The sequence below is a fragment of the Lagopus muta genome, chromosome 4, assembly GCF_023343835.1.
Source record: "Lagopus muta isolate bLagMut1 chromosome 4, bLagMut1 primary, whole genome shotgun sequence".
NCBI classification, from domain to species: Eukaryota; Metazoa; Chordata; class Aves; order Galliformes; family Phasianidae; genus Lagopus; species Lagopus muta.
The window spans coordinates 43,989,046-44,133,224 of NC_064436.1; the positions used below are offsets into that span (position 1 = coordinate 43,989,046).

General features: G+C 35.1%; 1 protein-coding gene across 1 annotated transcript; it reads right to left on the reverse strand.

Moving 5' to 3' along the window:
- Positions 1-13,621: 13,621 nt before the first annotated feature.
- TUSC3 (tumor suppressor candidate 3) lies at positions 13,622-121,149 on the reverse strand. Its single transcript, XM_048942189.1, has 10 exons — positions 120,970-121,149; positions 82,282-82,451; positions 73,718-73,835; positions 71,712-71,852; positions 70,927-71,067; positions 64,292-64,381; positions 35,716-35,779; positions 22,542-22,616; positions 19,904-19,994; positions 13,622-13,906 (listed from the first exon to the last, which is right to left on the reverse strand). The coding sequence occupies exons 1-10, from the start codon at positions 121,093-121,095 to the stop codon at positions 13,891-13,893; spliced, it is 1,032 nt and encodes a 343-aa protein (XP_048798146.1). The 5' UTR covers positions 121,096-121,149; the 3' UTR covers positions 13,622-13,890.
- Positions 121,150-144,179: the final 23,030 nt, after the last annotated feature.

The window sequence follows — 144,179 nt, forward strand, 5'->3', positions numbered from 1 at the left end:
CAGCGGTCCTGTCTGGGTGCTGGGGTGACTCCTTGGTACGGCCGATAAAAAACCGAGACTGTTTCATAAAGGACGGACTCTGTAAAAGCCAAGGGGCAGGTAGGCACGGGTGTTGGCCATTGCGACCCGGTAACTTCGTGCACGGACCAAGGTAAGGGGATTTAACTCTTTCCTTGGGGGTCGGTTGAGACTCTTTGAGTGTGTGTGACTGAGACGCGCTGTCAGTGCGAAGCGAGTGCTGAGTCCCGACCTGCGGTTCCGCTGTCCCGCGAGGGGCAACGGCCAGGGACGGACGAAGCGGCTGTGTTGGTGAAAGGAAGAGTCTCGGGAGGGAACTGTTGGTGTGCGGTACCCTGTGCACTTGACGAAGTGCCAGCAGTACACCCCTATTAATCCGAGATAGGAGTATAGTACTCCTGAGGGATTGGGCCCAAAATCCGAGAATCAGAATGTGGTAACCTGTGAGCTGGGGAGTTCACAGTAGCATTCTGGAGGGATGGGTAATAGGAGTTCCCGAGAGCAGGGGAAAAAGGTCCCCGGAATGGTGCCTAGAGATAGCCAGCCCCTTGGGAGAAGTGTTTCAAAATTGGAAAATAATCCCAAAACTAGGAAAAGAACAGGGAAAAGATGTTTAAATACTGTATACAGTAGAGAGCCACTACAGGGAAAATCATTATTTTGACCAAAATAGGAGTCTGACGAAAATTGGGCCTATCAGACTTTGTATTTATATGTCAACAGTAAGACTCCTTTTTCTGAAACAGAATTGGCTTAGGTCGCTTAATGAGTGCAAGGAGTAAAGAAATGTTCCTCGCGAGGAGTCCAAGTTCAAAGGAAATGGGAAAGAGAAGCAGAAAGATCATAAATGGGATCCCTTAGGTAACTTCCCCCCCTTTAATTTCTAAAGCAGTGCAATTTTTAAAGCAGCGGTGACCTCTCCAGAGGAGGAGAGTGGGTGCTGCTGATCTGTGCAGGGTCCTGGAGAGAGGATGCGCTCTCAATTACTGAGGGAGTTGGAGTAATGCGAATGGGACCTGGATAGTTTTCCTTTCTCTAATACTAACCTTACTAATACTTCACTTTGTCCTCTTAAGGCAGTCTTAGGTCAAAGGGAAAAAGGTGCGGTAATGCCTGCTGTTTTTACTAGAAGAGAAGTTAGGAGTTGCAAGAAGAATTCCTTAACTGAGGATCCTATAAGTGTAGCAGAACAATTAGATCAATTTCTAGGGCCTAATTTGTACTCATGGATGGAAATGATGTTTATCATTGATATGTTGTTTATTGGAGAAGGAGGTTGGCAGCTATGCAAGTGTGGGAAATGAATACAGAGGGAAGGTTGAGCTCTGGAGGAAGGCAGAGAGAGAGAAGGATCCTGAGGATAAATTGTACTGATTATTGTCACTGTCTTCGTGATTGTTAAATGTTTATGTCCTGAAGGTGTTGTGTTATGTTATGTTGTGTACGAGGCTGTTATGGAACAAGGGGTGTCTAAAGTGATAGGAGAAGACCCCCTGGGTTGTATTTTGGCTCACTGGAGAAACATTGTTGGTGAGCCAGGGGGAATATTGAATGAGAAACCAGGAATGTAAATGGAGTAATGGGACCAGTTGTATAATTGAGTATCCTAATCATGAGACCAAGTGCTGGGTGTTTGTGGAAGTTGAGGAATTGTGTTGTTTGATTTGTGGATTTTGAAGGCACTGGGAGAAACTGTCTTAATGGTATGTGGAAATGCAATTGTTAATGGTATGTGGAATTGCAGTTTTAATGGTATGTGGAAATTATGTGGAAATGCAGTTTTTAATGGTATGCGGAAATGCAACTTTTAATAGTATGTGGAAATTGTGTGGAAATGCAGTTTTTAACGGGATGTGGAAATTATGTGGAAATGCAATTTTAATGGTATGTAGAAATGCAGTTGTTAACGGTATATGGAAATTATGTGGAAATGCAGCTTTTAGTGGTATGTGGAAATGCAGTTTTAATGGTATATGAAAATGCAGAAATGCAGTTTTTAATGGGATGTGGAAATTGTGTGGAAATGCAACTTTTAATGGTATGTGGAAATTATGTGGAAACGCAGTTTTAATGGTATATGAAAATGCAGAAATGCAATTTTAATGGTATGTGGAAATTGTGTGGAAATGCAACTTTTAATGGTATGTGGAAATTATGTGGAAATGCAGTTTTTAATGGTATGCGGAATTGCAATTGTTAATGGTATGTGGAATTGCAGTTGAGGGTACAAATAGTGGAATTGTGGAAAAACAAACAAACAAACAAAGAATGGCAAAAAGGTTAAGGAAAACAGTGAATTTGGGATATTAGAGTTGGGCCGGCACGAGAACACATCCCCGCACACCCCCCCCTGCGGCTTGTAAGAACAACTTGGATTGGGTGAAAGAGCTGGGGGCCGGAGCCTCCCGCTGTGATGTGAAGGGGTGCAGTGCATGTGAATGGGGATGGGACGGGACATTGGAAGTGAGAATAGCCGGCATCTGCAGAGCTGGGGAAACCCGGTATCAGTGTGAGCACTGGAAGCCTGGGGAGAGAAGGGAGTGAAACTGAAATACAATGTTAGTAATGGCTGTGATGATGAGAGTTTGGGAAGTGAAAAGGGCTTGGGAAAAACAAACTGAGGAATGCAAAGTTGAGCAAGGTTAACAGGGATGTCCTTACCTAGAAGAAGAGGTAAGGGGAGCCTGGAAGGACTCAGGGAGAGTTCCACCCTGCCAGGACTGAAAGCAGCTGGGGAAGCAGGCTGAAGAGGTTTGTTTTCTGGTACCTCTGGGTGCGTCTTACTGTTACCCGTAGATGATTTTTGTAATAGTTGTAGCAGCTACTGGCAAGAGAAGTTTACTTTTTTTTTTTGGACCAATTAAATACAGGCTAGGAGAACAAGTAGGAATATATAAATTCTTGTACATGCTAGGTTCTCCAAAACGATTATTTGGGCATGACATGTTAGAATAGTTGAATGTAGAGATTAAATTCAGTAGAGACAATTGGACCTACTTGTCAAGCAAGAGCAATGGACTGAAAATTTTAAGTCTGGCTTTAACACAAACTGGGAAAAGCAATGTTGTACTCCCAGAAGTTACGTAAATCCTACATTGGGTATACACAGGATTGCAGGCATCAGGGATGCCTGGCAGAGCCAAAAATGCAGCCCAATGAAAGTTAAGTTAAAGATGGGAGCCAGCCCAACCAGGGTAAAGCAATGCCCTTTGAGGATACGAGATTGTAGGAGGATAAAAGAAATAAAAATAACTTTTTGGATTTTGGATTACTAATTGGATAGAAATCCAAATACAACACCCAATCTTGCAAATGAAAAATTGGACGGCAAGAGCTATAGTTTGGTACAAGGTTCGAGGGCAATTAATAGAAAAGTTGAATATATACAACTCATGGTGTATATCTTTATTAACCAAGTTAAGGAATAAGTAGGTGGGTTTTACCGTTCTGGACTTGAAGTACACCTTTTCCTGCCTGGTTTTGCTAAAGAAAGTCTAAAATTATTTGCCTTTGAATAGAAAAACTCAAATATGGAGAGAAGAAAAAAAAATAAAATAATAATTAAAAGTAATAATAATAATAATTCAGTTAACCTGCACAGTGTTACCCAGGGTTGTGAGAACAGCCCAGTGATTTTTGAGAACTGGTCAACTCGTGAGCCTGAGATTTGGGTTCACCATCTCACAGTGGAACTTTACTGCAGTACATGGATGCTGCAGTAAGAAAGGACTGTGTGCAATGGACTGTGAGCTTGCTGAATTTCTTGATTTAAATGGCTATCAAGTTTCTCAACAGAAAGCACAACTGATCAAAGAGAAAGAAGCAACTTGCTGAACACCCAGAACACCAACGCAGAGCTGCCTCCAAGCCAGCAGTGTGCGACTGCATGGAGGCTGTCTGTACAAGTTGGTCAGAGCTACAGGAGGAACCGTCGGACGATGCTGAGGAGTCCTGGATTCATCAACGGAAGCAGTTTTGTGAAGACAAGGAAACCGTAAGGCAGGACATGCAGTAACTGCTACTGACAAGGTAATTGAAGCAAAACCATTACCTGGGGGGACTTCCACTCAGAAGGCTGAAATAATTGCCTTGACAAGAACCTTAAATATATGGATGGATGCTAAATATGCTTTTGAGGTGGTACCCACTCGTGGTACCATCTAGAAAGAGCAAGGATTGCTTACACACAGGGAAAACAAATTCAGCGTGATGTAAATCTACCAAAGAACATCATGGCTGTTATACATTGTAAAGGACATCAGAAGAGTGACACTGTACAGGAAACTGGAAATATGATGATGGATCAGGGGGCAAAACAGGCAGCTGAAGGAAAAGAAATTGGAGAACGGCTTTAATTCCAGACGGTAAACTTGAAATACCTGAACCTTAGTCAGAACTTATAAGGTACTCTAGAAAGGATAGGAATCTAATTAATGAAGGGAAGAGGGCAAGCTGACAGATGGGTGCAGACCCAGATGGACACACTGTTGTGCCCATTAGTATTTTATAGAATTTGGTTCTAAGGGAACATAATAAAACATGGGGGGTACAGACACCAGAAAGTAACTGTACAATCCTAGTACCAGGAACAGGGTACAAGTGGGGCTTGTTGGAAAGGGAACCTTCCAGGACAACAATTGCAAATTGATTTTTTTAAACTGCCAGGAAAAATGAGGGTTTTGATATATGCTAGTTCTAACCAATACCCTTTCAGGGTGACCAGAAGCATTCCCTTGCAGGACCAATAGAGCCAAGAAAGTAACCAAGGTACTTTTGCAGGAGATTATTCCAAGGTTTGGGTGTCCTGCAACAATACCCTTCAACCAGGGAACTCATTTTATTGCAGAGATTGTCCAAGAGGTCAGCAAGCATTGGGAATAAATTGGCAATTGCACACAGCACACAGACCACAGGCGAGTGGTCAGGGGGAAAAGATGAACTGTCTAATTAAATCACAGGTTGTAAAACTGGGACAGGAAGCTGGACTATCCTGATCACAGTTATTGCCTCTGGCTCTCCTTAGTACCAGAACAAAACCTAGAGCCAAAGAGGGGTTAAGTCCTTTCAAAATACTGTACAGAAGGCCTTATGTTGTACAAAAGGGGATTTCTACCCAAGTAGGGAGCGAAATACTAACTGAGCATGTGATAAGTCTGCAGGAATAGCTTTGAGAAAAGGAGAAACTGGTTCTAGGAACTAGAGCCCAAGGCCGTGATGTGGCTCGATAATATGTATGTAACAAATCTCTTTAAGATTTGCCCCTGGAACCAAGGTGGGTAGATCTGTTCCAGGCGCTGCTAACATCCCACACAACAGTGAAAGCATTGTGGATACATCATACTAGAGTTAAGAAGGTCCCTCGAACACAATGAGAACTGAAATCAGCTGGACCCTTAAAATTGTGAATCTAAGGACAGAAATGTGGGCTCTTGTAACTGTTAGAAATGTTGATTTGATGAGTGCAGCATTTGATGTAAATACTTATGTATCTCTTGTGACAAACATTATTACATATCAATATTGTTTGGTATGTGGGCAAACTAAGGATTTAAACTTTTTTTTCTTCTTGTTGTTCCTGATGATCTTAAGGCAAGAAATCAAACTGTTGCAGGGTTTGAGTCACTGTCCTGGTGGGTGATGATCAACAAGAATGTAGATTGGGTTAACTACATCTGTTATAATCAATGGAGATTTACAAATTATACAAAGAGTGCAATAAAGAGAATTGCAGGACAGTTATATGCCACAAGTAGGGTGGCCTGAGAAAATAGGATCTCCTAAGATATGATAAAGGAATGTATATGTAACACTGGGTACCTGTTGTTGCACCTTCATCCCAATAACACAGCTCTGGATGACATAATAATGAAGGCATTGCAAGGGCTTGGTGCCACCCTTGGCAATGAAGTGGTAGAAAAAAAATCAGGAATAGATACTTCTGTCACTGGATGGTTGGAGTTCTGGTTTGGTAAATGGAAAGGGGTGACTGTATCCACATTTACTTCGTTGATAGTAGCAGCAGGAGCCTTGATGGCCACTGGTCGCTGTGTTATCCCCTTTGTGAGGGGACTAGTAGAGTGATTGATAGAGAGAGCACTACTGAAGCAAGCACTAATGGAGCTATTACATTTGGATAAAATTATGGTATTAGAGGAGATGGGAGATAAAGAAAGTGAAGACGAGGGCGATGTCTATAAAAGTGAACCTTAAAAAAGAATTGCAGAAATCAACAATGTATAAAAAAAGAAAAAGGGGGGAATTGTGGGAATCAAGTGTTGTTTCTGCATTAGAATTGTATAATATTATTTTTATTTTATGATCTCCGCTATCATAGTTCCCAGGAACACACTGTATATATGTGTATATATGTACATTTTGTCATACACACTGCAAGAATATCCTGCACGAGAGCAAACCAGAGAACAAGCCATGGCATGCCGGAGGAAGCGCCTGACATTGGGAAGGCCTGCATCATCCCCAGTGCTCTTTGTTTAACGATGATGACTTTAAAGAAAATCACCATATCAATAGGACAAGGAGAGCACCGAGACATCTTGGAAACAACAGGATGACTACTGACTGGCACCAGATAACAAGTAAATAACAAATGTAAACCTTCTGATAAGATTGTGAACCTGGAGTACCCAGCCATTGGGGAAACAGGGGAGGGGGAAGGCAAGGGGGAGAAAACAGGGTATAAAGGCTGTCATGTTGTGTCCATAGGCGCGCTCCTACTTGCAGGACGCCCGCCATTGCAATCGCGAATAAATTCTGCTTTTATCAGAGATACCGTCCTGACAAAAATTACTTGGATTATTTCCAACATTGATAAGTAATATACTTCTGCAGATGATGAGTGGTAGCATTTGTATGTGTGTGTGATACACACACGCACACACACACACAGAATCATAGGGTTGGAAGGGACATCAAGGATCATGAATCTCCAACCTCCCTGCCACATGCAAGTTCACCAATCTCCCCATTTAATACTAGACCAGGCTGCCTGGGGCCCCATCCAATCTGGCCTTGAACACCTCCAGGGACAGGGAATCCACAACCTCTCTGGGCAGCCTGTTCCAGTACCTCACCACTTTCTCTGTAAAGAATTTCCCCCTGATAGCCAACCTGAATCTCCCTTCCCTCAACTTAAAACCATTTCCCCTTGTCCTGTGTCTCGCTCCAATTTATAGGAGGGAGATGAGGTTCTTTAATATCTGTATACCCGGTGTGAGATTAAGAAACAACGGTTCATATGTTGTTGCATCCAGTTTATTACTAAGACCTAATCAGGGAGACGGGGAAGGGAAGGAGGGCGATAGAAAAGATGGAAAAGAAGCAGGAGTTGCGTAAAGCGGGGATAGTCACCAGCAGGATCCAGCAGCGGTCCCGTTGCACGGTGTTTGAAGGTCCCAGGCAGAACGCAACAGAAGACGGGGAGCAGCAGCGTGACCGGCCTTGGGCAGCAGGCAGGTAGACGAAGAAGTCGAGAAGCCAAGTCTTGAAGCAGCAACAGCGGTCAGGCAGCAGGCTCAGGAGAGTTCAGCAGCATGCAGGAGTCACCTCACGAGGAATCTGATCGTCAGGAATCCCTCTTCTTCTTCAGGAGGAATCTCTGTGTCAGAAAAACCTTGCGTTCGTCATGAGGAATCTGTTGTCAGAAACCTCCCGTTCTTCATGAGGAATCTGTTGTCAGAAAACCTTGCGTTCGTCATGAGGAATCTGTTGTCAGAAACCTCAGTTCGTCATGAGGAATCTGTTGTCAGAAACCCTTATCCTCATGGTTTTCAGTTCCTCTTTTATCCTCCTTGTTCTCCTGCCTACGTGACAAGGATGGGCCTCGAGCAAGAGTCATTGAGTACCTCCTGAGATGGCCATCATCCGGAGATAAGCCCACACAAAGGAGCACTTCACAGCTATTCAGCTGCAGTTCATCTCGCTCTCGTCGCCCCTGGCCTTGTCCATCAGCGTTCCCCCAGACAAAGGATCTCACAACCTTTGCCCAGGACTTGCCTGAACTTGTTCATCTGTGTCCTTCAAACAAAGGATTTCACAATCCTTGCTCGGGACTTGAACAAGTCCATCTGTGTCCCCAGCAAGCTTTGAGACACAGAAGTTAACAGTATAGTCTCTTACATCCTGCAGTTATCAACCCTTTCAAAGAGTTGATTCCACTCCTCTTTATAGGCTCCCTTTAGGTATTGAAATGCTGCAATGAGGTCATCCTACTTTTCTCCAGGTAGAGAAAAGGTCAGCCTTCTAGTATTTAAAAAATAAATAAATAAATAAATAAAACTTCAAGATGTAAACTGTTATGTTTACCTTCATTCTGCAGAAAGAATCCACTGCTAGTGAAAATATTTTACAAGATAAACTATAACTGAATTGAACTTAAACATCTCTTATCTGTGTGTAATACAAAGCCTCCTGATCTCTATCATTAAACCTAGAAAATAAGACTTTTGCACCAAATGCTACCAGAAGGTAAACAAAATAACTGTGGAATTGTGCACTCTGCAGCCTGGATGCATTCATGTGTTCCTTTTTTTTGTTTGTTCGGGTGGTGGGGGGCTGAAGTACTCCTTAGTAATGTCTTACTTTGATGCTTTGCTTTTTTTTTTTTTTTTTTTTTTTTTTTTTTTTTTTTTTTTTTTTTTTCTCTCTTTCAAGAGTAAGAATCCTAAAGGAAAAGTGTAAGTATTAGAATATGAAACAAGTCTTTCTAACTTGGGAACTTCTGAGATTTCTTTACTGTTCACACTTCTAAACTGTTTTTAAAATGCAAGACGGAAAGGCTAAATACAAACCAGATAAATATTCCCTATGTAATTCAAGTGGTTTAGAGGGACCAATATATAAACTGGTGAATATGAAAGTTATTAATCTCAAATGAAATGTACAGATCTGTGCTAACGCATAATACAAACCTCCCTTGAAAATATGGAAAGGTGCTTCTTTTCACTTCACAAACTTACTGCAGTGCACAAGGAAAAAGATATTGTTTTTTGTACTCATTTTATCTATGTCTTGTATAATACCATAGCTAACTGGCAGGAGGGACAGATGGATGTAGGGTTGAAGTTATCCTAGGAGAGAGAAATGGAGGGAGGGTTTAAGAAGAAAAGAAGAAAAAAAACCTCAACAAATGCATAAAATCTTCAGCTCATTATTGTAACAGTATGAAAGATCACATCCTTTTTTTTTCTTCAGGAGAGATAAGATTATAGGTTACTCTTTCTCATCTAGTTATTCAGTACTACAAGACATAAAGAGCAAAATAATACTTAGTTTTGTGTTATAAGGAATGAAAAGAATAACTGCCAAAGTTTCTAACTTGTTTTAAGGTGTCTTAAGTCATTCAGGGGCTGTCTCCTGAGTGTGCGTGTGCATAGGCCTGAGCAGACACTATGCATCTATATGGAGGTCTGCTCTTGATCCTTAATAGGACACCAAGTCTTATTAATGTCACACGATTGTTGATAGAGTTTTATTGGGTTGTTCTGAAGAGGATCTCAAGCTGAATTTGATTGGAAATAGACTGGTGAATATTTTCACTACCTTTGGAGCTTCAGTAGCTTGCCTTTGCTGCTATAAATCTTTGCTTCAGTCCTCATGTATGGATTTTCTTTCTTAACATGTTTTTAGGTGGCTATGGCTGCAAATGTCAACTAGTGCAAAATGCCATCAAGATTTTTAGTACCGTACTCCTGCTCATTTAGAATCTCAGTACTTTAAAAGATACAGCATGCCTTTCTCCACCTTCAGATTTATGCATCTTACATTTGCATTTGAATAGTCCCTTTAATGACAACACGTTATTCCAGTTCTATCAACATCTAGTTTTAGTATCCAGGTACAACAATACAAATGTATGATGTGTTTCCTTGGAATTCAGTTTGATCCATGTAAAAATGTGAAAGACTTTCATACAAAAAAAAGATGACAGAAGGGAGAAGCTGTTGGCAAACAAAAATGTAAGAAAATGAAGCAAATTCTTTTGAAACTGCTTCCTAAGGTCCATAGGAAAGTAGTTAAACCCAGGGGGTAGAGAAGGAGCATATGTGCCAAGTAGCATGCAGTAGAACAAGCGTAAGAAATGAAGGATTCCATGCTGCCTGCTGTGTACAGACGTGCAGTTCTTATTGCCCATAGTACAGCTGTGTTGTTTCTCAGTGCTGTAGTTTGTTCTTTAAATCAAACCACAACCAGTCCCCAGACTACTGTGAATGCTGTAGTTAAGGTGATAAATTCATAGTGCTGGAAATGATTACCTATGATGTAGGACAGGAACTGAGTTCTCAGCTCCTTCTGAGTATAATAGAAATGAAAGAATTAATTCTTCCAACAAATACCACTTCATAAAATGTTGTGCATTAGCACTGTGAGAGGATCCTAAGATTTTTCTGATGCCCTCATATGAGAAAAACATCTTCAAGTTGTTAACAATTTTCTCTATGTGTGTTTTAAAATCTGTTTGTGTGTTCTCATAACTGCAGTTCTTCAGGTCCAAATACATTATTCTGTGAATTTGCATTCTGCTAAATTTTGTATTTTTTCCCACAGTGTTTGTTTGACCATATTGTGAAATAGGCACCTTTCCTGAGTTACATGAACAAATAAGATACGAGTCACTTTCTTGTACATGTGTCAATGCTCATTTGTCACCTTTTTGTCGATTCACTGAGTTTTGAGAGGTTCTTTAAGAGTTTTCACCCCATCAGCATAACACTTGAATATCCAAATCTATGAGTTGGAAGGCTGCACTGCATGTGCCATTTGTTGATGAATTCAAGTGATCACTGCACCAATCGTTTGCTTTTTGTATTATGAGATGCGAGTATAGGAAGCCTTATCTACTACTTGGTATCCTTTTATTGGTTTTCAATTCATGAAAAGGACATTTTCTCCAATTTCAGATTACATTCTTTATTAAAGCCTAGCCTAGGGGTTTGTATACACATGCTTCTCTAATACCATTCTAGCCCTGTAGAAGCTTTGTGAAACTGTAAGCAGTCCCACAAATCTCAGCTGACCATTTTAACCTTTACCCTCAGTAAACTAACTTACTCTTTATTACAGACTTGACTATCCTATTGGGACTGGAAATTGTTCACAGGTTCACAACAGTGAGGTTTCCCTCTAGATTCATTTTACAGATGGGAGCCATGCTGCAATCTGTCAGTCCTCTGACACACTGACAATCTGTACCGATGGGTGAAGGCACTTCGGTCAGTAGTTTTGAAGCCTCGCCTTTGACTTCTTTCAGAGATCTTTGATAAATGCAATTTGGTCCCGAGAAGTTACCACATCTAGCTTATTTATTTAAAGCTAATACATAGAAGGTGCTTGAATGAAGTAGCTCTTCTGACCTATCTGATACAGAGAACTCATTCTCTACGTCACAGTCTTAACAATGGGTGCCCCCTTCTTAAACCTTAGTCACCAGCTCTCTCGTCAGTTCCCTTCTTGTTTTCCTGCTCTTGTTGTGTTAATAATTTGGTACCAACCTGAACATTATCTTCACATTACTCTTCTAGCCCTCTTATATTTACAGCTGACTTGTGATGTTCTATGAATGTTTCTGTTCCCCTTGCCAGCATTTAAACACAGAACTCCCTAAGATGCTTTTGTAACTTTGATCTATGTAAGTCTCTTTACTTCTCTTTGAGTTGTGGCACATGTTTAACTAGATACCTAATAGAATATTTAACAGTTTGCAGGCTGTGTCTTGCTATTCAGGTTGTTCCATTATTTATTATAATTACCTGCATTTACCGCCCCTTCTTTGAAACTGATTATCTCAATTTCACTTTGATTGTCCACTCTTGCAACAATATTAAACCTATTTTATTGTTCTTGCTTTTACCAAGTTACTGTCCCATGAATCTTTCTTGTACAGGTATCCACGTACTGAGCAAGATGCTGCTCTTGACTGGGTTATTAATTGTGAGATCTATTCTTTATTCCAGGAAGTCACTGTATACCATTGGAAAACTTAGTCTCATCAGATCTCTCACTACCACTGCCTGAACATAGCAGTTTCTCTTATCTCACTTCCTGATCGCTATCATTATCTTGATCATAGGTCAGTATCACAGTTCGTAAGGATTAAATTTATTGTTACAGGAGCACAGACCTCTGTGCTGTTGTATCCCATATTAGCCTTCATGCATTGTGCTGTTTTATTACCCGCATATGCTATGCCATTTTTAAGTCAGTAGCCTGACAACAGTGTCATACTGGTGTGTGTGTGTGAGACTATATGTATCTGTGTGTACACACGCACACACACACACCTATCTGTTCTATCTTCCATAGTGATATGTGGCTCTGGAGGCAGTCTGATTCGCCTTCCCTATGTATTATGATGTGCCTTCTTAGCTAGCATTTGGTGCTCCTCGGAAAAGGCTACATCTGCCTTCATGCTTTGAGCTAGAAAACAGGTGTTAGAGTTTGTCAATTTTCCCCTAGTTTCTAGTTTAAATATTGCTCTACAACTCTGCAACAGTTTTACGCCAGCAGTTTAACACTGTCCTTCCTGTTTTTCATTTTAAGAAGTTCTTAACATACCTTCCAGAATTGTAGAAGCCCAGAACTGGACACACTACTTCAGATTTGGCCTTATGCCGGGGCAGAGAAGGTAAGAAGAACCTCCCTCTACCTGCTGGCCACACTTTTTTTTTAATGCACCCCAGGATACCATTAGCCACCTTGGCCACCAGGACACACTGCTGGCTCAAGGCCAACCTTTTGGCCACCAGGACACATCAATTCTTCTTGGCAGAGCTGCTTTCCTGCAGATCATCCCCTAGCCTGTACCGATGCATGCAGTTACTCCTCCCCCGGTGTAGGACTCTGCACTTGCCCTTGTTAAACTTAATAAGCCTCCTCTTGATCCAACTCTTCCATCTGTCCAGTTCCTACTGCTTCCAGAATGAATACCTACAGTGTTTGATGAAGTGAGTTTTGTAGAGTTCAGAGAAACTCATCCTCACGTTTAGAGACATTCACGTATAATACATGAAGGAAATTCCAATCTGATTTCATTCCTGGCATGCCAGTGAAAGTGAACTGGAACTTGCAGAAACTGTATGCCTACAATTCTTCTTTCCTGAGCTACGCTAAATATAGTATGCAGGCATATACAAAGGTATATACTTACACATGAGAGCATTTCATATGAGGTGTGAGCAGGTACAGAAGTGACTTATCCAAGATTTGATCCTTGCACTTGTATGTTAGCTACAAAATATGAGATTGCACTACTTCTAGGAGCATCACAGCTACCAAAGGTTACAGTGTATTTTGGAGGGAATTCTGCATGGCACTGTGTTAGCATGCTCAGTGTACAATCAATCCAGTAAAATTAAACTTCTAAGCTAATCCTTTTATTCTCTAAGTTTACACTTTCAAAGCAAAGTAATAGCAAGATACATGTTATACTACTCATTATAGTTCCCACCATGGTATTTCTCTAAACAGTAGTTGAAGAAACAATTATTTGATCATATTCTAAAATGCATCTTAAAACAATTTAACAAACTTCAGATTTAAAACTTGACAAAACTCTTTGGATTCTTGTACTAAAATTAATAGGAGAGCCTTAAGACTTATAATGAAGTTTATTCAAATTCTTGAACACAGATTATATGTAACATTTTAGTACTTCCCAATGAGATATTTATGGTATATATCTATAAATTAAGCATTCATTGCATAAAACTGTATTCATTTCTCTGCATACTATACAAATTATCACAGAAACAGATGAGCCAACTAAATAGTCTTGAATACGTCTAACAGTGGCAGGCAGATAAGCCGGTACTGATGTTATCTTCATGGTAAGCAGCTCTAAATGAATCTCTCTTGAATTCACTTAATTAAGAAGCTGAAAAGAAAGGAAACATGATTAAAAGCTGAAAAATGCCTATAAAATATAGTATTGCAATTATTTCGAGAGAATAAACAAGGACTTCAAAACAGCCATTTGAAAAGCCATTCAATGTTTGTGTAATAATCTCTTAAATGTTTATATCTCATTAGATAATTACTAAGTAAGCATGAAAGTCATCAAATAAAAACCTGAGTGACTGAAACTTATATTTTCGTATTAAAAACATTAAAAAGCAAAATGCACTTCAAACATCTGTTCTCTTCAATCAAGCTCTGCACCTGCTCTTACTACCTAAAAGTAAAAGCTATGTCTCCTGGGAGGTATTTCAGATTTATTTTAATCATTCTTCCCTTGTAGAAGTGGCCCCTGAGTGGGGAGGGCATAAATGACTTGGCAAGGTTCTGAACGGCTCCAGAGTCTTAACATTCTTAATGTTTTAATAAATTAATGAGTTTCAGATGACATTGCTGCTTCTTCATCCCTGGAACAAAACCTTGTATTTAAAATAAAAATTAAAAAAAGCTTACGTTTCAATTGTCATACATTTCATTTGGGGTTTTTCAAGGACATTATCAAATGAGGTACCTTTACAAACGGGAACGCAGAGAGAAAGAGTTGTGCACAACCGCAGATTGAGCTAATTCTATAAACACAGAATAATGACAGGCTGAAGTGAAGGGTTACTACAGCTTGACTGTGTCTAGCTTCATATGAAAGAACTTTTGATTCCTCAAAGATATACAACGTGCTCAAGTATACACATCATATTAACTTCATCACTTTTCCATTTATGGCATAATTAACTACTCATTACAAAACAGCCATGCAAGTGCCATGAGCTAAAACGACAGTACACTATAAAGATGTTCCCTGCTGTAAAAAGTTGACGTGCTCATTAAGCAAGACATACAGACCAAGGCAAAACAGATGGCAACTGGCTGGGTGCTAGAGGGTGAAGTGATTATTGAAAAGGAAATGCGAGAAAAATACAAAGAGAATTGCAAAGTGCTGAACAGAGAAATAAGAGAATGCTGTAGGATAGATATGCAAGGCCATGTACAGGAAAGAAGGAATGAAGAAGAAAGGAATAAAGATAGTGGGAAAATTTCGGGCAGGAAGAATAGGAGGGGTAAAGGGTAATCAGGCAAGTAGCAATGACAGAATCAGGGGTGGTGAAAAACTAGAAGATATTACTGTAGGAAAATATAAATATGGCAGTGTCATTTTGAATAAATATTCTGCTACCATATCTGCTACTGTATCTATATTACTGTTTGTCTGTAGCACAACTGAAGTACATGTTTAGCAGCTAACGTAAAAAGCAAAAGTAATGCAGAAGTTATAGAAGTCTAAGAAGGAAAAAAAGCCAAAGGTTGAAAAACACAAAGCACCAAAACATTATAAAAATCATGAAACAGAGAGTAGCCAAAAAAAGATAGAGAGGGGGGCAGGGTTTCAGAAAAACCTGTAAGGACAAGTTGGGTAATATCTGTTTAAATTGATCTTAAAAGACGTATTACGGAGCCAGACACCTGAAATTTGCAGCTCTTATTCTTTAAAGGACTAGAAACCTCACAGAGAAGACTGTGGAAGTCTGCGGCTATTCGTGCATTCAGTATAACATTTGATTATTTAGATGAAGAAACTGGCAACTTTTTTTTTTTTTTTTTTTTTTTTTTTCCCTGAAAAACTTGCTGTCCAGCCATAATAAGAGAAGAAATATGGAAAATGGTATTATCATTCTCCTGCCTTTTAGAATTATCCTGGTTGCCTCAGTTTTGAAGGAAGTAGTTTATTTTGTTGAGTGCTACAGACCTGACTGTGAATCATCGTGTTTAACAGAACTAGATTACCAGTTCATAAATTTCAGGTGAATCAAACTAATTAGGTGTAAAGTCAACGTGGAACATCTGAGCAGTTATTTGCAGCACTCACATTTATTAATATTTTAATTTTATTTGCCTGCAGATACTGTTTATTTGTTCTATTTACTTACATTTTACCAATCTATTTTGAAGAAATAACTATTCTATTTTATTCATTTGTATTTAATCTCAGTTGTTCAATATTATTCAAGAATTCTTTACTGAAACTAATTTAATTACATTGAGGATAGACATTTCTTATATGGTATATACAGTAAATGCAAGGTATCCAGCTCTGCATCTTGTCTGTTCTTGCTCTGAATCTAGGTAAAGAACAAATACTTCACGTCTAACTTAACTTTCATGTTTATTTCGTGAAAATAAGGCATTTTTATATATCATGCTTTCTTTCAGCTTATTTCTTTTTCCATGCTAGTCATTTCAAAATATGTATTTTCCCAATGTATTAGTTCATAGTGCTGAAGGCTGATTATTTTTTTATTATTTAACTAAAGCCTCTTCACCTTAATGTTTTCAGTAATACACAATTGCAATTGCTTTCAAGGCTAATCTGATAATGAAACTCACAACTGCAGGTGTAAAAAAATTGATAAAGATACATAATGCGAGCAACTTAATAAAAAATTACATAAAACCCTCACATTTTCTGTTGTTCATATTATTTAAAATCACATTAAAACAACAGTGCATGGTAAGATGTAGACTTGAAAGGACAATAAAAGGTGCCATCAATAACAAAATGACCCTAAAAATTTCAAAAAGTCCACTTCATAGATTTCAGCCAAAGATAAAACAAAACAAAACAAAAATCATGGATAACTTTTTTTTTTTTTTTTAAACACCATTATACACTGAATAAGACTTTTGTCTTTTTCTCTTAAAGAAACCAGCATTACAAATATTTTTATTGCTACTATTCACAGTGATACACTACTCTGCTAATGTACTGATGCATTCTCTCTTGTTCTAACTGTCCCTCCTCATTCTTAATATTTTATGTGTTTTCTTGGACTGCACCAACCTAATGTAAGGTTTGCATAGAACTTTCCAAACTCTTTTCTGAATACAAAAGCTTAGATTTCATCCTTCTGGCTTATAGGTAAATTTGTTCTCCCTATTGTTAGCATGTATCCTAGTTACTAATAACATTATGTTGAGGTAGTGAAATGCTCAATGACCGAATATCTGATACTTAATTCATCATTTATCCAATTTAAACGCTGGAGTGAGAAGGCTTCTAAAAATATTCCTTTGGATGTATCAACATTCCTGGTCTTATTACAGAACCACAGAATTGCAGGGGTTGGAAGGGACCTCCAGGGATCATTAAATCTACTCCCCAGCTAAAGCAGGTTCCCTACAGCAGGTAGAAGGGATAAAGGGGAAAATGTACAACAGGGTGAAATAAAATTAATGTATTATCATTCAACCATTAATGACAACAATTAAAATAAAGGTTTTAGCAAAAAAAAAAAAAAAAAATCTATCCTGTTCCCACAAAAGGTGGTTTAGTAATAGCATAAAAAGCCAGCCATAGTAAAAATGACTATAGGGGAGAAATTTATTACGTGCTTACTCATCCATCATGAATCTATATACCCTGTAAATAATCTTCATGATGATCTCAATTTTGTGTTCCATCTCTCATTCCAAAGGTTTACTGTATATGTGTATTTTACCAGCACATTAAAACATTATTTTTGCTCAACCTAACCTTCAGGAAAAAATATTCTATGGAAGGGAGAATCAAAACCTAATTTGAAGATGTCTGAAGCAGTTTAAAATGATGTTACTCTTCCTTCCTACACACACGCGTGTGTGTGTAAAGAGCATATTTATAGACCTGTGCTGCTCTGTAGCACTCTTCTGGAAACTTTTCTGTTTGTCACAGAAATTAACACTGATAATGGCATTACCATTAATCAAGGCATTACCAGCATCAAGGAGGTAACAGTACGTTCCCAGTACTTTAATTTATGCACCTTAGAAAAAGAAATAAATTTATCAGGTTTTTGACTCCAGTTATATGTTTATCTGTTTTGATTTATCTTCACTACACGAAGGTCACTGGAGAGAAGCAGGCTGCACAGTAGTTTATGTTACTTTTCCAGTTTTTATTGATGCATCCTGTTTCACATAGGACACATTTGAGGGTTTATTGACAGAGAGCACAAACAATTCTGTGTATTTGGCTTTTTTTAAAGTAAGACAAAAATTGATGTTTTTGATAGTGCACATAAAGAAAACAAATTGTTTAAATGCTAAATGTTACTTTAGGCATGCCAACATAAGCATCCTTTCTTTTTTTCTAATAAATCATTAGTATGCACTGTTTCTAGTGGTATTAAAGTTTTACTAGCCTGAGGCCAATTTATCACATAAAGACTTACAGTTTCAAGGTGAAATCATAACCAGTTAAAGTAAAAAGACAGACATATTTCACATTTTTAAGATATAATCACACTGGGATCTATCGATGAGACATAAAAAATCCTTGGAAAGATGCTAAGAAAGTCAGACAAAAAAATGTTTATCAACAGATATGACTAAAATTAATGTGTAGAATATAGCATTAAAGGGACAAAGAAAAAATAAGAGAGTTTACATACTTGGTCCTTCTGCACAATCACTTCATTAGAATTTGTAACTATGCACATAAACCAAAGAACTCCTCTTCAGAACGAGTATGACATTGGCATGAATATGGTTGAGACAACTGAAATGTTAATGGCAAGGCTAAAAGGTAGTTTCCAGAGAAGGTGCTGAGAGGCTGCAGAGACTATTCCAGATGGCAAATTACAAAATCCATACTGATGAAATCTCACAATACTATACTACAGGGCCCTTTGCTGATCAGTTTCCTTAGCAGAACAGAGTAAAAAGCAGGAAAAGACCTTCTGTGCATATTGCGAGGAGAAGAGTTAAACTATCTTGAGTAGTGGTACAAAACTGAGAAAGCTGGCTTCTGTACTAACACACAAGACCACTCATGGAAATCAGCATTAAGTATCAGAAAAAAATTTAGTATTCCCCATATGACTCATTAACAGTGACTGTTTAAGAAAAAGAAAAAAAAAAACAACAGCAGAACTGATAATATTAATAGACTGTTCTTTTTTTTTCTACTTACTTGAAAATAGAAACTTCTGAATCTGCATTGCTAATGGTTCCCTTATGTATATTTTGTACATGCATTAGACGACAATTCATAGTGCCAAAAGATCTTTCAGCAAAGCATTACTACATCTACACTACAACATGAATGTCATGCACTTACTTTGTTCAACCACGGTAAACAGTAACACAGACCAGTATATAATATGTGATTTATTAGTCTACTAGTTTAAAGAAAACAATTTCATTGGAAATAATGAAAATCTCATCTTTTTAAAATGCATTCTTGCCACTTAGATTGGGTAAAACAGCTCTTAGCTGGTTTTTTACATCTTAGCTGTACTGTAAAGCCTTGCATAGCAAGACTATGTCAACTGTATAAATATGTTTTGTATGTGTATATATGTACATATACATGTACATAATAGTTATTAATCTTGGATTTAGTTGTAACAACAGAAGACTGACTTTTTTTCAAGTTGCCTGGCCCATCATTACTATAGCACAGAAGACTAAATTGCATGTTACTTTTTCTCCTAGCCTGGCTTTTTCAGGTTAATCTAAAAATACTATCAGGATCATGAGAAAATGATATGGGTTCTTGACAGGCTACTAAAAAAAGTGTGTAACAAATGAGCAAGATGTAAATCAGAAATCTAGGCAATCTCTACAGGTGACTCACAGCTGAATTACAGAAAGAAATATGTAAAAAGTTTTATAAATTCAAGCATAATTTTTCCTTCACATTTTTCATGGAGCACTGTATAAGCCATGGTCAATGCAGACTCAAATGGTCTGCATTAACAGTCATTCTAATCCCATCAGCTTTCTATTTCTTTCTGATTTGCTCCAGTTGATCACCTTTCTTTCTGCTTCTTCGAACTCCCATAGATTCCAGTGGTAAAAATTAAAGATTTGTTACTTAAAAAATGTTCTTAAATTTAGACAATGTTATTAAAATACATAAGATGAGAATTTAATGAGAAATTACCTGTACGGGTAGCCATGGTATTTGGAGCGGAATATGGACAACAGGAAGCTGAAGAAAAAGACCACCAGACCCAGGCCTACTAGGCATATTACTGGAAAGAAAATAACTTTGTTTACTAGCGTATAAAAGATTTAAAACTGGAATCTCTACAAAGAATATTATTTACGTCAATCATTTGTATAGAATTTTGACAGTGAAATACAGAAACACTGCTGCTTGCCTACTGATGCTCACTATCTTCTGATAGGATTTCAAATACACATGGAAATAATATTTATGGTTATTAAGAAAAAAATAACTTGTCAGTTCAAATGTACTTTCAAGAAAAGAGAGCAGCAATTTGCAACTCAAATGTTTGCGGATGCAAACACCTCACTGCTGATAACAGATTTAATAACGCTTTAAATTATACATGTCAAGCAATGTCACTTCAGGTATTTGCTTGTTCTTTTGGAAAACAAATTACATTTAGAAAAAACATCCCTGGACTAATGGAATCATGCTGCCTCTAGTCAACCATCTAACACTAAAGTAACTGCAAAGGCTGTTTATAACTGCTTTATCTAATTCTTAGTGGCTAAAACATTTCACTGTATTAAGTTCCAGGGCTGGGAGAGAAATTACTCTTAAATATTATGTCTTTGGGTATTGAAGTTAAGTAACAACGACACAAACCTTCTGAGAGCATCCAGATGCAAGCTCTTTGAGCCTTTTCAGGCTAAGAAAGAATTAGCAAAGTAAATACTTAAATTAACAAATCAAATCTGAAACACCAGTTGACACTTTTGTAGTAGTAGCAAAAAACCTTTTCAATCATCATAGCTCACTCAATTGTGCGCAAGTAGAAGAGAAAAAAAAAAAAGGAACATTTTACAGTCTGCTGTATATGACTGAGATACACCTCACCTATGAGGACTGCTCCGAAAATAATGCCTAAACCCACTGCAACAGAGGTGGATGGTGGTAGTAAGTCAGTGGAGGGTAATATCCCAACAATATCCTTTTTCATTTTGGTGCCAGCAGCAAAGGGGCAGTCTGACAAAATGGTATCTGACACAGAAGTGTTTATGAAGTAAAGGTGTGTCACTGAACTCCTCCACGTGGAAAAAATGGAATCCATTGACATGCACTAATGCTTGATGAACATTTGTGGAGACCAAACAGTGGATGTGAGCAGAGTTAGGTGGTGGGTTATGCATTTCAGCAATGGTGACAACAGTGGGTTACCTCTGTTGGTACAGATTTTTATGAGCTCAGCACACAGGCTTTTGTTCATTGCTATTGAAATGCATAGCTAATCAGGCAATGGTGGTGAACATGTTGAAAAACACTGTTTTGTAGCTGAGAATTTGCTCTCTCAAGTAGTTGCTACTCTTTGTATCTGTTGTAGTTTCCATGGAAACAAATAGAAGTCGGTGAAGCTGAAAATGGATTCATTTTTCATTAAAATTGACTATGTAAAAACTGACATATATCAATCTAATTGTTAAAACTTCTGCAACTAGTTTGAGAAAATTAGCCCTGTACAGATTTTATACACACACTTCATCATACAGAAACTGCCAGTCACAAATATGATTTCAAACCATAATGAAATGAAATGTTAAGCATGAACAACGCAAGGCACACAGAAAGCATTCAAATGAAAGACAGCAGAAGCAAGTTTGAACTTGTACTTGTGATATGATAGCCCATATCACTACACACATTATCACAGAAGCAACTGTGATCCAACAACACGTGCCAATTAAATTAATGTCAATGTCTTTTCAAAATCAGTATTAGTTAAGATCCATGAAAGATACACAAAATCAAGTTATACCTCTACAGCTCACTGAAGATGACACTCAAATCAGTATAGACAAACAGCTAACATTCAACCTACCCTTATGAAGCATTATTGGCTAGCCCTATCTGCAATGCTGTATATTACATACAAGATGCTAAAGAATGGATTTTAAAAGAACAAATAGCATAGAAATGATGGTATCTTTAAAAATCTTCAACCATTTATGTGAGAAAAAGTAAATGGCTGTATGGTAAGAAGTTTAAATCTGAATAAAATGCTTTCATATAGTGTTCTTATGCAACTGACTGCCAAAAAAATATTTAGATACTCTGAATGAGAATGAAATTCAGAAAAAAAAACATAAAACTAGCACTTCTGGCTAGCAGCCCTTAGATGTTACATATTAGGATATATTCTGCATTGTGCTTTCACTTTCCTTCAGAGACATATTGTACAAAGAGTAACAAGAATTTTTTCTCTCCTTTGCATGTTGTCGCGAACATCTTAAATGCCTAAACTCATTTTGAAAATGCTTTGAAACTCCTTTTCTTTAACTCACAGACACATTCACATTATGCCTTTCTACCTCATAGAGAATGTCAAGTCATAAGTTGACTGGGGATGCTTAAGACCTGTTTTTACTGCTACAACATGCTAATATAATCTATTAGCTATATGCTAATAGCTAATAGAGCTATTGAAGGTCTATGCTATACTCTTCTCCACTCCACAACATGTAAAAATTAGTTTAAGGAAGAACTTTTAAAAACTTAATCAGATAGTCATTTGTAATTTCTCAATATCTTTTTAACTGTGATAACATTGTCTTAATTGTACTAAGGAACTTACTTCTCCTCTTCCCAACATCCCCTTTGGAGGTAGCAGCTTCATTCAGGAGTACCATTCCCATGGTAATAGCAGCATCTATATCACCATTGTCAAGGAAACAGCAGATGTGCAGATACCTCAGAAAGCCACAAAGGCACAGCTAAAAGCTAAGGCTTTCAAGTTGATAAAAAATATTTATATATAAAACTGCATATCACAATTTACTGAACCAATAGATTCACCTGGGGGAAAAACAGGAATAACATTTTCCTTTGAGCATTCTACATAAAAGAGGAAAGAAGATTCAAAAAGCTCTAACGAATAAGTCCTTATATAAGACATATGGCTTTTCAACAGTTATGGAAATCGATACTCTCCAATATTTTCCAATACTTGGTATATTGGAAAGTAAAGGATTTTACAAAATGAAGACTAAAAGAGCAAAAAATCATTCCTATTCCACAGTGGTTTTTTTTAATGAAAACTGAAACAGCTGAACTGCTTTATCTTTAATCTGCTTCTCAATAGACATTTTCGTAGTCTTTAGTGTCATATTGAAGCAGAGAAACATCCCAGAGGCAAAGTCCTCAGTCACTCTGAGTTTTATTGCCTAATTATTACTGTTAGGAATACAAACAACTACATAACAATAAAACAATTTAGCAGGATCTTAAACCATACAATTAATTGCTTACTTAAAACTTGATAAATAAAAAAGAATGGTTGCTACTTACTGTGTTTAAAATCTGTTCAGAGGAGGAAGCATGAATGAATGTCACACTGAAGCAGGAGTGTGTCACCTGAGCTATATCTCACAGTTTCAGAAAATACAAATTTTAATAGACACAGCTAAATCTTGAATAAGGGAGAGGTTTTTAAACTTCACTTTCCCCAGGGCTAGGCAGCAGAATGGCAGACTAACTACCAAATTTAAGAATGAGACACATTTCAATTTACCTACACATATAATACAGAAGATGCTTCACACATACTACAGACATGAACAATATTTCCAGCCTCTTATACCTGCATTAGTGTTATTAATATTAACATTTTTACATTAACAATTTTCAAAATTAGACAAAAATTCTCTAATATATCTGAAATTTCAGTTATATGATTTCAATTATAGTCAAGTGAAGAATAACAGAATTTAAAAAAAAAGCAAGCAGTAGTGGCAAAATGTGATATGTGTTCATATCAGCCAACAGGCAATGTCAGGGCAATGTATGTTAAAACAATTTTTCAGGCATGGACATCCTCCAACGGTCCTAAATTAAGACACTTGCAACACATGCATAATGTGGAAGGTGTGGGCTCACTTGGATTAAATTGTTAAGGTTGAGTTTTGTACAGTATCATTGTTTAGAAATGTGAAAAACTGGGGATCTACTTCCTCCTGAAATTAGGCATTCCCCATCTTTCCAATGATGCTGCCCACTTTACTAGAGAGAGAAAAATGCAATATTCTTAATGGCAGAGAAAAGCAAGGAAAAGACTGCAACCAAAGCCCAGCAATTCTAGGGAATAATCTCCCTGGATTCCCAGTCTCAAGGCTATTTATAGTTCGTTGTTCTTTATCCCCCAAGGCATCAGAGTAAATATACAATGGAATTTATTATTAAATCTATGTTAAGAGAGATATCAGAATCACTATTATTTTCTCTCCTTGAATGGCTGTTTTGAAAGAAGAGCTCTAAAATTTCTTGAAGGCAAAAATAAGCTGGTAATACTGTGAATGCTTCAGACATAGACATTATATTACTACAGTGAAGACTGCAGATGAAAGATAAAAGGAAAGCAAGAATAAAATAGTAGATAATTATACAAAGACTTTGGAGGTTAAGATAATGAAAATTTTGTTTCTTGGAGCATATTGAAACACAAGAGGTTTGCTTGTATTTCACCAGAACATCAGGAAACACTTCTTAACTGTGTGGGTGATGGAGCACTGACACAGGCTGCCCAGAGGCTGTGGAGACTCCTCCTTGTAGATCTTCAGAAATCACCTGGATGTCGCTCTGGGCACCTGCTCTAGGTATCTCTGCTGGAGCAAGGGTGGGATCAGGATCCAGAGGGCCCTGCCTACCTCAGCCACTCTGTGACTCTGTGAAAATGCTTTATAACGGTCATGAGGATCTGTCATGTTTTAAACATATAGCTCATTCACCACACAGTTATCAAAAATCTTATTAATGGATATTAAAAATAAGCTGCCTCAAACATATTTTCCCTTACGTCATTGTTGGGTTTAATCATGTTTTCATTAAAGCCACAGGCTAAAGGAAACTTTAAACATGACTTCTTTAGAAGTTCACATCAGGCCTAGTGTTGCAGATAATGTAGAGTATATTTAAATGCATTGTTCATGAATGGATTTTATCTGCTACAAAATTCAGTAAAACACATATTTCAAAAGTACTTAATAAATTGAGCAATATGGAAAACATAACAAAAACATCCCAGGAGCTAATATGTAGGCTTCATAGAATATTTTAAAATCTTTCCCAAAATAGCTGGGGGAAGGAGGAGGAGGAATGGAATCCACACTATTATACAGATTAGAAGAGAAGGTAAAAAAAATCATCTTCTAACCTCTCTGTTTTTCCTAAGCACAAGAGACTGGAAATTTCTTGCGCTACTCATATGCTTCTATGCATGACTAGAGAAGGTGTCATGAAACTTATTCATTTATCTGCTTTCAAATGTTAAGAATGCAAAAAAAAAAAAAAAAAAAAAAAAAAAGCAAAATAATAATTAAAAAAAAAAAATTGAAAAAGTTGCAAGAAAGGCTGAAAGAAATACCACACAGATTCCACATATATTTCTAGCTTATCAATAAAAGCCCCTAGCATTGAATTATCTAATAACAACTTTATTTTACCAATCCCTCATTTAGATTTATAACAGTAATTAATTTTGTTCTTAATTTAACTGAATCATGAGGAATGACAAAGAACAAAACCCACTGAAAAGCTATTTGGCAGATATGAATTTTTTGTGGTTTTTTTTTTTTTTTTTTTTTTTTTAAACAGACAATGATTTTTAATCCTCTTTTCCTATTACTGGGAAGAACAGTTTGACAAAAGCAACGTCTCCTCTGCAACTGAGAGCAGATCTATAACTAGCAGAACTGTGCTTTCCAACCCCCCCCTATTTCGGAGACTCACATCGTTACCCTTCCAACTTCCTTCACATTGTCACTACTTTTGCTTCAGTTGTTGCTTTCTAACTTCAGTCATGGATTTTCAGCCTCACTTAGTTGATGTCAATGACACTGGCTTTATAACTTCACACTCTAACAGTGATTGAATCACTTACTTTAAATCTGTGATGTTGAAGCAAAACTTCAGTCAATTGAGTCCTGATTTTAATGCAATCACTAGCTTTGTACCATAGAATATTTAGTTTAAATTTTTGGGCTCCTCTTTCTAGCACTGTATGTTATGCCTTTATGTTATTTTGATATTCCACAAAGTGAAAGCAACAGTCCTGTTCCAGAAATAATCTACATATCTCATTTCTTCAGCAAAGTAGAATTTAAAGTTTTGTCAACTGGTTACTTGGATGGTCTTCCATCTTCAAAAAATTTAATAGCAAGAAAAGATGTACTTGTTTTCTGATTTCTGTTGATTTCTGTCACTATGCATTATGAAACTACTCTGAAAAGACAAGGCAAATGTGGACTCAGACAAATGATAGCTAGCAAATATTTTAAACTCAGATATTTATGTTTTCTGGTAAACATATCCTTTTGTAGCAATTTTGTAGGTGAATCTACAAAATTAATTTTTGTAAAATATCTTTCCATTGTTAAATTTGGAATTGTTTCAGTTTTACTTGTTAAACTTCTGCTGCCCCTTTTCCTAGATGGCACATAATCCTCACTGAAATGGAGAACTTACACTAGTTACTTAGTGCTTTTGAAAAGGTTCTGAATACTTTGATAAATGAGGAGCAGTTTAGTAGTATGATGAAAAACAGTGATGATCAAAATTCATAAGATTATTCATAAAATGATCATCATCAGCAGAGTATTAGCTCTGCAAATACCAAGATGTTTTATTGGAAGTATTTTTAAGAAAAATGATTGGATCAATAAACTCTATAATAATGGATACCTTACAAAATGTAAGTGATCACTAGTAAATTCTGGGTAGTTTCTATTAGCATGCTTTGACTGAAAATTTAATGGCTATTAATTCCAGCCAGAATGTCCCAAAGAAGAAAGCTTGGCGATCTGTAAGTTATTAATGTCATATACCATTTATATCCTTACTTCACAAATTTAGTCATAATCGCTAGTGAGTGGGTAACAAAAGGAGAGAAAATTAGTTGAGAGAAAACTTGTTAACTTTGTAAAAAAAGTATAGAGGTCTCATTCATATGTTACTGGATTACTGCTAACAGTAAAAATCCTAAATCAACATTATTCATATTAAGAACTATGTTGTATCTGTGGACCATTTAATAATATATGAGCAAAAATAACTAAGGGACAAAATGTTAATTCGCTCAACTCTGTGTTCAATTTATTGTTAACTAAAATGGGGATAGTTTATTTCTCAGCATTTAAAAACTTCTTGCTTGCTTTATCATACTGGAACAAGAACATAAGCATCTTTAGTAAAGGGGTATGAAGATTAACAGGAAAATCTATGATTTACTGTATTTTTTTTTCCCCCTGAGGAATAACAAGTAAAACATGATATGCTATCCCCTTATGAGAAGAAGGCATATCCCACCAACCTAGAAAATTATTTGCCTTAGCTTCTTCCTACTAATATTTAAACCTTTAAAATACCTGCTATAATTTCAGATATATTGAATATATATTAACTACATTTTAACTGCGCAGTTTCAAAGTGTATTTAACTTTCAGCTTACATCTGAAAAACCCAAACATAACATGCATTCCAATCATTGTATTCAGGAAGTACTTTTTAGCTATGTCCAATTCTTGAAAATGAAGTGTTAGTAACTTTTCCATCTTGCGAATCTGACGTTTTTTATGATAGGATGAAGAAACTAATCAAGAAAAGTTATGGTTTTGAAATGAAAGACATTGTTGCTTCATTTCATGAACAATGAGTCTGATGTTCCACTTCTACTCTTCAGTGTGCCATCAATTCTGAATTAGACCATAACCATCCCAGTGGATGATTCAACAAGACCTGATGGCTGAGGAATGAGGTAAGTTTAAAATAACCAATATTTTTATGTCTGAACTCAGTGAAGGATAATTCCATATGTTGATAAAATGAGCGTAGTTCAAAAATTATTTGTTTGAATGCAAACATAACTCACTCATAAATTGTACACAATCAGGTCAAATATCAATATATTTAATTGCCTTAATTGTAGCTGTGCTGACAGTCATAGTAAAAACTCTGAACATTCTTTCAGACCAATACTCTCTGGCTTTAGCTCTTCAAGAGCTTTATGAATTATTACACTAGTTTTGGTACTCAAGTTCCCCTCAACTCCTTGAAACCAGCAATTCACAACAGTGAAGGAGCTGTAACTCTGCATTTCATCCATTTAAATGTCATCTAAAGTACCACATTCTCTTTTTTGATGCTTTTCCATCAATTGCACAGAACAGAGAATCAATCTGATAGTAATATAAAATCCACTATAGTGAAAAAGTTCCCTTATTATTCATTTGATTACTGTCAGCTTCAATTCATGAGATTTTCACAGAGATTGTCATTTTAATCCAGGAATAATCTGATGGAACCTACCCTCTTGTGATGTTCTTAGACATTTGAAAATGGAAAGGCTGTATAAAAGCCTTAGAAGAAGATAAAGATTCTGGAATGCATTTTAGCTCAACTGCAACAACGTAGCATAGATATATCCAACTAAGCTTGTGCTAAATGTCTAATCAGATACTAATCTCTCCAACTCCAGATTTTACAGCCTGATTTACATCCTGGTTATTCATATCATTTAAAACAAGCTGATTTGACACATTCATCAATACATAATTTATTCCTCTAATACCCTATTCCAAACAGTCATATTACTTTGAGGCACTTTATTTTAAATGCTACATTTGTTTCAGTACATTGCCTGATCTCTTTGCTAGTACACAATCTTTTAGCACATGTACACACTTTTTCTTTTGCTCTCTCAAAGCACCTATGGATTTTTTAAAGAATATCACATATCTCATCATATATGACTCTAGGCTAGTATTGTACTTTCCTTTGCTTTTAAAGATCTGTGCAGTACCATAACAGAGTTTATTCTTAGCTGAACAGTTAAGGACCGCTCAATTTAGTAATAGAAGGTAAAAAGCTTAATTTTGGACTATGTTTCTGCACCTTTCAGCCAAACAATTATGCCAGTTAACAATTGAAATACCAATTAAAACTGTAAGCTGATGGAGAAACAATGAAAAATGCTATTGTCTTCAGCGTTCAGTTAGAGAATGCTTTTTCATCTGTGTACTAGCAGTCAGATATTTGTAAAAGGCAGATAATCAGGCAATTGCCAGAGCAATGCTAAATTTATTTCACAAGGTTCTGCACTTCCACTGGAAATTTATAGAGAGTCAGACACTGAAAATAGTTGAAAAATCACTGAGTTAACAATTTCATGCATGGGACACACACCATATTTGAGAGCAATTCACGAATTTGTCATCAAATTAGCCAATGAAAAACACTGCATATTGTACTGACAAATACCCAGCTTCAGACATAAAGTCCTTATGCATCTCAGTGGCATCTAAGAGATTTTAGTATTTTCCTCAACAGCTCATAATTATGAATTATTTTGAGATCAAATCAGTTGGTGAATGAGGTAATGGAAAGAAACATCAATCACAATACTATTGATTTTTCTAATTAGCATCTCCTTATGCTTTCTTACATCTGGTAGGAGTCAGGCAGCCTCCAAAAGATCCTACAAGGTTAACAGACACTAGTGGATAAGTGCAAGCAGAACACTGAACATCCAGCATGTTTTGTTACCTTGAGCGTTGATTTATATAGTTAAGAAGAAATGTCTTTAAATGCTATAATTTTGTTTTATTTGATCCATATTTTTCAACAGTGGTGATCTTTCTTTTCTTACCCTTAAGACTGAACAAATAGAAAGCATATCTCACTGCTCTGATTGGCATTTTTACATAATTTCTGGGGGACATAATTTGATTCCATTGTGAATAACTGATAATGTTTTGGAACAGTGATCTAAACAAATATATTTCTAGGTCTAATTTCAAGCTCCTACATTCAGTGAGTACCTTTGCACAAGCTCTACTGACACACGGAAAGGCAGTTTCCATTTAAAGTCATTCTGTGCTTAAGTTTCATTAAACCAAAGAGGCACTCAGTACACTTCATTAAATTCACAGCATAGGACAGGAAATATCTTTCATAATAGGTGTAATTTAACTGCTATGGAAAAGATTTGTCTTTTTCTTCATAACCAATCAGGTTTCTTTTTCCTTTTCAATCAACATCTCGTATCCACCTACACAGCTGTCACATTCAATTCTGCCTTGGGAATTCAAATTAACCAACTGGAGAGACATTTCTATTTTCACTTAGCTGCATGTGTTTTCATCAGCATTAAAGTTTAGTAGGTTTAGCAGAAATAATGAGAAAGATTATCAGGTTAATATTAACTGCTAATTCCTATAACAGTGCCTTTAGATTTACGTCTTTCTGTGGAAATAATTTGCCTAATAACAAACTCTGGATAACACAAATATTTATGGTAACTTTAAGCTTACTCTGCATTGTAAAGATTTAATGTTATTGCATAAAAAAAAAGATACATTACATTCAAGTCAGTTTATTTCACAAGGAATGGCAATGGGCATTCATTAGAAGTACTGGTTAGTGAAATGAACAAAAGAGTGTTTCAGCTTCAACATCTCCCCTCCATCTCTACTGCTCCTTACCTTTCTTGCTGTATCTTCACAAGTCATAATTGCAGCTCAGCCCTGCACATTTCAATGACTGATAAAGCTACATTTAATACCAACAGCAGAATTGATTGTACAGTTTACTTCGTATTTTTCCTCTCTTAAAAAGACAGCTCTTAATTCCCCAGTTAAATCTCTACTGCAAATTTTTATTTCTGAGTCATTCTCTGTGACCCCTTTTCTGCCAGGAAAGAGCTGAAAAATCAGACACCAGCAGTCTCGAACATCATTGCCATAAGGGATGTGTACAGTTTTTCAGTGTGGAGAGGAGAAAAGAAAGATAGATCTATACTCTACGAAGCCTGAAGCAGATTGAAAAATTAAATTAAAATAAAAAAAGCACCAAACACTAATTCCCATGATTTAACAAATGCACACAACAAAGTTTCATGAAAGTAACAGTACAAAAATTCATTGCTAGAAAATACTGTGCCATTACCAATCCAAAAAAGGATTAAAAAGAAATAAGAAAAATATTCTGTATGTTAGGTCTAGTTACAAAATCCCTAACTTGTCAATTATGGTTTGATGATTTAAACTCATCTAAAGATGAGATTAAAAGTCATTGCTGCACAAAGATGTAAACTATGACAATCAACTTGAGAATATGCTAAACTTTATTGTTAAATTGTAACTTGTTCAGATATATTCTTTTGTTTATGTAGTAGCCAACAAATACTATATAAATTGTCTTTGCACAATTACTTACGTGAATATAGTTATTCATCTTTGTAAATTATGAAGTCTCAGCATCCTTAGAGATATTCCAACTCTTCAGAGGTAAAAACTTTTCATTACAGACTATGCAATGTCTAACATGTTGATAGCTCCCATATAAGTTACTGCTTTCACATCCATTTAACAAGAACAATAAAAATATTTCCATTTAAAAAAATCAATACTATGCTCTTAAGTTATGTATTTTTTGTTTGCACAGTCTGCCGTACTTATTCTACAGCAAGTACCAATCTGTTTCTGTGATGACTTATTTATCACTACTTTACTTCTCAGACAAGTCACAATATTGATAAAACTATGTAACTTCTGAAATTATTCTGTTTGTAAATTATATACAGTTGCTTAGAGGAGTGATCATCAGGCTTATATAGGAACAAATATTGCCATGTTTTACATGAAACTTCCATGATTGCAAAATGATAGTTTTTGGTTGCTCCTGGGAAGGAAACACAGAATGCTTTGAAATTTAACAGACGTTAGCTGAACTTCATTGCCAAACTAACTAATCAAGCAGAGCCAGTCTGAAAAAAGTAAAAATTCTTTTTGCATGAAAATATTACTAAAGATTACACTACAAGGTTGGCAAAAAATCCAAATAGAACCAAAGAGCCATAAGTCATAACCAAGCAAGTTACTTCACTGTTCTGCCAGGTACTCATGCACTAGGTCAGGCAGTTTTGGTTTGAACTCAATATATTTGATGTATACCAGAACTAACAGCCGGAGTGCCAGCTGAATGACTGAACAGGCACTCATGTGTGCATCAATGTTTATTAATTCTCAATCAGCTTAAGCACTGGCAAATGGGTACCTCGCACTGTATTCTTTCTAACATGAAAATTGTATTGGGATGCTAAGTCAACTCTGTAGATTTGGATATATTACAATTTAGATAGATGAGTTCTCTGTCTTGACACGGTGGAGATATTGTTCTGAACTAAAATGCTCTCAGAATAAGTACAAATGAAGTGAAGCTCCCTTATGCTGGAATTTGACTGGAAATACATGTGTATGCAGCCAATTCAGCATCCCCACGTGATATGGACCACAGAACTATTTGATTTCAAACAACAGAAGCAACATGTATGATTCTGAAAGACCTACAAATCTTCATTTTGTAGGGTAAAAGGAATATCAGAATTAAAAGGACTACCTGTTACATAAAGAACTGTTTATCTAATTTTAAAGTAAATTCAAATTTTTATTTATTGCAGCTTGAAATTCAAAGGTCAATGTCAAAATAGATCTTTTTTTTTCTTGAATTACTACAAGGAATCTTCACCCAAGTTGTAAGATACTGTGAACTGCAGCCTCAGTAAGATGGCCTCCATCTGCCATCTCTAAGGAGCTTCAAAGTGAATCAAAAGCTGGATTTTGGAAATGAAATAATGTTTTCTTTAATGTTCTGAAAAACTTAGTATTGTTTTTAATGCCTTCAGAAAGATGTTAAATCAAACATGCCAGCTAGTATGACCTGCTGGTAAGCGCAATGCCAGTATTTAGTTGATGGAAAATATACAGGAATACAAAATTAATGTCTACAAATAATCAAAATGCTATTTTTCTTCAGTGTTTTACAGATTTAGCATCCAACGTGAATCATTATTACAGTGAATTTACTTACTTTCAGCGTGTTACCACTAAGATGTAGTAACTATATTTTTGAACTAAAACTGTTTTAAATTTTATAATAATTTTAGGCATACAACTAGTATGTACTCCGTAATACTGTATACATGATACTGAATTTAATTTGGTTTTATAAATGAAACAGTATGTATAATATATTCACAGGTCCTTAACCAGTACTGTCCTTCTTGTGCAGTTACAGCTCAGGTCAGAACAGCAGATCTTTATATGGTAAAAACAAGTATAGAATTGGAACAGAAATTCATATTTTCTCACCAAATACATTAAAAATTTACTGAGAAACACAACTCTGCATTTCAGCAACTAGCAGGAAGTGACAACCTTGCCCTTGTGCTAAGTACTATGAAGTAAAAAAGAAGCAAAGAAAAAAAAAAAAAAAAGGACAAATCCAGCAAAGTATTATCTTTCTTTAAGATTCAGTGCAGCTTTTAAACTTTAACAAGTGCAGTGAATGTATGAATGCTTATCAGTTTGGCAAACTTTCTACTAATTCCCATATTTTCTGTCAACATTTCCTGAATAAACAAGTAATAAAGAAGCAATGAAGCAGCTAATAATTACTAGCAGCATGGCAAGGATAAAGAAATATTAATTCTTTCATGCATAACTGTTAAAAATCTGTCAGGTCTTCATGTCACTTGTGAAATGCCTGTGTCCAAAATCCCAACTCAATAGTACTGAGCTGTGAAATGAAACCTTAGAGAATTCTTTCTGCAAGTGGTAATGAACAATCTCACTAAACGTATTCTTTCAGCCAGCTGCTTTAATTTAGTTAGCCAACTTCTCAGTTTAAAGACAGTCTCTGCCAGCAAAAGAATATCACTTTCATGTCTCAGTCAGACAAACAAAATACATCATGAACAAAAGTTTTATTTATTTTTCATCTTAGATTGGTTTTGCTTTTATATTTCCCGTTCTCATGCAGCAAATGAGATTTGTTTTAGATAACTTCTTCTTTTTTTCTTTTTCATTGTGGCAGTTTGGGGAGAGCAAAAAAGCAAAAATAATTGTGACTATGCTAAAGAAGGCTTAGAGATGGTACTAATAAGATGCATACTATTTCCATCTACCATGTCTGCTTAAAAATGCATCAATTAAATTACTAATCACTGAGTGTTGACTTTGCAGCTTTCAGATAAAGCTATCTTTTACTCTCTCTTGCAAAGGAGCCCAAATTTAGAAAATATAAATGATATAAGCATCTCTAAACCTTTACTAAATATCATGTCATTTTGACGCAACTAGGGTGTGTTACAAAAGCTAGAGAATTCAGAGAATAGCAAAACAGTTGAAGTTAGAAGGGAACTCCTGAGATCATCCTGAGTCCAGCAACCCCAATCAAGTAACCTGCTACAGCAGATTGTCCAGAATCACGTCCAGCTGGATTTTTAATGTCTTCACAGATGGAGACTCTCCAGCACCTATGGGCAGCCTATGTTTTATCACCTTTACAGTAAAAAGTGTCTTCTCACCTTCAGATTGAGAAACTAGCTGTTCTCTCTGGATCCATTGTTCTTCATCCTGTCAGAGGGCACTACTGAGGAAGTCTAGCTCCATCAACTTCATTTCCATTCAAGAGGGAGGAAATCACACAAACTGACTGGTAAAATCCTCTCTGAATCTTCTCTACTCTAGGTTAAACAGTCTTTCCTCTGAAAGATGAGAGATAGTCCAGTCCTCTAATCTTTTTTGTGGTGTTTTACTGGATTTGCTCAAGGAATGCTGTATCTACCCTGTCTTGGAACTGGGAGCAGACACAGAACAGGACATATTAGTATAGTTGACTAGGGAATATTGCATATAATCTGAAAAAATATTATCATAATTTTTTAATTAAATTTGACATGGCTATCTGCGGAGCAAGTAAGCTTTTAGGTAGCAAAAGTCATGCTACATTAATGAAACGGATGATGGAAAGAAGGAAGCAAGAAGAGACAATGATGATGTTGTTCTCTTTGGATTACAAATGCCAAAGAAAGCCAGGTGAAGGGCAGGATATGTCCTCAAGTGTCATGTCAGAGAGAGGACAAGGGAGTAGCTATGAGCAGATAATCAAAGTCTGAGATCCAGTGATTACTTTACAGCTTTTACTTCATTGCTTTTCCTCTTGTTCTCCTCAGAGGAAATACTTGTAAAGGAACAATTCTACTATAATAGCAGTTAATAGTGACCGCAGTTTCCACTTGCTGAGCACAGCTGATGAAAACCAAGACTTAAACCAAAGAGTATATGAATTTTTCTTAATTTTTCTTACACATTCTTTAGACATATTTGGCACAAAAAGTGTAATTTGCTGTCAATCAATAGAAATGAAAAATTGAAACTAATGTCAGGAGATAATGTGAGAATTAATGGGACTGGGTTAATTATTCTCCTAAAAACAGGATGGAAATTATTTAGATTAGGTAGTAAGAAAAACAACTATAATTAAAAAAGACTCCACAAAGACTACTAGAGGACAGAGTATCTCTTTATACATTATTAATAAATTTCAATTTAAGGAGCTAGCAAGTTCTTATCAGTTAAAACAGGTAAAATAACCCAAAATATAATGCTGAACTTTTTAAAAAGCATGAAAAAGAGAAGAAAATTAGTTTCTACCACTTCAAAAATAGCACTGAATGGAAAAACATTAGAGGCATAACCAGGCATTAGAAGTAAAAAAGAGATAAGGCACATGTTAGTGAAAAGCAATACCAGCTTTCCATGGTAGCAAATACAGAAACAACACTGAATGTTTATTTAATCATATACTATAGCAAAACACAATACCTGTTCAAAAGTTCAAAGCTGTTCACTGTGAATGCAATTTCACTTAATAGTACAGATTGCTTTTTTTCTATTCATCATGATTCTGAAGGATACTCAGTAGAAGAATGATGTGTGATTCTGCAACAAATTGAGCCTGACTGCTTCCATGTATGTAACTCTGAAAAACAAAAATAATAATAATAAAAAAAAAGAATTCAATTGAAAATGACGCAGTTGGGCATATGTGAATGTTCTGCAGAAAAATATAGACTGCAGCAGACATAGCTGAACAGCACATACATATGGATCTAAATTTAGTCAAAAGTAACGTTATAAACAACATTTAGGAAAATCATACATATACACAGGATGTAATGCTTAATATAAAACATATAGTTCAGTTATTTTCACACTGCCAAAGTGGAGGAAATTATATGCATTTATTTGCTCAGGACATACAGAGAAGTAAAGCTGATGAAATCAAGGACATGCCTCAGCACAGGACTGAATGAAGTTAAAACTGAAACTTAAAATGCTGCCTTTAATATGTCAGTCTTTTTTGCTCTTAGACTGACTGAAGTTACTTCATAAAAACCATATTCCATCTTTTTCAGTGAAGGTATTCTTAGATCCATAAAAAATCATAAATAAAATTCATACACAAAATGTTGCATTCGTATGAAATTGTAGTAAACACAACCATGGGTGCTAAATTGAATAATTCCAAGTATTCATTGTTAATGAGCTCATTTTGTATGTTGCTTGTTAATACAGCATACAATTCAAAAATCGTTAGTGTTTATTTTTTACTAGCCATGATATCAAACAAGTAACAGGGACTGTAAATACATGAAATGAACAAAGTTCTCTCTTTTCCTCTACTGTATCAATTACAATTGTTCAATAGTTTGCTGTGCTACCAAACGTGAAATTAAATATAATTTGTTCTCAAAGTATTTTTATACATATTGCACAGATGCAAATTTCACCCCAATTAAATAGACAAAAAAATGCTCACTCCCGATAAGTTAAAGAAAAAGGAAACTTCTTGCCCTCCACATGGCTTCAGGGTTTTATTAGTTTGCTTCTTCTAGCTCTAACGTTTTGCTTTAATTCATTTTATTTTGAATAGCTCTGCCTAAATACCATTGATGTCAAGATTCAGAACAATTCCAATTTGAAACGCTCTGACACTTTAGGATACAAAAGAATGCCTTAATCCACACAGGTTAAGTTCTGGTGAATTCACTGTCTAAATATGTCATTCATAAGATACTATAAGACATTTTTTACTCAATGGATGGTTATCTACTGCTTTTAAAATTCAACGTATTATGTTCATCCAAATCACTAATTCAAAGCTAAAGTACATAAGAGCTTCATGTATCTAAAGACTCAATCTCTCAAGTAAAATGTCTTTTTTCCTCAACAAGATAAAGATTACTGATCTCATGTGATTACCTCACTGCAGTATGATTATGACAATAAGCCAATCTATATTTCCTGACTTTTTGTCAGGGCCCTTAATAAATCTCACTAAGGCAAAAAAGAGTGATATAAAAAAAGGAAGGAAATGGGAATATTTCATATTAAGAAAAAGTAAAGATGAAGTTAAAATGCTGCTTAATAGACTGATCCTTAATCACCATTCTTTGCTGCCCTGTGCAAAGTGGTATGAAAAATCTCTTAGCATATAAAACCATAACTAGAGAACACAATCCCACTGTCAATACAAATATTCACATTTACTCAATCAAATTCATCTTTGTATAAAATATAGGCTAGATTTAGATTGTTTTATCCACAATTTCCTCCAGCAAGGTGATGAAAAAAACTGCTAAGATTTTGCTCTCTAATGTACTCTGAATCAGTTGCGACCACAGTGCTGCAAATAATGACTGTCACAGCTAAAGCAATACATACATACATAGGTGTAAATAGATTTGCTGGATCTGCTTTCAAGAAAAGAAATACGCTCTGTGTTTAAGAGTGAACATTATTATCTTCATTTAATAAAAGTGGCTGTTGTATTACTGTTAAGACTATGAATACCTTCTGTATTTGTAAAACATTTAAATAAGAGCGGTCATTTTTATTGACAAGCTTTATACTCATTTTACACTTTTATGTTAGCAATTTAAACCATTTTAACATGATTGATGGAACAGAATTCAAAGCATATTACATACATACACATAAAATAAGCACAGGAATCATTCTTCTCTTCAAACAGTTCACCAACATTACATTGCTTAGCTTTCATCCAAAGTTTTCAATTAGAAATCTTTACCTTGCTCTTCACTAAATTCCCCAAGAAATTGATTTTATGGCTAATGTAAGATATATATATTTATCTCATCATTATTTTATTTTTTTTTTTTTTTTCATTTCAGGATTTTCCAGGAGCTGTTTGAGAAGCTTTCATGGCACAAAACACATCAGCAGAGCAATCTCTCTAAAGATAAATCTTTAAGAACAAAAAATTATGAAAAGACATTCTCATTATCAATACTTAGAGACCAAGATATCATCAGATACAGAAAAATACATGGACTAGACAGAGTTCATTTGCAAACAAAAAGTTTGAATTAAACTATATCAAACAAAATGAAGCATGGAAAGGAACCTGCCTAGAAGACCTAAAGCAAAGATTCTACTTTGAAAACTAGATGATGAATATGAATTTCTGGTTAAACATCTCAAGAGGATTAATGTTATATCTTTTAAAATGTGGGTTGCCAAAGGCATAGACTTGCTTTCAAGGAAGCGGATGAACTTTGATTCAGTTCTGGAGACTTTATGTGCATATTAAAAAGCTAATAAGAAACAATTGTTACCTATTGCTCTTTCCCCAGAGAATGGATAAGAATGGCTAAAAGTAAAGCAAGTAGTTATCTTAACTGAGAAAAACCTCACCACCATAGCACAGTTAACTAAGACATAAAAAGATGTCAGATTAACTTAAAAGGGATATACAAAGAACACTAGGTGAAATGTTAAATAGATGTTTATTGCCCATAAATACATATTTTTCGTTTTTATTTTATCTTTTTATGTTTTTATGTTTTTTATCTTTTTATGTTTTATTCCAAATCTGCTCAGGTAAGCTATCCTTTCAAGATATTTAGTAATAAACTTAAGGTAATCATGAGGCTCCTTAGACTGTTCCCCCTGCCATTATTCTCCAAATACTCAGAACAACAAGATGGTACATCTCTACAACAGCAGCAGGTCAGTCCAAGGAATGGCACTACAGAAGCTGAGAAAGTAGAAGTCTGTTTCAGACTTCAGATAACAAAAATAATTTGCATTTAACAATATAATGTGAATCACCTGAGTTTGCCACTGACTGAACCTACATCAAATGGGGAATGTCATAAATGGGGAATATCATAACCACTGCATGTAAGGAATTACTTGTGCTTTTTCTGCAATTAACTTTCATATCTGTATTCTAAAGTATAGACAAAAGCCAGAGTAGAACATTTTAGAAGATGGAAGACAAGTAGCTTACACAAAAACAATGGCAAACAGCTTTTCCTGAAGAGTTTTAATAGAATAATAGAATACATTTAATGACCACATGTATATATAATATTATGACAAATCAACTTTTCAATATTTCTCAACCAGTTTTCTCAATAGTTTAATTGTGATCCACAATGCCTTTTAATTGCATAAAGTTCTTCAATTTTGGTCATCTTGAATCCAGATAACTAACATAAAGGAACTTGTTATGTGTGGAGCTTTTATTTTCACAATTCCTTCCCTTTGTAAAATTGCTGAACAACCTACATGCAAGGCATATATTTTTGTGAAATTCTATTTGAGACTACAAACTACTAAGGGACTGAGAAGTAAGATTTCCATTTTTGCTATCTTCTCTGCTTTCTGACACTTAATCCACTTCACATTTGGAAACTCTGTGAAGTCTATCTGGCTGAGAATGCTCTAGGCAAATGCTTTAAATAAACTCATGAATAAACTCAGTATTTTTCTTTCATTTTGGAAGCATCAAGGGGGAAGACCATATAAAGCAGAAGTCCATCAGAACAGATGCAATCACAGAAGTACCACAACTGAGAAAACAGCAAATGCTGTGCTAGTAAGATTAATAGTAGACCTGAAATACGAATGGCTAGCTCTTTGAACAACATGCCCTTTTACACCTTTAACATTGTCCTATCTCAGGTTTAATTTCTCAGAAGCAATTTGAATTGCTAACTGAAATAACAATTTAACTAAATCAGGCCATTATATTTGGCAGTTACAATTGTTTACTAAATGCAAATTTCTATGAAGTAGTGTTAAATATTTATCTACTATTTGTAAACTCATTAAATATTTAGTGTAATAGAACTGCAAATGGCACATACATATAATCCCTCACTAAGCTATTCAAGGATAACAACAGTATAATACATTTTTAAATTTCCCTAAGTACAGCATATGCTTGTGATACCCCATCAAGACTGATAGTTGTCACGTTCAGTAAATTACTTGAGTTAAATGTTATCTGTACTCTATTCTCACTTTCTGTTAACGCTATATAAATAAAGCAATCAGAAAAAAAAAAGAAAAAAAAAAAAAAGAAAGAAAAAAAGGCATCTGTGAGTTACACGTATTAAGGCAGTACAGTTAACTTCCAGAGTTTTCCACTGAAGCCAAAACATGACTTCAAGTGTTCTAGTATTCTTTCCTAAAAATAAATGAAAGGGCTGATCTCAAAGTAATGTCTCCTGTTTTGTTACACTGACCCACAACATTAAAGGAGGATGGTGGTGGTAAGGCAGTAGAGATTGAACCTTTCCACTGATATTCTGTTATAATTTGTTGACTTGTGACAGATGGCAGCAGAGGAGGAGTCTGACAGAATAGTGTCTGATAAAAGCTGCCAGCAGTACTGTGAGGAACAGCTTGATTTCACATGTGGCTATGGTGAAGTTATATGAGACAGCCAGTATTCACAAATTAACCCTAGGGAGGACTTTCAGGGCCTTTTGGATAGTTAAATCTTGTGAAACAAGCAGGACTCACAGAACAGTATCAGAAGCGCAAAAGGTGGTGGTTATGGATATAATGAATGGGGTAGATTGCTCATTTGGGAGGAGAAAAGCTAAGAAAAAGGGATAAAGTGGATGGGGGAAGAGCAAGCATGGGAAAAAGGCAAGAAGGGGCAGGAGGAGATTGCTGAATATAAGCAGGATGTTAGCTCCTTTGTCTGACTGAGCCCTGCCTCATCACCACAGCCTGATCTCCTTCCTCAGTCAGCTCTTACTAGGACAGTTTTTGTGTGTTTTGTATTCTGTGCATGCAACTGCTAGAGAACTTCTGTCTGGAGGACTAACTAGCTGATCACCTCTGAAACTGCTTGCTGATCTCCTGAAGTGGAGGAGAAAAAAACGCATCTGCATGCTTTATAGTTATATGGGTGGCCTGCTGTGAAACAGCTGTACCTCCACATGACAACAAAGATGGCACAGAACTCAGCTACAGACAGACAAATGAAATATTCCAACTACATCTTGTCTACATTAGTTTTACACTATACCCAATCTAAACCTATTTTCTGCCAACTTTCTGAGAACTAAATTCTATTCAACCTCACTTTTGAATGTTCATGATTTAACACTTCATACATTAATATATCCAAATTTAGATCACACATAGAAGAAATCTCAAGATTAAGACTATCCCCTGCGAAGGAGAACAATCCAAATTCAGGCTAGTATAAATAGAAAGAGGTAAAGTAACGCACTAGTTTATTACTGCAAAATAAATTTATAAACTCCACACAAACAGGATAAAACACTATCAGTTTGTCTTAATTTAGCACATTAACGTTCAGGATGAAATTCATGAAAAAGAGGAACATTATGCAAAGCTATGGATTACTTAATTATGAGTATGTCTTCAGAATGGCCTACTTCAATTACAGTCAATCAATTTTGCCAAGAACTTACATTAGCTGTAACAATTTGTTATTTTCTCTTAATCTATAGAACAAATAAATAATAATAAGAACACTTTATTACACCAGAGTTCTTTATGTTTTCAAATTAACATCTAGGAGTGCCTTGACTGTCTGCAGTACTTAAATTCTTAAAATGCACAAGTCTCTCTCACAATACTATTCATGTACTTTATCGTTGTAAGTGTTTATGCAGAAAAAGGTCAACCATGGTATGGAGAAATACAAATTCATTTGGTAAAGAAACACTTTAAGGTCAAACATTAGGATAAATTTTTACTGTTTGTTCTCATGATTATGTACAAATTTCTCCAGGAAGATTCAGCAGAACACTGAAATACATTCAGGCTCATAGCTTTCAAACAAATAATTTCACCTGGGATATGCTCTCTAAAATATCCTTATTACGAAGTAATAGTACCTGTTGAGTTCATACACAGAAATAAGAAGTTTAACTTAAGAACCTGGTAGGCCATGAGTTTATCTTAAAGAGTTTAATACTGAAAAAGTAAATAAATATTTGAAGTAATATCTCTATCAAAAGTTAAAAAACCATACTAAGTCGTGACTCCATTTCCTAATGAGCTCAGAAACCTGTGACTAATCTAATCATATATTCATTTCCAAAGTTACGACAATGTTCAAATGCTTATTATAGTAATATTTTTTTTAACTATAGATACACGGTAATAAAAAGACATATCTGCAAATGATGCTTAACTGCTTCACAGCTGAATGTAGTATTAAAAACAAAATAAATATAAACCCAGTCTTAATTTAAAACTTGATATAATAAATTTGTTTCTGGCAAACTGAAAATATATCACTACAGCAAGAAATGTGCAGTAAATACTTGAAACAGCAGTTTTTTCAGGGATCTTTCTTTTATTTAAGAATTAAATCAGATGAGTTTAATTTAGCTGTAACCCATAGGAAATAAATTTTAGAAAGCTACTAGCTTTGTGAACATCTCCAATCAAATGAAAGCCAATAGAATGCCGCTCCGGTGAAAATTTTATTTGTTGTGTTGCTAGTACGTACTCCCTCTAAGCAGTGGCTATCCTCTACATGAAATCTAATTGAGCTTAGCTACAAATCAACAAGATGAGGACTAAGAAAACAGTTACAGTGCACACACAAAAACTGAGAGACCTAGACCAAATTATTGGAGGTAGTGTCTATTCACTTAGTAATTTTGTTCAGCTTATGCTCCTGCGTGGTACAAAACAGTCAGGCAATCTAGAAACTCAGCATTGGACCTTCCAAATAAAATTTGTTATGTGTTAACCAATCCCAACATCCTTACTTTGACTGTTAGTTCAGGTGTTGAGATGACCTCTTACCTAATATGAGTGTAAAATATATTAAATATATCGGATTAGGTGGTTTAAATGCTATGCATAATTTCCTCCGTGTTTAAGAAATACATTGAGAATCTTAAAAAATTATGTACTGTAGCTAGGTATAACAATCTCACACAGACTCCTTGATTCACTTGTTAATTAGTTGATATGAGTTATATCTTCCATGCCTGAGCTCTCTGCTGCATTCACTGTTGCCTCAAACCAAAACAGTTCAGAGAAAGCAGCCAGATTTCACAGGACTGGTTAGCTGAGACAGACTGTGCTGGCTGACTTCCACAGAGTCCATCTGGAACTGAGTACAGAATACACTTTGGGTTCCCAAGCCTAGGGTAAAAGTGGAGAGATGCTGCTTAGTTTTGCCATCTAACTGTCTGGGAAAGGTAGTTGGTATAATTTAAGATAGCATACAAATCCTGGTTACTTTATACTACCAAATTAGGTAGTACAAACCAAAGTATAAATTTGCCTCTAAACAGCTTTTATTGTATTATTTGGAACATCTAGAAGTGTTATGAAAGGAATTATTTAGTAGAGATGACCTTGCAAATCAAAAACTGTGAACTCTCTGCTCAGCTATGTAGCTTTAATACTGAAATTATCCTACTGAGAGAACTCTTTTTTTTTTTTTTTGATAGTAATTCATTAATTACTGAATAATAACAAGACAGAAAATACAGCAATCCATTGATGAATCACTGCTTAGTGAATTTAAGAGGAAAAAAAACAGACCTGAACTCTCATTAGGAATAAAATAATTTTTACCTTTATGACATTGAATTCCCAAGTTACCTAAAAGACTGGCATACAACAAATTTATTTTCCCTGAAATGGCATTATAACACACAGTATGCATATGAGAGACTTTAGCAGAAATAAAATTAAAATTTTCAGCATCTTTGAAATAGCATTTTTGTACAGTGAGAAAGATTACACAACAGACTAGCTGATTGGCTAGTGATGCTTTGGTGATGCTTTGCTTAACAACTTAGCAACTTTTAATTCAACTTATAAAAGGAAGACAAAAATCTCAGAGAAAAATGACATTCCTACAAACATTATTTCAGCCAGAGATGAGCATCAAATCAATTATATTAGTCAAAGTTGAACAACTGAAGTTCAATTATTACTATTTGTTTTGGAATATATTCTGCTTGCTTACCACATGGAAGGCAAACTATAGTCAGGAAACCCAAACTTCTAGTGAGGAAACCAAAGCAGGAGAATGAACTATGTGATTCCAAATTACTGGAGCCCATACTCAATTAACAGCAAAGAGGGAATGTGGGGAACAATCCTGAATTTGGTGTAACTACCTATCTCAAGAACAGTAGATGCAGCCCCTGATTCAGCTGCACACAGTTTAGGGAAATACTAAGTTATTTCAACCATAGGTTTCATAGACTAACAGCAAGCTTCAGTGTAACTTTCATCATTTTTTGGAACTGCACATAATCTTGTGCAGGTATAATGGGTATTTGTACATTTGGAGCATTGTTTTAAATGCTAAGTAACTAGGGAAGGAGAAATACTAAGCAGGCATGATCAGCAAAATTAAGCATGAAAACTTAAAATATTTATAACTGTTGTGGGTGGGTTTTTTTGCATTAACAGATCTAAAATTCTGTATTACAATAAGATACAGCTTAATAATCTAAAGCTTTAAATAATGAGACTTAAACTTTATTACATACTACAGCTTTACAGTATTACATAGTAACATTACTCTTGAGATAAAAAGAACATCTCTAATCCAGCTGTTAAGAAATCTGAATTCAAGCAAACAACACTTGGAAAAAACTTATTTACATTCCTTCTTTAACTTTTTTTTTTTTCCCAAGACTTATTTTTTTGTATTTAATCTCTCTGCTCCCCACAACTCTACAAGCCACCTTAGTAATTTCATCACAACAGAAAACCCACATCTAGACCAGAATTTTCTCAATGGAAAAAAAGGTGCATCCTTATTGTCTTCTTCCAAATATAATCTCTCTTATTTAGTCTTTGTTTCAGGTAATTAATACTTACAGCTTTACAAAAAAGTCTGAATAAAAAATTCAGGGGAGAAAATGGATTAGAAAGTAAGAGCTGATGCACTGCTTTTTCACATTCACATCAATATTCTAGAATAAGGCTGTATTTTATAAAAAACTGTTCAGCTGAGTTATTAAAAAAATTACTCTGTATTGCCCAGAGCAATTTTCTGCATGGCAGTTTGGGTCTAGTTAGCCTATTTTATAAAAAGTACTGCTGACATGACATAGAAATCGAGCAAAATGAAGCCTTTACCAGGACAAACTGAGAACAAAGGAATTGCTCCATGTTTGGAATATAAAATTTGAAAGTAGACAGACTTGACAAATAGAAATTTATTTCACAATAACAAATGCTTTGAATCCATGATTTATGAAGGCAGCTGTGGGAGTCACTTATTCAAATTTGTTGTTTAGCACACTGGCAGATATTACCTAATTATTAGAATGTGCAAGAGAGCACATTTTTTTCAATAGATGTGTTATACCATTAAGCATCTTGTACTTCAGCAGCTATCAAATTTATAATGATGTATTTTATATAGTTCTGTTTAGCATTGCAAGCATTAACTTAATATGCTATAAAAGCCTGTAGGTAAAAATTATATGTTATGACACAAAACCTCAGACCCATCTACAGTGCTACACTTAACAAGTATTCCAGCCTACGATGAATACAAATCAAATATTGCTACGGGTAAGAGAAGCTGCAGTTCAAGTTCCTCCTGTCAGCCATCTCTGACTAAGAAAACAAACAAAACCCACAGTCAAGAACCAAAAACTTACATAACTGCAAAAAGCAGTGAAGTTCAAAATGACCAGTACATTCAAGATTATACAGAAATATTTAAAATGCCAGCTTTACTATAGAAGTCATAACTAATAATACCTAGAAGAAGAAAATCAATAGATGATAGAGCTTTCTCAGGTACCCAGGAAAAAGTAACCTGATGCCAAAGGAGAGATTCTGGTAAGACACAACAACTGCTTGTTCATGTCAGACTTTGACAGCTGCATACACAGAAGTTAAAAGATTTTTACAAACATTTGATTGTGAAATTGTAGTACATTTTCAGCTTAGGAGAGAATAACCTTAGTCACACTCTACAGATATCAGAAGTTGGTGTTTGATTCAAAGTGCAACTAAGTCTAAGTTCATAAAATTACTCAAATTTTAAATTTTACTTTTATGATACATTTTGGTTTTGGAATTAAAAAAAAAAAAAAGCAAAACAATTAATAGGCCACTACTTACTGTTAAGTGATAGAAGGGAGTGGTACAGGACCAACAGTTTATTTTGCACTGGCTAGAAATCTTCTATTTTTGTTGTAATGAACTTCTCAGATGTAAGCTATGAACAAAGACTAAGAATTTACCCAGAAAAATTTTGTTTTGCTGCTTCAGGTTTGAGTAAATCTTACTGCAACTGCATAATTCTAATATGAGAGAAGTAAACATAGGATTACAATACATTAAGCATGCACAAACTAAATTTCCAACCACACAAATCTTTGAAGTTGCAATTGAAGTGATGGTTAGATTTTCAAGTTAGACTGTAGTATATGCTCAGCAGTTTGAAAAGAAATGCCATTAATTTAGGCAAGGTTGGTGAAAAGTAAAACCTAAGATGGCTCACTATTCAGAAGAATATGTTGATTTGCCGATTAAAACATTAAATACCGATGAAAACAACTGTATGGGGCTCACATAGCCATATTTTGTTAGTAGGGGGCTGCAGGGACACTTATATGAGCAGTGCCCAGCAGCTGTCCTGTGTCAGAAATGAGCTATATCCCAACAGCTCCAAAACAAGACCCATCACTGCCAGAGCTGAATCCATCAGCAACACTCACTGTATCTCTGGGACAGGAGATGTAAGAGAAGGAAGAACTAGCGTGCAACAACAGCTGAGAAAGAAGAGTGAGAAATATAAGAGAAGTAGCCTTGCAGCTTGCAAGGTCAGTGCAGAAATAAGGTAAGAGGTGCTCCAGGCATGAAGCAGAAGTTTCCTGCAGGGCAGGAGAAGTCCTTGGTGGAGCAGGCTATCCATGGGCACCACACACAGAAGGTCTTCATGTGCAGCCATGGAGGAACCCATGATGCACGCAGCAGTGGATGTGTCTGAGAGGAGGCTGCAGCCCACAGACAGCCATGCAGGCACAGCCCTGGGCTGGAGCTGCAGCCCTGGGGAGAGGAGCCTTTGGGGGAGCAGGAGGGCTGAGGGAGCTGCCACATTTGGGGACCTGCGCTAGAACAGTCTGCTCCTGATGGATGGGCCCCTGAGGCATGGAACCACCTTGGAGCAGAACTTGGAGGGCTGCAGCCTGTGAGAAACTCACGAGATCAGTTTGGGAAGGATGGCATCCTGTGGGAGGGACTCCACATGAAGCAGAGGCAGAGTGACCGACCATGGAAGAGCAGCAGAGATGAAGCATCATGGACTGACCACAGCCCCCTTCCCTGTTCCCTGCATCACTTGGGGTGAGAAGGTAGAAAAGGTTGGAGGCATTTTTAGTTGGCTTTTAATTCTCACTGCGCTAGTTTGTTAGAAACATGCAAAAAACAACATTCAGCTCCCTACGTTTAGTCTGTTTTGCCTGTGACAGTAATTGGTGATATCCCTGTCCTTATCTCAACTCATGAGCCCTTCTTCTTCCTCTGTTCTTTTGAGGATGGATACTGAGAGAGACAGCTCAACTCCATCACACTACTATCAGTATGAAACCACTACCACAAAACATTTTTTGTAATAGCATTTGTATGTTAAATGTAAAAGAGATGTGATGCCTGAAAGAGGTTGAAGAAGAAAGTCAAAAAAGAGAGATCAACATCTCATCTGACAGGGCCACTGAGAATAGGCCAAAACAAACAAACAAACAAAAAAAACCAATAACAACAACAAAAAAGCAGAACAAAAAAGCTAAAGAAGCAAATAAAAATCCACAAGATTAATTGCTCACATGAATTTCTGAAAAGCTGATATACCATGAAGGAGACGGTAAAGTAAATCCAGGGAGGTGTTTACGATTCTCAGTGATGTTATGGGTTTAAATGCAAAGTACCACTTTAAAAAAAATGAATTAGAAGAGATGGAAATAGCACAAAGAAACCATAAGAAGGTGAGAGAATATTACAGTGAAACATAAACAGAAATAAAATACAAAATAGAGCACATACAAAACTGTTCTCCCAATTAAAAAAAAAAAGAAATAGAGAAAAGTTCAAGGTCTGAAAAGCATTTCTATCAATTTCCTCAGGCTAAATGACAGGAAAAAGATGCTTTCAATCTGTGCAGCCTACATATCTGGATAAAATTGACATACCTCCCAAGAAAGCGTACAAATTAAAGAATATCCTTTCAATGCTTTGTATTTGAGAAAAGAATTTCTTTTCTGAACTTTATTATAAAAATAAAACAAGAAATATTAATTTAACATTAAGAAAAAAAATGTGAGGCCAAATATATTCTGTCAATTTTGTATATAAAATACAAAAATTAGAAATTAGAACTTTTTTGTACCTCTCTGGGGGCAGAACTCATTTGGTGACACTTAGTAGTGGTGAACGTGGGTACTACATATTGAATCTGGCATTACACTGAATAATCTGCTGCCATGAAATTTGCAAATGACATCTGCAGATTTAGGAACAATGTGATATGCTCTTTAGAAAGGTAAAAAAAAATAATAATTGTATTACCTATGAAATGCTGTAACTTATGAAAAATAAAAGCCTAGAAGTCTTTGAGAGAATCTTCTCAGTAACTGTGAGTATAGGTACATTTCATCACATGAAGAACCGCAAGCATAGGACAACAGCTTTCACACATCAAAAATAAAAATTTATACTCAGCAAATTAAGGCAGAAATAACTACTCAGATGAAAGGAGAATAACAGTTGAAGGTACTATAGAGAAGGGAAAAAACTGTGTATAGTTTTTAATCACATATCATATATAAATTTTTAAATGAAAATTAATGTACAAAAACAGTCTAACAAGCTGATCAAGGATCTGGAAGCCTCATCACTCAGATCTATGGGAAACTTCTTCACTAGCTGAACCTGAATCAAGGCTGAACACTACCCTCAACCTGCTGCACTTCTCTAAATTTAATTAATTCACTAATTTACTGCTGAGACAAGCAATTCTAATGTTGTGTTTCTTACCTTCTCTAAATGAATTACACCAAAACTCAAGTCAACAACTTCCCAAACCTCCAGTATTGTATCAGTTTTCAACACTGATCTATGCGGGCAAATACTTTAACTTAACAACATAAACACAGTCCAAAGATCATTTCTCCAGACAACCCATCACTTTGACACACAGCTTGTTCCCAGTGTTAGAGGAGCTACTGTTGGCTGCATAATGAATTTTGTCTCCTTTAAAGTCTTTGGACCTTCAGGATCCTTCTCAGTTCTTAAAAACTAATTAGCTATTCTTTTAGCACAAGAGGCAGTTTCTGAAAATATCTTTTAAATAAAAGGAAAACAAAAGAAAGTTTTTGCCATCTAGTTTATACACAGTACACAATGAATTCTAAAGCTCCAATTACAAAACCTCGCAATTACAGCAGAATTCCAGTGCTGTGCTATTTGTAAAAGTGCACAGAGGTTTCTTCTGTGTACAGAAAATAATAATATGAAATGTTGATTTGAAAGAAGTCATAGGTGTTTTGCTATGTTTCAAGAGAACCAATATTTCACACTAACAGTTTACTGGACACAGAACTGCAGAATGTCAATATTTAGAAATACACACAGTATGCAATAAGCCATGTAGTCGCATGTTACAAACTATTAAGTAAAATCATTCACTCTGAATTAAAGAATTTTATTTTAACATTTATTTCTATGTAATATTTAACTGAGCGTCAGAAGACTAAATAGGATACTAGAAGAGAAAAGCACACTGAAATCCGGGTACCTTTCAATAATACCAAAGAACAGGTTCTGCAAACAAGTTTAAGTTAGAGGCCGAGCAAAAGAGTGATAAGTAAAGCACTGATTTTTACTGTAATACCCACCTCAACAACGAAAAGAACTGTGATGGCTAGAAGCTACTATGTGTAATGCATGTGCTCATTCTTCTCAATGATTCCAATCACACATCAAGATGAGAATAGCCAGTACTATCTCTCTACTATTTCTCAATTTGTTTTTTTTTTTTTTAATGATCAAGTAATTAAAATGTTTTTGTGGCTATACTTCCAGCATTTTCATATTTCCTGAAGTACATACACTTGAATTATTTGCAGTTAATTTTCAACTATTTCCTAACTCATGCTTTTATTTGATTAAAAGATGTGAACAAAGACAATAACAACTTTGCACCTGATAGTTTAGATAAAACCTATTAATGACATTACAGCTTAGTATTTACATCTTGGTTGTGATCTAGAATGGTCTCTTTGAATCCCTCTGAGAAACTGTCGCCCAAGCAGTATTCCTGGTTTTAGGCAGTCTATCTTGAAACTACCATTTTGAACAGGTTTTCTAGCTGTAAGTTTGTGCAGCAGTTTTTTGAAAGTTGTAAATTTTAAATATCTGTAATAGCCTGAAGCAAGGAGTTTCACAGCTTTCTAATTAATGTGTAGAACCACATTTTTTGAAGACATTGCCTTCAAATTTAATCAGAATAAACTGAAAATTCGTCCTACTTTCCATGTCATTATTTAACAGACCTCACTCAGATCTGCATGTCATTTGCTTTCCTAGTTAGCCATTATCATTCCACCTACAGAAGCACTTCCATAGTTAAGCTGATCCTGCGTTCTTTCCTGAGCTTTTTCTGGAATGTATTTAAACCGTGCATGAAACACAGAATTTACAGTAGACTGTCCTTATAATTCTAAAAACTGTTCACTCTTTTGACTACTGCATATTTAAAAGTTATTTTGATTTGGCTTTTACAAAAGATCTTACTCCTGAATAGTCTGCTAAGAGCCGATTGTTTTACAGGCATTTAATAGCAAAAACGTTCAAGTGTTTTTTCCATTCAAATCATTTCATGGTTATTTCTAACAAAGCAGTACAATGGCAGAAAACATCCTTCCACAGTTCTTCTGCAGGATACAATTGCTTACCACCTGCTGGCTGAGGCCCAGCCAGCTCCTAGGCAGTACTTCCCAACCCCCAGCCAACACCCAACTGTTCTATAATTTTTTTGCATGGTGCCACAGGGCATGGGACCTCCCTTTTGGCCAATTTAGGTCAACTGTCCTGGTTTGGTCTCCTCCAAGCTCCTTGCAGAATTGTGCAAGACAGGGGACTGCAGGAGTACAAGCTGAGAACCTAAAATGTCCTTGGCTCCATACAGCAGTGCTCAGCAACAACTACAACGTGTGTTATCAACATTGTTTTTCTCCTAAAGCCAAAGCACAACAACACATCAGTCACTACAAAGAAAGTAAACTCCATGCCAAGTGAAACCAGAATGCGTGTTTTTAGAAGCTTACACTGTCTTTTAGTGTAAATTACACAACGTTCCATTCTTAGTTTGAAAATCAGTTCAGTAAAAACAATGGACTCAATGTATCTCTATTGCATTTCCTAAGTTCTTCAATCTGCTTACAAAGATGACATGATATCTTTAAGATTTAAAGATTTTATTCATTATTTATAAAGAGTATAAGTGAGAAAACTTATCAAATGTAATTGCTAACACAAAAGCTTTATAGCCACCATGGGACAGAGCCAGTAATGTTTCTACCTCTCCTATGCAACTTTCCTTTAGCTTTTACCAGGTTTCAAGTAAGCTCAATTCATCAAAAATATGCAGCCTCGTTCCTTAGAATACCAGCTGACTAGAATTTGTTGTTTTTGTCTGCAGATCTTTCTTACAGAAAGACTTGAAAGAGGTATGTCTTTGTCTTGCCCAAGAATTAATACCAACTCTTCAGCCTAGAGCTATCAATTTTCTATGAAGAATTAGAGTATAATTATATTTCTTCAACTGTCTATAAAGAGCACATAACGAAAATATGCATTATAAGCTAGTTGAAAAATATCTTTAAATTTTACAAACATTTTTGGGAATTAAAAAAAATATAAACACTAGATAGAATTCAGAAGATATATGAACATTTTGTGGCAGATTTTCTTGCATATTTAGGTATCACTCGATAGTCATAGTCACAAATCAGTCATGTAAGATAATTCCTTTTAAATTTTATTTTTCTTTTTGCCTACTCTTGACTAGCTGCTGCCAGCTTTGTACATCACTGACTTTTGCTACAAGCTTTTTCTTTTTATATTGAATGTAAAAGTGTTACACATCAGTGAGCCAAAGAAATCTCTTACCCATGTTGAATAATATGTGATTAACATCGCAAACTTTTCTAGAAATACTTGTTCCAGACAGTCTTTAATCCATGGCATCAAATTCCTAGTCCTGAAGGTCCTACTTTCAGAAAACACTGATTAGAATCACTGAAAAAGAATATTTCTGGAAGGAGAGTATTCTGGATATTTCAGTAGATTCCAGGCTCATCCTAATTCAATACTCACAACACAAGTCTCTAGATCCACATTTGCAGTGTCTCTTTCAAAAAAGGTAAGCTAATCTGGTTAATAAAACCAAAGAACAACTTCAAATACAGATGCCAATTGTTTAGATATCTTAAAGATGAAACAACTTAATATTTGAAAAGTTAGACTATGATATTACGAATATTACAAGTAAACTCCTGTTTTTGTTGCAGCATTTGAGATTAAGTTTCTTTCCTATGTATCTGGAACTCTGAAGACAAGTTATAGCAATTTCACAAAACATTACCTCTTACAGAACTGAACTACTGCTATCTGAATTGGATCTCTTTAAAACTACAATAGTAGGATTCAAACTAGTAATGTATGTAGAGCAATATGAAAGTATGTATTTCCCAATAATACTGCTTTAAGTATTGGATGTAAGTATCTTACCTATTTTTATCTAATTATCTATTTATTTTTTTCCTAACTCGAATTACTCCTTTGGCAACAAGAGAATTGAGAAAACACTTATTAATTTCTCCAATTATTTTCACTTCTTGAAGACTTGTAGATTGGCAGGATAAGAGAGAAGGCAACTGAGAACAACTAAATGGAAATGAGAAAAAAATTAGTCCTTGTTCTGGAAGATGGGTACTATAGCCTGACCTTTCACATATTAGAAAATACATTTTAGCAGTGATACAAAATCTGGTAGAGTTCTTAGCACAATATCCTAAGTTGATTTAATGGCCACTGTATGAACTCATCTGGAGTCTTACGTTAGAAAAAAAAAAAAAAAAAAAGTGTTTATTATCAGACTCTTGAGTGATACTAACACGGAAACATAGCCAACTTTGCACAATACAGGATACTGTTAATACCAAATGAAGATCTATGTTCACTACTGGTTAGTTCTAAATACGGAATATTTTTTCTGATGCTGAATAAAATAACCTAGCTTTCAGCTGAGATAAAGCTTTATCTGCATAGAATTTTCTAGGCATTTAGCAAATTTGATGATTATTTTAATATTTACAGTGACCATTTTCATACACCTGATATATATGAGATGGTTACTGAAAGCTAAGCACTGATACAACTGTCAATTGTTATTTGCTAACCTCTACATCAGAAGGTCATGGATGAGAATTTACTCAAGTAAAACATAAGTCTTACTTCAGAATACCTAACTGACATAAGGATTTCAGACTACCCAGATCTGGTAACAAAGATAACATACAATTCTTATGGAAATGATTTTAAATGAGTTAGTAGACATATGGCTAACAATAACTTACAAACAAAAGCAAATAAAGAAAATCTTTACAGTTCTCTGTCCACTAGTAGTGATTAAGTCCTCGATTTTAGTGTAAGTATTAGCAAGTTTGAAGTGAGCCACATATAAAAGCTTAGAGTTATTGTATTACCATGCACATTTTGCACAGTGCACTGAAACGCATTCAGATTTTTCTATGTTAGTAAACACATAGAAACCTAAAAATCAATACATTTAAGATAAAAGTAAGAAGTCCATTAACTCCAGTTCAAACCAACATACATTCAGTGATTAAAATATTGAGTTTACATGCATTATCAAAAAAAGAGCATAAAAACCCTAGTCTAGTCATCATAAATAATGCTATTTGTATATGATATAGTGGGTATTTATTCTTTATGTTTATATTCCAGTGCTAGACTCTAAAGTTCTAGCAGGCTGATGATTTGATCCAAGGTTCACATTCCAGAAATAAATGTAGATTTTAATGTCAACTTCAAAAAAAAAAAAAAAAAAAAAAAAAAAAAAAAAAAGAGGGTGGAGATGTGTGGGGGTAGAAATGTATTTAAAAACCACTTTTTTTCAGAAAGTATTCACAAATATCTGAGACATATAAGAGTAGAACTTTATACTGAAACAGCCCAGATACAGTTCAGAATTCAGTATTTAAAGTCTGATGTATTTATCATTATACTAATATCTAAACTGTATTAAAAACTGCATTTCAGTACACTCAATGAGAAATTGGCTACACTATAAGAACACTGAAACACTGATAATAGCGTTATCTCTTCTGTTCCAGTGAATATAAGCTCAAAGAGGAAGCTTCCTCTATTGACAATTCAAAGCCTTCTTGAGTATTCACATTATGACTCTGACACTTGCATGACTGATAAGAGACAAAGTCAGAAAAAGTTTGAAGGTTAGTCTTTTGTCTCCCTCAAAACTAGTATTTTTAATACTATCTAGCAACCCTTTTCTAGCAAAGTCTTTTGAGAAATACACTATTTTTTTAATAGATATTAAAATGCAATTTCTGTATGTTTGAATGTGTCCTATTTCACTTTTTTTAAGCTGGACAAATTAAAATCATCAGGAATAACAGAACCATCTTTTAAACTGAAAGGAGAAATATTTAAATTATTAAATATACACATATACCTATAAACTGAAGTATTTGTTAGTTCTGTTAGAAGAATGAGCTTTTTCCTTTATGTCTATGAAAGAATTTTTATTTCTTGGAGTAATAAATGTTATCCTTTTATAGTTCAGTGTATTATGTTGTTTGCAGTTAAGACAAAGAACAGCTACAGTAGCAGCAGTTGTTACAGTCTTTCCTGCTCAAGGACTGGGGATCACTATTTGTCTTTGTGGCATTTCGTAATTAGCCCTTCATCAGCAATTGTGAAGACAAAAGGGAAAAAAAAAATCACCCCAAACAAAACAACAGTCAGAGAACACAAAATATTACTGTCTGCATCACAACCTCAGAGATGCAGAGGAACAGCTCTGTAAGAGAAGCCTAACATAGATGATGACTGCAGTAGCTGCTAAGATAAATGTTGACACATCTCAAAGTTACTTCTAGCTGTGCTTTTTATATACACATACATCAGCAAGAAAGAGATGAACATTCATTTGAGGAACTATTATCAGAGCGTATATGGTAAAATGTAATACATGCCTCGACCCAGGAACAAATCATAGAATCATAGAATCATAGAATCACCAAGGTTGGAAAAGACCTTCAAGATCATCCAGTCCAACCGCTCACCTATTCCCAATAGCTTCCACTAAACCATGTCCCTCAACACAACATCCAGCCTTTCCTTAAATACTCCCAGGCTCAGTGACTCCACCACCTCCCTGGGCAGTCCATTCCAGTGCCTGACCACCCTTTCTGAAAAGTAATACTTCCTCATGTCCAGCCTGAATCTCCCCTGCCATAGCTTGAAATACAAACCCATGTTTGGAATATCTCCATGGAACTGTAACCCCCTGCTCATTATCACCCTTCATATCAGAGGAAATACCAATACTTGAAGACGATCATCAATACTGATGCAAGGATGCTTATGTTTAGCTGCTGCAGACTCCCAGGCTATTTCTATGAGCAAGTATTGCCTATTAATTCTCAGAACCTACTACCCAGTCTACATATTTCAAGTGGTTTTACTTCACAGTAGTTTCTCTCTGGTTCTATGGACTGACAGAAACAGCAGCAGCATGAAGTGTATTGAGTGAACTCCTGGAGTCCACCTTTTATCTTCATTCAAAAGAAACACATTCCATGAATCCTGTGTAATGACAACCAAATCACAGAATCATGATTCAAGCATATAAGGTGGAAATTAAAGTGATTAAGGTGTTCTAATGAGCACTCCTTATCTGAACTAAGTACTGATGCAGAAAAATGGAAGTGAGAAAGTAATGCGCTGAGCTTCAGAAGAACATTTCAGGCCCTGGCGAAAGAAAAAAATTTCAACATTTCAGCAGATAACACAGGCTCCATTCATGGTGGGGGATTTCACAAAGCTGAACAACTGAAAAGCATTTAGAAAAAAAACCTCCTTATTATAGACATAAGACTAATTTTCTACATAGCAATTGAAATAGATAGTAATAACAGCAGGCATCACTGATGTGTATGTGACAACTGGCAGATCATATCTTCAGTCGGTAGTTCAACAAGAAACAATACTGTTTTAAATCTAGTTTTCATAAGAGAAAAGGTATTGTGAAGTCGCAGGAAGTATAAAAATTGCAGAGAAAATGATCCATATTAATTTAATAACTTAGACTAAAAGATGAGCAATAACACGATTTCATTTTTCAAAAGAGGTCAAGTGAAATGAAAAATTAATGAGGGAAGTCATCTATACTAGAAAATTTGGTGAACTGAATGAATCACAAACTAACAGTTATAGTTCCTCAAGCTACCTTGCATCTGTATCAATTTAAATAGATAGATAGATAGATAGATAGATAGATAGATAGATAGATAGATAGATAGATAGATAGATAGATGAAAAGATGATTCAGGAATGGATTCCAGACCTTGCTAATTAATTATCCCAAAAGGAATAATAATGAACCTTAGGGAGAGTGGAAAAGAGACTGACTAGCAAATATATTTCTCTCCTAAAAGGTCAGAAAGCTTGCAGATAAAATGAAAGTTGTCAAGAAGTAAGCTGAGGTGACTCTGCAAATGAAATGAAAAGAGATAGCTCATATTTCAACCACTGAAACAGAGAGCAAGCAAAGAAGTTAATATGCAGTAAAAAGTGATAATTACCTAATTTTTGAATCCCATTTTCAGCAATGCTACTGATGAATAAAAGGCAGCCAGAGATTTGCAGCTGACAAAATACATCTATGCAGTGCTAATGGCAAACTCAAAAAGCCTAATTTCAAATCTAGTACCTTAAACCCTAAAAGTAATGTTATTTTTTTATATATTTATCCTGAGTCTATCAGAGTATGCTAGTGTGTATCTATGGATTAGCATACATGGAAAACACATGGATTCCAAAAGCAAATTTAGCTTTCATTAACTTGAAATGCTTTTGGATGAAACTGAAATAGAGAACAATTAAATGTATGAAGGAACATGAAAAATGAGATGAAGTAATTATTCCAAAGAAATTGAGACCATATTCAGCAGACAAAATATGTTTCATAAGGCAACTAATCCTCTTGACAAACAAACGTGGTATTACTTTTCTAGTCTTTAGTAATTCATTCTGCTACATTTAAAGGTAGAAAAATGGGTTTAGAGCAAACATTATAGAACACTGAATAGCTGGCTCAACTGGGTTTTAGAAATATTTAACAGAAGCCCACATTTTGAGACTAATTTATTAAGTATCAAGTTGATGGCATGTAAAAAAACAGGTAATATCAAATTCAGCCAACATCAGAAAAAAATGAGATTTAAAAACAACACTACATTACACAGGAAGAAATGAAAGCTATTTGCTTGGGAAGTAAGAAAATTTCCACAAATTATGTTCTCACCTGAAAACAACTGAGAAAAGTGAGTATAAGCATGTTCTTAATTATTGTGATTTGCCCATCAGAAAATTAAGTCAGATTCAGGATACAAAACATACTTGCAATATATTAATAAACTACTCATCACCTCTAGTGAGGATTTGTCTATAATGAACAGGAAGCAAGTAAAAAGAACAAAATACTATTTTATCAGAAAGAAGAATTTGTCTAGGCTTTAGAAAGTGAAGGCCAATGGGAAGGGTATCTATAAATGTGCACAAGAGACAAGAAGGAACTCAACTCAGAGGCAAGCAATGACAAATAAATGGCAAATCAGTCAAAATTTTTCATTAGAATACAAAGTGCTACAGTAGTGCACTGAAATGAGTGTGGGAACAAATCCTAGGTTTAAGATTTTGATAAGGTGCACTTGCCCATGACTGGTCATACAAGGCCCCTCCTGCTTCTAAGTTCTTGCACACTTAGAATTACAGGGCTATATGAAATGGATGTTAATGTTAAAAATATGAAATGGATGTCAATGTTAACAATACTGAGAAGCAAAGGAGAAGAAAAAACTCAAACCAGTATTATAAATTTGGACTGCACTTACTAACTTGGTAGTATACTCTTTCTGTAGGAAGTGTTCTCCCCCACATTGCTGTGTTTTTACAATTTCAGTTGATCTGTCTATTTTCAGGACTCCATCCTATCCCAATTACTTCCACTTACTGTAGTATACTTCTGGTTAAATACACACTCAGAAGGCAAGGTACCCATTATTGTTTAGATTCTCTCCAGATTACTGCCACACAAAATGGCTGTGAATACTAATATGCCCAAATATTTCTGCATATTTCCAGAGCTCAGTTTTGAAGTTCTGTTTTCACACACAGGACATTTTACTAGCAATATATCTACACCCCTTGGACATAGCAGAATAGCAGAAAGTTTTAAGACAGAGAAGTATCTGCTATATAAAAGGGAGGATCCTACTGCTTATTAGAAACCCAGAAGTACAATCTGTGTATAGAATAAGACTTTTTAGTTTACCTTTTAATTTAGTCATCTTCTATTATTTGTTCCTTCAGATAGTCAGTAAACATGAAAGATTAGCTAAAGAAAGGAATAAATATTGGCAAGAGAGCTGGACCAATCAGACTAATTTGTTTCTTTGAAAACATATACAATACATTTTACATATATATATCAAAATAGCAAGTAGTAAGTAACTGTTGATTTCCAGATTAAAAACAAAAGTGAAGCAGCAAAATTCAGATAGTACTTCAAATGTCTGTTCTTTCTCTTGACATTTTTCACAGGTGTAAGAAAAATCTAACATTGTTACATTGAAATGACAGTATTTCCAATGTTTACTGGAAAACTATATGGAGACTGAACTGCTCTTCAACAGAAGAATATACTAGATCTTTAACCCTGGAAGTCTCTGAAGGATAGAACATATTTTGATACTTGAATCATCACACAATGTTGAAATTTTACTGCAACAAAAGTAACATCAATATCCTTTTGTTAAAGGTTATCTGGTTATCTTCAGGAAGGGAATATGAAATATTCGTAAAATAATCTATCAGACTTAGGAAAAGACAACTATGCAACAAGGAATGCTGGCAGAGTTTTCTCTCTCTTCTTTCCTCACTCCCTCAAAATTGTTTAAAATATTTCCTAAGGTTTTAGAACAAACAACAATCTTAAAGTACAGGAATAACATCTGCTCAGTTCTATTCAGCTACAATGAATATCATCTCCAGGCTTAGTATCTTTTTCTCATTTCCAGTGTGAATATTTTTGTGATCTGATAACGACACCACCACTTAAGAAAAGACAGACTTTCAGAAACTCTGAAGAGGCATACTGCTTGGCAAAGTTTAATCATATTAAAGTCAATGGTGTCTGCCAAACAGGATAAAACTTACCTTGTCTGTTCTTAAAGGAAACAAAATTTAAAAGGATAAAAAAATTAAATGGAAAGGTAAAATACAGTGGGTTATGAGCTTTGCAGCTTCACGTAGTTGAGCTTCATCTGACTTCTGATATAAAACTCTTCTGCACAGAGCAGTTCATTTTCCAAATGAAACTGAATTGCTTCTAGAAGACTATCAGCACATACTTAAAAGGAAGGGGGGCAGTGGGAAGAACTGTTTATTACTTGAAAATACTGATCAATTAAAATTGAATTTCTATTGTTATGAGTAGCAATTAAAATCTGGCTTTTTTTTTTTTTTTTTAATTGGATTTTATAATGACAAAATAATTGCTGCCTGCTTGATTGTCCAAAATCCACTTTTATTTGATGAGAATGTGTTCTATCTTTACTGAGCCAAAATACAGTACTGCAATAAAATGAGCCTATCTAAACTTTTACAGTATGCATGCGTCAAGAATTGATAACTTAGAGGTTCCTATCTCTCATCTAAAAAAAATTTTGTCATGAGAACTCTTACTTCCTTCTCTTCCCACATTAAAAATGGGTGCAAAATGTTGGGTAAGAGAGCCCTTTTCTTATATCAAAGTAGAAACATTTGTTATAAAGAAAGTTATTGAAAAGCCAACATGACTACCCCTCCTTCAACCTCAAAACATTAGGAGGGATACATCTGTTAATAGTTTTCCAAACGCTACAATGTTGTTCATTTTAACGCGCTGAGAATTACTTGATACTTTGTTTTCTTTTACATTAGCTCCACTCCTTACACTGCCAATTGCTACAGTTTTTCTTGACTGAATCAGGATGAAAATTTTAAGAAAAGACTAGAGAAACCCTTCACTAGATAAAATTTCTAAGAAAATTCAGTTGTGATGACTGCAGAAAATCTATTTCATTGAATAAACCCTAAGTAAATAACCTACTTCTCACTTCTATCAAGTATATTAACATGATTAGCTATTCCAGTAAAAAAAAAAAGTATTAATTTCAATAGTACATTTATAATTACTGTTGATGGACGCACCAAAACATTGCTATGGTACAAGGTTAATCTGGATATCTTATGTTAGACACTGGGACAATAACCTTTGTGAACTTTAAAAAAAATCCAAAAGAAATACATAGTATAAATATATTCTGTCACACAGACATTTTTATATATTGAAGCTGAACCAAATAACACGGCCACTTTCAGAAAAAATCACACATTCCAAATACAGTCTACATGTATACATATTTAGACAAATGTTGAAAGCAAATAGACAATTTACTATGATCTACTGAGCTCGAGAGGGAAAGTATTTCTAACGACAGTTCCAATAAATAGTTCAGGTGGTTGTTTTGGTGGTTTGTTTCTGCTTTCGTTTTTATTAGATTTAGATTACATCACATGAAAATTGTTTTTGCTATTTGCTATAGAAGGCTGCTGTGAATTCAGTATCTTCATAGTCCAAGTATAAATTTTCATAGAGTACCTTATGTTTACACTGGCAAATGAAAAAAAATGTATCAGAGACGTCAAACATTTTTATTTAACTACAGAAACATACAGATTACTAGACATCCCCATCTGGGAGACAATTTGAAAAGTAATATTTCAAAGATGGTTCCTGAATAAAAAGCTTCCGTTTTAAAAATGTTACACAATATTGTAATGTAAAAGACATATTTATATTTGATCTGATCCATTAAAAGAATACCAAAATGTATAAAAATTACTTCCTAACAACACACTTTTTGTTACACTTGAACAGTTTTAGCAAGCTTTTAAAATACAAGACACAGGAAAAGAATCCAATTAATACAGTGGCAAGCAAAACTATTATCCATCTCACAAAGCATCAGCTTGTGTAGAAAGGCATCTACTATCTGACAAGGAAAACACAGCATCTCCCCCTGCACACAAACTTTCCAAATTCTAATCGTTTCTAAATAATGAAGGAAAATTATAAGCTTTCAAAACCATTTGCATTATTTTTAGATCAAGCTTGTCCTTCAACTTGTTATCCAAAAATACAACAGATAACATCAAGACAGAAATCTAGCACAACTAGTTTGAACTAGTTTGGTCAACAAAAAGCAGAACTGAAAGATAGTATATGAATCCCAAAACTAAAATTAGCTGAATGCAGGGATAAATACAGAAAGCAACTCCAGAAACCTCACTAAGAGAGTGTATCCACTTTACAGAATTACAGAAATATGGCTTAAAAGCTTCGCTGCAAGAACATAATCACAGAATCAAAGCAATTTTGGTAATCAAGCAAAGAACCATAAGCGCAGAGCAGAAGTTAAAAATTTTAAGAAATGTTAGCAGTACTTCTACAATAAAATGATTCTAGGAACTAGTGTTGTTTAAGGCAAGCAAACAAGTGCTTTTTCATCTTTTTTTTTAATTATTATTTTTTTTTAAAGGAATTTAAGGAAGAGAAATGAAGTGCCAACTAAAATTATGACAAGAACTAAGCAAATAAATGGAGATGGCAAGAAACAGTTTATGATAAAGACAGAATATTATCCCTCTCAAAGTCTGGTGGCATATTAGACCCTACAGTAGAGAATGAACCACTAACTCTTAGGAAATTCAAAAAGCTAAGAATTATGAAGTTGAATCTAACAATAAAACAACTAAGCTTGGTGAGCTATTCTGTGCCTTCTGTTGAAAACAAGAGTTTAAATGTTAAGATCATTGAAAGCAGTTTGTCAGTACTGTATACAAGAAATCCTTGTATTGGCATGTAAATTTGGAATTGGTACTAAGTCTTCAGCACTGGAAATAAAGCAGTGAGTTAAATTTCATTCAGATATAGAAACTGCAGTTGCAGACAATACAAAAACAATGCTTATTATTATTATGGCTGAATATATTTTACAGAAGCATTATATAAGCAGCTTTGTGATTTAAGATTTTGAGGAACATAGATGACTGTCAGATAAAATGAAATGGGAACATATTAAATAATGTTTTCTTGAAAAAAATGTCATGTAATGGTCTGCAAAACACTTAAGCTTCTAGCACTTGTAAAAATCAGAGCTTTAAGTTGCAAAACTATTGGTCAGTGATGTATTAAATTAATCAGGAGCTTGGTGATCCTGTGTTTACCTACATCCTTTTAAATTCTTAGAATTTGACTTTTTACATACTGACCAAAGTAGCTCCAATGAGATAAAAGCACTGGCACATGAACATGTGGAAAGTGAAACAGAGAATCAAAATAACCTACCTGAAGACATCTAGTGGAACAAAAATAGATAAGTAGACATGTTGACTAATACAGCAGTTTAGCAACTAGAATTTAAGATCATTGTTATGGTTATTCTCATTATTTGGTTGCTTGTGTTTGCACTACCAAAGTAACAGCTTTTATAGTATGAATCTGAGTTCATGCTATAAAAAAAACAAAACAAGATGGCAAAGATTGAGAAAGGATAAAAGGGATATTTTTAAATGATTTAAGGTAGATTACACTTCAGAAACAAGTCTTTAAGAAATGCACTGTATAAACCTAGGTATGGTAAAAGACTAACAGAAACGGTTCTTTTTTTATGCAGTATTTCTCTTTCTGTCACTCTATCGGAAAACTTCGTAAGTTTATTACTGCAAGGCAGTAATGAAAAATTTTAAACTTTTATAAACTGTGTTTTGCAAAGATTATTTACCACATTACTAGCTCTCCTTCCACATAACAAGGTTGACAGATTGAATTATGCCATTTTATGATCTCAGTATGCTGTTATATTCCTGATACAAAGCAGATCAGTGATCAAAACATCTTTTTTTTTTTTTTTGCAAGTCCAACTAAGACACAGAGAGAACAAATTTGCTTTTAAGTTCCAAGATATCAGCTAATCTCTTTTAACTAGTGATTGTCAAAGCTGAACTTGGCTGAACACGCCATACATTTACAGAAAAGGTTCCTGCCTAAGTTTCACAATAATTTATTAGAAAAGTAGTAAATAAGGAAGAGTACCAGAAACTATACATGGTCCTCTTTACCTGCCCTGTCCCAAAGTAGGCAAAGAGTTTCTCCTTGTGAGCTCCGATGAGCATTTGTTCATTTATAAGCAGAAAGGAGCAAGTATGAAAACTCTTTCAAAGACAGCATAATAAGAATATAATATCAATTCCAGGAGTGTTCAGTTAATGGTATCTTCCCAAGAAGCTGATAGAGAACTTAAATTAAATGGCAAATATTTTAATGTGTTTCTTTTGTCAACTTTTCTAACTAAAATGCTTAAGACGAAGAGGTTATAGATCTCAAAGGTTTGTGTAAGTTAAAAAAAATTGCTTTTCACATTGAGAGAGAATATGTTTCTACAAAATGACAAAAGCCATTTATCACTGAGCAGTGGAAACTGTGTGCTATGAAACACTTTCTAGTACATTCACTGCAGCTGGAAGCATAATAAAAGAATTACAAAATTTCATTGTTCAAATAAAAGGCAGTAGAATTTTCTAAAACATCAAAAATTCTGTAACAGAGTATGCTTGGAATTTGAGACTTCAGACTCTGGCCCATTGTCATACAATGCAAATATCTGTAGTCACACATTCAGTATAGTAAGTGAAATCCCCTCCCCCCCCCCCCCCCCCCAAAAAAAAAAAAAAAAAAAAATTAAAAGAATTAACTCACCACTTGTCCATTCTGGGGATTCTTATGAGCATATGGGGGCCCACGGATGTGATTCCACATCTGACCAGATGTCATAGCAAATACAACACACTAGAAAAATAGAAGACCAACACAATCATTCATTTACCAAGGCAAATTTTCAGAATCTGACTTGAAATAATCTTCTCTTTATGTGTACTTGGAATTGGCACATTTACATACCTATATGGCAAAAAACAATCATTACTGTGGAAGGCATTTATTGCAAATATTCTGAAAACTACAATTCAAGATTTCTGCAACCTTTTATGAAGTTATTTCTACCTCTACAACAGATCTTTAGCTTAGCAGTTTGCTATAAGGTGTATGAAATGATATAAAACCACACCAGAAAAAAATTGAATTATCCACCCATTTAAGAAATTCCCATTTTGTGTCCTAAATGATTGTGCTTCATTTTAGTCTTGACAAAATACAACAGTTGTGGTGACATCAGAAAAGGAAATTCCCTTTACTGGAGCTAGGTTAGGAATCTATGAAAACTGTGAAATACTTGCAGATGGTCATACTGCAGAATCTACATTGACCAAAATCATAGTCATAGCAGTAGTCATTATGACAATCTTAAAGAGGAAAGCGTAATACCTTCTGATTACTAAACAAGAAAAATTGTTATGTTTCTGATAAATACATTTCTAAATATGTAAATGTTTATGATTTATTAGTACAAATAATCATTTAAAAACTTCAATATATATTAGTCCAGCTTCCACATATACTCTCATTTTTACTGTATACGTGTATTCCCCCTAGCATAGTACAGTCACATCAATAACTAGGTATAAAATTTTTATTTATTTTTATTGGGATGGCTTACTAAACCAGAGAAGAGAAATTTGTTTTTACTGAAAAGGTGGGAAGAGCTCTGGAAGCTCATATTGTCTGGAAATAATATTTAGCAATGCATTTGTGAAATAAATTTAAGCCAGCACAGCTCTTTAGTCCAGTATGGACTCTCTAGCAATACACTGTGAACCAACTTCAACAACTTAGGACTGAATCTTGACAGGTTTTACAGAAAAAGATCAATAGCTATGCCTAATCTATATTACTTTCGAGGATTTCTGTAGTGCACAAATTTTGTTTTTCTACTCTCATTAGGATGAATTAGCTATGACCAACATAATGGTGTAGTGTAGGCATGAGATGAAAGCAGTAACACAAGACACAGTACAGAATGGTAGGGAAGGGAGCACATGATGACACCAGTGAAATGAAACAAGACAATGAAATGAGACAAGGAAGCTGGTGAAACCCTGTCCTAGGGATAACAAAGGGAAAAGATGCATGCTTTTATCCTGTAAATTTTGATTTAAAGTGTAATTATAGATCACAGAATAAAGAACAAAAGTGAGGTGAGAGAGATGAAAACCAAAGAGTTAGGCAGTTGGAAAGTAAAACATCAAAAAAGAAAAGTTTTTTTAATGAACATGATCATTTTACTTACTCTTAAATTAATGTATTTAATTCACAGTCTCCTGAGCCAAATCTGTTTCCATACATAAACATGAAAAAACCTCAGTTTTTATTAATTATATACTTCATAACTAAGAATTCTCTCAAATTACTGAAGCTCTCTAACGTTTGCTAGTATAAATAAATAGCCTCACAACACGGTAGCATCTAACAAAAAATACATAGGAGAAAATACTTAGAAGAACCTTTTAATCTACTTTAGATACTTTAGTATTTCCATCAAATCCCTAAAGCAAGCATTCGGTATTCTACATATAGCATTTGACATTCAAGCTTATTTTGCTCCATTCCATATTCACTTATTGCTATCACTGAAGTACTGTTCCACATATTTATAATTGGAATCTACAGACTTCTAGTGTTTGTAAAACTTACTTGAAATATACCCCACTATTTTTAGAACTGATGCATGTGTTACACATAGTGCGATATCCTGTGCTTAGCATTCCAAATCTGTTGGTTTCCAAATGATCCTGTGCTTTGGGATCCAAACTTTCCACAACTCTTATTACTGTGAGTTGATGTTTCTCAGGATCAAGCTTTTACAAACTCACTTCTATGAATGACTTGCAACATGTGATTAATGACTTCATGTTTATCTTAAAGGTTTGTACAGTATTGATTACAATGAAAAAACTCATATGCAGAGAAATCATCCCTTTCCAATGTTCTTGAATTTTGTCAAGGGAGAAAGGATTAAAAGTGTAGAAAGAAGATTAAAGCTGAGGCATTTCCCTCTACAAACTTAAAAGGATTTGCAACTCCACTTACCCAGGCAGAGTAGAGTCCCTCCTTCAGCAGTTCTACAGATACAGTACCACTCACACCTCACCAAGGACAGCCCTTTCATACACCTGCCCCCTTCTTTCCACTCATCATACTCCCAGAATATTTTACCAGCTGCATGCCACCTCAATTATCAGGGGAACTCAGGATTTAGCTATTTTAGGAGCTTCTTGATCTAGCTAGCTTGTTCAGCATCTAAATGATGACAGCAAAGTGTGGAACAGAATGATCAACAAAAGCAATACAGAGAGAGGGAAGGACCAATAATCTGCTTCAACACTTTACGGTTCCAGGATCAAATATCCACAAGATGGTTTCAATAGTAACGAAGCGCACCTCAACTACTATAAGTACACCATATATATAAACAGGTCTGTCTGCTCAAGAACCTTGTGAACAAATTGCAAATGGGGGTCTTTCTCAATGGATTCACAGTGAAAAATCTCAGGTTTAGTTTTGATAAGAGGGAACGGGTCTGAATTCACCAGTAGTGTGCCTGTGTGTACCAGAAGTTTCCTAAGAGAAGACACTAACTAAGCATCTAGATTTCCTCCAGAACACTGAAATAGTAGTAAGATGCAGCCTTACAACTATATGGAGAAAATACCTCTACTGTTCTCAAACTTTCAAAACTTTGTCAAATGATTTAGGTTCAGTGTGTTACTTCTTCAGAGGTATAAGCATTGTTTAACAATATCTGCCATTTTATTTAATAAAATTATTAGAGGCTTAAAAGGCCATTTCAAAATAAAACTTCCTGCTAGCAGATACAACAAAGCAGCTGATTATATCTCTTAGATCCGCAAACATGACAATAATTTTGTAGCACATAAAAAATAAGAAAATTCTAGATTCATTAATAAATGCAGTTAAATAGAAGCCTAATTTCAAAAATGAAGAGAGCCAGGCAGCCAGTTCTGTACCCAGTTTCTATAATTACTCTAGATTTGCACATTTTATCCAACCCACAACTACCATTCTAAAGAAATTTAATCCCTTCTACCCAGTTTAAATTTGCTTTTGCACTCAATAAAGGCTGCAAGATTTGTACTCAATTTCTAAAGAGCAATTCATCACTTCTTAGAATCTCTAGCAAGGCACAGACATTTCAAGGACAGGAACTACAGTACACAAGCAAAGAGAAGGCATTTCTGTATCTTTAAATGTGATGTGCATCTCTAAAGCCTCTAACTGCAGGGAAAAAAAATAGTTTAATAACTTGCATTAGTCGCTGTTTTTTGGTTTTTTTTTTTGGAGTTCCCATGTATAGGAGCCTAGTTTTTTTCTTCTGTATCCTGGAATAAAACAAATTGCTTATCTATCCTCATTTCCAGAAGGAGGTAAAGAAGTTAATAGCAGCCTTCAAGTTTTTTTGGAGCTGTAACTGATGATGAATGTCCTATACGATATAAGCACTGTGCAGTGTCTTGGCACAGATCATATCTCTCATAATCACTAACTGTTAAGACAACAGTAAATACATGCTTCATCTTTTCATTCAAGTGATTTGACATTCTTTGTCCAGAAGAATCAACTCCTAGGCAGGTATCTTGGAATCTGAGCACAGACTTTGCCTTCTCAGACATCATAGGCAAAACTGAAATACACACCAAAAATGAAACTGAAAACTACATATAGAAAAGCATGGTGGCAATCTGATAAAGAAATTGTTTTGAAAAGCTCTCCCACTGCTACATTCTAGTCAATTGAACAAATATTTTCTCAGCACTAGAACCATTGTCTCAAAAGTAGCAATTCCTTATCTAAAATGTTAGAAATTTGCTCAGCTTACACCATCTGACCTTTTACTCCCTGCTTAAGAAATGAAGAGTCTTGACAAGAACCCGAATTGCTTTTTGTTATCAGTATAAAATGAATGACTGCAAATATCTAAGGACTGAAGTCTAAATCCCTCCTCATTTTTGCACTACACACAGAATGAAAAATATCCATGGATGAGTAGTAAGAATTGAATTAAAGTCTAAAATAATACAAGGGATAAATTTTGGGTGTGATTCCAAATGATATGTTTTTTAATATTAAGTACTCAACAACCAGCATTTGCCATTCTAGAAGTCTGTTGGGTAATGTTGCAAGTAAAAATGCCTAAGGCATACAAGGTACTATTGAGTCTGTTGTGCTTCCACAAGGGGATGAAAACAGCTAATTGCACTGCTACTGCTCAATTTAATGCTGAGGACAAAACTAATTTAAGTCTTGTGTTAACTGGAGCTGGAATCAGTGCATGAGTTGAAAGTTCTCTCGATTCCAAGCCTATCACAACCATAACATGTGCCATTAAAAATGGCATTCCAATTCTTTTTAGTTAATATACTGCTGAAAATACTATTTCTAAGACAACTCATTGCTGCTGATGGTCGTATCAAATATATATCTAGTCAACACTTCTGGTACTCTTTTTTCTTCTGCTCATAGAGGTGCTTTATAGAGTGAATTTTTTTCTATTATTTAGGAAGAATTGCACTGCCAGTTTTTCATTAAAAGCAAACAAAAGCAATTATCCAATATTTAAGAGATTTAAAGCTCTTCAAAAGAACAAAAAAAAAAGCATTTTAAAAAGTTTTAGTAAACAAAGTATGTTTCAGTGGTAGAAAAAAAGTACCAACATAAGACAACTGCAATCACCTATCTTAGAAACAATATATCAATGGCTGCCCATTTTCCCTTCTATGAATCCTGACTCATTCTAGTCATTCCACAGAACATACAGAGGATCTGAGGTCATCTGTGCAAAGCCTGAAATTTGGACTCCCTGCTGACCCCACCAAAAGAAATTTCAGTGTTAACTTGTATGTCCATATAGATCTGATTAAAACTGAAAGGACTCATAGTAACTGGATAAATTTGCTCAAAAATCACTTTTCACCATGGGGCTTTGACAACATTGTGAAGGGAAGAGAGTAATGAACATGTTTTTAAAAAATTAGCTGGAGCCATGGTTAATTGCTATCTTCTTATTTACTTTCAGATAAGATGTTTTTCTAAAATATCTTTTTCAAGTGCTGTTCATCTTTAAAATAAACAGACTGTACTGGAAGTAGTATTAGAAAGAGCAAAAAATCCCATTAACGTCATTTTTATCCCTTTAAACTCTATTATTACCTACTAATGCAATCAGTAGGATGATGAGTATTGAAAGGCACAAATACCATGGTGGTTGTTTTTAAATGTCTGATCACATTTAGGCAGTGACTCTCTCCAAAGGAGCTTGGTTCACTGTAATTAGAAGTTTCCTACGCTGTAGTTTACAGTTATGTACAGATGTAAAATGTCAAGCAGCTCCTAGGGATAACAGCAAATATTTTGAGAAAAAAATTGATACATTTACTTCCTTAATTTAGTTCTCAAGTTAATTATGTATTCAACTATCTATTTGATGCAGATCGCAATAGAATTATTCTTCATTTGAAGAACTGAGTTTTAACCTTCGCAAGATGGAAAACAACTTTTCCCACACCCCCCTTCCCACCATAAAGCTTCTGGTCAGAAACACTGAGGCATGAAATTGGAATAAAATTGTTGTGTCCACAGACACGGTGCATGGTTAAACACAGGAAATTCTATTGATTACATATTTTTATTTGATTTTTGACACAAATATCTATTTTACTGTGCTTATTATTGTTTAACACAGTTGACCTCAAAATATTCAAGTAAGATTCCAATAGTTGCTTCATATGCTTATCAAACAAGCTTTCTGGTACTTTCCAGATTTTCTCATTGATAAACACCAGTAATCCAGACAAATACACGTCTAGATTTAGATTGGCTAGATTTAAAATTCCCTCAGAGTTAGCTCTATAAAATCTCTTATATGGGTTAACAATAAATTGTTAAGGACAGTACTAGTGAATCCACCATGCAAGAATTCCATCTTTATCTGTTTTTTTGTTCTTGTTTCATTTTCTTACACACATATAAAAGCTTTGTTAATTTTCTTAACCTTTCATTACTCTAAAGCAATACTCTGACATCAATATCCACACTGAGCCTACCATAACATTACTTCTTTTACAAAGAGAGTGATAACAACAATCATCAGTAACACTTTCTATTAGACATATTTTTCTCCTGAAGTTCAACAATAATCTGCAGCTAACAACTGAAGAAAAACATCAATTTTCAATGAATGATTCCTAGTAACTGATAGTCACTGCTGACAAGAGTTAGCTTCAAGATTAAGGTTGCAAATCTTCATCTGTTAGTACCACCCTGATGTATGTACTGACAGATTTTACTTTGCTGCATAAGTAACAAAATATGTTAAAATGGGAAACTAATTAAAAGCATATACATATGGAAAAAGTGCATACCAGAGCTGCCATGGCCCAGCCAGTTTTGTTGTAGATGAATTCTAAATTATTTCTTCGTAGATACAACAATCCACCAACAAGAGATACCAGAAGAGCCAGAGCAATTGTACCAGAATAGTTTGGAGGCCTGAACACTCTAATCTGAAAAAGATAAATGCAAACATGCAGATCACAAATAAATTAATACATAGAGAATACCTTATTACAGACAAACAATGAGCATCTGAAGTCTGGTATTAACAAAGATTAATCACTGAATGTATCCATGAATAAGAAGAAAAAATACTAGCTTCAGTAATAAGAGAACAGTTTTTAAGCACTAATGATTTGGTACTAATCTGAAAACTTAAATACACAATATTTCCATTCTTAACTCTTAAGAAAATTAAACTAACACATATAAAAATAAATGTGTATATATATTGTAATAATTATAATTTTAAGCAAATATGCATGTTGTGTCTGAATTAGGAGCAGCTGCTTTGGATTTATTTTGTATGTTTTATTGCAAACACATACTACTTATTAAGAACTAATTATCACAATATCACCACTTTGTCTAGAAAAGACCACATATAATTTACACAGAAGAACAATCTTCAAACTGCAGCTACAATGAATACTACTTTTTTCTTTATATATATATATATAGTTTTTTAAATGCTGTCAAGATTTCACGTTCAAGGGAAAAATAGGTATTAAGGAGAGATGACATTTATCATCTGCCTGTCTCAAACTACCAAGGTACATACATTTGGCTCCAACTTTTAAAATTGTTGACTTACATGAACATCTGTTCTGTCAGCTATCCATTTCGCTAGCTGTTCAGCCGCAAATCCGATTCTCTGCAGGTCAAATGTGTCAGCTCTCTTGGGTTTACCTTTTGGAGGAAAATGCATGAAAGTCGGAGCAGAGTTCATATTAAGCTATAAAAGCAGGAAAAATAGCAAAAAAGTTAGTAACTTCACACCTAAAAATGTTTATTTCTTATGTACCAGACAACATAAGCATAACTAGTGTGAAAAACTGTATTTCCCTTCCCAAATAATAAGTTTGGGTTGTTTTTTTTTGGGGGGGGGGGGGGGAGGGGGGGTGTTTGTTTTTAGTACATCTTTATGCACAGTCCTGTAAAAAGAGTGCTCAGTGCATTTCTTGCTATTTTCTTCTGGCAGAGCCGTTGGGATGTTTCATGGTTCAGAGTATTGTACCTGCAAGCTTTTCTGAGTATGAGTATCTCATGCTTTATAGTTCCCACGCACTCTAAGAGCTTCCCTGTAATTAGTAAAACAGAGACCTCATCCCCCTCCTTGTAATTAGTAAAACAGAGACCTCATCCCCCTCCTTGTAATTAGTAAAATAGAGACCTCATCTCCCTCCAATCACTTAAAGAATATTAGGTTGAAATTCAAAGGAAAACATGTTTAAAAGAGATTGACATTGTTTCTCTTCCCTAGCTGTCACCAATCCAAAGTTATCTAGACTAAACTACTCATCTACACCTCCACTGGCTTGATGACAGACAACCCTACAATGATTAGTCTTGTTTGAATTCCAAATGGCTTACATAACCTTACGTAACTGCCTTAGGTAACATAACTTTCTCTACACATCACACAAATGTTTATTCACACGTTGATGTCACTGGAACCACTCCCTGTGTATCAATTTTGGACATTTGTTTACATATACAGCAATAGATTTCAGATTTCTTATAATTAAAATAAATAAAAGCCAGTATTCTTTTCTCTCAGTATTCTATATTCTATTCTCTCGGTATTCACCATATTCTGCAGCTATACTTTGTACAAAGGGAAAAAAAAAATCAAGTAAGATAAACAAACAGATTTATATTTGCTACTTTATGTTCACATTTTTACTTCAGCTTTGCTAGGTGACACAGGATATTATAGTTTTACTATATAACATTCCTCCACAGTTAGTCCATCTCAGAGCAAAAAAACCAAAACACTTGATAAAAATATTAAAGTTAGATAAAATGATGCAATACGAAGATCTTTGAGTAACAAACGAAGAGTAATCTTGTTTGTTTCATTCCTGCAAAATGACTTCTATCACATTACCAAAACATTATCTAATCAAGTACAGAACTGATTCTATCATTAGAAATTACCTGCTATTTTAATATTTTTCATCTAAGTAAAAAACATCCCACTTCCTTAGTGAACTATTATCTAAATAAAAATATCCTTAGAAAGTATAAGAGAGCTGTTGTGAAATAGTTTAACACAATACTATACACAACACTATAGCAGTACTGCTTTGCATACATATGCACAAGGTCAGAATTATTCCAAAATTCACGTTAAAAGTCATTGGTAATTAGTGAAAACCAAAAGTCTGTTTTATTTTGCCTGAAGAACTTCCAGTCAAAGAGTTCTAAATTTGAAGAATATTTTCTCATATAAAGTGAATGGAAAGTCTTAAAATACTTTTCTGCCCTAAAGGAAATTTTTAAATACAAATGTTCTTTGTATTACATTTAACCCCAGAACACATTAACAATGGGCTGATTAAATTTTGCGTATGTATCAGTTAATTTATATAATAAACATATAAATACTATGAACCACGCTTGGAAAATACCAAAAGTAGCTACTTGCATAAGTAGCCCTTGTTAAAGTCACAGAAATTCCAGCATCCCTTATTTGTAACTAGAATGAATTTGCACATGAAGCGCATACAGAGGCATGTATCTAAGGAAATAATTGTTTTCTAGTATCCATTCATTAGTAAATAATGTTAAGAATGTTTTACAATATGCAGCATTTACCTGTTGAAAAACATCCGCCCCTTCATCATAATCCACTATTGTGAAAAACAGCTTGTTTGAAAAAGCAGACGAATAGCGCCATGAATTAGCCAGAACTTGATATTCTTCATTAGCTTGCCTAAAAGAAACAAGCATACATCCATGTGGCATTCACTTGCAAAAGAGACACTCTATCCAGCTGCAGCAGTTAAATTAATTATTCTTGCAATATCACTCTCAATGTTCACGTTATCAATTTTAAAAGAACTCTCGGCTCATAATGCATCTGTGTTTCATACTTGCCTTCTCTAAAATTACAAAGTTTTAAGTCAAACTAAAAGCAGAAACATTTCATATGTTAATCTTTTTCACATTTAAAAGCCTCAGAAAACACAAAAGCCTTAGGAGTGGCCTTAGTGGCAAGCATCACCGAAATCTGCAAGCATGTCTATGCATGGAGACACTTATATGGTCCTCAAGTACAATACCAGGATTTACTTGAGGAAGAGGAAATAGGAATACTGAAACCAGTGGAAAAATTACACAGAAATGTGACTGCAGTATTATTTCAAAAATACCAAATGCATAGAAAAAGCTCTGGAAAAAAAATAATCTATCCCTATTCACTATGCCAAAAAAACTGTTAAACACTGGGGAAGCAATTAAACTGACAGGAGGTTTGTAAGTAACAGAAAAATGCTCAAGATTATTTCTATAAAACATGTTTTGGAAGTGATAAAGGATAGTTTTCCATAATGTAACAGCGTTACATAATGCTTTCCATCATCATTACAAAGTCATTTTTATTACTACTTGTATTTGTAAGAAAGGCTTCTATTGGCTTTTCTCACAGCTCTGTATTTAAGGTTGTTTCTGTTTTAGTTTGATTGCTTCATTAGTTTTAAACCTGGTCATGTCTGCACTGAGAAGAAAATAAAAGAAACACTGGGAATCCTTATCCACAGGGAAGAGCCGTAAAACAACAGACAGAAACATAAAAAGAATTATTCCACAGGATAAATCCATATCAACAAATAATTCAATAAAAAGGAAAGGAAAACAACCTGGAAGGATCCCTGCAATACTTTCATCTTTACATATGCTCCTTCACTAGTTACTTCCATTTTAGTGATTAATCATATTAATTGCGTCTGTTGCAGACCTCAAACCAACGCTCCAATATTTGGCAACTTTTATTTGCATATGGTTAGATGCAAAAGCAGTATAAAGGTATCCTGCAGCTTTTCTCAAAATGGTATTCTAATATTTTCCACATGTATGATGGCAAAGAATACCTTTTAATTAAAAACTGTAGCTTCAAGACAGAAACTCTGCACTGAACACAAAAATATCATTTTTTGAGAGTGAAGAGTGAAGGAAGCAGACTATAGGTGTTGTAAAAACTACCTTTCACTCCCATTTCTTCTTAACTGAGACCAGCCTTAGGCACGATATATATTACACACAACTCCAGTGGAATTCTCTTGTATTTAGGAATAAATTTTTGTTGTATAAAATGTATCATGAAAAAAATCTCCAACCCTTAAAAATAAATCTTACAAAACACAACTCAACTTTCACACTTACTGATTGAATACAACTTGCAACTTAAAACAATTATTCAACAGGTTAAATTTGCAATTACAATAATGGATCATGTACTGGATTGGTTGCTTCTAGAACCACATATCAACATTAAGCAGACTAACATGTTCACTGTCATCCTGAAGAGGGCAGTCAGACAACATCAAAGGAATGCTGTAAAATCAAGTCGTATCTGTAGGGCATTGTTCCGTTAAACCTGCTATATTAAAGCAGGACCATTTTCATTATAAGAACAAGATAAAAATCACTTCATCTTCATGCTAGCATTCTTCTTAGTCTACTTTTAACTTGAGAAGAAACTATTTCTGGGAAATCTGGATACTCCAATTATGCCTCTACTGTTTGACAACAGCCTCTTGTTCCCCTTGATCACCATGTATTTTTTCATCTTTACGTTAAACTATTTTGAAAAATACATGATTGGTAAAATACACCTTCAGAAAGTAATATTTTGCAAAAAGTTTTCTTAAATTTTCTGTGAGAGCATACAAATGTTCTATAACAAAGCACTGAAGATAGCAAAGCATTCTGCAGTTCACCCTCATAGCAGCTCTTAGACAGCGGAAGGGGGAGACTGCAAGTAGGAGCGGTAAGAATACAGAGTTACAGAATTACTACTGAAGAACACCCTATGATTACTATATTAAATTACAAAAAATACATCCTCTGTATCACTTCCAAGAGATACACTGCTGATGCAACAAATTGCATTAATAATTTTTGAAGTGTTTGTTTTTCCTTTTTAAATACAATATTAGTGTAAGCCCTTGAATGTAAAAAATTCAACCTCCAATTAACACCAGTTAATATCAACTCCGTCACCATTTATCTACTTGCCTACCCCAACCATTAGTTAATAACAACTCTATCATTTGTTTACATTAAGTAACATCAATTGTATAAAATTATTATAATAGTATGAAATTATTCTAGTATGAAATCATAATCATTATAAGTGTGAAACACTTCACACATTCATTGTATGAAATTATTATCATTATAAATTACATAAAATACTCTACAGACATACAGCAAGACCACACTTGGGATGAACTCATCAGAATAATGTTAGCTCTGTTAAGTTTGACCAGATTTTTCTTAGGGAAGATTTAAATGATATTGCTGCTAGTCACCTCTTAATTTTATAATAATGGGTAGCAACTCTTAGAAGCTCGCAATGCCAGCAGTAATACTACCAAGCTTTTAGAAAATAGTTAACAGATCAAAATGAATTTTTTCTACTAGGTTTTCCTGGAATATTCAACACACTGAAAAGAAAGATGCTAAGCAAATGCTCTACAAAATTTCTTACATTACTAAGTACATTACTAAGTACATTACTTACATTATTAAGTACTGTTGTATTACACTCATTAGATATTAGAAGTTTTATTTAGAAAGATTCATTATGTAGGTGTCTATGACAGATAATGGCATTTGTATAGTTTGAGTTATAGTAAATTTGATTAATTTTACTCAATTAGCCCAGCGTTATAATATGGAAAGCACAAGGGGAACGTTCTTGAAGGAATAAAATAGAGTGTGGAATTATTTGCCAAAGAAAGCAGTAGAAATATTATTTTTTGGCACACCATGGACTGTAAAAAACATTAAAGAATGTACAATTGCCAAAGAATGGACTAGCAAGTGACCTACAAGTTCTTACCCATCTGCTTAAGTAAACTGTGATCAATACAGTAATTTAACTCCAAAGCAACTCTTGTATATTATTTGGAATTGCTTCCACTAAAAGAAGAGAGGAAGTTGCTAAAAACATACTTTAACTACTGCTGCTTAGCATAAAGATAACAAATTCAGAATATTTATTTGCCTCTATGTTTTTATTTACAGTGACTCAGTTTCATGAAAGAACCTACCACTATGTCCAGAATATTCCCCACACAGCACAACATGATACAGTATGAATAGTAGTTAAAAACTGCGCTATGACATCTAAATATTAGTAACAACAGAAAGGTAGTTTAAATCCGTGCTGTTCTATACACAGCATTCCAATAGGTCCAATATTCTGCAGATAAAAGGATATGCCAAGATCATATTTTATAGAATCTGAGAAGTGGAAAGCAAAAACAACAACTAGACTAAGGATTCTCTCTCAAAAATGAGTAGTATCCTGGAAAACAGGACTCACCCATACTTCTAGCGATAGAACAAGAGGAAATGTTTTTAAATTAAAAGAAGGGAGATTTAGATTAGATACTAAGAGTTTAGATATTACTCAGAAGACGGTAAGGCACTGGAGCAGGTTGCCCAGTAAACTGTGGATGCCCTATCTCTGGAGGCATTCAAGGTTAGGTTAGAAGAGGTTCTGGGCAGCCTAATCTAATGGGTGGCAATCCTGCCCACAGCAGGGGGTTGGAAGTAGATGATCTTTAACGTCACTTCCAATCCAAGCTATTCTATGATTCTATAAAGGCTAGAAAAACAAATGTACATAGAGCTTTCAGTGACTCCTTCCATGCCCCCTATTCCTTTTCTGAACGAGAGTTCAAAAGATAATTCTCTCTCAGGACAGCTAAGACACATAGCAATGATTTTCTCACTATTTCTTTTTTTGCTCTTGATCAACCAGCAGAACACTGAGAGGCAAATGGAGAGATCCTGTCTTTTTCTTTTTAGTAACATCTTCTTGACCAACATTTATTTTATTTTTTTTTTAGTTTTTAGTTTTAACTGCTGATCTGTTTGATTGTCTACTTAAAAACAGTACTCTGATATTTTCTAGAGCAGTGAGACTAATAGATTTCCTTTCTTTTCTACATAAAAAAAAAAAAAAACAACCTCTTAGATGTCTCTCACTGATAGGATGAATGATAATAAAAATATCCGGCCTCTGTTCTTCAGTATACTTTGCCATTTCTTTCTGTACATTGTAAGTTAACAGCAGAAGACAGCTAAATTTAAGAATCCTTTATAAAGCACACATTAAATTAAGCTCAGCTCCTAATGACACACAAAATACACACTGAATTATAGCTTACCTATTACAATTCTGAAACAAATGCAAAAAAAAAAAAAAAAAACAAATTTGACTTGGAGATCATTCAGAAAGCAGCAGGCTTTCTGAAGCAGCTACAAGCTTCCCCTAAAAGATACAAATAATCATTTCTTATATAATTGAGCCTAGTCACTCAAAATGCAACAAGTCTTTAAAAAGGATGTTCCACACCTGCAAAACATCGATTATACAGTTTTATAAATTACGTAAAAATACATGTATATACTTCTACACTCACACACCTATTTATAGATACATATGCAACTTCATCTAATGGGAGTAAACACTACACCTTTCAGTGCAATGCAACTTCCAAAGTTTTTAAAAACACAATAGTCTGGTCAACGCACAAAGAAAAAAAAAATCACTGGCTACACGAGCTTCTCTCCATTACTGGTCATTTCAGGCTCCTCCTTCCTAAGCACAACCACCAGAAAACTGTTTGGCAAATGTTTCATTCAGATGATCACCAGATCACTCTGTCTCAAAGATGACAAACTTGCTGTTCATTACCTTTTCAGAAATGCCTGCAAGTTAATCTCTTTTGGACACAGAATAAATCAATACTGCAGACTTATAATTCTGACATAATAATAAATAATAATTTAAAATAATTTTAAATAAATAATAATTTTAAATGTATATATTTAAAATATTTTAAAAGAGACAAATGAAAAAATTATAAGCAAATCAAGAAAAATTTTGTAAAGAGAAAGCATTAAATGCAACAATATGATGTGTATCAGGTACAAAGAAGCCAAGCACTGCTTGAATATTTAAGCTTCATAAAATTGACAAGCTAAGAAAGAATCATTCAATATATTTTTTCCATTTGACCCTTCCTTAAGCTGATGCATCACATCATGTACTTATTTCCTGCAGGAATGAAAAATGCTTCTCATTCCACTAGTACTAAAGATCTAAGTACTAAGATGTTAAGTAACTTTTGCTACAGAACAGGTATAAAATAGGCATTATGTTTGGATTTTAATGAAGAAGATCAGCTACTTTGACTGAAAGGTTAATTTTTACACACAAGTTTCATCCAAACATTAGAAGTCCAAAGGATTCTTTTGTATGCAGCACTTTAGGTTGGTATTGTTTCCGCATGCTTTCACACACCTGTAACTGTTATGGGACTGATGAGACAATGTCTTCTCCTCTGCACATGGAAAAGTAACTTTTATTTTCTGAGACAAAAAGGGTAATTTCCCCACATTCAGGTTCTTAATATACAGATTAACAATGAGTTTTAAGATTTGGTTAAGATCATTCAAAGAAGTTCCATCCAAAATTTGGAACATCTCTGGTGTTTAAAAGGAAGGAAAAGCATCTTCCTGAATACCTTCTAGACAATGACCAAACTACATTACTTCAGAATGGACAGACAGTAATCCTTAGCCTAGTAGAGAACATGTTCACCAAACTGATTTTACATTCACTCTCAAAGTGTGCTGAAGGTGATGCTAAGTTTTGTGCAGAAAGAAGTTACCTCTCCATCACAGTCACACAGGAGCACACTCATTCAAAACACTTGCAAGGTAAGTCATACAGATTTTACTCTAAACCTGGGCTCATTCTGACTTCATTCATTTGGCTATATTTAGAAATTTTAATCAGGTATATGAAGGTATACCTGGGTATAGGTTATTTTAATACAGTAGGATACACAACCTCTTATGGTTTCAAATATGCAGATCTGCAATGGCCTGCTCTGACAATCAGCTTCCATTCATCTTCTCCAAAACAGAAGCACGTCATCCACCACTGCTCCCCTACTTGTTATTAATCTTATTTTTCTTTTTGCATAATGCTCCATTATTCATGTTTAGCTTTTGAGGTAGCTTCAAGCAGCAGCAGTACAGTACATTTCCTTTTAAAATATCATTCTTTAGAAACTGGACACTTACATGAGATACTGAAACGTCAAATCTAGCCAAAGAGAAAAGACACTACTCTCCTGCACCCCCCCTTTTTTTTTTTTTTTAGAAAAGGTAATTAAATGGTGTGTAATTTTTAGGGAGAAAATGCACTAATTCTTGGGACAGTTATTCAAAGATTACAGGAGTTATATTCTCAATACAACACTGGCTTTTTTGTATGCAGTTGTTTCAAAAATATTAAGAAGAGGAAGAGTTAACTTAAATCTCGGACAGAAGCATCTTCACAGAACACTACAGCTTTACTTAAAAATCTATTTTTCCTTTAGGCAAACTGGCTACTGAATAACTAACAATAAAATAATGCATGCGTTTCAGTTCTATATATCTTATCAGTGTTCCTGCACATTAATTAGCCATTGATTTGAAAATGTCGATTTTCCTGATAATGGTTTTATGTGCACTATGATCAACCTCATTAAATTTCTTTTTTTCCACATGAAAGAGAGGATCTCAGCTTCACAATTATTTAAATAGTCCCAACTGAAAGCAGTGATGTTGATTTTTTCTCCTATGCTTAGAGATTTTTTGTTGCTTATGTATATAAATGCCTAGACTGGTATATTACAGGATAAAGATTATGAGCAAAATTAACTTCATTAAACAATATGCAGTTCTAAGCAAAATTAACTTCCTTAATAACAGCAATATTTATGCTGTTTTCACATCTTGCAAAAAAACTGTACATTACACAGGGAATGAATTTGCTACTACCATTATGATGATAAATAGACTGATCCCTTTTAAAACTTAACTCCTGTACTTTTATCTACCTGTTAAGAAAATAAATAGCAATTGAAAATATGATAAACTTTCAACACCCATTTCATCTCCTAAAGCTGAACTCTGGCAACACAAAGAACAAACAATAGCCACCATGCATAGGAAGTGGAAAATAATATTCCTTTGACTTAGGAATGTTGGACAGCTTCAGTACCTACACTTTCTTCTTGAGAGTTCAGAGTTCATGGTGAACTCATAGGAATGCAATCAACACCAATTAAAAAAAAAATTCTATGACAAAGTTCAAGAAAAAATATGGAACTATAGGTTTACATCTTACAACCCCACTCAAGTTGAAGTTTCTATTTTAAGAATTGCATTCTATCACCTAACAAAAGCAACAAGCTACTTACGACATTTATCAACTTTGAATATTGTTTACAGTGCACCTGCTTAAAACCAAGAAATGCTTCTTTCCTATAAAGCTTATCTATTTCACAGTTCTATGCAGCATTTTGCTGAATATTTAGATATTGTCCAGAACACCCAGCAAAATAAACCCACCTATTAGACTCAGTAATTTCCAATGCGTGTTTTGGCTGAAGAAGGTTTTATTAGCTCAGTTTCTGATTTAGTAAGGTAATTAAATACATGACTACCTTTCAGTTCTTTGGCCCCAGTCCCACATCTATCATTAATTATTTTTGGATTAACTCTGTTGAACTAGAAATTTGCAGAAAAAGATCTTGTATTAGAAGAATACTAGTAGTACTTCAATATATATTCTGAAAGGAAGCACCAGCACATATCAAAAGTGCAGTATCAGACAATATTCCTCAGAATGTATGTCCTCATGGGAAAAATATGTTTACATTTTAAGAACTGTTCAAATCTGTGAAATCACAGACTCACATCTGTACCAGAGCCCTGAATATCATTTAACAGAAGGAATTAGTGGGATGTCATGTTATTAAATATTAATGATTATTCACTTTATCACAAAACATCTTTGGAGAGATCAAAGCATGAAGCAATTTCTTAAATGTGTGTTGTTATTTTTTTCTGCAGTATACATTTTATTCAACTGCAATAAAAAAAACACTGAGTAAACTTCTGAAAATTGTCATATAGATTAAAAAGAAGTTGAAAAAGATGCTGCAAAAAACACATGAGGCTGTTAAACAGTAAATATCCACCCCAAGCAAAGAACAACCCTACACATACTGAACAATGATTAAAACATTCACTTGAAAACTGAGGTGAGAAAGATGGAAAAAAATCAGTAAGGTATAAATTACCTGCAAACAGAGCACTGCCGCTGTGGCTGGAGAGCAGTGAACATCACTATCACGGAGTAGTTATGAGGTGGAGCCTTCACAAATCTTCGAAATTTGTCTCCATTCATGCGGATGACTGAGCGCCTTGAGCTCCACTCCATTAGCTGTTCCACCTTCTCAGCCAGAAGATTCTGTAATTGAGGACAGAGAAGAGGAATGTTTAAGTTTAAACTTGAAGCACTCTGTGACTACATTCTAGTTTTGCATTCCCTGAGCACCTACTGACTTAAGCTGGAAGTTAGGAGGCAACCCTATTGCATAGTTTATCCTTGCATGTAGATCAGTAGATCACAAGCCTCTTAAAACAACTGTTTGTTCTTTTAAGAGAAATGATACATAAAATGAAATCAGACATACAGCTTGTTATTTAGACAAACGAGTAAAGCAAGTATGACTAAATGTAGGACACCAGTATGGCAGTTAAATTCCATGTAGCTTTAGAAAATGAAACATTATAGCATGTACTCTATTCAGTAAAAATCAACTTAGAGGAAGATAATACTATAATGAAAGATAAATCTGCTATGGAAAGAAAAAATAGATGAGAAAACTGGATAATATGACTTACAGAGAAGCTGTGTGCTGCAGGAGGGTTGGAAGGACAGAAAGATAAACAGAAATGGAAACAAGGTGAAGGGGCAGCAAGCAAGAGAGAAACTGAGGTCAGAAAATTGGAAAATGAGAGACCTATGACAAAGCAAGCATGAGTTGGCAGTAGGCAGACAAACTAATGAGGAGCTGGAAAAAAGAGAATGTGATGACAGGTATGACAAAGATGAACGCAAATACTGCGCAAGAACTGTCCAAGGAGATGAGGATAATAAATAGGTTGTTAAATAAATAAATGGTAAAATCAGTATGAAAATCAGTAAGGCTATTTTGATCACCAATATACATACAAGGGCTGCTCCAAAATTAACAGCTCCTATTATGTTGGCCCATGATGTCAGAGACAGACGTTAGTGGTATAGCATAAGAGGTTGAACATTATAATCAATATTCTATTACATTTTGTTGCCATGCAATTGATGGCAACAGAGAAGCAATTTGACAAAACGGCATCTGACATGGAAGTGCATATGAGATAAAGGTATGCTGCTGAATTCCTCCATGCAAAAAACAAAACAAAACAAAAAAAACACCAATTAACATTTATCAGTGCTTGATGAATGTGTATGGAGACCAAACAGCGGATGTGAGCACAGTGAGATGTTTCAGCAGTGGTAACAATGACATGAAAGACAAGTAAAATTCCAGATGGCCATGCAGATTTTTACAAGCTCTGCATGAAGGCTCTCGTTTATCATTTGTGAAAACTCATAGTTAATGGTGGTAACTATGCTGAAAAATAATGTTCTGTAGCTGAAAATTTGCTCTATCAAACATTGCTATTGTGCTCTTTGTCTGTTGTCTGTTTCTATGGAAATAAAAAGGTGGCATTACTTCCAGAATGACCTATGTATATGAGTGAAAGATTGAAGTACTAGGGTTACCAGAAAATTACACCATCCTTCTTATTATCTTACTATCTAATACTTATCCTAAGCATTAGAAAAGATGGATCTTGCACAGCTCTTTATAAGACACAAACAGTAATCAGAAGTTTCAAGTTTAAAAGAAGATCTGATCAGCATAAGTCATAAATAGTTTTGAAACAGTTTTTGTCCCTACTAAGCCTAAAAATAATCCTTTGAAATTTCATTGACATTCACTTACTTTGGTTGATATCTATAACTATCAATCTGAATGGGAGATTACAACTGTGTATCAGGAGAATACCAATGAAAGAATTAATTCTAGAACTTTTCTTCTGCTAAAAGACTTACTAGTTTTTTGGTAGTTTAACTTCAAAAAGTTATTATGAGACGTATTTTAAAAAGAAATCAAAACAAACAAACTCAACAGGAAACAGGCTTTTTCTCAATGCACCAGATAAAAAAAAAAAAACAAAAAACTACCAAACAAACTAACCTAGTAAATTTACCACACTAGGCAGCCAAGCTAGTACTTCAGGAATATGAAGCTATCGGGTACCATTTTACTACTTGCTTCCTTGGATTCTGAACAATATACTTATTCCAAATATAAAACTATCATTTAATAGATGGTGGATAACTGCATACATCATAAAACTTCTTCTATAGACCAGATTATCAAAGGTCATTGACTGCACTTCATTATCCTACCATGTTTAAAAGCCACTTCTATTCCAGAAAGTCTACTCTTGCAGATTATTAATAGGAAAGATCTTCTAGAGTAGCTCTAAACTTCACAATCGAATCTGTGGAATGTACTATATTTTAAGGCCTTCTGGTTTATAACATTGTGTAAATGGTTGAAAGTCTGATACTGTTCTGTCATTTACAAGATCTTTGCACAACGAATGCTGCTCATCTCATTCAATAATAAAAGAAATACATCTAGTGTTAAATGAGCTTCTGCTGTAGTGATGCATTTTACTTTGAAGTTGAGTATCAATTTTCAAGAAATATGACAGATTTCAGCATTACAACTGTTTTAAATTAGTATCAAAAAGGTACTCACTTCTTAGTATGCTCTGAAAATGAGCAGTCTATTCAAAGAAACAAACGTATGTTTTAAATGCTGAAGATGGCAGGCAGGATTTAGAGATTTCACAATCGAGAATGTACCTTAGATATTTTTCTAAGAAAATTGAGTTTTTAAAATAAACTTGTATAAAAATAAGAGAAAATAGTTGTTGAACAAAAGCATGACTGAGTTGTATCTCCAGAAAAAAAAAAAAAAGAAAAAAAAAAAGTCTTCTGCATAAAATAACAGTTGAAAAGAGAAAGAAAAAAAAATCTTGATAGGAAAAAAACTCTATTGATACACAGGAAGGCACTGTCAGAAAATAAAATGAAGGTGATCTATCTAAAATTATTCTTGCACAGAAAATAAAGATATCCTGCAGCATAATTCTGTCCCCAGTTACCATTAAACCACACAAGTTCAAAAACTGTCAACCAAGTGAATCACCCTGAGGCTTCTGATCTTCTGCAGATGTGTTAACTCACCTCTTTGCACCTGGCAAACTTTTCTGTTTGCCAGAATCCTTCACATCCCCAGATAAAAGAACATGATTAAATCCAATTCACTCATGAATCTAATGAGATTCAAAAAGGCCTCATGCAAAGTGTTGCACTTGGGTTGGAGTATAAGTGTACAGACTGGGAGAAAAACTCATTGAGAGCAGCCTTATCTTGGGGGTCTTGACAGATGAGAAGCTGGGCACAAGCCAGGAGTGCACACTTGTAGTCCTGAAGGCCAACAGTATCCTGGGCTGCATCAAAAGAAGGTTGACCAGCAGAGAGAGGGAGGTGATTGTATCCTTCTGCTCTGCCCTTGTGAGGCCCCAGCTGGAGAACTGCATCCAGGCCTGGTGCCCCCAGCACAAGAAATATGCAGACCTGTTGAAGCAGGTCCAGAAGATGGCCACAAAGATTATCAGAAGGCTGGAGCACCTCTTATATGAAGGAAGGCTAAAGGAGCTGGTCTTGTCCAGCTTGGAGAAGGGTCTGAGATCTCATTGTGGCCTTCCAATACTTGAGAGGAGCTTATAAACAGGAGGGAGTTCAATATTTCACACAGGTTGATAGGACTAATAGGACGAGGAAGAATGGCTTTAAACCAAAACAGAGGAGATTTAGATTAGTTATTAAGAAGAATGTTTTTACTTGGAGAGTGGTGAGGCACAGGCTTCTCAGAGAAGCTGTGGATGCACAATCCCTGGAGATGCTCAAGGCCAGATTGGATGGGGCCATGGGCAGCCTATCTGCTGAGTAACAGCCCTACCTATGGCAGGGGATTGGAACTGGGTCATCTTTAAGGTCCCTAAGACTCTATAATTCTCTAGACAAAACTCACCTAGTGATGACTGAGATATAGGAACAATTGTTACTTATTACTGAGAAAACCACAGACAGTAACTCATTTTTGCTCCTTTCTGTTCCATACAAATAAAGACCCTGTGCTTGCTTAAGCTTATCTATTTGCAGAGTTGCTATAAATATTTACCAGTTAATTTACCAGCTTTATGCTGATGATTCTATTGGACTATTCTAGTTGAAAACACTGGGGAAAACAAACAAACAAACAAACAAACAAAAACCGCATAAATCTGAGGAAGGGAAATTTCTGCTTTAAGCAGAAACAACTTGGAGTTTTGTTCCTGCAAACAGCTACACAGCTTTTTTAAATCAATGGATGAGAAAGCAGCTCTGTATCATTTATCTATTTTCATTAGCTTATACCCCCTCTGCACAGAAATAGAATATGTAAGACATGTGGAAACAATATAAATGCTAAGTGTAAAACCAAAACAATAATATTGCTTCCATTCTTACACTCTTTTGAAATGAATGCAAATATAAAGCACAACATTTTTTCAAAACTAAATAACTCTTAAAAACATAATTGAGAAAAATCAAAATACAGAAACTTTCTGAAGCAACAGCACTTTTTTTTATTTAAGACAGGGATTTTTCAATGAAGAGATCACCTATGAAAATAATTTTTTTTTTTGCTTCAGTAGAGGCTTTTCTTTTTTTTTTTTTTTTTTTTTTTTTTTTTTTTTTTGTAGAGTAATTAATGTTTTGGCCTTAATCCTATTAGCCAGAACAGTCTCTACTGAAATTAGATTCTTGGAAGAACAATTCTACATAATTCTGCTTTTGTCCCTATGGCTAACAAAGGAATTTTCCATGTTTCCATGTTGTCTGTATCACTGAAGCAAGAACAAAACAAAAGTGTACAGTTACAGTTCCTCTGTTTTAAATCTCAGTTTCCACTGATGTGATGAAACACCAATGCTACCTATCAGAACTGAAGGCAAGCTGTAGCAAGTTATAAGAAGATGCTGGCAGACTTGGCTTCTGGCAGCTGCAGCTGATTAGAAGCCTCCAACAATTCCCTGCTGGGGACTGCTTCCCAGCAATGTCTGTATCTCTTGCTTCTTAAATCAGTAGAGTCTGGCATCTACAAGCCTTCTTTTTAGTACTCTGTGACTAGAAGATTAGCAACTCTAAACAAAGCTTTACTCACTCATTCTCCATAAAAACAATGTCTATAAGATAAAGGATAAACAACAATAACCACAACCTGAAATTTAAAGATGTTTACCCTCACTTGACTGTTAATCTTCCTTGGCTAAAACTTGTAAATTTCTCTAGACTCAGATAAAATCATTCATGGCTGGGGGAAAATAAATAACTGAATAATCAGATTTTCCTAAGTGCTTTACATTGCATAAAATTTATTTTGAGTTCTTTCATCTTTAAATCTCCTTTGATTTACCTTGTCTTCAGTTAGAACATCACCGCATAGGTAATTTAAAAAGTGAAGTCCCAAAAATCCTACTTAATGCTTCAGTTTCTTAATTAGCCCAAATTAACCTCCTTTCATTTGGAAAGTACTGGCCTCCTTCAACTTTCAGAAGAGGTTTTAGCTTTGGAGTGCTCCTTCACTACTATTAGTCTTGTGAACATGGAAAACCTTAACTCTGGAAAGTTCAGGTCATGGTCTGTAAAACATGGAAAGTTAGGGTCATCGTCTGTAAAAGAAGATACCACTAGCATTAAGAAAAAGTCCTCAAAAATAATACTAAGAATTAGACAAGGCCTCAATCAACTATCACTAGTAAGGCAGAGACATCATTTAATAGCAAGCCATTTTATCTTTCCTGATGAAAAGTTCAAATTCAGTTGAGTAGCTCTAATTTCACAGTTTGAAGTATAAAAAAGCAAAAGTAGTGAATTTATAATTAAAAGTTATGTCCTGTACCAAAAGTAGTTTAAATGTTAACTACAGTTTTAAAGGACTCATAAATGTCTCTTAACCTGACATCTACCTTAAATTTCAACCTGTTGTAACATTTTTTACACTATTATTCTTAATGTAACAAGAAAAACTAGCTGTATTTATAAATACATTTCAGTTGTACATTGTATGAATAGTTAACTTCTCTAAAAACTTCTGATAAACAATCACAGACACGTAATTACTGGGTCCAATATACTAATGGCAGAAAGACAGTGGAATTAACAGTACAAAGTGTCACTGCTTATTTAAAGTCATTCATTTCTCTGCTGTTGTTCACCTCATGCCTGCATATCTTGAACATACCCCAAATAGTTCATATAATTCACAAACCTTAACCAAAAAATACTTATATAATTAATTTTATGCAATTGTTTTATGCACTTTATTTCCATTTTTACATGAAAAAGTAAAATGACTACTTCTAAGACAAGAACTTTTCTGAAAAGAGATAAAAGTATTATTTCTATTTACAAAAAAGCCATAATCTAAACATAATAATGAGAACCCATGTAAGCTGGCACACTACAACTACTCAATATTATGCTCCACTGACTTGAAGTTGATATATTTGTGGTGGTTTAGATAGGATTTGCTTCTTCAAGTCAGACAACTGATTTTCAGCATTAGGCAAAATAGCCTAGATTTTGTGAGAATAAATGTAGTATGTCCTTTTAAGATCTAAGTAAATAAATCACTAGAGAAGTATAAGTACTGATGTTTTTAATTTTAGGCTACAAGACCCATTTCTAGCAATTAAAGAAAAAACCTTTTTAATTTCCTATTACATTTAGCTATCATCTGATAATTCTACAAGAAATTACATTAAGACACTTTTTTTTTTTTTTTCCCTCAGTCAAAAATGCAGGCTAGAAAGTAACCTACATAACTGTTTTCATAGATTTATTTGACCTAGTGGATTTCCATAAATTTCTAGGAAGTACAACCCAAATTTGATAAGTTTCCAAAAACACAGGAAATTAATTCTTTTTTTTTTTTTTAATTTCATCATGTTCATAATTTTATTTTTCATGGATATAAATACTTATATTGTTCATCTAAAATAAATTTAGCAGTATTAATTATAGAGTATGGTTCTAGTATTGTGAATAAGTACATATCCTTGTTGTGCTGCATTAAACTCTGCATTCATCTCTTTCTGAGTATACAGACCTACATAAGATGCCTTGTGCAACACAACAATAGACTTTTCTCCCTACTTTTTAATTCATGGTTGTTGTCATTGTTTTCCACAGTAAAAAGGTCATTAAAGACTCAATGAGAAATATCAGAAGGATGACTTACGAATTTGAGAGATGATACTAAAACAAAAGCATTTGCTAAACCTCATAGTATATCTTGTTTAGGTCACCTTTATACTTAAAGGATATTACACTTCGGACAGCACAATATAAGACAACCACAATTCTGAGACTAAATGCTGTACAGGAAGGCTTAACAAGTTCCATTCATTCTCACTGGAAAAGATTTAAAGGTGACCTAGCAAAAAATATTACAAAGTTTCTTGACTGTAGGACAGGGGTAAAAAAAAAAAAAACCTGCAAAATATTAAAATTATGCAAAAAGTTAGAAACTAATTTGGATCTGCACCGATAGTTCAATTCACCTTACAAATGACTGTTGCATTCAGTATTTAGAACTCTTCAGATTCCTGGTAACTTGATATGGCTGATCTTTGTAGATAGGTAATCTTATAATTTTTAAACAGATGTTTTAGGTTAGTTCTCTGCACAACTGTAATTCCACAATATAAAACCTTTTAGTCCACAAATAAACCTCGCAGCTGTGGATCATCGAACATACATTAACATTCATTAGTCTGTCATTTTCAAATATTTGTGAATTGTAGTCAAAACCAATGCTTAGCTAAAACAGCCTTTTACATTAATTTCTGCTAGTATTTCCAATAGTTTCAGGAATTCCTCCAAACATCCTCCAAGATCTTTCATCAAGTTCAATTTGCTGCAGAATTCTCCTCACAGTACTCATTAACCTGGCTGGTTATAATTCTCCAGTAGCGAATTATGAAGTAATTACTGGAAGTCATTTAATAACTATTACATAATTTGTGTACCTCTCTCTTGCTACAAAGAATATCAATTTCTACACTCTCCTAACATTGTGGGGTTTTTTTTGTTTCTTTTGTGTTTTTTTTTTGTTTGTTTGTTTTTTTTTCAAGAAAAATGAAGTAACTTTTGATCCTCTTCCCTTCACGTCTTCAGCTTCTGGATAACCAGCATGCAGCCTTAATAAACTATCCTCATTATTGAAAGGAATGGCATGTGAGTACTAAAAGCAAAATCTGCCAAATCTTGTACAAAAACAAGGCAGAAGCCATTTCTTCTCCCCACCCGCCAATGTTTTTTTTTTCTATTTTTTAAGGCTAACATCCTTGGAGTCTGAAAAAAATCATTGCAGTCTCTTTTAAGACTGTTCTAACAGCTATTCTCAAGCACTGTTTCTAAAAATAAACTGACCATTTCTTCAAACAGTAATACATAGCCAAATGCTTCCCCATCAATTTTATTACGAATTCTCATATTTTATTGTATCTCTTTAAAATAGGAAAACTACTAATAAAATACATTGTTACAGAACAAGCCATTAGAACCTGGTAATCCAGGATCTGTTTGTTCACATGTTCAAAAACAGTTCATGACAGAGGATGTATCTCATGTACTTTACAAACAAGAAGAAAAGACACACTTGAAGAAGGCAGTAAGATCCTTAAAAAAAAGTCCTTTTCAGAATCATTTCTCCAGTAATATCTTCTGTATCCATATCAGAAGAACTGGAAGAAGATAGAGAAAATCAACATGAAGTTGATTTTGATGCTACTTTGGAATGTAGTACAGGCAATTAGAAACAAGCTTTAAGCTTGAAGATCAAGAAAAGAGTTTGTATCCCTGGATTTCACCCTCCATGAAATGATGCTAGATTTTAAAAACCTGCCTGATTGTAGGTTAAGTTCACATTCCTAGAGCAATTTCAGAGAATTCCCAAATAGCTGAGGTTGGCAGGGGCTTCTGGATCCATCTGTTCCAACCCCTGAACAAGCAAGGACACCCACAGCAGGTGCTCAGTCTCACATCCAGGCAGCTTTTGGAGATCTGCAAGGAGGAGACTCCCCAGCTTCTTTCTATCATGGAAAGATCTGCTACAATGAAATCAAGTTTTACTTTAACAACAAAAAAAGCTTATTATAAACTTGTATCTACTGGAAAATCACTAACAGTTCACAGTGAACTAGATTCTAAAGGAAGAATGGTAAGGGCATTCTATTAAAATAATTTAGCTTCAACAATCATTTAAATGAATGCCCAGTGAATGATACAAATCAGAGATGTGTTGGCTCCGTGAATTAAAAATTACAGTAATGGAGGGGAATGAAAGGACAGAAATTAAATTGTAGTAGGATACATAAGTGATGCTTAGTAATCAGAAATATACTGCTTGAACAAGAAAACAATGACAGCTCCATTAAACATGCCGTAATAATGTTGACGCAATCCATTTAATAATGAATGCAAGATTTATTTATTTTTTAATAGCTCCATCAAGGAACATAGCAGTGCTTCAACTTACTTTGTTACTATATAATGGGCATTTAAAATACAGACAATATTAAAGAACATGAAAACTTTTGAATAAGGCTGAATGACCTTTAACTAAATACATCTGCAGAATTCTTACAAAGAAGGTTTTCCACACAAGCACAGAAAGATCACTTAAGTTGATCTACAGGCCACAAAAAGCATCTGGTTGAAAAACATTCTGGGTATGAGCACACTGGCTACTTAATCTCTCAGAACTTATAAACAGAATATGCAGAGGTCATAGATTACCAAGTGAATTCTCAAGTACCTATTCCCTATTGGCACCTTTATTTTTAATAAATGTTACCTTTCCTATAAGAACACGGGGAAATTAAGAAATAGAGTTAAATTTCTCACTTGCTCCTTCGCAACACGTTGAATAGTAAGAGAATTAAAAGGCAGATCTCAGAGCAAAGATGCAGTAAGAAGCAATAAATATTTCCCATCCTGAGTTAAGCATTCTAACTATTTTCTGCACAAATTAGTCTATGTACAAAATGAGAATATAAAAGCTTTTACTATGAAAGCTGTGATCAAACTGGTTTTCAAGCTTTAAAGTAGAAAATTTAGTATTTTTATCAGAGATACTGAAACATCTTAATACCCACTACAGGTATCAGCTTCATTTTCTTCCTTAAAATTCGAGATGCCAAAAGCATTGAAAGAATATGGAAGTTTGAAAATTTCAGTAGCATCATAAATAATAGAAGTTCAGATTGCACAGCAAGCATAACTAATCAGGGTACAACCTGCAGATCACTGTAAATTGCCATGTGTTAAAACATTATCTAAGTGCAGTTGGACAAAGAATTCAGTGCACTGGCATATGATCAAATGTCTATTTTGGCTATGGTGACTTTCCTTCTCCTCAGAAGTCTACTATGTACTCGTCTGAATTGTTCAAGATATGGAGGTTACTCCTCGAGAACAGAAGAAAGACAAACTTTTGTTGCTCTTAAAAACTACACAGAATTAATTTGTTTTGTATCATAAGATTGGATATCCAATTTGAATTTTTGTTTAAAGAAACAGGTAACTAATTACTAATATTTGTTCTTGTGCTTTTGAGCATGAGTTCTTTAATAATAGAGAAGAAAAGAAAAATAGAATTTAGTTTTTAGATAAAAATTAGTATTTTATCAGTGGTGGAATTTAAGGAGTTCCCCAAAGGTAAAAAATGACATGAGGAGGTATAACTGTAAAAGAAGAACAGACATATAACTAGAAATTAGCTTTCAGAACAATCAGATGAGTAAGTGAAGCACTTCCAGGTTGTTTTTTTTCAAACTGTAAAACTAGACATCTCTGTCTCTGATTACGAGCAGGCACTCTGATCCATTCTCAAGTACAGTGAGCTCTTAACAGCAATTCCATCAGGTCAGGCCAAGCACCAGCCTAATCCACATAAATTTGTGGACTCCTACAAAACACTGCAGGAACTTGAGCACACATATCCTACTATATACTGTCCTGGTCCTCATCATTTGTATTTAAGGGACATGCTGAAATAGAAAATGCTATCTTCGTCTTTAAAATAACTCCACAAAGGATAAGAACTGAAAAATTACTGAAGCCAAAGGCCATGTTATCTTTAAGGAACACATCCATATGTGTACAAATAAAATGTATGCAGTTTCCTCTGTTCTTGGTTAACAGCTAAGAGAAAAGATACACTACAGCTAATTCAATTTATTATCTCACATTTAAATATTCTAGTTTAGAAATCTGCATTCTGTAATGTCAATATTAATGCGCTAGTTAACCACTTTACCTTCCAGCACTCATTCACTTTTCAATTCCCATTCAATAAGAAATTCTAATAAAACAGGCATGGCAGAAACCTTGTTTTATAAACTCAGCAATGAGTAGAAGCAGTTTTCATGCAAAAGGTTCTCCTTTACAAAAGAGGTCTGCAGTGCTGCACTTTTTCTCGATGTGATCCTACAGAAAATCACTTCACTACTTCCCCAACAAATGCTACTACAGTTTTTGCCATTACAATTAAATGTCAAAGTTAATCTAACTAGATCTCCATGGATCTAGTTGCTGTTATAGAACAATCGTTTAAGCTCACATCTCCCTGTTAGAAAGATAAACCATAAAAATTGAAGCATAAACTGAAGCAGAGAACGCAGTTCTGATCTATTCATTGTTCCGATCTATTCATTTGCCAACTTAACATTACCAACATGACCTAAGTGGCAAGTTAATCAACTATGCAAAGATTAAGCAAGAAAAAAGTTTTTTAGGGCAGGAGGGTAAGTGAGGAATACCTTTGATAAAAGAACTGCTACTGGGAATGTTACAGATACCTAAAAAACAAAGGTAAAGGTAAATATGTTTAACATCAAAGTTGTTAAGTATTCACTGTTCATGCAGGAACATGAACCAAATTGCCTTATTGCAAGGAAAAACACCAATCAGGAACATTCACTTCGCATTGGTTGCAAAGCTTTAAACATAATCAACTAGGGAGATTTGAATTTCTTCTAGTCATAAGAAATACGCCAAGGGGAGAGCAAAGATAACCCTGACTAACTCCTTCCAATTTTAACCTGGCACAATTAATCATGGTGTTCAAGGGACCCAGGGTTTTAGATTTCACATCATGAACTAATTTCATGAACGATTATATTTCATGCTAATAAATACCTTTACCACAAAACTTTATTATTCATAGTCACAAAACATACCCTCTAATATGAGGGGAAAAATGAAAAAAAGAAATATGTAAATAATAGTATTACATACATGCACAGCCCTAAATAAAACTGTCAATTTATATAATAATTTTTCCTCCATAGACAGAAGATAATTGGCGGGGGAGTGATGGGGGGGGTGGAGAGCAATCAAATACACCCCATTCTACCACACCTAAAGATCAAGCATAAACAAGAAGGTTTACATCCAGATTTAAGAAATCCACAACAGACACTTCAACTCTTCCATACATTTTCATTGAACTAATACATCAGTGACCAAACAGAGGAGAAAAGAATTACCAAAAATTAGACGCAATTACTGTCCTAATCCCTACAGACACAAAGACTGAGAACACACTTTATCTCCATTTGACAGAGAGCTATCCTTTAACAAGAACACTATGTGATTTGCTGTCAACTTGCAGCTTTGAATAAAATTTAAAAATAAGTATGTAAGGCATTATTTTCCAATTTATTATCCTTGTGCATAAGTACTTATCTCCCTCTCCAAGAATTTAGTTCGTTTGAATTGAATTTGCTCTGCAGAATAATATATAGTTCCAGTAAAGAAATCATTTATAAAATGAACATATAGTGTAAACTAAAATTAAAATTAAAAATAGCATTCTGGACTATATATACACACACAAAGTTAAATATGAAGGACTGAAACTAAAGAATATTATCATCTAAATAAGTCTGCTTATACACAGAATCCAAGTAACACAAGCTACACTGAATTCACCTGTTTTCCTTACAACCTATTAGATTGGCCTACTGGGTTTGGACAAAGACCAACACTGTAACAGTTTTGTGGTACAATATGAGAAACAATATTTTTCTGAAAAAACATTTGTTAGAAATTATGTGCACATATGGGTCAAATGACAAATAAGTGTACAAAAATAAAAGTATTCAAAGATCCCATAAAATATGTAGGGGTATGTAGCCCAGATGGCTTTTTACTGCTTCTTCATAAAGGAAAAAAATAAATAACAGTAATCTGCATGCTACTAAGTCATTTTACATATCTACAGTTCTTCATTCAAGATAAGTTAACCAGTCATTGTAACACTAAAACAAAAGTTTGCACTTCTACATAAATACAAATACTCTCAATAAAGCACACCAAAGTTTCCACTTAAAAACCACAGCTAACTCAAGAGGAAAATTAACTCTTCTGCTACTTGTTAAATGGCATTTAAACAGACTGTCAGGGTGACAGAAAGAGAGGTACACACACTAATCTCTTGACAATTACAATTTGAAATTTCAACCAAGAAGAGAAATTTCAGGAAAGTGTACATTTTCAAAACACTCCTGCCAGAAGATCTATACCAGAGGCAATCCAAGGCTCTCACAGATGCTATGTCTGTGCTGGTGAGAGTTCAGTTCCTGAACTGTAACAAACACTTAGAGCAAGCTCAGCTATCTGTTCTCTCTCTTCATGGTCCAAACTAGATTTAACAGATCCATTTTCTTTTTTCCATTTTGAAAGTAACACAGGATCAACAAGAGTGATCAACAACAAAGATTAACAACAAAAGAAAGAACCAGATTGGAAAAACAGCCAAGAATGTGTAAGCACAACAAAGGATGTGAGCTTCTGCTATACTCAGTGCAAGGACAAAAAGTATATTTAAATACAGTCTGTAAAGCTTAAAGAAAGAAGAAGCTACATTCAAGACCTTACACATTTGAAAGAAGGAAAAAAAAAAAAAAAAAAAAAATCCATGGCAGTCGTATTCAAGTCAGTAACTCAGTACTGAACAGACCTTTTGAACAGTAGAACAGTGCATTTCCTTTACTCTAAATGATAAAGATTTTTGTAGACAAGTTTAGGTCACAAGCATAACACTGTTCTGATTTATGATCTTAATTATTCTGTGCAAAGAGCTACATTTCACTCTTTAAACGGAGTCCTATCCTATTTAGTCCTAGTCAAGGAGCAAAATGCAACTGCATGAGGTACTAGACAAGCACAAACTAAGAGAACTCTAGCCCTTGAAGCGTAGAAGCTATGAATAAAGAAAGACAACAGATCTCCTTTGTTTGTTTATCTACACCTGCATACAACATGCAAGAAATCAATTAAGAACGCAAGTAGACAATCTACAGTTGCTTCACATCTGTTGTCTAATTACTGTGAGGGTTCTGGAAAAAAATATAACAAAAGCCAAAGCAACTTAAGAAGGTGTCTGTAAAAACAAATGCTTTATAATGTATCCTGAGATGCTGGTTCAATAGGTAAATATTACTCAAGTTCATCTGGTTTTTTTTGTGGTTTTGTTTTGAAGAGTTAAACAGATGGACAATAAAGACACTGCAGGATAATAAAGACTAGGGAGATAGCAAAAAAAATCTGCTTATGAACAGAACAGAAAAATGAAATACATTCTGAAGCATTTGTTTATTACCAATAGTTGCAGAAGTAAATGGTATGTCATTTGTCACAAATATTGAAGGATCAGAGCAAGAATACAAACAGAAGGCAGATGGGATAAATAAAATGCTGTCATTTTTTAAGTTTTCAGAGGAGCCGTTGCTTTAATATTCATTAACTGTAGAGACCCTTTATTTTATCCCTCAAGCCCTAATTATTGTGAACCCACACTGTCATCTACATTTTTTGCAAGACTGCATCCTCTCCTGTTTTAGAAAACTTAATTAAATCTTTAATAAGCCAGTATAAATGTAAAGGATGTGGAACACGAAATATCACCTTATGCATATTTATTAAATTTCTCCAAACCCTAAAGCACTTCTCCCCAAATTAATGGTACGGAAAAAAACGATTTCAGTTTACCTGTCAAATTACTTTCTTTTAAATAATTTCATCTGTCAGTTCTTATGACAGGGACTTTACTACTAAATAGTGTCTGGATGTACTCTTTGACACTTACTATCATCCCTACAGCCTAAACCACAGCTGATCACTTCCTCAGGTAATTGATTAAAATAATGTTACTAATCATTGTGTGAAATTAAGTGTGAAATCTAGCCATCCTCGAGTTGACATTTTTGTTCTCATCTTCCTGTCCAGGTGATAGCATACAAAGTAGATCAGCAAGGAAGTTCACAATGACATTCAAAGTGGGGTTACCAACTATGGATAAAAGATTTCATAATGAATTTGGTGATAGTATAAATGCAATTTCTAGAAGTGCTTAGTCCAGTACTTTTACTTAGGTAATTCATTAGACTTCTTCTGACAAACAAAGATGGCGAGATATAAAAAAAGTTACAAAAAAAAAATCACTGAACAGAATACTGATGGTTGCATATATGCAACTAACCTTGTTCTAACAGTAAGCACTACCTTCACACAATACTAGCACATTCAAGTACTCCAGGGGACAGAAGAGGAGGAAAGAGGAGGAATGAGCAGAGCGGACAATTATTTTTGTTCCTTAAGAAAATGTGAATAGCTGCCTTTTTTTTTTTTTTTGGGGGGGGGGGGGGCGGAATGATATACATTAGCTAAAAAAAAAATCTTGATTCCAGCTCTGAGGCCTGTGATGAAAACTCTATAATCTATAAATGAATTGATTGATTAGACATCAGTGCAGTGTGGATTTCTTCAAGTTGTGGAAAATTCAATAGCTATGACAGCAAGACTTGCATTATTCATCTGATCCAACTTTAAGATCTACAAACAACATTCAGAACATCATCACTGTTAATTGTAGTGCTGAATACTCTGGATGAAACACTCAGCTAACATCATAAGAAACAATCCAACTGACTTTCAAATCAGAAACCCAAAAATTAAAGAGAGCAGTACATTTGGTTTGCCACTCAGCATGACAGTTATGCTTTGTTGATACAAATACGTGGCATGTGAAAAGAATATAGAACATACAGAATGAACTTCAAAAATAAAAAAGTGAAATTTTAGGTTTGAGGTTTTCATATCTTAAGAAAAGCAGCAGAATCACAATCAATCTAATCCACAAGAAGATAAAATAAGTGTAATCCCCTATTAAATTTATGAAAGTATTAAGTTAATACAATACAAAATTTGCACCTAATCTTTCACATTACCTAAGTCTCAGTTTTCAACTTCCAAGCCAAAACCAAAATTTTCTGATAGACAGACGCTTTACCTAGTAGTTCCTTCTTTACACAGGTAGGCTTAGATTGCAGTCATATGGCCATCCTTTAATGTTTGGTTTTATTCAAGGACTGAATTCAAGCCTTTCTCTTCCAGGTAGCTTGCAAATATTTCCTGTAATTCTTTCTTAATTACTTCATTATTCATCTAATAAATTTTGACACATTTATTGTAAATGGCTGTAATATCCTATCAATTGTTTTATCCATGCCAGTACTATCTGCATATGAAATAATTTGATCAGATAAGCATTTCCTCAATGGCCAGCAGGAGCAGGAAGGTGATCATCCCCCTCTACTCAGCACTGGTGAGGCTGCACCTTGAGTACTGTGTTCAGTTTTGGGCTCCTCACTGCAGGAAAGATGTTGAGGTCCTGGAGCGTGTCCAGAGAAGGGCAACGAAACTGGTGAGGGGTCTGGAGCACAAGTCTTATGAGGAGCAGCTGAGGGAGCTGGGATTGTTCAGTCTGGAGAAGAGGAGGCTCAGGGGAGACCTCATTGCACTCTACAACCTCCTGAAGGGAGGCTGTGGTGAAGAGGGATTTGGCCTCTTCTCCCAGGCAACGAGCAGGACACGGGGTAATGGCCACAAGTTGTATCAGAGGAGGTTTAGATTAGACATAAGGAAGAAGTTTTTCTCTCAGAGAGTGGTCAGGCACTGGAACGGCTGCCCAGAGAGGTGGTGGAGTCGCTCTCGCTGGCAGTGTTCAAGAGGCGTCTGGATGATGTGCTGCGTGATATGGTTTAGTGCTAGTGGTGGCAATGGTGATGAGGAGACGGTTGGACTAGATGATCTTATAGGTCGTTTCCAACCTTGTGATTCTATGATTCTATGAATGTTTATTCAGAAATCACACTCATGCTCTCCATGACAGCTTACAATTGGCATTCTCTTGCAAATGGTTACCATAACTCTAATCCTATCACCCTACAACCAATACATAAAGAGTCTAAAAATCAGCTTCCTTTGACTCTATATCTAAATTTTTGTTTAGTGTTTCACAGCTTCTCACCTGTTTTCTTTCTATATTTAAGTTCTTGATGGTGCTTCATACATTCAACCATTCAAAATAAAATCATATTTTGTGTTTACTGTAAATTACTGTCACATTATCATTATTAGTTCAATTTTTCAAGATAGGCTGATTGTTGATGTACTTCAAAAGCAGTTACATTTTACAGTGGACTGATCTCCATCACAGATTCATTCAAAATTCAAGGCACTACCACTGAAAAAGTGAAAGTACAGCCTTGTGCTATCACACCAGCTATCCTCAACACCAGAAAACATATAATTTAAAAGATCCCTAAGTTTTTGTATAAGTAAATCCAAAACAAAGACGCCTGTTCAAGAAAGTGTATTTTTCTCTTTTGTATAGAGTTTCAGAACTGGTAGTTAGAGATTACCACACATGACAACTAATCTCTTTACCAAAATAACCATATTAAACTTCAATTTTTCCTCCATAGTTAATTCATTTCTATAAGGCAGTTGTTGTCTGCAGTCCATTCATGGTTCTCAGTTAAAGTACACAGCTGCGCACTTAACAGCTTTAGGATTAAAAAAAAAAAACCAAAACCATAAACCAGTCACATTTGCTCTAAAATTTTATTTTCCCTAGAAACATTAGCCAGGTAGATTCAGAAACTCTCACATTTCCTTACATTTCAGAAATGCTACACACACCAGGAATCATAGGTGCACTCAATGAGCATAAATTGATCCAATCTATTTGTATCTCTCAGGTATCGTCTTCATAATGAATTTTTTTTTCATTACACACAGTGAAAATTTCATACTTCCCGCATTTTGTGACCCTCATCTCTCTGTCAGTTCACTATGCAAAGTGCTAGACAATGGAAAACATGTCCATAGATCATATACTTTCATAATAAGTTGAGAAACAAACAGAATGGAATGCTTCAGTCTTTCATCAATTCAGAAACTGCATGACATTGCAGAAGGACAGCTACTCATAGTAGGAAAGAATTCCTGCTCAAAACATATGAAATATCTGAAAAACTGGCTGCCCAACATGCCACATCAGCGATCTGTATGTCATTATATTGCACAGAAGAACAAAATTTACCTTTATCTCAACAGTACAATGAAGTCCAAATTTATTACTTAAAATATATTTAAAGACAAAAAAGTCTTTACCAAGTAAAAGGCCAAAAAACTGCTTGATCCCACTTATTTACTTTGAGTCATAGAAAGCTGCATTCACAGTCTAAGAATATTAGTAATAAGAGGTCAAAATATCAACCCAATTATCCTGAAGGAGATGTGTTCTTCACCAGCAAAATAGACTCTCCAGCTTCTTAAATAAATGATAATATTTCAGTACAACCCAAGTACAACTCTCCCACAAAGGAAGGCGCACAACAGCAGAATTTACATCTGATTAGATACTCTTAATATGGGATCAGATCAATCCTCTGCACATATTGCGGATGTAGATTCTGCATAAGCTCTGTCAAGTACAGAATGCTATGCAAGATGTAGGATTGCTGAATTTATCACAGCAGAGCATTCCTCAGAGAGCTCCATTAGCGTAAAACATCAGATTCGAGAAAGACTGAGCACAAATCAGTGGAAGGGTGAGAGATTATGGGATGGAAATGGAGTAATATTTTTCCTGTTACTACTCTTCCCTAAGCATCTTTTTCAGATGCTGTTTGTGAAAGAACACTGGCATTGGATGAACTCAATCTGAATGATTTTAATCATTCTTATCCATATTATATTAAGATAATGGCTGATCTGATGTTAAAAAATATTGAATGCACAGGGTTTTTTTTTTCTCCACTACTCAAGAGGAAAGAGAACAAAAGATTTTCTCTGATTATCACAGTATGGCAAGCAGTTTGCTGCTCTCAAAAGATATCATCTGAACCATTTTCTGTCAATAGAGCACAGTAACAGAACAAAAATCACATCTGTGAGGTCTTCTGTGAATAGATGGATAACATGAGAGGCAAAGATTAGAGCTTAATGAGTGAGAATCATCTCTTTTATAGATTAGGGCAGAGAATGATCACAAGTCCAGAATTCAGGCCTGGCACATGTCAGAGTATTGCAATCAGTGGAGATGAGGGGGAAAAAAAAAGCGAGCAAAAAACATTCAACAGATCATGTTAGGTTTGAGTGTTTCATACAGTACCCTTCCAGTTGTGTTGTTTCCTTCAACTAAAGCAAAGAAGATATCTCTTGAGCTAATCCATCCTGCCTGTTTTGAATTATCAGAAAGAAATAGAAAACAGAGACTTATGAGTTACAATCAAGATACTGAAATATTCAAAAATGAGTAATGTAATAAATTTCTTAAGACAAAAAGATAGTGGTCTCAAAGAAAGAGAACTGTGCTCACTCTCAGAACTTCATTTCATGATTAGACAAGCTAGCTGCAGCACAGTCAATACAATATTTCATTTTATTAACCATGTGTCAACTATTTTTAAGGCTAAAACATTCTTCAGCATCTTATGGTCAGAAATGGTAATAATCATACTTGAAGGATTTCTACTTGCTCTTACTTCGCAAAGTTCAGAGGCAACAGGAGAGCACAAGATGTTAAGTATATGTTAATCAGATTAGTATTGCTAGTAATTTCTCAAAGAAAATCTGTATCAAATCAGATAGCATCTTGAAAGCAGATTTTGACTATTTCTTTCTGGAGTGGAAGCCAAAGAATAGCTTTCTATACAATTTGATGAATTTAGAAGTAAACAGATATTCCAGTTTTAGGAAAAATTAATTCCTTATAAGCTCAAATAAAATAAGAATCCTTCAAGTTGTCTTCACTTGAAAGGGTTAAGGACTTCAAAGGAAATATTAGGTGCACTACTTCTTGAATGCTGTAAACTGAATCTACTCTGGTCCTGATCAATAGGATATGTTTGCATACATGTCAACATTAATGTGCACACGGTATTTGATCTTAGGATATATCATACAAATAGAGAATGAAGGTATGAGAATTTCACAAATAATGAAATGAAACCCTTGTTTCCTTGGTACCCTTATCTCCAGTTACCATGATTCCAGACATGTTTCTCACCTCCACTCCAAACAAATCTAGAGACATGATACTCAGATTTTTGGAAGAAGAAAAAAATGATGTACTTTTGATGTACTTCTTCCAGTACAAGTACATCAAAATCTAACTGACCCTACATTGATATTTCATTTAGCTGTCATCTTAAAGGAGCAAAACGTGACAGCTGTTTTAGAACAAGAAATAAAAGAAAATAAATCATATCACAGATTAGCCTCTTTAAGCAGTACACCAGTAAGAAGAAAAATTATCAAAATTCTTGGGAAAAAATGTTGAAAATATCGTAGAAAAATATGTGAATGATGAAACCAAAGCCTACAAGGAAAAAAAAAAAAAACCCTAGATAAATACAGAAAAATACAAAAGCAATAGCTGTGATATAAAAAAAAAAAAAAAAAAAAAAAAAAAAAAAAAAAGGACAAAGGAAAAATAAAATGAAGAAAAAAAGTAGAAGCACTGGGAGTTACAGTATGAAAAAACAAAAATACTACATTCTAACATTAAGGAAAAAAGGAAATATAATAAAATGCAGTAAATGGATGGCAGCAGTCTTAAATGTGACTTTGACTGAAATTTGACTTTGAAACTACACCCGTAACTTTCCCCTCAGCAGCCATAAACACTTCAAGATGAGTAGAGCAGGCATAAAATGTCCGTCAAATACATGAATATTCAATTTCTAGAGAAAAGAAAGAAGCTAAGAGAATAATAAAAATTAACAGAAAAAAGGAAACAAGTTATATGTAGTGACACACACTTTAAAAAATAAAAAAAAAGAGCACTTGGAATACAGGAAGGAAATAGGGAGACCTTTCAGTTAAGAGTAAGAACAAAGTCACATAGCAAAATAAAACTCCTTGTGTGATGACTGGAGACTACAGCTAGGCACTCTGTATCATAAAAACGCAGAGGGTTTAGCAGACAACAAAAATTCTATCTTGAAAAACAAAAGCAAAAAAAGTACAATGAAAGTCTACTCAGAAAGTTAGAAGTTATCTCTAGAAGTGTTAAAAAAAAAAACTGCAAAATCTGTAGAAGAAAAAAAAAAAGAGGTCATAAAGGACTACGTGCAATTACTCTTTTTCTTTATTTACAGGTTTTATAGACAAATATCCAAAACCAACATAGATACCAAACTGCTCCCCAGGAGAATTACACAGAAAGAGATAAGAAAAACAGAGAAAGATGGCCAGCAAAAATAGTCTGAGTAGCGAAAAGATAAACACTCTTCTGATCTGAAGTCATTTAAAGTCAACGCTAGCAGCAACAGCTACTACTCGAAGACTTCATTCCCTACCATACGTTTGGGAAATTATTTATTCTGTCTATATAAGGGAATTTCAGGGATAAATGACAGGTCAGGATGATTAACCAATACACAAAGACAACCACCTGCTGAGATGGTAAATTTGTTTTAAAGATCAAAATAGTATTCAGAGGATGAAGTAAACTGAATGTGGAAATGCCATTCCATAGACACATCCAATACAGACACCTCACATTTCCCCCATCCCATTTCAATTGAGTCAGTTTAGTTACTGACAGGAGTAATCAACTCTTCTGATTATTCCTTAATTTGTCTGTTGGAACTGAGCATTCAAAAATTAAGAATATTTAATTTAATTTTAAGAATATTCAATAAGCAAGGATGGATAGCAGGTAAGAGGAAAATCACATTTAAAAACAAGCAAACACGCAGACTGTATTCAAACTTCCTTAGGATTCCTCACCACTATTACTAAATGTTGTTCTTTGCTCTCTGTTTGGTGTAGTGCTATTAAAATAAAGCACATACTCCATTCCTGTAAAACAAATAGCATTATGTGGGTTACTCTTAAGCTACCTCTCTCTGGAAGACAGGACGTTACTGAGCAGTAGCTCTAATTTTTTCTAAATTAAAACATTAACACAGCTATAGCAGGAGAAAAGGGGGGGTAGGAGGGATGGGACTAAAGCAAGGGAAGGACAGCGTTACCCAAAGTGTAAAAGCAGCTGGCATGAAATATAAAGGTGATACAGTAAATGGCTTATTTCCATTCTGGACCACTCTTTGTGAAAAATCTTAGGTACTATGCAGCTGATAACACCTAAAATAGCAGACATTATAGGAGATAGACTGTAGGCTGAATCACAAGGTTATTTCCACTCTAGAAGGAAATTCTTCACATAAAACCGTAATATTTTGTGTATCATTTTTGTCATTCATTATTGAAGGGCCATTGTTTCAGGAGGATGGATAAATATCTAGTACATATATATGCAATACGTATTATTGTCACATACAAGAGAATTAATACTATTTTGGATTAAACAATGTGGTAACTTCATAAACAGCAACTTTAGGTTTAATTATTTCAAGTATTTGTTTTATGCTCTAGTATATCTTTTTGTGCAATATATGCATTTCCATTAAAAAAAGCAGTATACTTATATAGTGTTTAAAGAACACATTCATTTTATTTAAAAATACAGTGCAAAAGGAAAATTTAAGGATAAAAACAGATTACAATCCTTTTACTGCTGTAGTAATAACTTACACATCTTCCTATCAGTTTGTAAGACTGAAGACTTTAATCCCTTTTCCAGTTTAAACATTCACAATCCATGGGCCCAAACAGCTGAACATGAAAGAAACAACCCTCTAATCTTGGTGCACATGCTATATGAGAAGCCCTTAAAAACATTTAGAGTTTGTTCATCAATTTTATGGACAAAGGGGAGGAATCAGTTCCGCTGCAGGCTGGGTTGCCTGTCCCTTAGCAAGGGCAGCTGCAAGATGAAGACGCAGTTCTCAGCCTGTAGTTAGCAGGGAAGGAGACAAATCAACAATCAATTGAATGCACAGTGATGACTTAAAAGATTATATGTATTTTGAATGTATTGTATATGTATCTAGTATCCTTGGAATATATCCAAAAACCTAACTAAGATAGTGAAAACGCAGAGGAAAAGGAATCAGCAACCACTCAAGATTCAATACATCAGTGAAAGAGATCACAGCATAAACTGAACATTGGGACATTTGAAAATTTTTTCATCTAATAATTTTACAGTCAGTTCAATGAATTTTTCAGCCGACTCAGTACATCTTTGAATACCAGAACATTCACAAAGGGAAGCTTTAAACAGTCTAGCACATACCTTCTAACAATATAACCCCAGAAGTGCACTTTTGCTTCACAGGGAATGCACTGAGCACGTTTGATAATTACCACATAGTACTATGTGTAATTATTGCATAATACTAACTCAATTGTAACCCTTCTGACCCAGGATTGCAGTAGGTACATTCCTAAATACATCAGTGAGGCACAGAAGCCTTCTCTAAGATGTCTATAACAAAGTTTACAATTAAGGACTTCTGCTGTTGTTTACAAGTGTATGTATGACTGTCTTATGATTTCTGGAGGCACAGTATACACAGCAGTTATTTGTTCTGACCAAAGACATGAGATCTAGCCCAAAGTTGAAAATAATGAAACAAGGAAAAAATATGGGCAATATGAAATTGGAAAAGAGCACACACACTTTTCTGCTCATCATATTTCTATTCTCGTAAGAGTCTAGGTAAACAAAACATCCTCTTGTGAACGTAAATAAACAAGAACTACTGATATTCATTTAAATGAAATACTGAAGTGTAGCATTATTTCTACCTGCAGAAAAAATATATATATATATATATATATCAATAAAGTCTACACCTGCTGGGGAATTAAAGAGAAGTTATTTCTGGTTTTGTATTACATCAACATTTTGAATAACACTGAGATATACTTCTTATAATATTTATAAGATGAAATATAATACCACTATTAACCTCTGAGCAGGAAATTAATTACATTAAAATTAAAAATAATAAAGTAAATATAATACTTTACCCATCAACTGGAGATGAGTTTGAATGTTAATATACCTTCACATTCTAAAATATCACCTGTAAATCTGGTAATGCAACTGGTAAAGCAAAGGTATGCCTCATATCAAGCATGGTTGGCTTTTAAATGATGTTGGCACATAAACAAATGGGAAATTAATTCTATGTTGATATTTATGCATATGTTATAGTTGCTGTTTTGGTGATCACTAAAATAAGTTAATAAAAGCTTTCATTTTACAGCTTTATGCTAATGTGACAGTTCTTATCTTGAAATATGCTGTAAACTCAAAATTCAGAAATTCAGAGCATCAACCAGTGAACTATCCCAAAAGCACGTGATTTAAAAAAAATAACTATAATAATGCTCATTTATCTTGCATTCAGTTAATTCCATGCCACCAAATCATAAATCTCACTCTGTACCTTAGACAACTGGAAGTCTTGACCTTAGTTTGAACACCTGGGATCAAAAAGAGACCTAACATCTTTTATGTTATTGAGCAACAAAAGCTTTGACTAGTCTAGGCTCTTAACATAGTACTACCTTTTCCCCTGTTATTTACTATCAACAATAAAATATTTATAGTCAGGAAGCCTAGAAGCTATCCCTAGCTCTAAGAAAAAATAGTGAGTAGAAAAGAGGTGGCAAATTAGTCTGGTCACTTTGAAAGGCAGTATAAGACAGCATGTGAGATTTGGACAAACAATTGGTCTTCAGTACTATATCAATTTATTTTTTTTTAATTTTGAAAATACATACCTTCGTACTTCCTACTTTCCAAGCTTTCTTGTAGTCCATCAGATATAATGGAAAGTTGGTGGCAACAAAACAGTATTTTTGCCCTCTTTCCTCCTCATGCTTATCCAAGAAGATATCTAGATCTGATCTATGACAGATATGTAATCAAAATTCACTGGGCTTATCTTTCCATGTGAATTCTCCATTCTGGTGGATGGAGAATTCACAGTCCATATACATGGCTTTGGTCAAATCAGAGATTATCTATTATGTAGCAAAGACAGTTCCATAGAATCATGGAATGGCTTAGGCTGGAAGTGATGCTAAAGACCAGACAGTTCCAGCTCTCTTGCACTAAGCAGGGTTGTCAAGCACTAAATTAAGCTGCCCAGGATCCACCCAAACTGGCCTTGAATGCCTCCGGGGAGGGGGCAACCTGCTCCAGTAAGGGCCTTAAATAGCATGCAAACAATGCTATAAAAACAAAGAACTATGGCTAGAGTATGGGTAGGAATAAAAATATAAGCATTTCCATCAATAAATTTTCAAAGCAGTGTAAAAGATTCTGATATTGACAAAGTTTAATTCCTGCACATTATTATTTTCTACTTCAAACAGATGCACAGAGAAAAATAATGTTTGTTGCAACTGAACTCCAACAAAGCTATAACTGAGATGTAAGGAAGTTCTCAGATCAAAAAATTTAATACAGTCATCTGTAATTTCAGTTTTAAATGCATTAAACTTATCCACAGGAAAGGCTACCTCAGAAGGCAAGCAGCAGAAAAACATGCAATTCTGACTTGCTAAATATATTCAGTGAAAGGTCTGAAGTGGCAGCAAGGGGAAAAAAATAAGCTCAGAACCAGATAATATCTTGTAGCATTTGCTTGCAGTAATTTCATATCCAACCAGGAGCAAGAAGGTTGAAGACCTTCAATCCAATTTGAAAACTGTTGCCAGAAAAAGGACTTTCTGAGAAGGGCTTTTCCCTAAGTTCTTGTTTGTACTTATGAAAAAAAGACAAGACCAATCTACATTAATTTAATGCAAGTACCTGTGTCAGTAATGGGAAGCCCAAAATCTTCAGGGAGATAAAACAGAACATTTGTCACAAGTCTCTTTCTGTGAAAAGAATTCCGGAATATAACTAACAACCTACCAGTGTGTCATTGGCACGCTGCACATTGTTTTTTAGAGAAGTTCAAAACCTCCCACCATTTTTAACTTCAAGTACACATTTCTTCATGACTGTTATACAGAAGTGATGACAAAAGTCACTTTTTCTTTGGGCTCCTGTTTCAAGTATTTCTAAGCAACTATTATACCATGTACATAGTATTACACATTGACTAATAGAGCAGACAACAATCTGGATGTATTATTCTTCCATATGATTCCTTAAAAAGGTAACTTCTAGCATGGCCCAAATGGAATGTTCTTGATAAAAGTGACAACAATTATGACAACAATGCATGAGGATAAAAGATCTTCAGGTTTTTCTTTTCACATCTGCTACCGTACAGAAGCTGGATTTCTTTGATCATGTGCTTCTCTAAATATATAGCAAAAGTCCATCAAATATACAATTTCCCATGCTTGCAGCAATTTCATAACATGCAGACTTTACAGAAACTTTAAGAAGTTAGGGTTCAGGTTCTGACTATTGATTTTTCCTTCCCACCTTCCACTGTACAGAAAGCAAACCCTTTCCTTTTGGTGAAATCCTCCATTAAAAGATAAAACAAGCAATTAAACAATGTTAGTGATAGTAGGCAATAAAGTTTTGAGAGCATCACCATTAATTGAATGCAAGCTCTACTTATAAAAATCAAGTGATTTGTATATTGTATCCATTGCCTGTGTTAATGCATACTTCAGAGTAGCATGCCTCCTAATATTTTTTCAAACTAATTTCAATCATGACTAATGCTTTCACTGTGAGAAAGATCATCCACCCCTACTTATGCTATCTCAGTGTCATTTTATTACTAATAGTTACCCACATATTCTTTGCTGACTCTGACATTTAATCACCTTAATTTTTTTCTATTATGTCATCCTTTCATTGGTCAGTTTATTGTCAGGGTTTCTTAGCAGTTTCTATGTCATGTGAGGAAGAAAACCCACAAAAACACAACAGAATTACTGAAGTTAACTTTCTTTTTTTCTGTGCTTATTACCTCAACATTTTCAAATAGTAATACCTTTTTACAAAAGTTTCCTTCTTCCTGTCAGTCATCTGGATGAAGTTCTTGCATACCTGCAGTTGCCCATATATCAACGTAGAGTAGTATTAAGCATTCCTTGAGCAGAATTTCCTGTCTAAATACCACCTTTACTGGTAACTAATTCTTTACAAGACAAGAGACATAGCATGGTGCTAAAATTAATGGGCAGCCTCTGGTCAAGAGGAAATATCTCCTGAGATGGATAAAACTCTCAATCACTTCAACACAAAATAATTATTTCGTAGTTTCAGATCTATGTCTGGACAGTTTAAGGACAGATCACAGATACCAAAGTGTAATTAGATATAAGAAGTGCAATTAATAAGACTAAAGCAGCTTGTTTGTTGTTGAATGCTGAATCAAAATTGTTTAAAGTGATCAGCATGCTTTTATGTAAAACCTTTAAATGTGCTCAGTAACAGTAGCAATAGCATATGTCATGAAGTCTTAACATACCTTCTGAAAAGAATTTCTGAAATTTTAACTGAAATATAATTACTAAAGTTCTATATATTTTTTGTTCTTTATGATCAAAACCAGTTGAAAGGGTCTCACAGACCATAAGCTCATTTTAAAATATTTTTGCTAACTCTTTGTAGATTCAAGATTAAGTGTAGAAACTTGAGTAAAAACGTGTTTCCTCAAACATTTTTACTATCAAACAGTTCATTAAATTTAGGAAAATTTCTATTATGGCTTCTTGGGAGAAGTACAGACTTTAAATTACTTTGAAAACAAAGCTGCTGTATCAGCTAATGAACTTGTAATTTCCCCTCTCAGCCAAGCGAACACGAGTTTTGCATCAGAGCACAATGCACTGTGTTGCTAAAAAAAATAATGTTGCCATAACTGAACAGCTTCAGCTAGACTTTTGAGGTATTTAAGGTACATGCCAAGAGACTAACATATTAACACAGTTCTAATTATGTTACTTGAACACATTGGGATGAGAAAAATGTAACTAAGGATTAAAGTTCTACTTTCTACAAAACCACACTTAACCTGAGCATATAATACATACTCAGACTTCAGATCTCTCCAGTTCACATCGCTCCAGAATCTTCTAAAATGAACATGACTGATAGAAATATCATTCCAATGATAGATGCATGGAACTGCCTTCTCTTCTGCCACTGATGGTACTAAAGGTTGCTAAACCTCCAATAAAAATATCTCAACTAGAAGCTTCAAGTGGGATGAATTCAGGTCCCATGCATTTTACTGCAGCCCTATTACTAATATGTTTTATAAACCATTCTTCACTAAAATAATTTTGTCCCTCCCATCTTGTATTTCAATAAGAGTCAAATTTCAACGTATCTGACTATCTATAAACTAAATCAAACACCACTAACTTTGTGCTATACTTTTACACATACTGGGCTAGTGAGAGTAATGTGACACTTTGATTAAGTCACACTGAAGCAGTTAACTTAGGGTACTGTGATGTACAGCAACCAGGGAGTGAGATCAGAGATAGCAATTCCAGGTTTGAAAAAACTTCTCCTGGCTATGCTGGGTACTTACAACCCAAATGCTGTAAGTAAATAAATAAGCCTAGAATAGTGAAAGGAAAGTAATGATTAGAGCACCTTTACACTTCTTGTTCATTTCAGGGACTTCTATTTTAATTCAGGGACTGGCACTTGGGGCACTGGATATAGCACACTCTACATCTCCTCCCTTCAGCCACCTGCACTGATAACAGCTGTTACAACTGAGAAAGTGATGGCAGCTTGGATGGAGAAAGTCAGTGTGCAGGGCTTATACTGAAGAACTCACTATTCAGAAGCAACCTTGACATCTTTTACTGCCTTCTGTCTGTTCCCCAACTAAGAAGTCTGGTGGGCAGCACTCATCTACAGACAGTGGACAAGTAAACTTACTTGAACAGAATGCATTACAGTATTTTACATCAAATAGTTATTGGATTAAGTGTATAAACAGTTCTGGGAACTCTACAACTCCCTCTCCTCACCATCATTCAGCCACAAAATTATTTTCCCTCTCGCTCCTCTCTGACTCAGCAAATGCTTCAACCTTCTCTGAAGCTCTGTGCCTGCACAAGAGGATAGTTGTAGTAATGTATACATTTGTATTAGCAAGAAGTGCAAATCCAAAAAGATCTGAAAAAAAAACAAAAAAACTTACGTCTTCAGTCCTAATATTCAAATGCTCTATGTTTTGAGTACTTTACTTTGAACTAATTCTCAACCAAGGACCGACCGTAAACTAGCAGCTAGAGTGCAGTATGTGCGTTTCATGTTAATATCAATATAAGAATCCAGTTCACACACTCAGAGACCATTTTAACACGAAAACAGTGCCTCATAGATGGACAACAGCTGATTCACTTTACTCTTTTTTGATGACAGATCACCTTAAGTGACAGTAACATACAGTATAGACAGTATGACAGATCACCTTAAGAGGACCCAAGCATTCAGAACAGCAGACTGCCAAGCATTTATCCTGTGAAGCAGGATAACTGTTTGATTTCTGGGAAATGGTGTCACTATTTCAATTTCCCAGACATGCTGTAAGCACAAGGCTACTATTTGAAGGGACAAGACGTCATGTTCCACTGACAAATTAAATCCCATCATTGAACATTACACAAGTTCACAGCAAACAATGACAGAACATCAAGTTTTCATGCACAGAACAGGCTAAAATGCAAGCTACCGAATTAGATGAGAACTGTCCTCTGCATGTGTAAAAGCAGAATTTCATGTGCCTATTACTTTTAAGACAAATTTAGTTAACAATCTGCAGAACCAATATGCAGTTATGCAAGACCATTTTAGATGAAGATTTTGGACTCTAAAAGCTACATTCTCCGTGAATTCTGGTTTAAGTGCTTTCATACCTTGTAGGATCAAGGTTTAGACTTAAAGCAAGACAAAAACTCAATTGTCAATGCAAAGGTAAATGCTATTCTGTGTAGGGCAGGGCAAGCCACTATATATGTATTTTCTATCTATACTGCCTGATTTATCCAGCTTAGACAAAACGACCAGAAAAATGAAAAAGCCTACCATGCATTTTAAGTGGAAAATGATCAGCAGTGCCTAAAGCCAAAGAAGCAAAGAGGAAATGAAAAGGAATGATAGTATCTGGAGCTTCTCCAGCGGATATTAATAATGTTTTATCTTAGTTTCTAAACAAATTGCCCACTAAAGAAGTTAGTGCATTGCTATCAATAAGCAGAGATATGAAGAAAACTTATAAATACAGGCAACAGCTGCTATCCACATCTAGCCTAGAAGAGAAAATGTCTCACAACAAAAGAAAAATATTTACCACAGTAACTTCAGTATTTAATGAGCAACTCCCATCCAGCTGGACAGCTTAAAACTTCTGCCTCATCTTTTGCATTGAGATATGCTAAGTAAGTGAACCCATCTGCTGTGGATAAAATAAAAGGTGTAACTATCCCAAATTTTCATTTTGGATTAGTTTTCCAAGGACTGCTACCTCCTTGAAACTTCAACAGAATTCCTGCCATCCACTTCCCACTTATGTTGGAAGCTTTCATAGAAATAAGGCATGGAGTTAAAAGATGAAACACTTTCCATTGGAAAATATTAAAGCTGAACTATCATATGGTTTCCAGAACACAAATAACAACTGAACTATACAGCAAAAATAAGAAAGAATTCAAACAACTTAGCAGTACCCTCTAGAAGATTTTAAAAAGTTTAAAGAACCCACACATCTGATCATAGCATTTGATCAATGATCTTGGCTTTCTTTAGCTGGAGCATTTAAGCCTGCTAAACATTTGTTAAGGCAAGGTCACATTGCAGTTCCTTATAGCATACTGCTTGAGCAGTTTCCTACATCAAGCTACTAAATTAAATCAGCTGGATTTCATGGGAATCACTGCTAAACTGTAACAGACGGACACATCTAGACAGAATGAACAAAATATTTATGCTGGATCAAAACAGTGTTTTATTAGGTGATTAAAACTTGTCTTTTCAAACGTGCATGCATCTTACTACGTACTTTCTAATATATTTATGTATTATTACATAATACATAATTCTAATATATTTATGTACTATTACCTGATCAGGTCATACAATGAGCAAGCGGCACTTCAGCACAAGGTAAGTTAAAAGAATCTATGACTTGCTGAGTGAACTTGAAGAAGAAATCTGCCTACTAATGATGTTTTACATGCCACTAACAGCAATTCCATTTAAAGCACATGACTGGAAGCTGATAATCTTATCAACTTCAGTCATCCATCATCAAAAAGATTGATCTGTTGGACTGTTTTTTGCAATATTCAATGGCTAGACTGATAGATAGGCTGAAGTGTCCTCACAACCTAATGGCAGCATAAGTGGTTGATGAAAACCTAAAGCATTTTTTAGAAATGAGGTCAGAAAGGTAATTACATAAAAGCAAATACAAATCTCTAACTCTTCATAGTTTTATATTGAATGAAGAATTCTCAGTGTTCCCTAGGCCTCTGAACACATTCCACATTTTTCCAGATTTTGCACTGAGATTATGACTATAGTCCCACATTAGTAAGATAGATAAATGAGGCAGCAAATGCATTACCCTTCCTAGGCACCTGATCTTTGGCATAATCTGAAGAAAAAAAAAAAAAAACTCGAAATCTACTGAAGGGAGCCAAAGAAGTTTTACTTTAAAAAGCTTCCTGAAACCAAAACCCATTTACTGCCGTGTGAATTCATGCACCCTTACAAATTCTTGGCTTGGCCAAGTGAGGAGGTACAAATTCAGTACTATCTTCTACCTGAAAGCATTTCAGTCTCACGTCTCAGAAGAAATCCATATCATATATACAATCAGTAGTAATACTTGACCATCCTACACAATCTAAACAGAAGCCAGAAAAGATACCACCTTAAACATAATTACATCACTGTCTGAAAGGAGAAAAAAAAAGCCACAATATTCTAATGTAGTGATAACATCCACATTTTACTTTTTTATCGTTTGTTTTTTTTTTAAGGACTATGTACATAGTCCTTATTGAAGAGTTGGTATACAGTCATAACCCCTATTTCCTACTCCCATAGCTGAAGTTCACTCAACACTTTATGTAATACATCACCTATGTAAGCAAAAGATATCAAATTCAGAACAGCACAGGAGAGAGCACAGCCTTAGAACTGACTTAAGCATTCAAGCTCTAGAAAAAGACAAGATTTCAGGAACATTCTTCTGCTTTTCATTTCTTATTCCCTAGTTCAACACCACTGATTATACAGCGATGTTGAGTGAAGGTACTGCCCTCTGATGAGATGTACTACTCCTCCTTTTACTAAGTTCCTCTTCAATTGCCTCACCTATTTGCAGTTTGAATTTCTCTCTTCTGAGAGATGTTTAAACACATGCTGATACAGTTATTTCATTTCTTCACTTTATCTACATTACATCTTCCACGTTATCTGGAAAAAATATATATCACCTCTTTCAGTTAAAATAGATTTCTACTTGTATTCTTTATATCTCTAGATAACCTTGATGAAGCAGAGTATCAAAAGGAGCCATATTTAAAAGCAACCTGTCTGCTCAGTTTTATTATTTCATACATTAATCTCCCATGCAGACTTCCTAGCTATAACTTTTACAGAATGACAAAGATTCACAGAAAACAGGTTTAAAAGTAAAAATGACTTCATATTTTTAGTGTATCAGTACCCCAGTAAATTTACTAACCTTCGATTCAATCCAGTTTAGATTGCATTCCAGTTTACTACTAAAAGTAGAGGAAAGTGATATGGAGTTGGTGCTAAGAAAAAATAATCAAAATATGTTAAGTAACAATTTGGACCACTGGACTCAGCAATAAAAGTAAAACATCAACAGTTATCAAGAAAAGTCTGAGAGACAGTGAATAATATATAACTCTTACACTTAAGTAGAATTACCATATTATTCAGCAAAAACAAACAAAAAAAAACAATATGAAAGCAGTAATTAATTATTCTAAACAAATATGTGCTTAGAGGACAATGCAGTTCTGAATTAAAGGCTTAACTTTAGATTATGAATGTTTCTCTGCCACTAACAAAACCTAAAATAGAAAATGTGAAAGCTTGAATGTTTAAACAAAATCTGATAATATGCAGTATAAAGGGAATTAGCTAGTAAATTAGCATAACAACCAACAATTATTTAATGTCATGAAAACAGGCTAAGCATCAAAGGTCTTCATAAAACAATTAAGTTCATAAATATTAACCTTAAATCTTACAGGTTTTTACACTACATTGTCTTTACTTCTGCTTTACGTGCTCAAAAAAAAAAAAAAAAAAAAAAAAATTAGAGGAACATTTACAGTAGCCCAGACATGAAGACATACACATCTAAATCTATGAAAGTTGAACAGAAACGGAACTATGCAAGATTCAGGCCTACAACCTGTCTTTGCTGACCTGTGAATGGCAAGAAGATGAGGAATGTAACTGAAATCCTCATTTTGTAACAGTACAACAGGCAGCAATAATTATAGGAAATTACCATTTAAAAAAAAAAAAAACACACCACAAGCAGAGAAGAAAATAGGCTTCATCTTTAAAGCAGTGAATGTTACAGCCTACAACCTTCAAGAATTTTAAGCTCAGACTTTCAATCCACAAAGGCAATGCACAATTCTAATTATCACTTATGATGTTGATATACAAGTGTTTTATGCAATACACTCAAACTTTACTAAGGTTAATGTCTGGTACATATGAAATTCAAGAATAAGTTGCTTAGGATTTCAAAGAAAAAAGCAAGAAAGAGTAATGGAATGGCATAATTAGGTTAACAACTCCAACTGCAGATGTGGAAGATGAATAACTGAGGGCATTCCAAAGTATTAGGTGTGATAATCAGGTAAAAACAAAATCTTACCAATAAATACTATTAGAAGGGATAAAAGTCTTTCCAAAGAAATGGCAAAATTTGCTGCTGTTTCCCAGAATGCAAGGGACATGTTCATGTTTTCTATGCTATTACAACATTGCATCTGAAATGCAGCTTGGAGGATCATTACAGAAATACCTTTCAATTTATTGCATGGTAATAGCATATTACAGATTTTTTTAAAATTTAATAAATTTGATATATATATCAAATATTAAAGTAAGTACAATATCTAAGAATATTAGATCTAACAGCATTAGATGAAAAAACACCACTTTTTATTATGCCCGCTTTCAGATCTATTAGATAGAAGATACCATATAAAGTTGGGGTTTTTTTTAGTTCTGATCACTAGCTCAGCCAAAAAATGCAACCTTCAAAACACTTTTAGAAAATAAACCTGAAGATCCACAATAACAACACAGTATTATAACATTATACCCACAATAAGTAATAAAAGACAAATCAAACAAGCATTCTTTACCCCTCTAACTATACCGATTTTACCAGAGCACTTAGAACCCAAGCAGATACTATTTGTATTTTCCATGTGGTTACAAAGGATACACTGTATAATTGATTACAGAGAAGAACAGGGGAAAAGATCAATTAAACCACTGTTGTGTCTTATGACACCAAGGATGCCAAATGGAGACATCTGGGCAGAAAAAAGTTTCAGTAATCCAATTAAAAAACACTGTCAGGCTGTTGCTGTAAGTATTCCTTATTTCACTTATCGTATGCCATCACAAGAGACATTAAGTTTCTCTACACACACATTTGTTAAAATAAGAACTGCAAGCTAATTTTGTGAAGTTTCTCCAAAACCTCAGTTAATTAGGAACAGTAGAGGGAAGACATATCAAGGTTTTGACTGCTTGAGAAGATCTGCAGAAAATACAGAATTCTCGCCATCACATCCCTCCCTTTCTCTTCCTCCTATCTCCCTTTTTTTTTTTTTTTTTTTTTTTTTAAGGACAGAGTTCAGAAAAAAACACAATTGCGTTCACAAATTTTTACATTTTGAGGTGTGACTTATAGTTGTTATTTCACTTCAAAACCAGGACAGTTACTTAAAAGCTTTAAGTATTGATTGAAAAAGCCTCCTCTCACCATACTGCAACAAAAAAGAAAATGGGAAATTACCCAAAAGAATATAAAGCTTCCACTTTAAATACATCTTTAGAATTACTTCAAGCTGAATCTACAGTTAAGACTGCATTTCCCTTCAAAAATTCAACCCTATCCACATCTTGATTTTCAATAAAGCTTTTAAAGAGGAGCCTATACTTCATGTAAGTACCAAACATTTGCCTGCATGCTGTTTCAAAAGCAAAGAAATGCAGTGCTCCACAGTCCAGAGAGGAAACACAACATTTTAATGATTAAAAGATCAAAAAGTCTTTATATTCAAGCTGAATGTTAAACAAAATTTCAAAGGAGAAAGAGAGTAAAGGGTTTTAATTATCACTACTTCGTTAAAGGTATCAGAGATCCCGAGAGATAATGATCCTTTATACTACATACGCCATTGAGTGTGTTCAACGCTCCTACTTCATAGAATTGCAAGGTTGGAAATGATCTGCAAGAGCATCTAGTCCAACCCTCCTCCCATTACCATTGCTACCACAAGCCCCTAAACCATTGTCTCGTAGCTCCTCATCCAGACGCCTCTTGAACACTGCCAGGCACAGCAACTCCACCACCTCTCTGGGCAGCCATTCCAGCGCCTGACCACTCTCTGAGAGAAAAAGTTCTTCCTTATGTCTAATCTAAACCTCCTCTGGTACAACTTGTGGCCATTTCCTCGGGTCCTGTTTGTTGCCCGGGAGAAGAAGCCAACCCTCTTCATCACAACCTCCCTTCAGGAAGTTGCAAAGTGCAGTGAGGTCTCCCCTGATCCTCCTCTTCTCCAGACTAAACAATCCCAGCTCCCTCAGCTGCTCCTCATAAGACTTGTGCTCCAGACCCCTCAACAGTTCCAATGCCCTTCTCTGGACACGTTCCAGGGCCTCAATGTCTTTTTTGTCATGAGGGGCCCAAAACTGAACACAATACTCAAGACTTTTCTTCTAATATTTACTTCTTTCCTTTTTTCTCCACTGGCTTTGCTACATGTTTGCCATGTTTTTGTGTTTTTTGTTTTTTTTTTTTCCTTTAAATAGGCAACCAGATCTCAGCAGGAAAGAAGTCTACAGGCAATGGGAACAGCAACAGGAGATGGAAGAATCAGTTCTCATTTTGAAGCAATGGTGAGCAAATGGAAGCAAAGGCAGCAGCACACTGCTGCAAACTGGGCAGGCCCTAGCTCTGTCCAGGGTGGTTTTTGTTGCATTTATGACCACCATCAGAAATTAAACAGAGAGGATTGTTTAGAAAAAAAGATTGCAATGTTTTCTACTTATTTCCTCAGTGGCAAAAGCTGTCCAGGGTGAAAGAGCAGAAGAGAAAAGTGAAGAGCAGGATAAAGGGAAGAAACAGGAACATTTATATGTTTATATAATCATGCTACTGTTCCAGAAATGTAACTTCAATGGTGGCACTCAGCTACTTATGAAATAAAAACCATTCTCTGACAGTTCTTCATACTTCTGCAAATATAATCAAATTTACTGTGGAACTCAGCAGCCTTCTGTGATATACCACAACGAAGAGTTTCTGAAGTTATCAGAGTATTTTGCTGTATGTGACAGTGTATTTCAGTGACTTAAGAACTGACATATTTTCCACCTTGAACAGTTATAACACAGTATTGCACAATCAATACAGGGAATTTGAGACACAAAGTCATGCCGGTTTTCACTAGTTTCCTCTATGTTTTTTTTTCTGCTAGCAATAAGTTCTTCAAAACATGTAACAACTCAGTTCTCTCCTTTCTGCAGTCATTATTTCCATCTTCCACACTCAAACAGCTGATCCAGATACCAGCAACAATTCACACCTTATGCACTATTTTCTATACAGTTGACAAAAAAAAAAAAAAAAAAATCATTGTCTTCACTAAAGATCCTTTTAGTTCCATTAACTTCCCTCAAGAAGGTTAACTTCGCAAAAATTCACTGTACCTTCAACCACTTTTCCAACTGCCATAAAAGCTATGGCAATCTGGTCAGTCTTTATATGAATAAACAGGTTCACTTTACTCTCGATTTCTATCATCTCTGCTTTCTGCCACTACTAGAGTTGTAAACACGAACTTTCTCTATCACAAGGTTATATGCTCTTTTTTTCTTTTTTCCCCCACCAAAAATACTCTGCAGAGGTGATTTCCAAGCTGCTTACTCTGAGAAAGTTGAAGTTTCATATTAAGTATACAGATGCTTTTCAGAGGACAACCACCATCATGAACAGTACTAGCATAGTGACTGAGTAAGAGGTATGTTTCAATCCTGTTACACAATACAGCTCTGCAGTAAAACCGGTAAACTTTGTAGACAGCCATTTTAATTTACCATTATTTACTGTCAAGAAAGGATTTCATTTAAAAAGAAATAAAGATTATTTCAGCTATCTTGGTAGCACAGCTGCCACTCTACATGAAAGTGTCAACAAAAGTTGCTAAGCCAGTACATCACAGCTAAAGGGAATCGATAGTGATAAACATTAAACACATTTTATTAAATGAAAAAGGTAAAGATTTGAAAAAATACATTAATTATAAGAGAGAGCAATACATTACTGTCTATGCTTCCCAGTTGCACAAAATTGTCCTGCAAACAAAAAAAGAAAAAGAGAGAAAAAACAACAGGGGGAATGCATAGATTTCAGGTGTTCATTTTCTACACTGATGCCCAAATGACTTATGTGGACAGGCACTATGTAACCTGGTAGGACCACAAAGTCAGACTATCATTTTAATGGTGAAACTGGGATTTTACAGACTACATTATTTCCTGAAAGATGTGAACCTTGATAATTTATGTACTTTAAAAAAAAAAAAAAAAAAAAAAAAAAAAAAAAATCAAAGCCATCCAATATTTGTTGCTATTCTGCCTGCACAGAGCTCAGTGAGATGTCTTGGTAGCAGCACAGCCTGGCACCCAGGTGGGCAGAACCTCACCTGGAACTGGGGGCAAGCTGATGCAGTAAGCATTTGCACTAGCATTAAAACCTGGAAAATGGTAAATATTTACACATTTCTTTTCGGCTGAAGACAGACATTCTGCTGGATGTCTAAGCAAAGCCACCCTTTCCTCCACGGTTCACACTCAGATGCCCCGGGCCGGCAATCAGCGTGTACACCACACGCCCGTTTCGATCGCTTCGGCATTACTTATTAGCCGGGGGCATTCAGGTGGCATCGCAACACACGGTTTAATTTCTTCCTGCTGCGGCTCAGCCCCCCGGTGCGCCCGTGTCAGCGCAGGGACGGCCGAGCAGCCGGCCATGTTCGGGGGGCGGGGGCCAGCCGCTGCCCGACGCCCTGCAGGCGGCCCCTGGGGCGCCCGGGGAGAGCAGAACCACGGGGCAGGGGGACAGAGACCCTCGCCGGGGCACTGCCGCGGGGAGGAGGCACGGCGGGGCAGCCCCGACCCCTCAGCCGGGCGCGACGGCGAAAGAAGCAAAGGTTCTACCTCCTTCTTTTTCTGGCCTCCCCCGAGCTGGCCGCAGAGAAAGAGGAGGAGCAGCAGCAAGAGGAGGAGACAGTTCCCGGCCGACAGGTGCAGCAGCCGCCGCAGGACACCGCTACCCGACGCCATGTTCCCCCCTCCCGCTAGCCGCTAGCCTCTGCAGGAGAGCACCTGCGGCCACGCTGCCCACCTTCTTCCGTCGATTGGATGCAGGCCGCGGCCAATCGCAGCGCCCTGCGCCGCGGAGGCTCTTAGGAAATGTAGTCCTCACCAGCAGCGCCGCGTGCCGGTGAGCAGCTTTACCCGCTGGCCAAAATTCCCCGTCCCCAAAACAGCTGGCCACTATGGCAGCTGTCGGAGCGCTGAGTGCAATCATGAGTTGAGACTACATTAAAAAAATAGGAAACCGAAGACCCTAATTTTCCATGTTTATATGCATACGCATTTCACTATTCACACAGAAAGTCATCTTTGCAGAAAATAATATTCACGTAATACACCAATAAAATTATTTTTTATTTTCTTCTCAGAGCATTAACCATGCAGTTTTGTTTTGTTTTGTTTTGTTTTTTTATTCCGTACACTATGCAAATCACCGATCACATTTCTTTCCATGGAACACACACCACAGTGGGCCGGCTAGGTAATATTAAATTAATGAGCACCTACCTTTTTTTTTTTCTTTTTTTTTCAGATTCCAGGTGTTTACCTTATGCTCTGTACCTTATTTACACACATCTGTGCTGAAGGCACAGACAGAACTATTCATTTCTTTAGAGATTTTGCTATGTCTCTCAAAAATGTTATTACTTTTCTAATCAGAATACCAGATGAAAATAGAAAGCTGAGGCACTGAGAGAGTACTCAAAAGTGTACTTATTTTAGGCACAGAATTTTTAGATGGTATCTTAATGATAGTATTGGATGCTAGATCAGTGATACTACAGATATCTTACCAATATGCATTTAAAATACTAAATAAGGCTGGGGTGTTTATTTATATTTGCAATGTGTCTTTGAAAAGTTACTCATATACGCAGTAACTATGGATCATATTCAGCTAATCTACCAGATACTTAAAAGTGATCTAAGTTTCTTAAATTCAAGAAAGTTAAAAATCTTGTTATCCACATGTCAGATTTGTCTCTGGACAACAGTAACCGTAAGGTGGTCAGTAATGTGGGTTCTGCTTCTCAACTATATATTAAAAAAAAAGGGCAATATTCTAATGTTTGCACCCACTTTCTAGCCTGTGGCTGAAAAGAAACAGTAGGAACAACTTACTGGATTCTAATACAGAGGCATTTATTGAGAAGCCTACACTTTCAGAATAGTTTCTCCAGTATAATTTGTATTAGTAATGCTATCAGTACAAATATTTCAACATGACTGACAAAAAGTCTTAGGATTCCTATTATCAATACCACAGTACTATGTTAACCACTATATAATATGATAAATGATCTGGAGAACAGAGTATGATATCATGGTATTGCCTCTCATGGAATCTACTTCCCTATAATAAATGACTAACAAAGAAAAACTAAAAAACAAAATAGCTGCTGTTAGAATGGATTACAGAGGTTCCTAACACAGAACTCTGCTTCACAGAGACAGGATATTCCTATCAGAATGATATTTTAAAAGATGTAGACCTTTTTCTCACATCTACATTTAGAAACACTGCACTGGAACGAGAGACACTTTTCTTAACAAATGTGCTAAAAGAAATAATATGTAATATGTAGTTTAAAAAATTCAGGATACTCTTTCTAAATCCAGAACAGTTTGTAATCCTCTTGGTCTCCTCCTGAGCCTCAGGCACCATGGACCTTTCACATTTTCACTGCGTGAGAGCAGAATTATAACTATGAGGACATGACAACCACTGGAAAGCTCGTTCCTTCAAAATGCTAAGAAATTGTTTCAAGGCAATGCAGATCTGCCAAGGATCTTATCTTTACTTTTAATCTAAAGTCTCAATTTTCAAGAATCCTGAAAGTCTTGACTGTGAGCAGGAAACAGCAGCATGGCAGCGTGGGCAATCTGACTTTTTCTGCTCAGATTTCTAACCTGTGTTCTGTATGTTCTGTACAAGTCCCAGAACTTTCATATTCAAGTTATTTGTGATTTTTATTTTTATTTTTATTTTTTTTTTTTAGCTCACTGAATAATGGAGACTTCACATAGTTGATTTAATGTTTGGGAGCTGCAACTCAATTAAACCATTGAACCTGCAACTGTGTGTTTTTCACTTTGAAGCTATCTAAGGATAGAGCTAGCCTCAAGGATATTTTATACAGACGTAGCTGCCATATAATCATGACATGTATTATCATATTAGCGAAGGCCTAAAAGTGAAAGGATGTTTTCCTTTCCCTCTTTTCTCAAGAAACTACAGATGAAAAAGTAAAAGAAGTGCAATGCTGGAGTTGGATTAATGAACTGCCTGAAATCTCATTTCAGTGCAGACTGCAGTGAAGTTTGGGTAGGGAGAGCAGTCTGAGGAACAGCTAATGTGAACATGACTAACCAACAGATCAGATTAACTAAAATCAAAACTTGCAATTCAGAAACATTAAAAACAAATAAACAAGCAAAAAAAACTTAAAGAAGGAGTAAAGATAGTTGCATAAATGGAAGAGTAGTCCAACTCTTTCCTAGAAGATACAAAAAACTAAAGTGTTCATAAACACCTTAGCAACACTTTAACAAGTAGTTATGATCTTCCTATCTTGCCTGCTTCATTAACATTTTTCTTTCTTTCCTTGTAATAAAAATATTGTTTCTATGCTATGCAATTAGTTGGGGTTTTTTATAATCCATGTAGAACTCAAGCTGGCCTGATCTTTCCTTTCCTTTTTAAATAATCCCCAAATAACCCCCTTAAATTTAAATCTGACATTTTTTCACAGCCAATCAATTCCTGACAGAAGAGATATATGAATTAGGCAGCCGTGTCCAGCCGTATACAAGGAAAAGTTACTGCTCTGGTTGCCAGGTTTCATCTACTACTTCTTTAATTAGTTTTGTTAGCTTTTCTGTTGAACTGAGTTTTGATAAGAAAGAATTTCCAAAAACATTCAATATTTTCTGCAGATAGCTTTTAAGCCTATTGGGGTTTTTCACTTGATACGTATATGCTTTCCTGATTATGTGTAATTAGCACCCAAACCACATTTCAGCTGAAGTACTCAGTTCCAGAATTTGTTTTCAACTGAAAATTTAAACATGATGTTCAGACATCTCAGATAAAGTAAGCTTAACAAAATATTAACTTTATTGCCAAGTTGGGAGGGAGTGCAGCATTACATCTTCTAAAACTACAAAGCCATTTAGTAGCCTGTCCTCAGTTTTGAGCAAGCCCATCATTTGTTATGACAGCAGCAGCTCAGTTTAATGTCACATAAGAAGAAATGCCACATAAGACTTCTCTGCTACAACTTCAAGGAAACAAGAAACGCATTTGCTAAGTATGATTTAATATTGACCTGACCCAAAACAAAGTGGTTTGGTCATTTTATTAAGCTATGATGAAACATCTTAGTTCTGAAAAAATATATTTTTTAAATTAACGTGCTAAAATTCTCAGAGATTTATTAATTAAAACTTCAAAGTTTCCCTCATTGTGATTTGGGATCAAAATTAATATTGTTGCATCAGAATTTTCTGCAAGAAATGTATGTTAATGAAATCCCATTCTTTAGGCAATAGATGTTACAAAGTGTCAAAGCAAGGACTACTTCTGAGAGAAAAGATTACAAATTTCAGACAAAACACAGTTTTCTAAAGACAATCTTTTTACTTCTTTGTGGTCATTTAAGAGTCAACAGTCAGAAGATGCAAACTTATGTTCAATGATGGATTAACTCCCAGAGTCAAATGGAATGATACATTCTCTTCTAGCATTCAGCCATCAGCCTCCAGAGCGGCTTTTGTTGGTGGTGAGATTTTTTTCTTCTGTTGGTATCTCTTTAACCAATTAGCCACATCACTGGGGATTTGGTGTACTGAGTTTTTTACATATACTTTTTTTTTTTCCTTTCTGATGTTAAAGATGAAGCATACCAAACAAAACTTGGAATATTTAGGAGATGCTGCCTCCCAGAGAGACAAGCTGCCATTAAGTAATTGCTGTCAGTAAGTGGCAACGTGAAGCAAAACTATTCTTATATTTAGAAATCAGTAGAAGTATTACCTCTCACAGATGTGCTTTTCAATCTATTGAGGCTCTTGAATTTTTTTGCATTGCACATATCCTAATGCATGCTCATGGGGTGTGGTGAGCAGTAGATCAGCACTTGCTGATTCCTCTTCTGAACTGTGTTTAGTCTGAGTAAAGAAGATAAAACTACCTAGCTACCTGTCATCCATCCAAGCTCACCAGTTTACTAAGTGTACTGTTACATCTCTCTCTGTCTCTCACTTCCTCATTTCCACATCCTTATCAAAAGCAAGAAAGCAAGGTAGGACTTCAGGCAACAGTTGACCAGGCTAGCAACATTGAAAATGCCTTACAAGCTGAAACGATATGATTTTTCTAGCATATTTTATTTTCTTTCTGAGTGAAACACTGATCCTTTCCTCAAGAATACATCAATAAAGCGTGATTCGTTCATTGTTGCACATAAATTTTATTAGCATGCTTTATACCTCTTTTACAGTATGATAGAAAAGCACTGTGAAAGCAGATTGACTACAGAACTTGATCTTTTTTCTCTCTGGTACTTTCCATTATGTTTAAAAAATAAAACCTTATGTATACAAATTCAATTGATGTAACTTTTTCTATCATTGTACTATTTCATTAATTTCACCTAGGATTCAAGAAAGTATTATGCAGAAATATTACTGGATGAAATTGGAAAACAAAATCATTTTTCATCTACATCAACATGCCATATATATAGATTTTTATTTTTTTTTACTAACTTCCTATAAATTAACTTCATATTATTATACTGAATGCTTTGTATGTTATCTTTGATGAAAGAAACTCAAGGAATAGAATAATTCACGTATTCCGGAAAACTTAGAAATTGAAGAATAAAGAAGGATTTTCTTTATAAATACTATACTTAAATATATAAAAAGATACTTAGCCACATAAAGCAATGGAGGTCATTGCTTTTGACATCAGTACTCAAACACAGATCACTCATTAATAAAGCATAAGCAAATCTGGCTGGGAATCCTGACTGTGATTAACAAGTCTTAGACTGTTTTAGCTTTATGCTTTTTCAGCCCTGATGTCTTTTGTTGTTTAGTACGATTTTGGATAATGTTACTGTAGAAGTTACTTCATCTGTAAGCAGTGGTATATCATTCATCATAGAACAAATGTATTTTTAACCTTAAAGGAAAGTTGCAAGTCTACATTAACAGCACCTGGCTGTGAAAATGGGAGCTAGGAAAGAGAAAACAAAACCACTCAAAAAAATATTTCAGTTCACCGGTGAATGGCAAAATAACTTGCAGCTCATTTATACATTTTTAACTGTTCAATAATAAATGCAGATTCATACAATTTTCCAATTAATTTAAAATTTTATTTTGTCTTCAAGAAGCTCCATGTTTATTGCCTTAAATAAATTAAATTATGGTGAAGATACAATTTGTGGTTCTTGCTTTCTAATATTTAGGCTAAAAAGCTTTTTGAAATTTTCCATTGTTGACAAAAACTAATAATAAAGCATATGCTAATAGGCTCCCATAGCACTTAAAGAACACCGCAATAACTCATTCCTGTGCCCACAGTTATGCTATTTTCTGTATGAAAACTCAGTTTGGCAATTGATCATAGAAAAAGAAAGATCTCATGATTAAATTGCTTGTGCCTTTTAATATCTCACTCAGGAACCTGGAATATATGTTTGGCACAAATGTCAAATTGATCTTCACTGGTGATACATAGTGGATTTGTGTCACCACATTACATTGGAGTAGAAATGTTTCTAAACTAATTTAAGTCAGCAGCTAATTTAGATTACAGTGAATCACTCTCTGGAAACACTTATTTTCATTGACTATACAGGTGGCTTATTTAAGAGTAGACAAAGTGCTGATTGAATTTGGGACAACTTAACATTCTCCATGAAAACTTCATCTATAAATGTAACACACCAGGTATTAATGGAAAGTGGAAATGGAACTGAAAGTGATTTCAATTCTGAGAACCTTGAATTTTGCATTTCCTAATGGTGCCTAGAATAGGTAGAAATAAGATCACACAATTCGGTTTTTATTTATTTTTTCACAGTATCTTGAGAACCACAAAAATTAAGACGTACTAGTCTTAGAGATTAATATTTCATTAACAAATGAAGAAAGTATGAAAAAAATAACAAACCAAGCAGCACAAATGGTTACTGTTATTTCAGTAGCAATCTCTTTTACATGTCTCCCTGTGGAAATGTCTAAGTTCAAGTGATGCCTTTGAGAATCCTAGTTATTTCTTCTCTAGGAAAGTTAAGACAAACCTACATTATTTCCATACAGATAATGAGTCTTTTTATTGCACACAATAAGGTTTAATTTGTTCCATTAATAATTGTAATAGAGAGCTGAAAAGCCATTTTACTTTAAGATGCTAAATATTTCTGTTAAATACCCATTTGGATTGTATGCTTTCAATAGAAATGCAAATTAACATTTGATTAGTCAAAAAAAAAAATCAATAACAACTGAATATGTTTTAGACTATGGTAGATAGTACAAATTATTTTTTAATTATTAAAAGTGTTAAGAATCAGATGTAACTGAATTAAGTGGTTACTTTAAATAAGTGATTACAAATTTACTTAGCTGAAATTGCAGTATTTCAGGTATAAATAATACCTTAAGGAACGATATTGAGAATTAATGAGTGCTCTTGCAGGCATTTACCTAAGCGTACACTTATGTAGATGTTGATTGCACACAAAGTTCATATTACACATTATTTTTAAACTTTCTAGTACAAGTATAAAAGTCTTTTTTTTTTTTTTTACTCTACAGTTTTGCAATGAAAGAAAGTATGACAAGAAGTCCTAGCCTGTGAGAGATAGATACACTAAAGATATAGGCAATATGTGAACTTCCATAATATCCCAGGAAAAAAAAAAAAAAAAACCACTCCCATATTTTTTAAAGAAAAAAAACAGGATTTTTCTCTGTAAAAAAACTTATCTGTGCTGTTCATAGTTTTAACTATCAGTTCCTCCAGTAGGTCTCTGTGAGATTGAGAAAATTCAAGTGGTTCTAGAAAAAAAAAAAAAAAACAGCTTACAGTAAGGTGCATCTTCCTGGCATAAGGAAAGTAGACTTACATATTATCATGGTTTCAGACTTTTTCAATGTAACATTTTCAGAGGAAATGTATGCACATTTAATGAAACAACATCATAAGTGGGTAAATTATGACAGTCATCAAGCATATGAAGATAGCTTTTAATACCTGATATTAAACAAGAGTAACAGAAACATTTTAATGACCTATAACAATCAGATTAAATTATGATAGTTTTCTTAATGACTTTGCAGAACAGCTTATTATAAACAACAAATAATCTAGATGAGGTTTTACCATTATCTGAAACACAGTGCTGTGACCCAGTACCCAGAACCATGGTGAGACTGCTGCCAGAGCAGAGTTCAAGTTCTTACACAATTAAACAAAGTCTACCTGATGTCACACAATCAATGAAAGCACAGATGCTATAGTTATAAGGAATACCAGAGAGCTCAGCTATGCAGCTATTACACCAAACCAGAAAAAATAGGACACTTACCCATATCCTGAGCCCACTTATAAAACTCCAGCAGAGTGGATCTCCAAAGGTGATCCTTCCCCACTGCTAGTCAGCTCCTAAATAGGTCTAAGAGAGGTGGAGCCAGGCTCCACCCCTTCCAGCAGCACAGGTGAATTGCCTTCACCTGTGCTCCCGTGGCTGATTCATTGCTTGCCTCAGGTGATCAATCAGAGGTTCAGGCTGTGATTCAGCTGTTCCCATACAGATGTGTTATTTAATAGGCTCTTACATTTGTAAACTTTGTTACATCTCATGTCACTGATAGAATCAACTTCACACTGTGGGAGGAAATCAGTGTTGTTTAGAAGCTTCATTCTACATCTTCTTGCATTTTAAAAACACATCATTTACATTTTTTTGTTTAATTGGTTTACACCATTTTAACATCAGTAAATGAAAGCTAAACAAAAAGCAATAGATTTATGGAACAGTTAGAGAATGGTTAAATAGTGACCTAGGGGTTTTATTAGAAACTCATTTAATGTAACCTCTCACTGCTATGTGGTGATTCTCTAAGAGAGTTCTTCCATGAACAAAGAAAAATATATAAAATTGAATTAGGATAGCATTAACGCTTTCTAGAAACTAGAGAGATCAAAATTAGAATGTTGGATCTACATAGAGTATGTACACTTCATAAAACACAGTTTAAATCAGAATAATTGGTAATGTATAACGTGAGCTTTAAGCTATGAATGTTAAGGAAATTCATACTATTAATTCAAGAGGATAATATAGCATGATTACAGTCATTAGGTATATACAGATGTTTTTATTGTTCTGGTCCCTAATTTTAATGCACAAACTGTCAGCCTGGTCATGGCTGTTACCTTGTTTTTTGTTTTTGTTTCGTTAATGGACAATTTAAGTTTTATTTTCAAAGCTCTTAACTTTCAAACATTGAAAAAATCTGCAGCTCTCTATGAAAAGTTAACTGAAAGGATCTCTTTCAGCTCAAGGATATTTTTGGAACATAGAATGACTTGCTTGAATTATTTGTAAGAACAGTCTAAAATATTACACCAATAAAAAGTATTCCTGATGCAAACTGAATCAGAAATGTGTACATATAAATACATATTTAATTACACAGGAGGTGTTGAACTTGTTTCACTGAGGTTGTAGTCAAAATTTCTTAAAAATTTACTTTAGCCTGCAAAACTTAGATATGTTTGTTTGCTGAGTGCTGCTTACATGTTTCTTGCTAAGAAATTGATATTTATATATATGCTGATGCATATTTAGAATCTAGAGACCAAAATCTGTGATAAAACAAAGATTTTATTGTGATGATCTTGAACAAAGAGAACTACAGGAAGGCACAACTTTGGTTCCTTCATTTTCCAAAACTCAAGTCAATAGGAAGACTTCTCATGATGGGGATGTGATGACCAGTCCTGCAGAAACAATATGATTAAGTTCATGAGATCTCTGTTGCTGATAAAAATTAGCATAGGCAAAGGAAATACATTCTACTCTTATTATTTACAATAAATTACATTGTGAAAATTACTAATATCAACAGATAAAAGTACTTGAATGAAACAATTACACCTGGGAATATCTGCCTGGTACCATAGTAACTCAGCTTATGTTCTCTATTTCTGCCCATAAATGATTTTTATAAAATTATATATTAAAAACATATAAATGCTAAGATAGATATCTAACAGCTAAAAATAAAAATGGAATGCTTAGAGTACAAAAATGTTCCTTGGGATGAAAACCCAAAGTAAATATACTTTCCATAGGCTTGAAATCAAATTTTACATCACATGTTTTAAAATTGGATTGAAATTAGTAAAATGTAATCAAAATTTTCACAGTGTAGTATCCTTCATTATTCTTTACCAATTTAATTAAGAGATGAGCAATGAATCTTATGTCAGAATATGAACATATCACTATACAATGTGAAAAATTAATGAGCAAAAGTGCAAAACTTCAAAAGTGTTTTACAATAATTTTTTGCTATATAAGCAAGGACTTAGACTTAATTATTAAACAAACAACTATTCACTTCTTGACTGAACTTAAAGTAAGTGTCATGTCATGCTCATATATCATTATTATGACAAATTTAAACAAATACACTTTTTACTAAGTGCTTTACTTGGAAAGTTAGATTGAATCATCCATCCCAATTAAGGGATAGTCAAAAAATATAAACTGAAAGTACTCTTCAGCTCTATATTAATATAATGGCTCAGTCACAATTTAGGTTTATACGAGCATGAAAATGATAGAAACTCTTGAAAAATGAATCCCAGTAGTTCTAATTAATCTAATCACAGCAAATTATATCCTTCTAGTATATTATCTAGTACACATGGAAATATAACAAACGCTATTTATATGTAGTCCAATAAGCTAATCTGCTCACTGTTACTATACTATTTCTACCTTCAGTATCATAAGGTGCGTTAATATTTGTTAATAGAATTCAACCATCTGCATTACTAAAGCATTTTTTGTCATTTCCCCTTGATAAAGCACTTTTAAGAGCCAGGTCAGCATTACACTGTAAGAACATATATATATACTGCATGTGTAAACCATATGAACTCTAGTTTTATGCACAGTGGATCTAAGAGCAATGACACAGTTGATGTGAAGGCACTTGAGGTAATTTGGCTTTGCAGATATGCACTGTGTGAGCCACATGATCAGCACCAGGGTAGTGCTAGCCTAAGGGAACTCCACAAGCCTCTTATACATTGGAAGACTTTGAAAAAGTATTCTGGTGTATATCCACTCAGCAATCAATTTAAAAAAAAAAAAAAAAAAAAAAAAAAAAGGAAAAGGAAAAAGGAAAGAGAGAAGAGGGAAGGAAATGGGAGAAGGGAAGAAAAGACAACAAGAGAAAGTAAAGAGAGGAAATAGAAGATAATTTTGCTAATTGCATTCAGGACTTGTGGCTGGGGGCAAACACAAATGCCTGTATTCTGTATATCTGCCATAGTTGTATGGAGGCAAGTATTTTTTCACCAAAGGAAATTTTAATGGGAGAAAGATTTCTCCAATTGCTACTTTCCTTAGAGAACAGTGTTTCATCTGGTACCATTTGAAATTTAATTTATGAAGAATCTCAGCTTGGGAGTTGTATAAGGCCTGACCTCTGTCTCCACCGTTCTGTTACTGCCTTAGCCTGACTAATTGCAGCTGCCAGATTATATTTGACAGGTCTGCACAAATGGCTGTGAATGCAACCACAGCTAAAAATGAACATTCAGGAATTATGATTGGCCATAAAAATGCATATATATTAATGAGCTAAATAATCAGACAAACCAAAGCATCCCAGGGAAAAATAAAGTATGGAAACATAAAGAAAAAAAAGAAAAAAATCCCAACTGGTGGCAACCTGACATTTCCCATTCTATAATTATCTGTTTTATTATATAATGAGCACCAAAAAGAATGCTGAATATCTCTTCTGGGCAGTAGCTTACTCATTGCTTGAACACAATGAATTTCACATTCAGCTGTTATCTAAGGTGTTACTGTCTTCAGATAGTCTCCCAAATGTTCCACCAACAGCATCACAGCACTGATGCAATGAAAGGACATTCTAGCTAAGAATTTCTCTTGTGAGGTGCATCTCTGTGATATCATCTTCTATATGGCTTTTTTATTTTTATAAATGCAAATTATGATATTGAAGAGTTGGTACAAAAGAATAATAATTGTAATGATCAAAGGTAGAAAATGACTCGAATACAAGGAGTTGAGTCATGAAAGCACTAAGGTCTCAAAAATATGATGCTAGAATTAGAGTTGAATGTTAATTTTAAAAGTCATAAACATATGGCTTGTCTATTCCCAGATGATGAGATAAAAAATAAATAAATAAATAAATAAAATAAAAATTGTAGTTGGTTTTAAAGTCATTTAAACATCATTTTACGTAAAATGTCTTCAATGTGTTTTAAGTTCTATGGGTAGGACTTTTCAGCTAATTTTTTAAATAATGCATATCCATGCAATAGTAAGCATTCAGAGCAAAGAGATTCAGCTCTGGTTTAGGGAATGCAAATCAGTTCCAGAAGTACAAGCAGCAAAGCTAAAAAGAGACAGGAGCTACAAAGCTAACAGGGGATTAACTTTCAGAAGAGCTTACCAGTTTGTCATTGTGAACAACAACAACAAAAAAAGATGAGAACAAACTAAGCAGGAGGAAGAGTATATAGAGTAAAGCTGCTAACTTACAGCTGCAGTGGATGTATCTAAGTGCAGCCCTGAGCCTACATTTCACTCTAAACCTGACTTACATTCAAAGTGTGCGCAAACCCAAGGTAAATCAAAATGTTTTAAATTAATTTCAAAGCCTCATCCACTTTATTCAATTGTTGAATGTCAAGCATATTTCCATTCAGAGTTAGAGAGTCCCACTGTAAGAAAGTAAAATGGGTCTGCCATAGAAATCATAAAACATTTGGGCATAAATCTTGGATGCTTGGCTGATAACCAGCTACAGTCCCAGCAGAAAGCACTTATTCTCACATACTTTAAAGATACTAAGGATAATAATTTGTCCTAATGTGTTAAAATATTACCTAAACTTTATTTTGTCTGTAGAACAGAAGAACTGCAATGCTTTTTATTTTATCTATATGGGCTTTTTAAATATGTTTATGGAATAATTGTATCTCACAGTTTTGTTGTTTTTCTGTTTGTTTTGTTTTGTGTTTTTAAAAAAAAAAACAACCTCTTAGGCTTAATTGTACCATCAATCTGTATGGAAAATTCGAAAAGGCTGAGAAAACTAAATTCAGTTCAGAGAGAGTTTCCTCCTAAAAAACTAAAAACAGAATTTTTCTCATAAGCGGAATTCTTGCTTTCTAAGTTCTGCTTCAATTAAAAATTGCAATGAACATTTGCTTTTCTTTTTTTGTAAAGCAGGTAGATTTTTTCCTGATAAGAAGCTCAGAAGAGATTGTTTTTGTGTGTGTCAGACACGCTCAGCCTAACTTACATTCTCTCATATGCACTGGTTTTCTTTCAAAACTCATTTAAACTGCTTTTTGAAGTTTTAGCTGTCAATAATTGCATATTAGTTTCCATTAGAGAAGTAGTAGGAAAGCTTCATGACGTAAGGGATCTGAGAGTTAATTACAGTGAACTTCAGGTCCTTTCCCAGCAGGCAATAAACAGTTCTTTAGAAAGTTAGAGATGGGAAGAAGTCATCTCCATGCACTGGCAGGTAAATTACGAAATTTTCCTTTTGTATGGATGGAAGTATAGGTATAGCACAATAATAGTTATAAAAATTACAGGAAGTAATTTACATATTTGGTAAAGATACAGTGAAGTTACTATGTACAGCATCTGATGCATGGACTCAGATGTGAATGATCCAAATTCTTTATTATTATTTCTTATATCACTTAAATACATTCACAAGTTTCCTTTTTTTTTAGCTTTCCCATCTGCCCTTACAAATTTCCCATCCACCTTTATGTGTCAACAGAGTATTCTACAAACACTCCTTAACCATGCATGCAGGTGCTTATCCAATCAGAGCCATGTAGTTTTTCTTATATTCCCACAGCTATGGGGCGCAACATGTCAAAATGGAAAAGTACATGCATTTAAACTTCTTGGAGTTCAAGCATACCCAGGCACACATTGCTCAATTTTAAGGGTTCTGTAGATTTGTCTACCTGTAAGAGAGGAAGTAAGGGGAAAAAACCCATAAGAAAAAGTGTTACACGTTTGTTTCACAGAAATAAAGCCACCTTTGCATTGTCTTACTGAGGAATGTTCCCCTCCACTGCACTGTTCCCTACTCCTGTTTCCCTTTAGTGTGTCATTACCACAGTGGATACAGGTGAGATATCAGATGTATTTTTTTCCATCCACGTGAAAGAACAATTCTGTCCTTAATTGTACAAGGAAATAGCACACTTAAAGTTCATTTTACAACTAATGAAAGATGCTGAGGTATATATACATATATTTCAAGGTCTTTTACCAGTCTTGTCTCTAGGTTGCCAAAAATGCCAGTTGATAACAAAGTTCTATAATGTTTGGTAAACTTCGCTGATGCATATTTGTAATGTTTTGGAGAAAACACAAAAAAATTTTGTCTTCCCAAACATTTTGATAAATTATACCTGTCACAGATGAATTAAAAACATCCCAAAAGGATACTCTTGTGAATCTAGATACATAATTAAATCTGGAATTAAATCTGGCAAAGGGGATAAAGGATAATAAAAAAGGTTTTTTCAAGTACATTAACAGTAAAAGGAAGACTAGAGAGAATGTGGCTCCCCTGCTAAGTGACGGGGGTGTTCTGGTAACAGGGGATGCTGAGAAGGCGGAGATACTGAATGCCTTCTTTGCTTCTGTCTTCAGTGGAAAAGCTCCCCCTCGGGAATCTGAGACCCTGGAGATTAGTGAGAGGATCTGGGGAATGGAGGACCCCCCTTCTATCAGGGAAGAGGTGGTCCGGGAGCGCCTAGGCAACATCAATGTTCAGAAATCCATGGGACCCGATGGGATTCATCCACGGGTGCTGAAGGAGCTGGCAGAGGTGATTGCTGAACCGCTTTCTGTCATCTTTGAGAAGTCTTGGAAGACAGGGATGGTGCCTGAAGACTGGAAGATAGCCAACGTCACCCCGGTCTTCAAAAAAGGCAAGAAGGAAGACCCAGGCAATTATAGGCCAGTCAGCCTCACCTCTGTCCCTGGAAAGGTGATGGAACAGCTTGTACTGGATGTCATCTCCAGACAACTGGAAGAAGAGGAGGTTATCAAGAGTAGTCAGCACGGGTTCACAAGGGGGAGGTCGTGCTTGACCAACCTGGTAGCCTTCTATGATGTTGTCTCTGGCTGGGTGGATAGGGGGAGAGCAGTGGATGTAGTCTACCTTGATTTCAGCAAGGCATTTGATACTGTCCCCCATGACGTCCTTATAACAAAGCTGAGGAAGTGTGGGATAGATGAGTGGACAGTGAGGTGAGTTGAGAACTGGCTGACTGGCAGAGCACAGAGGGTCGTTGTTGGTGGTGCAGAGTCCGGTTGGAGGCCTGTAACCAGCGGTGTTCCTCAGGGGTCTGTGCTGGGTCCGGTCTTGTTCAACATCTTCATCAATGACCTTGATGAGGGGATAATGGCCACCCTCAGCAAGTTTGCCGATGATACGAAGTTGGGAGGATTGGCTGACACGCCTGAAGGCTGTGCTGCCATTCAGCAAGACCTGGATAGGCTGGAGAGCTGGGCAGAAAGAAACCGGATGAGGTTTAACAAAAGCAAGTGTAGAGTCTTGCATCTGGGGAGGAATAATTGCATGCACCGGTACAGGTTGGGGGATGACCTGCTGGAGGGGAGCTCTGCGGAAAGGGACCTGGGTGTCCTGGTGGACGACAGGTTGGCCATGAGCCAGCAGTGTGCCCTTGTGGCCAAAAAGGCCAATGGCTTACTGGGGTGCATTAAAAAGAGCGTGGCCAGCAGGTCAAAGGAGGTGATCCTCCACCTCTACTCTGCCCTGGTAAGACCTCATCTGGAGTACTGCGTCCAGTTCTGGGCTCCCCAGTACAAAAAAGACAGGGATCTCTTGGAAAGAGTCCAGCGGAGGGCCACGAAGATGGTGAAGGGCCTGGAGCATCTCCCCTATGAGGAAAGGCTGAGTGAACTGGGTCTGTTCAGCCTTGAGAAAAGGAGACTGAGAGGGGACCTGATCCAGGTCTATAAATATCTAAGGTGTGGGGGGCAGAATGGCGAGGCCGGACTCTTTTCAGTGGTGAGTGGAGACAGGACAAGGGGAAATGGCCAGAAACTGGAGCATAGGAAGTTCCGCACAAACATGCGCAAGAACTTCTTTACAGTGAGGGTGACGGAGCACTGGAACAGGCTGCCCAGGGAGGTGGTGGAGTCTCCTTCTCTGGAGATGTTCAAGACCTGCCTGGATGCCTACCTGTGCGACCTACTGTAGGGAACCTGCTTTGGCAGGGGGGTTGGACTCGATGATCTCTGGAGGTCCCTTCCAACCCCTACAATTCTGTGATTCTGTGATTCTGTGATAATTCTCCATCGACAGCACCTTACAAAGACATCTAAGAGAATACAAAAGGCAAATCCTTACCTACCTCTTTTGTAGGCTGTTACTTTGGCTTTGGACAGAAGTAAATTAACCTTATCCACATGAAGTTACTTGGGATGCTTAATTAATTACATTTTCCAATTTAATTATGTTGACATAATATCCATGACATAAATAATGCATGTTATTCTATGCTGTAGTCAGTAAGTCTCATACCATTCATTTTTGAATCTGCATTATTATTATACCTGCATTAGATAGTCAGGTATATCTGTGATGATGTCACATGTGAATGGTGCTGGTTAAGGAGGACATTCTACTGTTTGTCAGTCTATCTTCCCTCCATTGCTATAGGAAACTACCTTCAAAACAATTATGTCTGCATATTTTAGTCAGACTTCTGTGTTTATTACTATTGAAATATAGAATCATACCTGTAACATTTTAATTACCTTGAGACTACCTTCAAAATTTAAAAAAATACTATTTTTTACATTGAAAGAAGTGATGTAGAATTTGCAGAAATAGATGTTAGGTCATTATGGAAGTTCTGTGGGAAGTAAACATCTTAATATTTACTGAAAGTCTCATTAAAAATAAAAAAAAATTGAAAAAAATCAGGCTAGTGCCAGTAATGCCTCCAATAATGAGATTACTTGTTTCTATTTAACTGGGATGTAACCACTAGAGTTACAACCCTTGAACACAAAAATTGTAGAACAGGGTACTGTTAGGCAATAACAGAAATCAGCAGAATTACTTGAGATAAATTTGAAATCATGTCTTTTTAATTCCTTCAACATGCGGTTAGTGAAGAATTTAGAGTCTCTTTTCAGAGTTTGAAAACACTTATATGCTAATGGATAGTTTTAGCTTAAAAAATGTTCTGGGTATTCAGCATGATATGCTCTGTTGAGTGCTCAGATGTCTCTTCCACCCACCTTCTTTTTACCTCCAAACCTCCCCTGAAAAGTCGAATGCCACCCAAAGTATGCTCTGGAAAATCCATCCATCTTCCCAGTGTTTGTACTATACTCACCTCTCCTGTACTAGTAAGAAGATAAACCTTTATTGTTGTGGATTGCCTTTGAAATACAGGGAGTTGGACAGGCAGATGGGGAAATAGTCTTTATTAATGGTTTGATGTTTGCTGCTTTGTGTAACATACTGCAAAGTGAAGTGGAAGTGGAAGTGTTCAAGGCCAGGCTGCATGGGGATTTTGAGCAACCTGTCCATGCCTATAGCAGGGAGATTGGAATCTTAATTTACGATGGGAGTATAAAACTTCATAGGTAGATTTAATGACTAATGCTATGACCAGAATTAAGGTCTTCACAATCAATATCTAAATTGCATGGTAATGACTAAATTTAAAGACTACAAGGTTCAGAAACTGATGCAGGAAATTTGTCCTTGGAAATGAATTGAGACATTGCTTAGCTTGTGTCTAGAGGTAATTTTTATTAATTTTGTGTCTTTCTCAGTAATTCCACAAGGGCAAATGCGTGAATCAAATGTGTTTGGACAATTTGCATATAAGGTATCTTAATTATATTCAAACATAAAGCCAAGACACATGAATGTTGCTTGGGTGGTTGATCTCCATAATGCATCACCTGTGATGTCTTCTCTACATATTTCAAGTTGACACAGATGGCTTAAAAGTAGCATACTGCTCCCACTGCCCTTCTGGGACAGTGTCCTGCTCCTAGCAAAGTGATAAGGGAGAAGAAATCCCTGCACTCCATAGTGTCCAAAGGCTACAATTATACAGTGTCCTCATGTAAACCTCATAGGCTCAGGATGAAAAGTTGATTGCCCTTTTTCTTTGTATACATCTGCATAATTTCTGGGCACAATATGGCCTTGTGTGAGATAATATACATCTGTTTTGCAAGAAAACCATCCTTCCTGGCTTTCCAATGTTTTTGAAGGTATTTACAAGTGGCAAAAGGAGTTGTAGCTCTTAAAATATGATCCCTATGATCACTTCAATTACCATCAGGCTGCAGCTCTAGAAAGATTGATTTGATGTTTCCTAAATGAAGTCAAGTCTTCACTATAATACTGTATAGGCCCTATTTCTACTTGTATGAAAAGACAGTGCTGATTCAGAACTGTACAACATCCATGCCTGTGAAATAAAACACCTGGACTGTCATGGTTCAGTAACTGACTTGTTACAAGTCAAAATGGGAATTATTAGTGCCTTACTTCCTTCTCTAATACCAATATGCTCAAATCTTTGCTCCTTCCAAAAAGCACATCTGAAGTGTAGTTGAATAAAAAATAACTAAAACAAAAACCCATTCCTACTTCTACAAACTGACTACAAAGACATTGGAAAAGTTCAGGTTTTGCTTTAAGAGCAGTTTAATGCTGTCTTCTTACTGCCCAGTCTTTAGCACTATATTGGTTTTTTCCTTTATGGGGATATAATAGAAATAATAGTTTACACTCTGAAACAAGTCTAGACTAATAAAAAGATAATAGTCTGTATGTAATTAAGTCTTTGCATAGCTTCTTCCTTTTACAGTTACTATGGAAGATACTGCAACTGACTTCTAATAAAATGGAAAAATCTGTCTTACAAAGAACACTGATGTAGTGTTTTTAATGGTCTACTATTCATGCATCTACCCCAATAATTCTCTAAAATAAGCAATACTAAAGAGGAAAGAAAAAGATCTGTTCAGCTCATGTCTGTAAATACGGCAATGGCAATCCTTCTAGGATTTATTCAATGTTAATTTCTGCTAGTTAAGGTTGTAAGTTTATATTTCTGCTGGCTAACCTATACTGAAGGCCACTACGTGTCAGAAAGTGAGATAAAGAACTCATCTGACCAATAGACACCACCAGCATTGTGGTGACCAGGCCACAGGGTACTAGCTAATCTTTAGCACTGAAAAATAAAAGTCTGTTGCATCCAGAGATGAACCTTTCAACTTGAGCGTCTGTTTTCTCTTGCACTTCTGCTTTAGAGATCATGTAGGTAGAGATATCTGCTTTCACCTGCTGGCTCATACAGCCAGAGAAGGAAAAGTCAAGCTCCTGATCAAGAAATGGCAACCGTGAGTAACAGTGTACGGAATTGGTATCAAATAGAAAGTGCTGTACTGTGAATTACAGCATTGATCATAGCCAATTGCAGAAAAGCTCATATAAATCTTTTAATATAACTGCAAATGTGAAAACATGCTGAACCACCATATTGTTTAAAATGACTTTCCACAATATTTCAGGCAGAGTGCTAGTAATCGCTAGGCACAAAAGAATACAGATATCTCCACAGATGATCTCAGAACATTGGCACTCATTGAGTAACATCTACCATAGCTCAAAAGAAGCTCTTTCTTTACAAGGTAGGTAGACAGTCAGTTAAACACTTTTTTTTGTTGCATACTATTGCCCAAAAGACCTTACTAGGGGATAAGACCATTCCTCATGTGAACAATTATCTGCTTATAATGTTCTTTATATATACATATTTAATGCTGCTGTTTCCAGTTTTGTAGATATGACATGAAATGAGGGTTGGCATTTTCTCATTATCCACTGAACGCAGAAATGCCTATCAGAACTTTATCCAGTTCAAACTAACTTTTCCTTCTGAAAACAGAGAAGTTTTATATTAAGCAAAGCAAAATAAGGAATTCGTATTTCCTGTTGGCAGGCAGGTGTTTAGCCTCTTCCAGGAGAGCAGGGCTTGTCATATGTAACAGTTGTTCAGGAAGACAAACACTACCCCAAATATACAGTCTTCCTCTTCCTATCCATGAGGTTTTCTTACTGAGCATGCAGTTGTATAGCATGGAATATCTCTGAGACTAATTTGGGTCAACTGTCCAAACTGTGTTCCACTCCAGCTACTTACAACTCGCAATCTACTATTATGTTTTTATGTGTTTTATATATATGTTTCTGTTTGAGCAGCAATGCATTTGTTCTGTGGGTGCACCACCAGTTTGTCAAGTTTAGATTATTTCTAGCTTAGGTTGGTCCCAGAATATTTAAGTTTTCTTGCTTAGTAGGATATGCTGTTTAATATTTTGCTGCCTTTTGAATCTGTAATAGCTGCCAGTTGGAAAATTCAAAACAAATGAACATGAGATGATTAAAATCAAATTCATTTCTGTTAAGAAAAAATTAAACAAAATTAAATCCATTGAAGAAAGTAGATCTGTGCCATGTGGTTGATTCTTTAAAAATTACTACTGAACAGGTAAAATCATGACTACCCACAACCACTGACCCAAACAATATTTCAGTCTAGAGGGTTCTATTCATTAATAGGATATATAACATTAACATTATATAACCTATAACATTAGCATTATATAACCTATAACATTAATAGGACATCAATTAATGATTTTCTCCTGTAATTTTTTAACTGTCATAATGGATTTTAGATAAAGATTCTACAGATGCTGTACAACATCTTTTTAAAGGTCAGATAAACTCTAATTATATGATAAACATTATTTTCAATTCTTCAATGTGTATCTTAAAAAGAAGAGCAGAAAAATGTTAGTTAACTAAATAATCCTTTCTATTAAATCAGGAATTTTCTTCACAGCATTATGATTTGTTAACTGGCCATCTAGTCCATAATGGATTAAGCAGTCATATGAATAGTGACTGACACTTTGTTATAAATATCCTTACTTTTATCATTTCTGAACAGAATGGCTCAAAGTGATAAAATTCAGGCATAGAAACTTTTAATTATGATTTTTCATTAAAAATTTGCATTTTTTATTTTTTCACAGAAATACTTGCCAGAATAATAGTCCTTTTATCCACAGCTAACTCTGGCATTATAATTAACAGGGTAAAAATACCATTTATAAATTCATTTGATTGTCCACATTCATCTTTTGCTGAATATATGCCAGATAGATAATTTTCAAAAAAAATGCCTACTTCTGGCTGGGACTCTTCTAAGCAGGCATATATGCTTAAGTGTTGTTCAGCACGTGGGCAGGAGGCTTCAAACCCTCCGAAAGAGTTAGACCAGCTAGGCATGATCTGCAAATGAGTGGAGAATATATATATCAAGCTCCCTGAGTGAGCTGGATCATTTGTACAAAATATGTACAGCTAATGAGATGTAGGCCCTAATGTAGATGCACTGTACAGCTGGACTGTTACGCTCTACAAACAGAGCCAGATGTCTGCAAATCTCAGCACTCCTAGATTGTACTAGAAAAAACCATGTGTCAGTGCTTCACATTCCTCCTTGCCTCATGCTGAACTTGAAAGGTCAAGTGTCACGTTTGAATAATGAAACCTGATAATATCTGATTTCCAGATTACAGACCTTGGTCATTTCTCAAGTGATTAATTCTCATCTGTAATAATGCAGCTTCAGGTAAGGCTGAGGCTGAGAGTGTAAAAGAGATGTAACACAAAGTGAAAACTTTATGGAAGAAACAACTCTTGATCTCATCCAGCTTGTGCAGGCAGGGCTGCTATAAATTTTAACATTTTTGGAGCTACACAACTTGAAAAAGTACCCTTACTCCATGCAGTTATAAACCCAGAATTACTTCTGCACATGTACAGCTTCTGTAAACTATATTTAAGTGCTTAGAACTTTGGGAAAAATAGAATTCAGCAATAGATGAGGGGGAGCAGCAATGGATTTGAAGAAGAAAGTGCATATTTTGGATGTTAAGAATGAGCCAAAAATTTCACAGAATCACAGAATCATAGGGGTTGGAAGGGACCTCCACAGTGCATCAAGTCCAACCCCCTGCCAAAGCAGGTTCCCTACACCAGGTCACACAAGAAGGTGTCCAGGTGGGTCTTGAATATCTCCAGAGGAGGAGACTCCACAGCCTCCCTGGGCTCCAGTCACCCTCACCATAAAGAAGTTCCTACATACAATTGTGTGGAACTTCCTATGCTGCAGTTTCTGGCCATTTCTCCCTGTCCTGTCTCCACACGCTGCTAAAAAGAGTCCGGCCTCGCCACTCTGCCCCCCACACCTTAGATGTTTATAGACCTGGATCAGGTCTCCTCTCAGTCTTCTTTTCTCAAGGCTAAACAGATCCAGTTCACTTAGCCTCTCCTCATAGGGGAGATGCTCCAGGCCCTTCACCATCTTTGTGGCCCTCCGCTGGACTCTTTCCAAGAGATCCCTGTCTTTTTTGAACTGAGGAGCCCAGAACTGGACACAGTTTTCCAGGAGGGAAAACTATCAATTAAATCTCCTCGTACAAGTTAAAGCAGTACATACAGCTAACTAAGGAGCAACCTGCAAGATCTGCACCTCTATGAGAATAAGTTCAGAAATAAGAGCTGCTGAAGTTTTTTCCTGAAAGGGTGCCAGTGCAGAAACATCACAAGAGCTGTCAGATGATTATATATAAGCAATGAAACTTTCTTCCTGCTCCTCTGGATAAACTCAGTATTTTAAATAGCCTCTCAGACAGAAGCCTCAGTCTGAAAATGCAGGACCTGTGTCAACAGAATGGCTTCAGGAGCCCATGCCTTGGAGGGCTGTTGAAGCATGCTGTTCCCTTCATTCTCCTATGGACATAGGACAGCTTAAAACTTATGTGTAGATGGAGAAAAAGGGATAGAGGCAGGAGTTAATAAAGGAAACAAATTACAAAAGCATGTAAGTAATATATTATACATTGTACATATATTTTTATAAATGTATGGATTCCATACGCAAGTTCACCATAAGGTCTTATACGACTACACTGAAGAAAATGAATTCATTTACTTCTTCATGCTTCAGGATGTATGTAACTACTAACTGGGTGAACTGAAAAAAACCTTCTAAAACTAGGTTACTGCATATTGTTCATGCATTTTTTTCTCCAACTTATTAATGCCCTGGCATTAAGAAGGAAGAATATATTGGATTTGAGTGATCAGTGGTCTCATCTAGAGCCTATCTTTGATTTCTATAGAGCAGAAACAGACTTGCTATCTTTTGTGTTATGGGTATAACATTGTTAATAACTACTAGTGATTTTTCTAGTTTCAGTGATAAAAGACAGTGTTATAGCAGTAGGCATAGAACTGCATATCCAGTGTCACACACTTTTAAAATGTTGTGGTCTGTGGTGTAAGAATGGGCCGAGTTCAATTCCATCTCAAGTTAGTGTTAGTCTTTTAGATGAATTAAACATAAGCTTCACCCTGCTCTAAACCAATCCATAGATTTCTTACTGTGATTTTGTTTATGGCTTCTTTTGTGACTTCTCTTCTGCTTGTAAAATATGTGGATCTACTCCACTCAAATTTAAAGCACATCTAAAGGATCTATTTGTGATTGCTAGACAATCTGTGCAAGTAAGACTGTTGCCCATTTAGGGTTATATTTATGTAGAGGAAAATTGATGCTGTAATGA

Bases quoted from the DNA above. Each gene is read 5' to 3' on its own strand.
- TUSC3 (XM_048942189.1), bottom strand. From the start codon at position 121,095: ATGGCGTCGGGTAGCGGTGTCCTGCGGCGGCTGCTGCACCTGTCGGCC. The intron at 71,853-73,717 runs GTAAATGCTGCA...CTGCTTTTATAG, and splicing joins GGGCGGATGTTTTTCAACAG to CTTAATATGAACTCTGCTCC. The intron at 64,382-70,926 runs GTATGCACTTTT...CTATTTTTCTAG, and splicing joins GCTGGGCCATGGCAGCTCTG to TGTGTTGTATTTGCTATGAC.